The sequence below is a fragment of the Rhyacophila brunnea genome, unplaced genomic scaffold (genome assembly GCF_057557595.1).
Source record: "Rhyacophila brunnea isolate RB1 unplaced genomic scaffold, BYU_Rbru_1.0 scaffold_18, whole genome shotgun sequence".
Taxonomy (NCBI): Eukaryota; Metazoa; Arthropoda; class Insecta; order Trichoptera; family Rhyacophilidae; genus Rhyacophila; species Rhyacophila brunnea.
This window is the reverse complement of record NW_028232837.1, coordinates 6,992,408-7,136,586: the sequence shown is the minus strand read 5'-3', so window position 1 is coordinate 7,136,586 and position 144,179 is coordinate 6,992,408. Positions and strand designations below refer to the sequence as shown.

At 33.9% G+C, this 144,179-nt stretch overlaps 3 protein-coding genes across 6 annotated transcripts; 2 read left to right on the top strand and 1 right to left on the bottom strand.

Moving 5' to 3' along the window:
* Positions 1–10,226: 10,226 nt before the first annotated feature.
* Positions 10,227–25,484, top strand: LOC147073151 (BMP-binding endothelial regulator protein-like). Its single transcript, XM_085945317.1, has 6 exons — positions 10,227–10,333; positions 16,421–16,583; positions 21,599–21,694; positions 23,607–23,725; positions 24,579–24,824; positions 25,263–25,484. The coding sequence occupies exons 1-6, from the start codon at positions 10,276–10,278 to the stop codon at positions 25,442–25,444; spliced, it is 864 nt and encodes a 287-aa protein (XP_085801443.1). The 5' UTR covers positions 10,227–10,275; the 3' UTR covers positions 25,445–25,484.
* Positions 25,485–60,646: 35,162 nt separating this feature from the next.
* On the top strand, positions 60,647–84,615 carry LOC147073150 (uncharacterized). 2 transcript variants are annotated; one of them, XM_085945319.1, is made up of 7 exons: positions 60,647–60,675; positions 60,752–60,822; positions 64,021–64,183; positions 76,816–76,911; positions 80,928–81,046; positions 81,900–82,145; positions 83,429–84,615. In XM_085945319.1, the coding sequence occupies exons 2-7, from the start codon at positions 60,765–60,767 to the stop codon at positions 83,608–83,610; spliced, it is 864 nt and encodes a 287-aa protein (XP_085801445.1). In that variant the 5' UTR covers positions 60,647–60,675; positions 60,752–60,764; the 3' UTR covers positions 83,611–84,615. The 2 variants fall into 2 exon arrangements, with proteins under 2 accessions (XP_085801445.1, XP_085801444.1); XM_085945318.1 differs by having other exon boundaries at positions 60,658–60,822.
* A 3,433-nt stretch (positions 84,616–88,048) lies between these two features.
* LOC147073149 (NADP-dependent malic enzyme-like) lies at positions 88,049–141,150 on the bottom strand. Of its 3 annotated transcripts, none has more exons than XM_085945310.1 (13): positions 141,074–141,150; positions 110,228–110,435; positions 108,756–108,914; positions 105,449–105,630; positions 103,847–104,027; positions 103,244–103,372; positions 102,185–102,367; positions 101,370–101,595; positions 100,819–100,961; positions 99,412–99,582; positions 97,002–97,125; positions 94,563–94,780; positions 88,049–90,606 (listed from the first exon to the last, which is right to left on the bottom strand). In XM_085945310.1, exons 1-12 carry the CDS (start codon positions 141,100–141,102, stop codon positions 94,575–94,577), a joined length of 1,941 nt encoding a protein of 646 aa, XP_085801436.1. In that variant the 5' UTR covers positions 141,103–141,150; the 3' UTR covers positions 88,049–90,606; positions 94,563–94,574. The 3 variants fall into 3 exon arrangements, with proteins under 3 accessions (XP_085801436.1, XP_085801438.1, XP_085801437.1); XM_085945311.1 differs by having other exon boundaries at positions 90,004–90,606; positions 94,568–94,780; XM_085945312.1 differs by lacking the exon at positions 94,563–94,780 and having other exon boundaries at positions 89,950–90,606.
* Between the last annotated feature and the right edge of the window lie 3,029 nt (positions 141,151–144,179).

Sequence of the window (144,179 nt, the reverse complement as noted above, 5' to 3'; positions counted from 1 at the left end):
GTATACTATGGTAGGTAGGTAACTGAAAAAAATCATTGGACTGCCATATTTACGAGACTTGAAATTGAATTTTGTTTTATCTTCAGTATTTGTACCTACTGATTTCACAAAGCTTGGATTTTTTACATGCAATTTCAACCATATGCGTGGATACTTTTTCAATGTTGTCGGCGAAAACACCAATTATATAGACACTTAACTAGTGTCATCAACGTAATCCGATTCCGGCGGCATCGGTCTAGTTATCTGCCCGGTCGGATTTTATTGCTTAGGGTTGAAAATGTTGTTTTTAAATGATTGACACATTAACAGTTTTGCTTGGTTTACCCGAGAAGTAGCTCGTTAAGTGAATAAATGTATGGAGAAAATCATAAACTAAAATGTCAACGAATGTTTCCTCATTACATCCAAGATCTCGCTATTTCTGTGATCGTAATAACCAAGTTCGATTGTAGTATAGAAAAACGCTGTGTTTATTAATAATAATTAATGTATATTAACTAAGGCCCGTTTCAGACGGGACACCGGTGTCGCGCTCGTATATAATAAGGAGGCCTTTGTATTCGAATAAAAAGGCCTTTGTATTATGTTGATGAACGCCCCAAAGTAATGAGTCAAAGCGTGTCCGGTACACTTTTCCGTCGGCCGCTACATTCTCAAGCCGCCGATACATACATGTTTTTATGACCGCAGCTATTTTTATGTTCTAATTTATATCGCGAAATTATGCGTTGCCTCATTAGCTCTGGGTGTTCATAAACATAATACAAAGGCTCCTTTATTCGAATACAAAGGCCTCATTATCATATACGAGCGCGACACCGGTGTCTCGTCCGAAACGGGGGTAACTTTTAACACTATACCTCACAGGTAAGCCCGTATACCAAAGTTTACTCGAATTTCGGTTTCCATTAGCGGACTTTCAGACGGGATACCGGTGTCGACCCACCGGCGTGGGTCGATCCGCATTTACACATAACTAAATGGGAGCGTTCAGACGGAAGACACTCGTGTTTACGACTATCGCACACTTTTCCTTTGCCCGCCACAATGTCAAGCCGCTGGAACTCATTTTTATTTCCGCAGCGAGGTTTTAATTATCTATTGGTCATTCATTCAACGCTCGACGATCATAATAATAATAATAATTTATACGAAGGCCGCTTTGATGCGAAGCGTATGCTATTATTTATTTGTAAATTTGAATTTATCATTGGCCCATAATTAATATTAATAGGCATGTTTTTTAGCTAAATATGAATTTCATCAAAATAAAATGCATAAATGACAACATTATTTTGTACTGATCAAGATTATGAAAAAAAAAATAACACGCGTTTATTGTACATTTTGCATTTTTGTTTATTGTTCAATTGTATGTAATATTATTATTCTGTTTTCAATAAAAAGACTATAATTTACAGATGGAGTTGGTTAGTTTTTAAAATTCAATGAAAACCAAGCCATGATAACTTATAGTCAAAAAATACTCGTCTATCTAAAAATATCTAAAATTATGCGATTAAATTAGGTATATGAACATCACTTTGGATATTTTATAGATAGGATAATATTTTTTTATTATTATGTTAGGCAGAGTTTAATAAATTTAAAAAATGAACCAATAATATGTGTAATATGTATTTTTAATCCAACTAAAACAAATAAGTATGAATGAAAAAGTGCGCATAATTTTGTCGTATCGCCCAAAGTATACGAAAACTATTATGGTTTGGTAGGGCAGGGTTTAATTGATTTTTATAAACTAACCAACACCATCTATAAATCATAGTCTTAGTTCAATAAAAAAAAAAGCGTTTGACTAACAAAGTGTAATGTGCACCTTTTATGTCGGGTCTTAACGGCCCTTAACAGCAGTAATTTTAATATTTTAAATCCATGGTATTATAGATGCCTTCTCCATTAAATCTAAAATATATACTATATTAGTAGGTATATACTACGGCGCTCGTAGTTTAATTGGTAAAACATACTGGCGCGAATCTAGCAGATACAGGTTCAAGTCCCGTCGAATGTCGTATTTTTTTCTACAAAAACGATTTTTTTCTAGTGTGTGCATGAAATGTTTTCAAATTATATATCTACCTATAAGCATACTATTGTTGACTTTTTGTATTTATTTATCAAGCGATGATATTGATAAATGATAACTTAACACCGGCCATCCGGGATTTTTTTGGGGCCAAACTATATTGCAACAATTTTTAATTAAAAAATGAGTTAATAATTGATGGAACATATGTTTTTCAGAAAAATAAGTTGTAAGATGTAGTAGGTACAATGAAATATGAAATAAATAATATTGATGTGGTTATAGTAGAAGAGACTTTATGGATACCGAGGAATTTTAATTATATAGAAGCGCTGGTATTAATATAGTTTAGTATTTGGATAAATTAAGGAATAGTCTTATAGAGAATAGTAAAATTGAAGAATAGTCACATTAATTCATGTGATCTACGGTGGAGAAAAATAACAAGTACCTATGTGAGAACTTACTACCAATAGATATAAGTAGTTATCTAGATGCCTACCAGTAGTTTTCAAATAACTCACAGATAAATGATCTTTTGATGATTATGCCATTGTATTAATTTATTAGTAAATTTGAATTTATCGTTGACAATTCTAAACACAATAATAATAGGAATATTTTCGAGCTAAATCCGTAATAAGTTCCGTAATCATATTTATGAGTTTTGATCGTTTAGCCGGTAGCAAATAATTATTGGCGTTGTATATTCCGATATATATACCATATAATAATAAGTAATAATATGTATGTTTCTATGACATTTCTCAGTGACAGAATGATAAATATTGTTTAAAAAAAATGTATTCAGTTGAAAATATCCCTCTGAGGCGGATGAAACCGGTCCTAATTTATTGATTAAAAGTGGAATAAGTACTACAAAAAAATGCGTTTTATTAAATTAAGCAACGATACAATGCAGTTCCACCATGAATTATTGACAGTTAACAAAATAAAAGAAATAACAGAATGATATTTAAAAGAAATGCATATTAGTGCCAAAGTCGGAAAGTGATATTTCTATAATGTATTTTCTCCAACAATTTATGATGACAACGATCATTACATTTTCTTGCTACGATTAAAGGCAGTGTGAAATACTACATTAACGTTTTTTTTAATTCTGTTTTAGTTTAAATTAACGGTAGGTACTTATACAGTGAATTATTAGCGATTCTTAATACATCTACTTTAATAATGGAGCTGTCAAGTATCGACATATAATAATCAGAAAACATATTGCACAATTATATAATCTAAAATGTTTATGGCCATGAAGCTTTTATTTTACTATTAAAGCTAATTTATGATGTGTGTTCATCTCACTTATCTGGTCAACCCGACACGCCGAGCCCCCAGGATAGAGCCCTGTCATCCCACCCCAGCCATGACCATTCCGGAATTCGGGTGGACACCGAGATTTTTTTGACAGTTCCATTAAGGATTGGGTTTCTAAAAAAAACCGATTTTTGTCTAAGCCCAAGGTAATAGTATAGTTCATTGGCTTTCAATTTCAATTTTTAAAATCATTCTGATAATTTTCATGTTTGGGGGGTGCCAGGGCCCCTTGCCTCCCTCCTGGGTGCGCCACTGGTATCAAAATATGCACCTAACTTTGTCATATAAACGTAACGCGCATTACAAATTGGCAGTGGCGAAGGGTGACTTTTGGAAAGAGGTAAGCTGTGGAGATCAGAGAAAAAGAGCACACTTGTCAGGTAACTTACGGGAAATAAGAAGATAATACTTACGTTATTACTACTGATGAATAGGTGCACACTAATGACAACGACACACTGGTCATAGGTTTCACCGCTCAATTTGTCAAATTATTTAAATCACTTATGGCAGTAGAATTCCACGCAGACCTTTCTTTAGCAAACAATACGCATCGCCAACAAAAGAGTTTGTTTAATGTATAACTGCCAGTTAAAAACAAATATTTATCATAATATAAATTGTTGTGAAAATGTCTAATATACGTTTTTTTGCTGTATTCAAATCTAAATGAACCCTTGGAAGGTCAAGCTTTGATAATTTTTAATTTTTGAAGAAACGTCAAACTCGGGAATGATTTTTTTTAAATGCAATCGTTCGCACATCTTCGATCGGGTCACTAGACAATTTAATAAATACTTATATATTTAAAGCACTGGCGAATGATTTCGGTACAATATGAGATAATTTATCCACATTCAAAACACAGTAATTCACTGAATTTTGTATTATAAAATAAAACTTTATCACCGCTTTGAAATGTCAATATGACATGAACTGTGAATAGCATGTTATGTTTGTCTATGACTGAAGTCACCTAAATAATAATCGCGAATTAATACAATATTTATTATTAATAACAATTCATAAATTATATGTGATCGAACACAATAGTTTTTTTTTAATCATCCTGATTATTTATTATTTGCTTAAAAAGATAATCATCGACAATAAACAAATCAACATAGCGCGTAAGCTTGTCCTGTAACGCTTCCAAGTCTGGAACAAAAACGCAGACATGTATGAAGTTGGCAACTGAATTGCGGTAGAAAATTCGGCTTGGATTATGATCGATATAATTCTAAAAATTGCACTCACGTTGTGACGTTCCGTCATTTATTTTTGATTCGAAACTTGACTAAATTAAACGCTCTACTTCTAAATCCCGACGATAGATGACAATCAATATTTTTATTATAACCTAGTCCTAGACAATATAGATATTTATTTATTTAAATTAAATACTTGAAAATAGAAGGTAAGCCTTAAATCATCGCTTAGTATGGAGCCTTCGCCACTGCAAATTGGTAATATTTGAGAACATTCGGAGGGATTTGCATTTCTTGCATTTAATAGATTGCCTCTCATTGAGTCATATGCAAAAACTGCCGCCAAAGTCTTAGACCAATTATTATTGTAAGTACAGACAATTCATATGAAATTATTATTTTTATTTCCTACCATGTTTGTTAATAATATCCATCTTGCCACTTTAAAATGAATTTCATCAAAATCAAATGCATACCTGAAAACATTTTTTTGTAGTGACAAAATATTTCAATATCTTTAGGTATAAGTAGATATATTAATTGATATTTGTATATATATATAAAGATTAGTTATAGGTAGCTTCCTACGCAAAAACTATTAATAATTATTAAAAACGTAGGTATTCTAAACCCTTTGTATAAATAGTTCACTATTGCATAATAAAATAACCAATAACTTTTATTGGACAGAGCTCCAAAATCGAATTCTTTGACATTTTGCCGCTACCTACTATAATAATAATAATGTGTTTTTTATTAGTGTAGTGCGGCGTATATGATGAGTAAACACCGGCCAGCTCACGTTTTTAACCGTCAACCCATAAAAAAACACATTAAAATGGTGGACGAATCCAATATCCTAAGGAGACTTTTGCCCAAATGATTCTTAGTATGGAATTCTACAATTTGTCAGTTGTTTTTTCTGCCAGCTCAGGTGCGAAGGTACTTATCATAATTATCTTGCGAAAATAATTTTAGCTGAGCGGCGTATTGCGAACAATTGATAATAACATGAACCAATTAAGATTCTCGAGTTACCACTTTTATTGTTCTTTTTATCGCAGCAATTTTATTGTAAGCAATAGTGAACCATTTTATACAATGCGTATAAAAATACATGTTTTAATAATTATATTTCTAAGAACTTTTTCGTAGGTACGTACAACTACTATGCATACAAATGCCAATTAATTGATGATACCGACAAATATTGAAAGTTTTTGTGCGTGGACCTTGAAATATTCTAAAAGTATCATATTGATACCATTACCAAGTATGTGTATAGTATCAAAACAATAGGTTTTCTGGAAATATTCGTTTGAATAATTATTATATAAGTAATTATAATATATTATGTTATTATATATTGTGTATTGCGTCAGCCGTAATTGCATATTCAGTTGAAAATGTCCCACTGAGGCGGACGAAACCGGTCCTAATATTTCAATTAAAGTGGAATAAGTACTATAAAAAAATTGCGTTTTATTAAATAAAAAAAATAAAAACAACAATAAAATGCAGTTCCACCATGAATTGACAGTTAACAAAATAAAAGAAAGTAATTGCATTCTTCTAAAGGTTTTGCACTTACGTTCATTATAAATATTACGTTAATAAATTTAGATTTAGAATATTACAGAGCTACTAATCCGCAATGCCACACATTTTACTACTTACCGTGATTAAATTAGTTATAAAACCTTAAGTAGATAAAATGTAGGTTACCGTTAATTTAAAAAAAAAGTTACCGCCCGTCCCATTTAAGGTTACATGTACGTAATGCATTTCACCGTGGCACAGTTTGCGGTGAGCTTTCTATCGGAAAGAGATGACCGTATACTATAAGATAAGGTATCCAATTTTATTAGATTCAATATGAATATTAATTCAATTATCATAGCCGATTGTGGCAAAATTCATAAATTCAATAATGAAAACCTAACCTAACAAAAAATTATCCAGTAATCGGCTATTTCCAAAATTTGTTTGCCACTGGCTTCCTGTAAACCGACAAGAACCGTGTTTTATTTGGACATGAATTTTATCTCAGTACTATACGACCTAAAGAGGTTGAACAGTCTTTAATATACGACCATATATTATTACCCATACAATATTTCGGATACGGTGAACTGTGTATGTACCTACAGATTTCCAGACACGCCCATTTATTCATGTATTTAGGTATTATTATTTGATTTAAATGCACATAAAGAGTAAAAAAAACTATTCATGATATAAAACGACAGGTACCTAGACACATATTACTTTAATAAACACTTAATATGAAAGTTTTAATTTTTTTTCAACTTTGTAATTTTGATATACTTACAACATATTTTATCGTAACAGACATTTTCAATTGAATAACACAATAATAACGAAATATATGTGCATATTGTTGCGTACATAAAAATTAACTTTAATAAAAAACTAACTGGTTGGTGATATTTGTACTTATTTATTAAATGACTGATTTATATAGATAAGTACGTTATGAGATGGGGTAACTTTATCACTGAAAAATTTGCTATGTTTAAAATTCATCAACTGTAGGTGTCAAAAAAGGTTCTCTATCGATGACAAATTTTGAATTGCTTGTGATCGCTTCATAAATGAAGGAAGTGAACAACTTTAAAATGAATTATTTTCAATACAATATTATTTATCACCATCAGCTGATGTAGCGTAGCCATCTATGAAACTGTGGGTTGCGGGTTCAATCCGGCAGATGGGAAAAATAATGCATATTGTTTTTTCAGCGTGTACCTACTCGATCTACTGAATGAAGTTAGTGGGTTGGGCGAATGACTAAATAATAATTATTCCTCGTAAAGAATGATACGTTAATAGGTGGGTATAACTTGCACTTCGTAGAGATATATGTTTTCAAATTAGGACTGAAAATTGTATCCATCTAACTATCATTATTTTATGTATGCGTATTGTTCTTAAATCAGTTGTTTAAGACAATTCAGTGGCGTAACAGAATATAGAAAGCTCCATAAAGACAATGTTTTACTTAACTCCCTTTTTATTTAAAGGATATTGTGTACATATAGAATTATTAATCCACGACGTTCACAAATGATATGTTATTTAAATAAGCGTAAGTGAAGCAATTTATAAGAATACCTAATAAAAAGCAACATGTATACGTCTCTAGTCAGAGTATTGATAAGTCGCGCAGCCCTTGTTATCGGTAGGTACTTGAAGTGATATAATATATATTATAAGTATGAGTATTTCATGCATTATTGTTATTTTTAAGTTAATAAGTAAGGAATTCAAAGATATAATATTACATACCTATGTATAAGTAAGTAGATATTTAATATACAACAAATAAATATACGAATGTACAATAAGAGCTTTAGAAAATTATAAATCATCCAATTAACTATTTTTTTATTCAACGAATTATTCACAAGATTTGACAATGTAACATTTTTAATTGAAGATAGCTACATAGTTTGAAAGCTCATCAAAGAAAACTGGAAAGATCTTATTAAAAAATAATACGATGCCCAGCAGGATACAAACCTGCGCCCACTGGATTCGCGCCAATGTGCTCTGCCAACTAAGCTACCTGCGTTATATTCAATTGCGATGTAAATCATTCATCACAAATATATTCAGCTAAGCTGAAATTTAAGAGATACATCCCTCCACAGCTATTATATATTTTCATATGATACATTTATTTTAAATATGTTAACATATTATTATAAATATTATTAGCTACCGCAATGGGAAATTTTGTTGAATAAATTCATATGAATAGTCTGTAGGTAGATACAAGTTTGACATACTGTCCACGCATTATGATGACGAAGAGTTTTGATTCTTGGAGTAAAACATGCAGAGTTGTTCGAGGTAGATTGTAGATTTACCCAAGGGCCAAAACATCTTCCATGCAAATAACATCATATTAAATAATAGTAATTTGGTTTGCAAAATTACTTAGTGTTTTATCAAAATCTATTGTGATATTTCAGCCAAAATACATAGTACAGTGCACAAAATGTAGAATCGAGTGCGATGATGGCATCGCATGCACAAGTAAAGTCACTGCCATTTGAATTCACACATTCAGTTCGGATGCGATGATCTCTGGAAGTTCTCACATACTTGTTATTTTTTTCTCCGCCATAGATCACATTAAATACTTAATGAACTACTGTGACTGTATTCTTCAATAATTTGTCTAAATAAGTAGGTACTAAGCTATACTAATACCATCGCTTCTACATAATGAAAATTCCTCGGTATTCATAAAGATACTATAACAATAATATTTATTTCATAATAATTCATTGTACCTACTACATCGTACACCTTATTTTTCTGAAAAACATAGGTTCCATAAATTATTAACGCATTTTTTAATTAAAAAATGTTGTAATATTAGAGTCCGTCCCCAAAAAAAAAGAACTCCGGCTGGCCGGAGTCTAATGATGAGTCATCCGGATCCAAAACTTGCTAACTGTGTTTGAACAGATTTTTGGCAAAATGATAAAAAAAACTATTTTTGACACTTCTTTTATTTAGAAAATTAAAAAAAAAATATTTCGTTGGTACATAAAAGCATTTTGTAATCAGGTTTTAAAATAAATAGATATTATGGTTGAAAATCTGAAGATTACATGTTTTGCACCCTAACTGCAAACATGACAGATCTTCTTGCAAATATTTTCGGTTGCAAAACCAGGTATCTTTCCAGTTAGGATGCAAATCTTATCATCTTCATCTTTTTTTATCCAAAATAATATCTTTTTTACTAAAAGTTTAATAATGCTATCGTTTTGTTAATATTAACAAGCATTGATGAGTGATAAAATACAATAATTGATAAACACATGTAGAAAATGACAGTTTTATTACAAAATTTTAATAGTTGGCAATAAAACAATAATAATTCAAATTAAAAACACCATAGGTTCATTAAAATTCTTAAAGATACGTAGTTATCGTACTAAAAAGAATAAAATTAAAAGTGTAATGAATAGTTAGTAGGAGAGTTTGATTAAATAATATATTTAAAAACATAATATTATAGGGGTGGTTCATCCTCATCATCCATGAGTTCAAAATGAGGTGGTTCGTTAGATTCTTCACAACTCACTGCTTCCTGTTATTCGAACACCTTCTTATAAAAATCAAGACCTTGATTCTTGCCCCACTCTACGCGAAAATGTAACCTGAGTAGGTTTTTCACGTCCCTGATTTTAGCTTTTTTAACTTGCAAATGAAAAAATATGTCACGTTTTGCAACCGAGATCATCAGAAATATAGCAGTACCTAAATATAGTTTTGATTTCTATATCAGAAATAAAGTTTTGCAACCGACTGGATTTTTCAAACATAATTTTATAAGGTTTATACATGGGTTTGTAGCCCATTTCATATATTGACGTGTAGCCAGAGAGGAGTAGAATCCAAGGGTACCAAAACCTCAAAATTGAAAAATTTGGGGATAGCAAGTTTTGCACCAGGCTAACTCAATTCAGTGGCTGTGCCATAGCCACTGCAGTGTAGAGTCACTGGGCACCGGTGTTCCATCTGAAAGGGGCTTTGCGCTTCGATGTAAACAAAATCCGACAAGATTCTGCATTAAAAACAGTTGACAAATCACAAACAACTTCAGTCGTGTGAACACAACGCAATCAATTAAAGATGACGCTCATCAGAATATTGCTAGTTTGTGGATTTGGATTGATTTCGATTGTTAACGGTGAGTGTTTTTGTCGTTATATCTAAAAAATCATTAAACATCTAAGTACATCTTTTAGTTTTACTATTAATTAACTGCGTAGTTAAAAATTGACAGACAACTAGTCCACGCTGTACATATTATTATTGTGTAACTAGATTACTATTAGTACATACAACTGACACATATAAGAATATTTTCTCCACGTCCTCCACAGCGTGAAGGATTGTGTTAACAGATTTTTTTGTTTATGAGAAATAGATGTTAGAACTTGCTTAACCAGCTCCATACTCACAAATTGAAAAACCATGTGTGTATTTTCCAGGCCCAGGATTCAAACCTGGGACCCACGACATTATAAGCCGATGCTGGACTGAATAATATTTGTGGTTAATTTTGTGTGTGTGCACTTTTAATTAGTTTTAGGGTTTTTGTGATGCTTTGGGTAATATTTTATACGCATCTTTTTAAGTGTTTGATTTTCTTTTTAATATTTGTAATAAAGTTTTTGAGGCCAATAATTAAATGTTTTGACGAATCAATTGCGTCATCTGCGTCAAAGAAAATCGCCGCTGATGATTGAATAATGATAATTAATTAACGAATTTACTAAAAGCATTAAATTAAATTATAGAATTTTCAATATAGACATAGTATTTTATGTAGCGATGGTTTAAAATACGCACTATTGGTGCAAGTAAATCCATATAATTACGTATATTGGCGCTGTTAGCTTACAGCAGTCGTGTTTTTTTTAGGCCTGCTAGAATTTGTTTTTTTTTTATAATTTCCGTAGAAAAATAGATATATATTATTCTGGTTAAATAAATTTATCAATATCACTATACTTATTGTTGTTTGTGTAATTACTAATTATATTTTACAACAAACATATATAATAACGTCTGCTGCTAAATAATACTTTTCGTAAATGCCAATACAGATGCTCGATTTTCTTCCACAAAACATATACCAAAGATAAGGAAATTGATAACTAATATTACTGATAACAGTGATAACAGTGATAACATACAATAAATATTATTTTCTGAAGTTGGCGAATATGCAATACATCAATTATTTATTGTGTGAAATAAATGAGTCAGAATTGAAGAATAGTATTAAAATTACCAATAACAAAATAATTATTACGATTACAAACTATGATAATCATGTCAGATACCAATACATCTATATAATTAACATTGTCTTTATATGATTTTTTTTTATATTTTTACATACAGTTCCTATCATAGGTCACTTTATAAATTGGCCTGTGTTACACCACACTTGTCAACGTGCCATTTTTCAATAACATGAACATTAGTGGATCAGCGGGTCTATTCTATACAAAAGGCGACTATCGACAGCTAACGTGCTAAGGTGATAATGTGTTAGTATTTGTTACATACATTTTATATTGAAATATTATAATTGTGATTGTATTGTAATCAGTTAATGAGTCGAAACTGTCTCTCTCTCGCTCTCTCTCTATCGCTCATGCTCTAAATTTTAGCACAGGCAGGGGGCATGCCGTTAAAATATAGCATTTATTGCAACAATTATTACCAGCTAATTGTTATTGTTACAATACGTGTTAAGAATTTGATACAAACATACCCTAGTTAGCGGTTTTAGCGGACGAAAGCAGCCTTTTGTATAGAATAGACCCGCAGCAGGTCTTTACTAATATATCATTTAACGTTCCTTAAACGTTGTAGATAATCTGTTTACATATTTTTGAAGCCTTACTATCCTTTATATTTATTTTAAACATTTGATGACTGCATAAAGTATTTTTATTACATAAAATAGTATTCTTTTAAACCTATCGCTCTAATGTTTTAGAATATAGTCATATTTCAGTACGTCCATGTGAAGTGAAGTGAAACACCACTTCACATGGACGTACAACGTTTAAGGAATGTCCAGGATCATGCATTGAAAATAGCATAAAAGCTCCATTTTGACGTACGCTCAGCATGTCCCCTCTTGTGATTTGGAATCAACTAATACGCGGTGCCGTGTATTTACAATTATTATTGTTGATAACCGCCTTATACGGAATTGGCTCGAGTGATATCCGTGTTACTTTGATGTTACCGAGTGAACTAGTTAGAATACCCCTGAATAAAGGATCCGCCTTTATTTTTTTCCTTTCGTTTATTAAGGTACATACATTATCAAGTATAATAGCGCCCGTACACGTGCATGGATTTACTGCAAGCAATAGTGTGTATATCGCGGCCATAACAAGAAAATGTACGTGTAAACGTGTAATATTCTGTAGTTGGCAGGATTGCATGCATGCACCAAAAAAGGTCGGAAGCTTCTGAATAATTACTAACTGTCAGCAGTAAATCCATGCACGTTTAAATGGGGTATACTATTGAGCAGAGTTACTGTCGTAAAGGATTTGGGTGTATTATCTACTTATTATATGATGCAACGTTCAATTTTTCAATCACCATATTCTAGACGTCAGTACTAGAGCTATCAAAATGCTTGGTTTTGTTTTGTCTCAAATATAATTTATCAAAATAAATAATACCAACCATTTTGATCTCTATGGTAGAGGGTTTTCTTCATTATCATTTTTTTTAATCGTCGTTGAGCTGTTAAAATCGTCGATGTGACAAAATCCATTTTTAAGTGAGACAAAAACACTGAATTTTAACTACAACAATGAAAGTAGATTTTGAAGTTGTTTTTTATAATAAAAATATATTTATAAAAGTATAATATATATATATATATATATATCTGTAGCGAAGGGTAGAAGTAGGGTGTGGAGATTCGATGTCAATAGTGGACACTAAACTTTGTCAGTCACACTTATTTGTTTTCATTGAATTAAGATTGCAGTTGTTACAAACGAACAATTCTTTCGGTGGCCAAAATAAAAAAAAAAATATATTTGGTGTCAGATACAAGATCTTGTTGCGAATATGTCAGGTCAGTTCTCAACTATATTTGTATGCAAGCGCGCACACAGAAAAATGGTTTGGGGGGGGGTCTATTTTCCACGGGTCCACGAAATCTATCAGATGCCATTGACTTCCACATTTACCTCGTCTATTACTAACAGCTTCTCGTCCAAGTTCAAGTATATTCCTCGTACCCAGACACTACTCACTTTGAGTTTAGCGATAAACCCCTGGCCTGTAAGTATAACTAAGGGTGTTCACCTACAAGTTATTACGAAATGTTGTTAGTGTCCGTTTGTGTCGTCCGCGCCATCTTATTTTTTATATATGCCGTATAATAAATAATGCTACGGATCTTTCAATGGCCACAGGCCCTGTGTGCCGTTATTGCCGAGAGGGGTAGGGCCAACCCATAGAGAAGGGTGCTGTTTGAATAGCCAAGTCATCCGGGTAATGATCGTCAGTCTAGAGGTCCTGCAAAGAATAAGTAATATTTCATTTACCGATTTACATGCCAATTGTTTTTACGATGTCTGGAGCCACGGCGCGATCCCCCATGTAACACGATGCCCGATTAGTACCTAATACAAAGCAGTGGCGAAGGGTGGAGGTAGGCTGTTAAGATCCGACATAAATAGTGCATACAAACCTTTGTCAGTCATGTGTTTTTGTTTTTATTGAACAAAGACTACAATTTACAGGTAGTGTAAGTTAGTTTTTAAAAATCAATAAAATCCAGTAAATAAAGTATCCAAAAGGAAACCTGACAAGGTAAATCGGTGGGTATTTTGGTTAATGGGAAACATATTAACAATATACGATATGCCGATGATACTGTGCTGATTACTGATATTTTAAAGAGTTTATTAGTGCAGGATCCCATAAACTTCTCGTATACATAATATGCGGAACGCATTCTGACAATTGGAATAGGTTTTAGGGGTCACCAGGATATATAATGTCGATGTTGCCAGGCGATATTAGTGGTCAATTTTTTTTTATTGAGGTTTTAATTTTTTTCTTATAACCCACCAAAAATTGTTCTGAATTCTTCAATAAAACCAAGACCGAATCAGGGATTGATTGAAAATGCAATAATTGTACCATGCCATCGGCATGGTCGTAGAACGGTTCGTCCCATTTGAAAAAATAAAAATAGCGGGTAGTGCAATGTGATCAAAATTATCGATTCTTAGGATCCTCCATGGCTTAAGCATTTTTGTATAAAATCACCCAGATTGGTTTCTTTACTATATCTATGCATATGCCATTAGTTTTAGTATTATGGTTAATCCAGAAACAGGGTAGGTTGCATATATAGGTAGGTGAATAAATTAAATAACGATAACCACTAACCACACTAAGTACACATTTTTATTAAAAAAAAAAAAACAACAAGTCAAGTGTTCAAACTGCTTTAAGTAAAGTATCATGATCACAGTTTTTACAAACACTACTTACACATTTGCACAATGATATACATGTCAAAGCCAATTTATTATAACTACATGATAATGTACGGCAGTTAGAATTACATTTGCATGGTTTAACTAAATAATTTGTTAGAGGTCCATTCGTGATTAATTGTCTTGGATACAAATTATTTTCTCGTAACTCATAGCCAAGTTGTAGGAATCAATAGGCTCAAATAGTGGATCAGGTGAGCTTTTCCATAAAAAATTCACCTACCTCTATATGCCACCTACACTGTTTCTGGATTAACCATAATACTAAAACTAATGGCATATGCATAGATATAGTAAAGAAACCAATCTGGGTGATTCTATACAAACATGCTACTAAATAAAATAATTAAAGCCATGGAGGATCCTAAGAATCGATAATTTTGATCACATTGCACTACCCGCTATTTTTATTTTTTCAAATGGGACGAACCGTTCTACGACCATGCCGATGGCATGGTACAATTATTGCATTTTCAATCAATCCCTGATTCGGTCTTGGTTTTATTGAAGAATTCAGAACAATTTTTGGTGGGTTATAAGAAAAAAAATTAAAACCTCAATAAAAAAAAATTGACCACTAATATCGCCTGGCAACATCGACATTATATATCCTGGTGACCCCTAAAACCTATTCCAATTGTCAGAATGCGTTCCGCATATTATGTATACGAGAAGTCTATGGGATCCTGCACTATATATCAACTGGTAGAAAAGGTTAATGAGGTCAGTAATTCTTATGGTTTAAAAATGAACCTCAATAAAACAAAACTATTACTAGTATCAAAAATAGCGACATCAGACACCAACACAAATTTTGTCATTAACAGCGAACCAATCGAACGTGTGACCCATTATAAATAATTTAGGTACATGGATCAATGAGAAATCGGACCAGTCTCAGGAAATAAAAACTAGAATTGAGATCGCAAGGAGCGCCTTTCTCAAAATGACAAGTCTCCTTAGCAATCGAGATCTTAACCTAGGTCTGAGACTGCGTATGGTACGTTGTTATGTTCTCTCAATTCTTTTCTATGGTATGGAAGTATGGACGCTAAACCAAGAGATGTCACGGAGACTTGAAGCTTTCGAGATGTGGCTGTATAGACGCATCCTCAAAATTCCTTGGACTGACCCGGTGACAAATGTTGAAGTTCTCAATCGAATGGGGAAGAACCGAGAAGTTCTACGTAGTATCAAAACCAGGAAACTACAGTACTTCGCCCACATTAAGAGAAGACAAAAGTACAGCGTTCGCCAACTTGTCATTCAAGTAATGATCAACGGTAAGCGTAGCAGAGGACGGCGCCGCATTTCGTGGCTAAGAACCTCCGTGACTGGTACGAGTGCAGCTCCACTGAACTGTTCCGGGTAGCAGACGACAAATATAAGATCGCCTTGATGGTGGCCGACCTCCGCTAGGGGATGGCACAATAGGAAGAAGAAAATGATTTGTACTTTAATGGTATAATTTTAGGTATTTTATAGATAGAGAGTATTTTTTGACTATTGTCTATTATGGCTTGGTTTTCGCAGAATTTAATTGAATTTTAAAAACTAACCAACGCCATCTGTAAATTATTGTAGTCTTTATACGTATGACTGATAAAGTTTATTGTGCACTATTTATGTCGAATCTTAACAGCCTACCTCGACCCTTCGCCACTGATACAGAGTATAATAAATTATTAATATGTAATTTATGTATTTTCTTATAGCTGGTGACAAGCCAAAAGGTAGCCAGAAGTGTGACGAGCCAATCGCCCATTACCTTGAACTTGGCTGCAGAGCGGTCTATTCGGAACCCAATGGCCGCTGCCCGGAAAGATACGAGTGTCCCTTCTCAACAAGGACTGTCGACGACAAAAAATGCTACTACAAGTAAGGATACATATTATATTATTATTTCGTTAGATGTTTTTGTAATCTAAGCAACTCTACCACTGGGCATGTACTATGTCAACGTTGCAGCGGGTAGATTACTATTGTAGCATTCCTTCGTGGTGACGAAGAACACGTAGGGGTGAGATCTCAGCTTGGCGTTCGACTAATATTATTATAGGTATCTCAGGATTTGCGGAGAATTTAGTTCTTGAAATATCGCATTTAGGGATTGCAATACCGAATGAAAATATCAAAACCGGTATTTCGGTATTTAAAATTTAATACCGGTATTAGTAAAACAATTAAAAAAAAACAGAAGTAGGTATCTACCAATAAATATGTGTCCTTATTAGTCATCAAGGACGATTAAGGAAGACGGAAGTAAACCAGACATCGCTTAATCAGACAAAAAAATACAGTCCTGTTAAGCCTTTTATGTTTATTACGCATTCGCATGATCCTTGGGTTGACTGGTTCGAACCCAATAATTAAATGTTTCACTCTTTTGCTTACGATGAATCCAGTCCCAAAGTGATGTTCACTATCATGGCAGCTATATAGTATAGTGCAGTCTCGTTTCTCCATCACTCCTTGACCTATCCATCGCATCTCCTGTAGGGCCGTAATATCACATTGGTATTTTATAAGTTGTTCTGTAAGCCATACATATCTTTGGAAAAATATTTCTTCGACAATAATAATTGTATGTGGGTACGTAGCCAAAAGCAATAGGTACATTGACCATTATTGAGCATTGTCAGTAAAGTTAGCAAAGTCTGCCAAAACCGCCAGAACGACAATGAGGTCACCTGGCTCGTATCGCGCTACATCATGAACCGCACTAGTCAATGAACATTTTTTTCTATTTTCTGCAGGACATTTTCGACTCACGTCATAATCGCGTGTTCAGTGGTTTTCTCTATGGATTTTCTATTTCATTATTATCTATGGTCTGCTGGTTGGATTCTGTTCAAAATATTATCAATGGAATTATTTATATTAATTAGCTATTTATATATTATTATAATATATATTATATTGCAAGTATTCTTAGCATACGCACACGTAGACACTGTTAAAATTAATTTAATTTACCATAAATAACGAATAATAATTCAAAATACTAATAAATTAGAGTTAGCATTTTCCATAATTGAATTTATAGAGATAGTGATAATTCAAAATATTATCAAGAATGTCAAAACCATAGACTAAATTTGTCGCCGTCTCAGCATGTGCCAGCACGTGACGTAATCATGTAATCAATGTAATCACCACATTGTTGTTCATTTTATTCTATTTATATATTTAAAGTACGTAGGTATTGTCATCAAATATATCCTCCCCCTCAAAGTATGTCTCAAATCACCCATCAGTGTCCTGCCTTACAAAATAATATCACAGATAAATGTGTCGCGAAAGAACGTGTCGCTAGACGGCCTTTATTCTTATAGGGCTAAGTACCTGAACGCGTTCTTAGAAAGGGCATGCGACCTTGAATTCTGCCGGCGCATTCGACCGTTAAAAGAGTTTCAAAAATCTCTCAAATAACCCTCACCCCTCTGATACCGCACCTTCCGAGCGGGAACGTACCCCAGCCCTTAGATTTTGTTTAGATAATTGTTGATTAGTGCAAATCATAGACTAATATACTTTTAGTGCAAATTCTCCGGCGAAAGTGGAAGGTACCTAAGTGCCACGCGCTACGCGCCACGTGGCTCGGGTGGCCTTTCTCAGTGCAAAAATGCAGGCCGCGCTTGTTCCTATATTATAAATCAGTGGATCCCTTCTACCGTTACTGTGTTAATAATAATTCATATAACCACCCTTAAAACGAATCGCGTGTCTGACAAAGTGTTTCGGTGTTAATCCCGGTAATGTGCCCAAATAAATTAATTCGCCCCAGGGTCGTCGCCGAATAAATTAAAATTGTTACGACAATGGACCCGTAATAATAATAATAATGCATCTTCTCCGTTGCCACTAATGATGTTATATTACCGATGTTTGCCCATGCTTGTATAATCTCCTATATATTATTATCCTACAGCTTTCCCGATGTTTGGCGAGCGATTGTGTGCCTTATTCGTCACGTCCGATGGGTTCAAACGTCAAACACACTAATTGAATGTTCGAAATTCAAATAGGTCATATAGAGTATGAAAGGAAGGGTTTTCCGAATTTAAGTTATCTTGCGATATAATATTGATGTTTCTCTAAAGCTTTCCGGCACATACGTCACTTTATTGACAATATGGGAATTTATTTTTTCACAATGTTTGCAACACTCAAACCAACTAAACAAAGATGGCCACTTTAAATTTAAAATGCGTTTTAACCGATATATACAATCAATTTTCACAAACTAATCATAATAAGATTAATCGATAAACATATTAGAACTGATTTATTTAAATTTTTATGAATTAAGTTCTTTGTTTAAGTTAAGTTTCTACACCTCTGACGGAAATCAAGTCTTTTGACACTATAAATTTATTACGCTATGTATACTAACATGCGGTATTTCAATTGAATCACCACATATTTACTTATCAGATGCATTCGAGTGACTATAAGTTGAAGTGAGCACAATTTTATATAACTTAACACAGTCACAAAAAAATCACTTTTAAAAACTAGGTAACATCCGTCATTATTTTTTGTTTATGTAAAAAACGACAGGTGATATTATTTACGTCTCATAATGATTTAAAAATGCACAGCACTATATAATAACTCACATTTATAACAAGTACCCATAAATAACTATAATTATTCAAATAAACAATAACATTTATACGAATTCCGATTAAAACTGATCATTTCATAGAAACGCGGGCCGCACGAAATATCGGCATTTTACATTCCCAATTTAATTTCACTTTTTTTTTTTTGTACGGCTGTTGAATGATTTTTTTTAAACCAATGAAACTTATAGGTATACGTTTAATTAGCTCATTATATAACCCAAAAATATTAAAAAGGTATTAACCAGTGTTGCCAAGTAAAATTTTCAAAGTTCAGTAGATTTTATCTTCAAAATATCAGTAGATTGACAAAAATGTATGAAATTCAACGATTGTGTTTGGTGAAAGCGTGCATATTGACATAATCTCACAAGTGTCTTTTAAAAAATCATGTAAAAAGTGACTTTTGTTCATCACAAATATCATAATTTCTTCTTTTCCTGACAAAAATTTCAGTAGATCTAATGAAATTCCAGTAGACATGGAAACACTGACTATGCGATCAACCCAGTGTTGCCAAGTCAAAATTTAAAAATTCAGTAGATAGACATGGCAACACTGACTATGCGATCAACCCAGCAGTGTTGCCATGTCTACTGAAATTTCAGCAGATCAACTGATATTTTTTGCCAATATACTGAATTTTTGATTTTTTTCGAAATTCAAGAAATCTACTGATATTTGTGTTTCTCCATAATTGTAAATTAACTGATGATTCTTTCAATAATAAACTTGAAATGATTTACGCATGACCTTTTTTGATGTTATACACTTCTAAATTGACATAAAAATCATTGTAACTCTACCCAAGAGCGCCATTTTACCCATTAATATCATCATTGTTTACAGTAAATTAATATTATTAGTTATTGTTATTCTTATTAGTTTTAAATCATATCTAATACAGTGAAATGCTAATATTTAATATGGATGAGTAACGCCTATTACAAGGATATGCCGGTGGAAGTAATAATAAATTTTGTTAGGTAATTTCATTTCCCTCCATTTTGGAAAGTGAAAACACAAGCTGTCACTTTTATTTTTTAGTATGGTTTTTCGTCTGGATTCGGGATGTGGAGGTGAACAAATAACACACCGGAATTGTTTTAGAAACGGCAAGGTATATTTAAGTTAATATTATATAATAGTTACATTTTTAATTATTTATTTTACGGAGGACGAAATTCGCGTGTTTACTGTTGTGGCTGTTGCAACATATTACCCGCCATCTTGTGTTTCGCTTTCAACGAGAGCCGTTGTCGAAAAACGGCGACGTTGCAATATTTCAACGGTCATAATCTACGGCATTGCCGGCTCGGCTCTATTATTATTTATTTTCGTAATCAGCGCTTTACTATTTGTTGGATTTGATACCGATTCGGGCCTCTCCAGATACACAAAGACATCCCCAAATGGGGACCATACGGGGGTGTCACAGTAACCATGTAATTATCAATGATATTGAGTACTATTGACTGTTGGTTAACTATTAGGTCTCTGAGGTCACCACTAACGATCAATTATTGTATGTACTATTTGAGATGGATTCAGGTGAGGATAAGGGTAATATTGGGGGTCATGGCCACCCCCTTGGAAGAATTTATACTCATCGTAAATCATATAGACCATAGTCGTAATAATTGTAAGAAGATCATTGACATAGGTAAATGAAGGGAGATTAAGCCGGCTCGCACATCAAAACTCGTCACGTCTGCAACGTGTTGAATACGCCACTGTGACATCATAGTTATTCACAAAACACACATTGTCAGATGGAGCTACGCACATTGGTCGAATGCGACTTTTTAGTTTGAAAAAAAAAAACATCTAGTGCTGTTAGCAACAAGTTGCATGCGTCTCGGACTGCGAGTCGAAGACGCCAGACCGCATATGCACACCTACGGATTAGTCACTCGCCGGTCGCCGCATCCAAACATATTATACGTTTCGAGAGGTTACACACGATTGTCGCTAGCAACATCAAAGCGACGTTCCTAGAAGGTTTGAGTTATGGTTGCTCGGCAGATGAGGCGAGTTTAGATGTGAGAGCCGACTTAAAGTATTTAATTTGCATATAACACTATTTAGTAAAACGCATTGGTTCGGAATAACTTTCTATTAGAGTTTGTAATTTATTCGTAATTTAAGTGAAATTGCAACTTTTTGCGTTCAGTATTTTATGCTATGATAGTTTAAATTTAATAAAATTTATTTTTTCTTAATTCAAATGATTTATTTACACGTGTTTTTGTTATCTATTTTCAGAAATGAAGTATTTTCGAGTGGACAACGGATAGACAAGAGTGTGATTGAAGATCCTTGCTCCATAGAATGCATCTGCACCGAAGGATTCAATGAGAGGTCAGTAAAATGATAAATTTATCAACATAAACATGGACCCTCCAAACCAATCTGCCTCGCACCACACTCAGTCTTAATCGAGAATGTGAAGCCCTACGTTTGGTTTTAAGCGTCAGCAGTTACTTACGCATGGAAATATCTCAGGCAGATACCCAAGACTGAGGTCGCCACGCCGCAGTATCGGTAATAATTTTATATACCTACTGATACCTCATCTAGCTGGATCCAGTGTTGGGATGCTCAAGAGTCTGTAATTGTTGTAATTTTTGAATTTTTGTAATTTTCTCGGGCCATTCCAAGGTCCAGGATGTATTTTTGAAGTTATATTTCTTTTGGCGCGTTTGGGAAATCAGATCAGACTGTATTTTTGGCGTGTGACATGTAACACATAATTTATTTTTTCACACGAAAAAAAACGGACTCGATTGGATTCGAACCACCGATTGTTCGGTTATCAGCCGAACGCACTACCTTTACGCCACAGTATGATAATGCAATCATGACGATTATACAGTACCTATAAATATTATAGTTTAGAATTGTTCCGTTGCCTAGGCAGCGAATTTATTATTGTCGGCCATTTGCAATTCGTTACGTAAACAAACGATTAAACGTCAGAGTGACAGTTGGTACTTTAAAAATAAAAACAACGAGAAACCATTATATAATTTAGCAATATAAGTTAAAGCGTATAGAAATAAACCAACGGCGTTCCAATAAGCGGTCCTTTTTCTTGAGTGTGTAATTTAACAAGATAATTAAAAGCTAGTCAAAGAATCTAGTTTATCACAAGTTTTGTTTTTGTTTTGTTACGCCAAAGAAGTATAACTTCTAACGCGCGTACATAAATAAGTACACACACCGATTTTTTTTCTAGATGCAAGAAATGCAAAGCTTACTAATTGCTAGCGGTTATGTACTTCCGAGATGTCGGGATAAATAATTACCGATTTGTATTATAATTATTGTTTTGACTTTGGTTCTAATTATTTTTAGGCGGGAAATTGTGGCATTAATTATAGGGAATTTTATAGTGTATGGTAGATTTGTTAATACTACTTACGCATTTATGAAGGATTTATTTTTAATAATTTTTACTGTAAGTACAATAATTAAACTTAATACTACGCATTTGCTTATCAGATAATTAAGTAAACTACAAGTTTAGTGTTCATATTGAAATATGTAACTACCTGACGGAATGAGATATGGATACTATAAACAAAAAAATATTTTGGTAGGTATATGTAGTCTAGTTAAATGTTACACTAAACAGATAATAGAATTAGTGTGTCAACACTAGGATAGGTGGGTACATACTGCACCTGCTAAAAACACTCAACATCCAAAAATTGTTATTATCTTTTATTTAGTTAGTTTCGTTTGGACAAGTTTAGTCAATAATGTAAAACAGATGTATGTTTAACACTTCCGTTACTGTAATACGAGTATCAACTTAGGTTACTCATCCCAATTAATTGCAAATCTTTCAGTTAATGAGCAAGTCTAATTAAAATGTTATTATTTTAAAAATTGATAGTATTATCCAGTAGATGCATCTAATTCAGTGTTTCCCAACCTTATGTTTTGTGCCATGCCCCACTTCAACGCGTCAAAAATCTCCGCAGATTGGTCGAATGCGACTGTTTAGTTTGAACAAGTTGAATTCTTCTCGGGCTGCGAGTCGAAGACCTACGAATTGGTCATTCCTCTACCGGTTCGCCGGTCGCCGCATCCAAATATCTATGCGTTTCGAAGGTTACGTGCGACTGTCGCTAGGTAGATCTGCGCGGTCTTCATATACAACACCGAGTCGACGTCCTTGGAAGGTTTGATTTATGGAGTTAAGATGTGAGAGCCGGCTTAAGAAATGTCTTCGGAATTGTAGAAATAATAATTAATGTGTTTCCAGGGCCGGATTAACATGCGCCCAGGTTGAATGCCCAGAGTCGTTCAATTACGATCCATCCAAGAAGCACTGCATCCTGCAATACAGAAAGGATGACTGTTGCAGTTATAAAGAAATTTGCGGTATGTTTCAAATTTTGTCGATTCTTGACCAGCTGGATCAAGCGCATACTTTAATAAATGGTGCGTTAAAAATAATTTATTATTGATATTGAGCATCTCGTCGCTTCAACCGTGGATCCCCACATATTTCTGGGCACATTACTCATACCCAAACACTCCCCACTTTGAGTTAGCAATGAAGAGCTGGTCTACAGATATAACTACGTGTGCTCATCTACGAGCTATTACAACCTATCGTATCAACAAGTGGATATCATAATGATTAGGATCATTGGTGTCCGTTTGTGTCATTTGTCTGCGCTCTCTTATTTTTTAGACACGCTTCGTCAGAATATTGAAATAAAAATTGGATGACATAGATGGTTGCCACGGGCTATCCACTGATACAGGCCTATCACATCATGGCACATCTGCGTAAAGCCACAAGTGGGGATTAAATCCAACTCTATGTAAATGGGTAGAATCTAAACCACTGAACACGTTGGTTGAGATATGACGCTGTGTCAAATATAGCTTTCGAGGGTATACTGGTGCTTCAATAATGCAACTATTTCTTAACGATGTTATTGTGTAATGGTGATTGTTTTTTCCTATTATTATTTATATGGGTACAAGTCTGTTCACTTGAAGTCAGGCGGGAACATCAGAAATTTTCATAACCGATTTCGGCAAAATTCATGAATTCAATAATGATAATAATTTAACCTAACAAATAATTCAGTATATCGGCTATTTTCAAAATTTGTTTGCCGCTGGCTTCCACTAAATAGACAAGTTGAATATATGAATAAACTGGAGCACATTTTGTTTTGGTGGAAGATAAAGCAAATTTAATTTTTCTAATTTCATTTAGACTTGGACGAAATCAAGGCTTTGAAGACATGCACGTATGAGTCAAAGGTATACCGAGACGGTGAGCGTTTCCAGCCTAAAGGAACATGCAAGGAGTGCACGTGCACGCCAGACTTCGACGGCACACTGAAGACCTGCAAGAACATCAACTGTGGAGTGGAGATCTACCACAGCAGTGACATCACTGATAACTGTGCCCCCGTTTACTTCCAGGGCAGAACATGCTGCCCTATTGAATGGAAGTGTGGTGAGTAATTCAAACTATTATTCATCTTCTATTTCCAAGTATCCCTAAACATAGTGACGTCCTGTGGTGATAAACCGTAAATTGACAAAAGGACAGAATGGTAATAATTTATTGTGATTGACAGAATTAAAAACATTAAAAAGAAAAATATTAATTTAAAGTTAAAGATAAACATGCAATTTAAAGAAAACGTTACATAATGTGAATACGTTAAAGGATCCCATCTTATTATTACATATATATATATTATTTTATGGTCATGTGTATTAATAAAATTTATAAATTAAAAATATAAGAAAAGATTTTTGATAAATTCATAGTTCGTTTAATTTAATTCATAAATCGAGCTTCAATATTCTGATCATACCAAAATTACCAAGTAAACATGTCTTGAAAACATTAATCCTTCCTAAAAAGATGTTTAATATTTAATTCCAGCTTCTGAAGACGATGTGATCGATGAATCTCCACTTCCCAAGAACTCCAACCCGCAAGTGAGATGTGCATTCGGTAAAAAGATGCTGAACATCGGAGACAAGGTGATGGGCGGCGATGAATGCGTTACATGTTCCTGCAACGTTCCTCCGATGGTCACATGCATCAGATCACCTAGCTGTTAATTTTTTGTCTTCGAAAACAGTACCTACATTATGATTTCTATATTCTGGCTGAAATGTTATAATAACATCTCCTGTCTGTCCGTTCATGAACATATTTTTTTCCCGTAAACCTCTCAACTATTTCATGTATATTTCTATACTTCTTCCATCTTCCATCTTCCATCTTTCATACTACATTACAGCCAACATTATAGAAGTTATTTTATACTTGTCTTTTGCAATATTCATATTTTACAACTTATATATGAGTTTGCTAAGTTAAAAAACCTTCTAACAACTCATGACAATGATTAGCAAATATTGAAATATATAATAAGCGATTATTGTTTGGCATCTCATCTACAGCTACGATGATCAACCAGGCACTGGATTATGGCTCAGTATGCCATGGAAGTTTGGCATATGATCAAGTGTACCGTTTTAGTACCGACAAGATTGAAAAACATTAAAATATAGAGTAGAATATTGCAAAGGATGTACTTGTTTGTAGAATATAATATTGTACCATTAGTCATTTCTAGCAAGTACAGATGTCATGGAGAACAGTATGTTATGGAGTAATTTCAATTTGAAGTTTGATATACCCTTTAAAATCAGACATAATGTTAATATTTTTGTGCTTTATGTGCTTGTTATATATATCAGATGATCTAAATTTGTTTTCTAGCATATATATTTAATATATAATATAGAAACATAATCCGTTGCGACTTACCAACTTTTGGCAGAACCACACGATATATTATAATTATTATTTAAGTTCATTTTATATTATTAAGGACTTTTACCTTATTGGCAATAAGTTGGTATTCATTTAATAATATATTATTTTAATGTGTAAAATGTCAGCGTATTGTTCATACACTTGAATGTTGATTTTGTATGGGGAATATTTTTTACCAAAAATAATGTGCTCCAAATTAAAATCATGATATATTTCATAAATGGTTATTAATTATTATAGATTTGAAAAATCAAATAAAAAATAATAACTAACTATAAAAATGTGTATTATTTATTAAATTACTGTGTGCAACTTAATTTCCAGTATCGTTGACAAAACAGGAAGGAGAGGAAGGAAGATCATTTTGGAGAATAAAATTGAGATAAATTTCTCTTGTAACATAAATTTAACATTTATTATATTCTTTACAATAATTCTCATATTTATCACACTTACAACCTTTTGGTAACATTGAAAATTAAAATATTACAGAAGGGATAAACAGACCGCTGTCAAATCTTAATTCTACATACAAGGTGCCAAAACTAAAAAACAAATATAAATATTCCAAAAACTAAATTTGAATATGGAATTCGAAATAATGTGTCCATATTCAAATTTAGAATAGTCCAACATAATCCTTTTCGGAAGTCAGGTTTACGAAATTAAAATAAAGAATTATCGACATTGGGAAGAAATAAAACAACATTATATAAGCACCAATTATTAAAACTATCACAAAAAATGCTTGGCATCATTCGTTAAAATTAAAATTTGGTCTAAAATCGTTACTTGGAGGAAAGTGTCATTTTTCTTTATTCAAAATAGAATAAATAGAATTCGAATTAAAGATTTATTTTTTAGAAACAGTAATTGGCGAATTTATAGACATAAAATATGTACTTAACGTATATTATAATGTATTCGCTAAATTAAATGAATTGAATTGAAATACAAATGCTTATTATTTAAATAGAATCAGGCACCGTATTTCTGTGATAAGGCATTGATTTATAGCGAACATTTCTGACGTACCTAATGCGTTAAAATAACGTGTTACGAAGAATGTCGTTCATATAATTACCTAGCTATTTTTTCCGACATTAGGCTTTGCCAAATGATATTATAATCGAATGTTTAATCATACAATTGTTGGCAACACAGGTAATAACGCTTTAAAAATAAAATTTCCATAAAATATCCAATATTAAATGGAAAAAAAAAATAAAGTTTTGCACTACTTACTAGGTTGAAAATAATAGCTGCGTAAAATATCTTGTACTCAATTAATTGAAAGTAAAATTTATTTTCATACCGTTTGGATTAATTCGTAATTAATTTTGCCCATTTCATGTAATAGTCAATTTCGCACATTCGGCGTAACATATAATATAATATAGAAGATGTTATTAGAGAGGTTTTGTTTTAAAATTAGTTTTTTAAATATGAATCATAGATGGCAGTAAGAGGCCGGAAAATTTGCATGAAGATAACGTGTGCTATTTTCTAAAATAATTTATATACACTTCATTATTTGGGGTTTTATTTTCACCTTGGTGTTAACTTATTGTGAATATGTATATACTCTATAAATATGTTCCTACTAGAAAAAAATCATTGAAAAAAGTACGATGCCCGACGGGACATGAACCTGTATCTACTGGACGCAGGCGTCCTATCTCGGGTATCGTATTTTGTTATTTTTCAATCAAACAAATCAAATCACAATTTACAATCAAATGTGGGTCTTGGTCCCTTCCAGTGGCGCACCCAGGATTTAATATTGGGGGGGGGGGCCCAAGGAGGAGAATGTAAATTAGTCCTATAGGCTCTTTTTCTTCTTCACAGCCTAATTTCTCGTTTATCGGTCTTTTGTCTATTGCACTCGGTGTACCTACATCAGGCTAGGATATTTGGGGGGCCCTCTATCTACCGCTAAGATTAAAAGGCAGTGTGAAACAATACATTAACGTTTTTCAAATTGTGTTTTAGTTCAAATTAAGGGTTTTTAATACATCTACTTTAATAATGGAGCTGTCGAGTATTGACACATAATAATCAAAAAATATATTGGACAATTATATAAGTAATTGAAAATGTTCATGGCCATGAAGTATAATAGCGCCGCAGGCGACTTTTTTTACTATTAAAGCTAATTTATGATGTGTGTTTATCTCACTTATCTGGTCAACCCGACACGCCAGGCCCCCCACAGCCCGGGCCCCCAGTCTAGAGCCCTGTCGGCCCTCCCCAGCCATGACCTACACCACTCCTGAATTCGGGTGGACACCGAGAATTTTTTGACAGTTCCATTAGGGATTGGGTTTCTAAAAAAACCTGACATTAGTGTTTCGAAATTTTTGTGTTAGAAATTAAAATCTAAGATATTTTTCAAAAAAGTGTGCTGGAGAATTATTACAAATCATTTTTTTGCCCTGTTTTTATTTGTCTAAGCCCAAAGGTATAGTTTATTGGCTTTCAATTTCAATGTTTAAAATCAATCTGATAATTTTCATTTTTGGGGGGTGCCAGGGCCCCTTGACCTCCCCTGGGTGCGCCACTGGTCCCTTCTAATATCTGGCTCCATTTAGGTCTGTCCAAAGTCGCTTTCTTCCAGTCTAGGACGCCCAAGGTTTTGAGATCCAACTCGATACCATCCCTTCATCTTGTACGAGGTCAACCAGGTCTTCATTTGCCTTCCGGCTTCCCAAATATCAGTTTCTTTATCAAGCGTGACTCGTCCACCCTTTGTACATGGCCCAGCCATCTAGGCGGCCCGATTTGATGAACTGTACGATGTATAATGCGTACGGCTCGTAATTGTATCTTCGTCGCCAACAACGATCCCTCTGATTTTTCTATTGTGTGTGCGGATCATCAACGCATCTGAGCAGTAATATTTATTAATTCAGTGATTTTGTATAATATTAACCCAATGCTTACGGGCCGCACAAAATTGTGTTTTTGCTAATTGCTTTTCAAATGCAAATTAACACGTTAATTAAAAAATTAATTAAAACGGCCCGTAAGCATAACATCATTTTACTCCCTCCTTCAATTATAGCTTGTCAATTTATGGCTACGGCCGTGTGTTGTAGCTTAACCACTGGGAAATGCCAATAGAAATGGCGTATTTCAAAAAAATACTACCTTATTCTTAGGTCAATAATTATTATAAAGCAATCATTATTCGTAGGATGTTTATCACACTTGAATGGTCAAAGACATAGCTTATAATAAGTATCTTTAGAATTATCTTCAAATGTGTTAATCTTGCCCATTTTTTGAATAATAAAATGCCCAATTCTTGTCAAATTTGGGATCACAGAGATTTTCAATATAATTTTTTATCGTAAATATTTCACTATAATAATGTCGATATAAATTATACTGATGGTTTTATAAATGCGTTTAAAAATTAATAAATGTAAGAAATCTTAACACCACTGCACAGTTATGTACTGAAATATGACTAAATTCTAAAGCATTAGAGCGAGAGGTTTAAAAGAATACTATTTTATGTAATAAAAATACTTTATGCAGTCATAAAATGTTCAAAATAAATATAAAAAATAATAAGGCTTCAAAATTATATAAATAGATTATCTCCAACGTTTAAGGTATGTCCAGGATCATGCTTTGAAAATAGAACAAAAGCTCCATTTTGACCTACGCTGAGCACGTCCCCCCTTAACACTATCAACGAAAAATAGTTTTGTAATTTATCCCATATCGATATTTGACGTACAAAATTAGCACTTTTTCACAGATATATCCGCACTTTCATCAACAATTAATGTATGAAACCGAGACTTCCGTAATTCGTGAAAAATTCTTTTTTAATGACTGCATTAATGAATTCGACAAATTCGAACGCATAATTTTTACTTCGCCAGCTTTCGGGAATATCTGTGTACATAGATACATGATTATGAATATTTTGTACAGAAATCATAGAAGCATTTATTTTTATAGCCAAATAGCTGAAGTACCCGGCTTCGCACAGGGTCGCTTCGTGGTTATATTTATCTTAGATATTTAAAAAATAATAAGAGGTAATTTTTTTTTAATATTAAAATATCTGTGTAATATAATATGGCAATATGAAAACAATTCTAATAGGGGTAAAGGTCAAACAAAAGAACACTAAATTAAAATCGAATCCAAAATATGAAAACGTTATTAATGTTATTAATATGTAGTAAAAAAAACTCAAAGGACCAAACAAACAACAAACTTTGTTTTTTATATAATACTAATTTAGAAACCTTCGCAGGTGTGCGCACAACAACTGACAAAAGTTTCATCGCAATCGGATGAATGGTATAGGAACGCATACGAATAGAAGAAGAAGATGATTTTCTAATTCAGAAATCTTCGTGGGCATGCGCACGACAACTCACCAAAGTTTCATTGCAATCGGATTAATGGTATAGGAACGCATACGAATAGAAAAAGAAAAAGATAATTATTGTACTAATTCAGAAACCTTCGCGGGCGTGCGCACAACAAGTGGTCAAAATTTCATCGCAATTGGATGAATGGTATAAGAACGCATACGAATAGATGAAGATAGAATAGAAGAAAAAGAAGAAGAAAATAGTTGTATCAATTCAGAAATCTTCGTGGGCATGCGCACGACAACTCACCAAAGTTTCATTGCAATCGGATGAATGGTATAGGAAACGCATACGAATAGAAAAAGAAGATGGTTGTACTAATTCAGAAACCTTCGCGGGTGTTGGCACAATTACTGACGAAAATTTTATTGCAATCGGATGAATGGAATAGGAACGCATACGAATAGAAGAATATAGAATAGAAGAAGAAGAAGAAGTAGAAGAAGGGAAGAAGAAACCTTTGCGGGTGTGCGTACAATAACTGACGAAAGTTTCATCGCAATCGGTTGAATGGTATAGGAACCATACGATTAAAAAAATAGAATGATGAAGAAGAAGAAGGTGATGATGATTTTTCTAATTCAGAAACCTTTGCGGGCGTGAGCACAATACTTGATCAAAATTTCATCCCAGTCGGATGAATGGTATAGGGACGCATACGGGACAGACAAACAGACAGACAGACAGACATTCATTTATATATATAAGATATAGCTTATACTCTTCGCGCAAGTGCACGCAATAAGTTGACAAAGTTTTATCGCAATCGGATGAACGGTATGGCAGCGCATAAAATACGAACAAACAGACAAACAAACAAATATTGATTTTTATATATTAGAAGATGGTATATTATCAATTATTAACACTTTGACTATATCGCAACCGGAATTTTGACACTCAGCGATCTCAATACTATTCTTTCGTTCTTCGGGTGTTTACGTCATTATTTTCAAAAGTCCACCTCTTTTCAAATGTTTCAATTTCGTAACAACATCACGGTGTACTTTTTTGATTTCGAATGCCTTTTTAAAATATACAACCTCTAATGAATCCACTTCTTTCCAGGCGTGAATTCTCCTTGCATATTTCCTGCGGAACATATTATGATGCATTTGACACAATCATCCATTTCCGAATAAACAAATATATCACCAATTCTTACTTTTTGCGAATGCATTGAAGATGGCATTTCTGTTTCGACGATTTCAGAGAGCCATTCCAATTTAAATTTATCGCAGGATTTCTTCTTAATGATCGCATTTGAAATATCACATCTTATCCTTTTTGACATTTTTATTAGTCGAAGAATTGTGCATGTGATGGTTTCGTGCATTCGAGCAAAATTGAAATCTGGCAAAGGAAACTGTCTTTTGCAATATTTTTGTGTGACGAATGTGCGAGAGATGAAAACATGTGTGCGGACACATTTTGGTAGGTGTGCGCGCGCACACGCGCACACCTTACAGGGAAAAGTGGTCGCCACCCATAATTTCCTAAAATAGGATCTACTTATTCTACCTACTTAGTTCATTCGGGTATTTCCAAATGCCTAATTTATTATGTTTGTATGTACTTTTTATTGATAAGTGGATTTATTCAACAATACAAAAAATTGCTTAAAACACACTAAATATCCTTAATTATTTTACCTGAAACAACATTAACAAAACGATTATGTGAAAAGTCCTACTGCCTTTGACCGTAGCGATGAGTAGGGGGGCGTCAAAGATCATGGTCTAGGCCAGGGGTCGGCAAACCGCGGCTCGCGAGCCGCATGTAGCTCTTTGGGTATTAGCGTGCGGCTCTTTGCCAAATTCCCAATTTTTACAAAAACTTTTGCAAAATTAACAATTTTTATTTTTTGTCATTGATTTGTACACTTATTATATTATATAATGACATTATCGCGAGCCTAATTTTTCAAACAATATGATTGTTGATACAAAAAGGTATGATTGTTGTTGTTTTAAATCCGCCCATTGCAAAAGTCGGCAAATCAAAATTTTCTCCATTTGATATTGACACGAGCACTTTTGAAATACAATTTTATTGGTGGATTTAACAAGCAAATAGTTATGGAGCTCAAAATTTGTAGGTCTTGCCACTAAAATTGAGGATTTGGAGAGAGAAAAATGCAATTTAATATCACAACACAAGTGGGGCGCTCTATAAGATGTACATAAAGTAGATACTACGATGATTTTTAATACATATTATGGAATAGCTTTCCGAACTCATATTTGAGTTTACATAATATGTATGTGAACAATCATTTTCTAACATGAATAATGTAAATAGCATTTAGAGAAGCCAAATAACCGATGAGAATTTCGTCGTGCCTGAAATTAAAAACTACAAGTTACATACCAAACATACACACTCTCCAAAGAAATGCAAAGAAGGTCATTGTTCACATTAGTTTTAAGGAATGCGTAAAAATTGTATGTACCTAATTCACATTCTGTAAAAAATATATTTATAATGTCAACAATAAAAACATATAATATTAAATATTTACGTTACTTAGTTTTGTTCGGGAAATCTTCTTCACTTAATAAATAAACAATTATAAAATGCATGTAATTAATTCATTTAAATAAATCTTATTTATAAAAATATACGTATGGCTCTCGAATTTTTTTTCACCGTTGTGGCACTCATATTTGGCTCTTTTGGTTCAAGAGTTTGCCGACCCCTGGTCTAGGCCTCGGGGCCCGCTTCAATATGTGGGAGCCATGGCCGTCAATAGCCGCCTGGTGTATAGAATGTACCCATATAGGACTATTACAAAATGAAAAAATAAATCGTTTTGAAGTGCCATCGCTTGCAAGCTGATAATACCTACTAAAATAAATTCTTCTCATAATTGCCATCCATTCTAAATCCATCGGGTTTCACGACAGGTACCTACTAGTACTTGTGTTTTTAAATATTTGTTTAGCTTCATATATCTTTATAATTAATGAATTAATGCCTGTGTTATTTACTTACTAATCATGTTTACAAAATCACTGGAAAGCAAGGTATATACATATTTACGCGTGGTAAACTTACTATTTTTAATGTTTGTTTTATCGATTCAACACGCCGGTCGATCATAATAAAATGATATTTTTGTATTATGTAGTTGTAGTAGGTAAGATATTGGAAAGTTTATACTCTTGTTAGTGCCGGATCAAGTATATCGCCAGAAGTTGCATTTTACCGGTAATGTCTGGCATGAAAATAATATTATGTGTTCAATGTTTTTCATTTAGTTGAAAATCCAAGCTTGCTCATCGAAAATAACATATTGTCTCAAGTATTCTCTACAGCAGTGGTTCCAAAGTTGACTGGGCTCCGACCCATCTAACAAAAATTTCCAATCATGGGACCCACCTCTTAGCTGTCTTAGAGAAAAGAGGGCATACATATTGGTAACGTTCAGATTCCCTAGTGGCGAGTCGTGGAACTACTTAATGCTGTCTTATTTGTTCTAATTGAAATAAAAAAAATATTTTTTATAAGCGTTACCAATATGAATGAAAGACTGTTGAAATAAGAAACAACTTAAATAAAAAAAATTATTACTTAAATACCTACACCTGCAAGGTTTTTTTTACAAAGTTATTTCAACGGGAAGGATGTATTTGTTCCTTATTTTTCTTCATTACAGTTTTAGCATCAACTTCAACTTTAGTTACTTTTAGTCGCAGTGAGTTTGACATATCCAATTTATTCCGGTATTTAGTTTTAATGTTAACCATAGCCGAAAATCCGACCTCACATAGATATGAGGTAGTAAAGAGGAGAACTTTCATAGCTTCATCGAACATTCATTATTTTATAATAATATTTTCCGTAACTTAAGTTTATTTCAATTTTTAGGAATTATAAATAGCTGAATGAAATATCAAATTTATCACTTCCTATTTTTTAAAATTTATGTATACAGTGGCGAGGGCCCACTCAATATTCGCTCGCGACCCACTGGTGGGTCGGGACCCATAGTTTGGGAAACCATGCTCTACAGGGAACTCAGAAATCATTGTAACTGAAATACCTAACGGGTAAGGAGTAGCAGGTAACCATTGATATATTACATCAATGCAGGTAACCGATCTCGAGTCAGGTAGAATCCGGGATAAACTTAAACACGCGTCAATAATACGGCATACGTCGAATATTGACAAATGCTCTCGGTTTATGCATTGTCGCTCATTTAATATTGGTGTATTACACACACTATTGCACGTGCACAATTAATACGTGTTTCATTTTCGTAGGACACCGTTACCGTTTAAAAAAAAATCGGTTAAGTACATGTTCAAACACTCCCTACTTCAATTATAGCTTGTCAATTTATGGCTACGGCCGTATGTTGTAGCTTAACCAATAGGGAATGCCAAAAGAAATGGCGTATTTCAAAAAAACACTACCTTATTATTAGGTCAATAATTATTATAAAGCAATCATTATTCGTAGGATGTTTATCACACTCAAATGATCAAAGATATAGGTTATAATGAGTATCTTTAGAATTATCTTCAAAAGTGTTAATCTTACCCATTTTTTTTAATAATAAAATGCCTAATTCTTGTCAAATTTGGGATCACAGAGATTATCAATATAATTTTTATCGTAAATATTTCACTATAATAATGTCGACATAAATTATACTGATGGTTTTATAAATGCGTTTAAAAATTAATACATGTAAAAAATCCTAACACCACTGCACATTTATGTACTGAAATATGACTATATTCCAAAACATTAGAGCGAGAGGTTTAAAAGAATACTATTTTATGTAATAAAAATACTTTATGCAGTCATCAAATGTTTAAAATAAATATAAAGGATAATAAGTCTTCAAAATTATATAAATAAATTATCTACAACGTTTAAGGAATGTCCATGATCATGCTTTGAAATTAGAAAAAAAGCTCCATTTTGACCCACGCTGAGCACGTCCGCCCTTAAGGATTTAGATAATAATATTAAGGCATAGGATAAATCAATCTATGAACATGTTAAGCATGGAGCCAAGCTGGAGCAAGTATTTTGATGCCTGAGAAAAGTAATTTCAAAAGTGGTTTGATTCAATCACCTGGTTTCAGTGACTATTGATATAGCTAAACAACTTAAGCACGGACCTGCGCAGAAGCACACTTACTTTCTTGCGCATAGATTAGGTGTGTAAACGCTGAGTCTGTGTGTGAAAAGTCTGTCTTACATGATACAATAGTATATTTTTACAGTTTTACAAAGAATACCCCATCTCGATCGGGGTTAGTATTACAAAAAATAACCGTTACAAAGACAATCACGAGAAATTATTGTTTTTAATGTGACTGAATATTTAAAACGGTATAATCCGTAAATATAAAAATAATAATAATTAATACGATATAAACTAGAAAATAAGTAGATAATACAACCATATATAGATGTATATATAGGTATACATAATAGATACGAGTATATTCATAAGTATATTCATTAGATAATATAGTCATTTAACTGTCATTTACTTTTGTTTTTAAGAAATAAAAAGGCTTTTTATAATATATTATATTATATCCGTAAATACGTATTATCGTGAAAGTTGCAAGATTGCATGCATGGATCGAAAATGTTCGGCGTCTTCTGAATTTTCACGCGATAGTTGAAACAAAATGACGTATCCGCATGCGCAGTAGAACGATAGTGGCGAACATGCATGAAAAAAACGAACCACACCGCGCATCGCACTTTGACGTTTACCAATAATTTTCAGAACGTATCAAATAGCACCATACAATGACAACAACGCAACTGGCGAGACAGTCAGCACTATTACGACGTGTAAACAGTTATTATCGTGATAGTTTAATTGACACACTAATGCTGCCAGTAAATCCAGGCCTCCGTTACCCTATCTGTCTACTAACAATAATAATTATAAGTTTACAGAAAATATTAATTATACGAAAATAATACGCAATATTCTGCAGGTAGTAATAAATCCAATAATAATATAACAGAATTTTCCCAAAAACTATTTATTACAATTTTCCACTGATTAGCCAAATAAAATTGATTACTCTGACCGAAATTTGACACAAAAAATCAGGTTGTTATTATTACAATGTGTAATAAAATATTGTTTATGGAATTTTGATTATCATGAAGGTAGGTAATTATTTTTTATGTGAAAAATCATAATGGTTGGTTTGTACCTATTTACTAAACGACTTTCTAAGACTATTTCGAATTGAATACCTATCGAAGCTGCGTTCTTGTAATTTTTTAGAACCTTTGCCGATCTTGTAGGGAAGTATAACCTCCGGTCAGTAACGTCCCTAGATAAAATGCCGCCCCTAGGCAACGCCAAAAAGCTGCCTCATTTTTTATACAGTATTTTTACCATCCTTTCATGAGTCCAGTATCTAAGAAATGTGTTGCATGTAGGGAATCCAATCCCGAGCCAAAATTCTGATCCCGGGATTTCGGGATTACAATTTGACAATCCCGGGATCCCGGGACTGGTCCCGGGATTGGCATTTTTTTCCATTGTTAATATAAAAATTTTATATTTACAAATAACATTGATAAAATCGGTCAAAAATAAATCTAGTATAATTTATACTATTGAAGACATTTATTGTTAATATTGTATACGTTCAATCTTGGAAATACACAAGTTTAATGGAGTAAATAATATTGTAATATAATTAATAATGTGAATTTAATATGAGATTGCTGTTTCTGATAGTAAAGACATAATGAATGGATTAGCGAGATTTAAAATAGTAAAGCAAATAATCATGGCGTACGTATGGCCTTTCCGCATCATAAATCTAATTAGTCAGCCAAATATGAAACTGCCGTAAAACGTATGATATCATGGTAGAATTACTTTGTTAAAAGTGCGAAGCATTGTTTTTTTCCAATCTTTCTCATTTTTAATAATTCATGTGAAAAAATAAAATAAATCGGCAACCTACACATGGGTATAAATCAAATTTCATTCAAACTCAGTTTATTTCTAATGTAGTTATTTTTTATTAAAAGTATTTTTTCCGTTTTATTTTCGCTTTTATTTTATTTTCCATAAAAATTGATAAAAAGATCAATCCCGAAATCCCGGGATTATGTTTATCAATCCCGGGATTCATAGGTATCGAAAATAGCTCGGGATTGGAATCCCTAGTTGCATGGATACATTACTAACAAAATATCAGACTAATTATTCTAAAATCTACACGTATCATTTCTGGTCACCAAGGACGTCGAAGGGCAAAGGAAATAAACTAGATATCGCAAACCCGATAGAAACAGTGAGCTGATTTTTTTAATGGAAATATATTTAGTTTAGGTAGCTATTTCTATATATTCCAAATGATTCTCCTCAATTTGCCGCCCTCCGAGTAACTTCCGCCCCCAAGCGACGCTCAATATGCCTACCCCCACGGGACGTCACTGCCTCCGGTTTTAGATCTGTCGCATGATTCATTATTACAATATTATTAAGTCAATAATTATAACAATTAATAAATGTTCTCTCAATTCTTTTCTATTGTATGGAAGTATGTACACTAAACCAAGATATGTCACTGAGACTTGAAGCTTTCGAGATGTGGATGTATAGACGCATCCTCAAAATTCCAAGGACTGACCGCGTGACAAATAATGCTGAAGTTCTCAATCGAACGGTGAAGGACCGAGAAGTTCTACGTAGTATCAAAACCAGGAAACTACAGTACCTCGGACACATTATGAGAGGACAAAAGTACAGCATTCCCCAACTTGTCATTCAAGGAAAGATCAATGGTTAGCGTAGCAGAGGACGGCGCTGCATTTCGTGGCTTAAGAACCTCCGTGATTGGTACGAGTGCAGCTTCTATGCACTGTTCCGGGTAGCAGACGACAAATCTAAGATCGCCTTGAAAATACCCCCGAAATACACATAATTTGAAAACACCTCAGATACCAACTAGAAAAAATGTTTTTTTGAAAAAAATATAACGCCTGACGAGATTTGAACCTATAACCATCGGATTCGCGCCAATGTACCTACTTATCAACTAAGCTCCGGTGTAGTAGTTTGTAGTAGTTTTTACATGAAATGCTAAACTGTAAAGTCTTTTGAAATGTAAGAAAATATCCACTCCAGACTTTTAAAATAAATATTTGGTAAAATAAATTGATTCAGATTGAAAAGGTGATTCATCGTTTACTTTACGGTAATCCATGATAATTTATAGCACCAGTTTACCACGGTATAAATTCATAGTACCCACATCATTGGCCCTAGTTGGTAAAGAGGCTGTCTTTGTATTCATACGAAGCCGTGGGTAGTGGGTTCAAACCTGCATTTGGTCAGAGAGTGGATGTCGTTTTTCAATGTGTATTTAATCCAATGCAGGGATGGGATATGATATTGGGAGAATCGCTTACAACTATTCGTCGTAAAAACTGGTAATATAACATGGTAATTTTCTTGTTACTTTATTCATTTCTACACTCGTCCATAGTATATTATAATATAGCTCCTTTTCGACTTTCACTTCCACCACACAGTATTGATACTTAAAGCCTCAATTACATTGAGCTTCTTTACGAGCTGTTTATTGGCGAATTTAAAAGCGGGCGATTCAGCTACTGCGATTTGATGATTACACACAAAACTTTCCATTCGCTGAAAAGCCACAAGCCAGCGACTATTTTGACGGAACGTAGTTTGTTTTTTTACCGGGAGATTGGTACTGCGCTCTACTGCGCAGACGCAGTAGGCCCACACGCCGGCGTGTAGTGTGTAAAGTTGACCGGCTTTCAACTTTTCTCGATAGAGTGTTTACAACATGCTTATTAGCTTATTCGATGATTACACTGGGCGACTTTACATGCAGATTGTAAATTCGCCAATAAACAGCTCGTAAAGAAGCTCAATGTAATTGAGGCTTAATACTTATTTAACATTACATACACTCAAACGTACATTTTTGGTACTCATACTTGAAAAGCTCACCATGTGAGTAAAACACGTTTTATAATTTTTTTTTTATATGTGGCGATTAGGTACTCGTACCAAGTAATATACTTACTCATATGATTTATAATTAAATTGATGAATTACCTAGTCTTGAAGTTTCCGTTTACATAAGCACATTTTTTTTAAAAATTTGAAGACGTATTATGTTGACAGAAACATTATTTATTTAATAATTTTAATTTTCGTTGATTGGCTGCCTAAATGAAATATGGCACTGTCATTTTACTCTTCATATGAGGTACCTACATCTCTAATTTCTGAGAAAAGTTTTTTTACGAATAGTAAATATTACAAATTAATATTTTTTTCTAAATTATTAAGACGATACATCAGTGAAACGGCAAATAATTTTCAACTATAGGCGCGACGAAATTTTGGACTAGCTGGAATTCGGAGAGAGAACGTCGAGCTGGGAACACGTCAATTTGTTTCGTGATGGTGACGGGGGTATTAATTCTTAAATCGTGTAAAGATTACTAAACACGTTACCCATTTACTTGAAAAAGAAAACATGTCAATGAATATATTATTATTGTTACTAATAGAACAATAAACAGAAAATTAAATGGACGCATGTTGGATTTATATGACAAATTATATTTCGTTCGGCATGCGTCATTTGCACCCGCGACCCGCAATCCGCGTATCGCCTAGCCACGATCTTTTTAGACCGTGCCTCAACTGAGGTATAGCCTTAATCAATTATTGGTATTTAATATTACAGAACACACATAAAACGTTATTATATTCGACAATTTAAATGTTGAATCTCTTCTTGGTCGTACACTAATAGCTGAGGATCGTGACCCCTTTTTAATTTTGCTATCCTTTGGGCGACCAAAACTTTCCATTCTTCTCGATCTTCCGCTTCTAGCAGGGCAGAATGGATGGTGCCCCCCCTCCCCAGTCAGCTCTTTCACTTGGTCGCTCCAGCGCACAGACGCTCTTCCTTTGCTTCGCCTTCCCTGGAGGCCACCCAAAACTACCAGTGTTGTCCTGTCCGCGCCGGACAATATGTCCATAAAACTGTTTAATTACTTTTCTTTACGTGCAGTATTCTAAACAAAGGTTGGCTATCGCTGTTTTAATCTCCGTCTCTGAAAAATAACTTTTGCTTTCTTCGAACCACGTAATATTATGTACCATGAAATGTGTATTTTTCTTGGTGTTATTTTGCCATTCATCATCTAAATCAGGGGAGGGCAAACTGCGGCCCGTCGGGTGTTTTTTTGCGGCCCGCTATCATTAATTGTACTTCTAATTACGAATAACTTTTTTATAATTTTTTAAAAAATATTGACAAAAGATTAAAATTTGAAGAATTTGTTGTTTCGTAATTGTATTATCTCAGTACGTCTTCCTTACGTCTCGTCTCACACTATGTAAACACTATTTTCTACGTTGAACATCGTGACACATTTAAATACTTTTAACTCCGCGTTGCAAGGAAAAAAATATATGCCCATGATATGGTACAAAGTTTGAATGGATTTTAATTAAAACTCAAGTTATTCCTTCGACAAATATCGAATAACAACGTGGACCACTTTCCAACTTTGAAGTTGCTGAATACACCAGAATATAAATTTGAAGAGTATGGTAAAATTATTAAAGCTCTGAATGACGATTTTTCACAAAGATTTGGTGACTTCCGAAAAATTGAGACAAGTTTAGCAATAGTACGCGATCCATTTTCAATAGATATTGATAGTGTACCGGCAGAGCTACAACTTGAGATTATTGATCTGCAGTGTGACACTGATTTAAGAGAATTGCATCGTCGTGAAGAAATCTCCAAATTTTACAATGCCCTTAATTCAGACAAATTCGACCAACTTAAAGATTTATTTTTGGATAAACCTATATATGTGAACAAACATTTTCGATCATGAACCTCAATCAAAATTCTTTACGATCAAATATCTCCGATGCCCAATTACAAGCAGTTTTGAGAATATCAACTACAAAATTAACACCTGAATTAAAAAAAATGTACAACAGTTTCATTCTTCTCATTATTTTTCGTGGTAATAAATAGTGTATATCTAAAAATGGTATTTTACTTGCGGCCCGCCGCTCATTTTGAATTCTTGAATTTGGCCCTCCACCCAAAAAGTTTGCCCCCCCCTGATCTAAATTGTAATCCTGAACAGAATTATTAACCCGGAATTTTGGGATTAGTATTCTCGATCCCGAACCCGGAAAACATATGAAAATTTGTCATTTCTATTATTTATTGAAGTTATACTTCTTTTGGCGCGTTTGGGAAATCAGATCAGAGTGTATTTTTGGCGTGTCCCATGTAACACATAATTTATTTTTTCACACGGCAAAACGCACTCGGTTGGATTCGAAACACCGATTGTTCGGTTATCAGCCGAGCGCACTATCTTTACGCCACAGTATGGTACTGCAATCGTGACGATTATACAGTATAATATTATAGTTTAGAATTGTTCCGTTGCCTAGGCAGCGAATTTATTATTATCGGCCATTTGCAATTCCTTAAGTAAACAAACGATTAAACGTCAGAGTGACATTCTGTACTTTAAAAATAAAAACAACGAGAAACCATTATATAATTTAGTAATATAAGTTAAAGTGTATAGAAGTAAACCAACGGCGTTCCAATAAGCGGTCCTTTTTCTTGAGTGCGTAATTTAACAAGATAATTAAGAGCTAGTCAAAGAATCTAGCTTATCACAAGTAAGTATAACTTCCAACGCGCGTACATAAGTACACACACCGATTTTTTTATTCATTATTTTTAACACTCACTGTAATAGGTAATCTTCTACTATTAGAAGATAAGCTAAAACCTGCAATGTTTTTTTGGTTAAAGTTTTCTGGAACAATCAATTTTCATATACTTACTGTTACCTACCCAGAGGCTTGAAATTCCGTACATAGGTGGTAATTCAAATAAAAATTAGGGGTGGTACGGAACTCAAAATTAGGGGTCTCACTATAACGTAAGTATTTACTTAAAAAAAACTATCGATATGAAACATTCACTAATCTCATCGACAACTTCGATGATAGAAATATAACAAAACATGTGTCGTTGATACGTTTTTCGAGATATATTTTTTTGTTTCATAAGTTCATGCGTCGTTTATAAATAAATAAATACATCTCGAAATCTTTATTTAATTTCTGATCGTTTCCTTGTGAGCCCGTGTCGCTCGTCTGTCCGTATCACAGATGTGATTACAATAATTATTACAATATTAACATTGTCTTCATATGGTTTAGAATTAAATTTATTGTTTCATAGTTGTAGGTGGGACGTGAGGCGACTTATTATAAACACCTTGAAAAGGTCAATGTCCTTATATCAAATTGTCTTAAATGTCATTGAACTAGTGTGACCATTCTTTCTCGAGTTTTTAGATGCGCAATAAAAAATATTTACCAGTGGTATAAAAACACACAGTATAAAAAAGAAAATATCTCTCTGTGGCAGTGTCACCTAACCTTTTTACTCCTGCGGATCGGTAAAAATGCTAGAAAAATCCCGGGATCTGTATCCATAAGCCCAATCGCACATTGAAATCCGTCTCGACAGGGATAATAGTCATAAATCAAAACTGAGCGCTACATGCAACTTTCTTATAATATGCCTATAGGCAAGGCCGTGCGAGGACAGTGACGCCACACGGCAAGTCAGAATGAACGACAAAGTGGAAAATTTCGAGATTATACCTGCGCTGCATGTCGGGTGAAAATAGTTGCATGTGATTCCAGATGTTTTTTTCAAACTAACATGTTAGATTTCAGCCGTATGCCAGGTCCATTAGATAACGTGTGTTTTGTGAATAACGATTAAGTCACATCGACATATTCGACGCGTTGCGGATGAGACGAGTTTAGATGTGCGAGCCGGCTAACTCTTCTCTCTATGGTATGTCCCTTTGTTTGATTCATCGACACCCTACGTTATTAATTATGTACAATTGTTAAGAATATTCGATCGATGCGATTTCGACTATTGCAATATACCTACTCAATAGTATATTGATCGACCCCAATTTATTCACCCTGTCTACCTGTGTACATGAACCAAGCGTCATTAATATTACTTACTTTTTTTCGACCATGTCCGATCCTAATAAAATAAGATTATATGGGCCTCCATAGAGTGGAGGTTTGTATTAAGAGATTTTATTTTTACGAGAACTGGATGTCCATTTCGAGCTCTGATGATGCCATGTCCACTGTTGATATTATGTACCTATCCCTACACTTATGTCTTGGTATATGGTAGATCATGAGTTCTCAACAGCATGCTCAGATATGTATTTGTTTGTGCAGGCTGCAAAATATTGATAAACGAAAAAAGCCATTTACTTACACAAGATTTTTAACAGTTAAAAATTAACCAGTAAACGGTTAGAATGCACACTTTAATTTAACTATTAGTTGACCCCAGTCGTCGCTGTAGGATTGCTTTGTCGAATAAACCAAATATTCAGGAGACGAAAAACAAATTTCATAATCCTATATTTAAATACATGGAGATATTTAAATTGTTATTTTTACAGCATGCGAATTATGTATAATACATTACCATTACAAAGTAATTTAAAGAAAAGGATGGTTCTGGTCCATTTAGATACAAAAAAACATTCTGCATGAAAATGTCGATTTCGACAAAAACGTATATTCAACAAATCAATCCTATAGCGACGCACTGTCAACGATGTAACAAATAGCACATTATTCCGTAGTTTTTCAATGAAATACAAAATAAAAATTTTCCGTAACGTGTTTCCCATTGTATTTATTAGATATGGCTAACCTACAAATTGATAGTTACCAGTTACCACAATACGCGCGGTGACTCGCAATATTTTGTAATTATACCACATTATAAAGCTTGACCTTGCAATATTCCACATTGGATTACCAGGAACATATACTGTCAGGATGAAGAAGTATTAGTAGCCTCCAAAACCTGACGTAAATACTAGTTTCAGTCTATACCATATTTCTCTACACTCTAGAATAATGATACTCAACCTTTTTTTCTTCGGGCCAAATACATATATTTGTAAAGTAACGCGGGCCGCATCACTACTGATGACGAAAAAAATCATGAAACACCCCCTTTGTTACAAAACATTTTTGAGATTTTAAAAATTATGCGTGTTTTTTTTTAATTAATCGTGTGCAATAGCAACACTCTTATACCAGATCTGATGTGGACCATAATGACAATCCTCTTCGGGTGTCACTACCTGTGCGTCAAAATCGAAACGAATCTCAAGATATACGAAATTCCTGATAATAAATGTGTTTCGGGCCGTACATAAAAGCCGAAGTGGCCCGCGGGCCGCAGGTTGAGTATCGCTGCTCTAGAATCATACCTTCTTACAACCATACCTAGAAGGTAACGTACTTTTCATCATTTTTGTGTTCCCTGATATATGTATCTAATTATTAAATATAGAATACATAAATTGTACATATGTGTCGTATTTCTACGTGGTAATCAATCCTATTGCTTTCATAAAATTGTTTTTGCATATTTGCACAACACGAAAATGCAAAAACCGCAGAATCTGGAATACTAAACAATGTCTCCATTAAAATCAACTGTACTTGTGTTTGATTTTAATGCTAAAATTTAATAAGGGTTTTATTCTTGTTATAATTCTTTTGTTTCTCACCTATTTCCGTGGTTGCGAATTTTATAACCTATCCTCGTAGATTATGATTATTGATTATACTATTGCTCTAAGTCGTGATAATGAATATCATAAAAAAAAAAAAAAAATATTTTTATAACATTCGTGACAAACATAGACAATCTATCACGCTCTAGCGGCTAGCCATTTAAGAATACGACACTATGCTCATTTGTTTTTAAATCCATAAACAAACATTATCTAGTTAAGATTAAGATGGAACACTTTATTGTGGCATCATATCCAGTGGCGAACTAAGAAGGATTAACACCCGAGCGGAAACTTTATTATGAAACTTGCGCCTTTATTGGTAGGTAAGGGAATATTTTTTGGCATCTAATAATAATAATAATAATATATAGATATTATATATTGCCCCATACGCCCTTTTGGTTTGTAGCAATCATACCACTCAGCATTAAATGGGTGATAAACTTTAATATGTATGTTTTGTTGTCAAAACAAAATAATAGAGCGATAACAAAAGTCAGCATTTCCTCATACCCAGTAGGGTCTGTTATGATTTGTTAATTGCGACAATATATCTTGCAATATATGTACTGCATTTGTATACATTGGAAGAACAATGCATGGATCTTCACTCACTCATCGAGCCCGTCACGCGAAGCACTACCATTGTCACGAATCCTTCACTCGACGTAGTTAACCATCATTCCACTCGAATCAAGTCTCCCAGTTCATTAATTTGACAAATCTCTTGATCACGTGGATCTCACCAGTACATCATTACCCGCGATTATAATCTCACGCTGTCATCTGTATGTCATCGATAAACGCTCCCCTCTCAACAACCAACCTCCAACGACTTTATCTCCTCCACCTCATCATTCCGAAAGTGGTAACGATAAATAAACTCTCCTCCAAATAACTTCCAGCAAGACGACCCTCTATCACCTCCACCTGATCAACCATCAAAAGGTTTAATAACATCGACAAGTTCTATATTTGGTTCAAAGCTAAGCGTTGGGCTTGACAAAGTGGAGGTTATATGATATATTACATACCCACCTTTGTTACGAGGCATGGTTATTATCCTATTCGGTTAACCCGTTGGGTTCTAGTACTGAATCAAAATTTAAAAAAAATACTACCTACATTTTGATAGCTGCAGGATCAAACTTTCAGAGACGGATGCGGCTGCCATCGAGTCTGAAAAACACGCCACCATATTAGTAATAAATAATAGATACTCTCCCACAAATTCATCTGTACAGCGGAGCTAATTGGAATTACATACATACATGGTCCAACGACGTCATTATGCTGTCAGATTGTATCGCTGTATTGACTGTGGCTAGAGTTGGGTTTCGGGAATTTCCCGACGGGAATCCTCGAGAAATTTACGAGATTTTCCATCCCGAATCTTGAGAATTGAAATTTTAACATTTCGGGATTTCTTTATTATCAAATATTAATTGAAAAAAACCGATTTTCTATATGAAAAAAGTGGACAGAAAACACAAAACGTTCAAAGGCTGATCGGGGCATTCAACACAATTGCCGACATCGACTCAAAATGAGCGCAATTTTTGCAACATCAGGGAATTTTGTGTCTCAAAAGCGTAGGTACGCGATTGTCAGACGCAGCGATTGACAGTCTGTTTTTTGAAATCCCATTTTAATTAATAATGTTTTAAATTATTTTTGTTTTCCTACTTATGTTTTGTTTGTCTTCCTACATAAATAAAAAAAAACATTTTTTTTTTGAATTTGTCTGTTTTTACACTGATTTTAGGATTTTCACAGGTTTTTTTTTAATTTCCCGATATCTCGAGAATTCTTTTCTGGAAATCCCGAATCTCGAGAATTCAAAATTTCATCATTTCGGGAAATCCCGAATCTCGAGATTGAGATTTTCTCGGGAAATACCGAACTCTAACTGTGGCTCCCTCATCAATTCTGATCAACTAATATTATCAAAGATCCAACCGTCAAACTATCGAAGCATCACGTAGTTGGTAAACTGAGGAGTAATTATTGTATAAAGTCGACTAAAAGCAAATGAATTTAATTACTTCTTAATAATTAACGTACCGGAACTACGCTCTGGTGCGCTTCAGTCCATTTCGAGCCCTGTAAGAGTATATCGTATCAGAGAGTGACGAGAAGAATACATATTTATTTTTTTGAAATAGTTACTTATAGATACCATTCAATTATTTTTATTTTATGATTGTAATACTTAATGATACTATTTACCAGTGGCGTAAATTAATGGTATTTGTTGATTTTTTGGCACATATTTAATTTTCACGTTAATAATCATTATAATTGGCGCCCCTCAGCTAATCGGTGGACAGTCGAAGCGCATCTTCTCTTAATCCACTACTGAACACATTATTCTTTTACCTGTCTGCACCGGGCACGTATGAGCGATTTACACGTAAACTATGTTCACAACAATAAATTTTAACCAAACAATACACAGCTGATGTTTTTGTAAACTTGGTGACATCATTAAAAAAAAACTACAAAGTATAAAGCACAGATTTTTGCAGCGAATCATAGTTACAATTTTATGTCTGGTATTATTATCAAAGAATCAATGATACTATCAATCAACTTTAATTCTATTGGGATCAAGACGCATTATATTACTATAAATTCGTTATTTACAATCAGTAAATTCGTATGTGAAGATTATCAATGAAATACCTATGTAGTTAATATAAAATTTAAATAATTTATTAATTGTAGTATGTCCGCGATGGCCGAGTATCCGCTTGGTAAGTCAAGGATCTCGGATTCGCACTTCGGGCTGGCAAAATTCACATTATTTATTTAAGGGGGAAAGGTATACCAGCAGAGGCACCTAGCGGCAAAATACGAAGCTTGCAATTTGAGACATTTTTTGACAGTTTACAATTTCAACTGTAGGTATTAGGTAATTAATAAAAATGTATCTGAAAACATGAAAAAGAAAATTTTTTTTTTAGTAAGAATAAGATAAGTAAAGATAAGCTTACAATATTGTAAAAAAAATGTTATAAAATATGAATTTGTCACAGGACCACATCTTGTTATTACATTATATTTTATGGTCATATTTATTATTAAAATTTAGTTTATGTATTAAGTTTTCTACTTTTTCTCGTACTTACAGATTTTTGACTAATTCATAGTTTTCATATTTATTAAAAAAAAAACATAAATGTGTATAACTTGAAATCCTTTTTATTTATCGCGTCGTAGATATTATTAAAGAATTATCACGGAACTATACCGCTTATTTATTTATTATTTATTATTCTCCGCCTTCATAAAACTACAGAGACTAAACTGGGCAGTCCATATCCAGCGCATGCCTGAGTCACGGATACCGAAGAAGATCCTCAAAGGAAACCCAGGGGGTAAAAGGCCAATGGGAAAGCCACGCACACGATGGGGTGATAACATCACAAAAGATGCCAACCAGCTGCTAAAAATCGGAAACTGGAAAAGACGTGCGGAGGACCGTTCCGGAGGACGGCGGTGGAAGACATTATTAAAGTACCTAATGAGAGTTTTAGTCAATTGCGTCGCCACCTACTACTCACCATTTATTTGTTTTTGTTTTTTCAAAAATTTTATGTTAGGTACTACTAAAACAGTGTTGAGTAATTGTTATTTTATTTTATTTTATTTTATTTGGGAAACCTCACAGTCGACATTGAAAGTACATATTACAACTTTTTACATAATATACAAGGACCAATAATGGGTTTCCACATTTATTATTACATTTATATTAAACTAAAACAAAGTGAGATAGAAGAAACAACTTTAAAATAAGTATATAATATAAGGTATGTGTTTACGTGCGTGTGTATATATGGGTGAGAGTGCGTGGGAGTAGGCTTTGGTATTTATTGCGGTAGTGTGAAGTTAGTTTTGTATGTTTTTTCGCAAATTGTTTTTGTGAATGTGTCAAATGTTAGGTGTAAAATGTCTGTGTCGCTGAAAAAATTATTGTGCGTAGTCATTATTCTAACGAATACAGCATTACTAGCGTAGTTAGTGTTGTGTTTAGGTATATGGAATAATTTTTGAGAGCGCGTGCGTTTCTGGGGTACATTTAAACATATTATGCTGGACTGCACTATTTCGATCGAGTCAATGGCGTTATGTATGATTTGGTGTAGGAATTTAATGTCGTGGACAGTACGTCGTGATTCCAGGGAGTTGATGTTGTAGTTATGTGTGCTGGTGGAATTATGTTGTGTTACTTGGGTTGGAGGTGATGATTTGTGATATCTTAGGTGCTTGATGAATCGTTTTTGTACTTTTTCAAGTATGATTTTTTATATAAAATAATATTATTTTTTTTACTGTGTTCTTCTGACTAGAACAAATGGGTTAAATCACTACAATCGATTAGTTAATATACACAAATACAAGATTAAATTAAAATAAATACCCTAAAAAATAGTAAATAATATTTTTAATAGAAATGCTAAACGTTTTTTCTCATTTATTGCGTACAAACCGAGTTTTTTCGATTTTAATTACATGCTTTCTAACCTCTAAATCGATGTTTTTTAAATTTGAAAAAAAAAGATATAAGGATAATATAATAAATTCCAATTTTCGTTTAGCGTTTTCCTAAGTAATAGATTTACGTACATTTTTATCGTAATTTTGATGATAAATCTTACGTCATTCATTCTTGCCACCCGATATAAATATACCGAATTTGACACGTATTTTTGGAATAAAGAGCTCCATGATGCTTTATAATTTTTTATTTTATTTTTCTCATTACTTTTGAATATATATTTACCGATTAATAAACTTTTCTAGCTATTTTTCGATAACAACTTTACCTAGAGACATCACCTTAATTAAAATCTACACATGGCCATGCGGCGCAATTACACTACGATTTACAACTAAACAATATATTTTGAAATTTACCTTTATAGACCGTAATAATATATTATATCAGATATGTAGAGGTTCCTTGATTTTCAAGGGTTCCGCTAAATAAAAAAAAGGTTGAAAATCGCTAGTGCAAACGTATTGTAACTAGTTGCATAATAACAACGCGGGACATGCTTTATTGGGTTTATTCCATTGAAAGTATGATTTAATAGTGGCGAATAAAATGTTTTCACATTTTTTTAATGTGGCAGTTGACATTGTCAATTTTTTTCATCAAAAATCAAGACCTCGTTCCACTGGCCAGTTGAAATATTACGTGAAATCCTTCGTCATAACTTCTGATTCACTAGAACTATTGAAAAATGCAAAAATATACATTTAAGAAGAAATTATATTCAGAATATTAATGTTTTCTCAAGAATTTAATTGTATAAATAAATTAATATTTGTATATGAGTGCTAAGTTGAGGCATCAGACGATAATAATAATAATAATATGTTTTGAGAAAAAACAATTATTTACAGAATAAATATTATTAATATCGATGAAATTTGAATTTAAATTCTAAAGGATTTAAGTTTTATACTATTCCAGTTGATTCATTTTTTGCGACCCGGGTTTCGCCTTTCGGCATCTTCAGGCACTATGTGCACTCACCAAAAGGTATGTACACTGACAATGAATCAGTGACGTCCCTAGATAAAATGCCGCCCATAGGCAGCGCCAAAATGCCGCCTCATTTTTTTATACATTATTTTTATCATCCTTTCACGAGTCCAATATCTAAGAAATGTGTTGTATAGATACATTACCAACAAAATATCAAACTAATCGCAAATCTGCAAGTGTGGTCCTTGGTTTCTGGTCACCATGGACGTTGAAGGGCAACGGAAGTAAACTAGATATCGTGAACCCGATAAAACCAGTGAGCTGATTTTTTTAATGGAAAGATATTTTCATTATTACTAAGTTTATGTAGCTATTTCTATATATTCCAAATGATTTTCCTCGATTTGCCGCCCATCGAGTAACTGCCGCCCCCAAACGATGGTCAATCTGCCTACCCCCACGGGACGTCACTGCAATGAATACAATTAATTCTAACTTATATAACAAATTAATACAATAAAGTAGATAAAACTTTATCACCTACCTATTAAGTCAAGGATCACAATGAAAATATAACCAAAAAATTATGAATAGTTGAAGTGTTTGTAAAAAATCGGTATGTGTACTTATGTACGCGTGTTAGAAGTTATACTTCTTTGGCGTAACAAAACAAAAACAAAACTTGTGATAAACTAGATTCTTTGAATAGCTCTTAATTATCTTGTTAAATTACACACTCAAGAAAAATGACCGCTTATTGGAACGCCGTTGTTTTATTTCTATACACTTTAACTTATGTTACTAAATTATATACTTAATGGTTTCTCGTTGTTTTTATTTTTAAAGTACCAACTGTCACTCTGACGTTTAATGGTTTGTTTACGTAAGTAATTGCAAATGGCCGACAATAATAAATTCACTGCCTAGGCAACTGAACAATTCTAAACTATAATATTATACTGTATAATCGTCACGATTTCAGTATCATACTGTGGCGTAAAGGTAGTGCGTTCGGCTGATAACCGAACAATCAGTGGTTCGAATCCAATCGAGTGCGTTTTTTTTCGTGTGAAAAATAAATTATGTGTTACATGTCACACGCCAAAAATACACTCTTATCTGATTTCCCAAACGCGCCAAAAGAAGTATAACTTCAAAAATCCCTATTACTATAATACAATCAATAGGTGTACATAGTGGATGAAGATGCGGAAAGGCGGAAACCCGGGTCGCGAAAAACGACTCAAATGGAATAGTACAAAACTTAAATCCATTAGAATAAATATTATTTAGAATGTAGTCTTTAGCGTTTGAAAAGTTCTTCGGCGAGAGTTAGTTAAACTATTTTTGGTGGGGTAGTAAGTAATCTGGTTTCAGTACGGTACCACAGCTTAGATCGACGTGAATAAAAAGGATTACAAGTTTAGTAACATTATATTACTACATTTTTTTATGATTTTACCTAGGCTTTCACTGCGACTCGCTGTCATATCGCCTCTTCTCATCTAGAAGAGGATCCGCCGATTATGTCCTCACTCCAATTCTGTTAAAGAACTTTATAATTTTAGGTACCAAGCTCTTTCGTCTTAGCCACCACCAGGGCACCTTTCATTTCGTTGACATTCTCAAAGATATCCACAATTCGCAGCTGTACCCTATGTCGTTCATATTTAGGGCATTGTACTGTTATATTATTATGTACAATGTCCTCCAAAACATCACATTCACCGCAGAGCTACAAATCGCTTCTTCCCATGAGGGCATCAAATCTTTTACCCATTTTGTGTCCTGTTCTTAGCCTCAGTATCAGCTTAAGCTTACTTATCTTCAATGGGACTATAAACCAAGGTACCAAAAGTGGGGATGGTAGAACGGATTTACTCAATTTCCCCTTTTCTAGAGATGCCCTGTGGTGAAAATCTATCCACATGCTTTGGCACATTTTCTTTATGGCCTCATTCCAGTCCAAATTTTCTGGTACCCACTGATATGGCATCCCTGATTGGCCAGCTTCTTTTGCCAGATCATTCGCCCTTTCATTGCCCTCAATACCCATGTGCGATTGGATCCATTGATGGCCTCAATCTTGGCCTCGATCTGGTCAAGGAAGTGGTATGCTATGCTTTTACAGTTATGTGAGCGAGTTGTTGCAGCAAGGTGTTGTGAATCACTTTTGGAGAACATAAATACATCAATTGTATTTGTTAGAAAATTCGGTATCACTGTTTAATTAAATCTGTGGCTCTTTGATAAAGCTAAAATACCGATCACTTTTCGAGAATTTTCAGGAGAGTTCTTTGATTTTTTAAATGTCGTAGATATATTATGTTCTGTAGAACTACTAATTTTCATTGTATTTTAATTACAGTAGAACCTTTCATAACGAGCACCTCTTATAACGAGCAAATGAAATTGTAAAAAAATAGCTCCCTTAACGCGACATTTCGCATAACGAGTGACCCGGAAGAGGTTATGGAGTTGAATCGTGTTTCATAGCAAGAAGTAGTGGAGAAGAGTTTGTCAGTGGAGGAGGAGAAGGAGAAGGTAGCAAAGAAACAATCTTCTGGCGCAATAATAGAAATGCTGAAAGCATGGGAAAATAGTTGCGTCGTATATTGAGAAGCATCACCCTAATAACTTATTTAATGATAATGCTGTGTCACATTTTCACCAAATTTTGAAGCTTTGGCAAAAACAAATGTATCTAGACAGCTATCTAGTAAAAAAGAATTCATAGAAATTCATAAATAAAAATAAGTATTTTTTTTAATAAACGTTATAAATAAATAAAAATTGAGTACTATTTTTTTACATTAATCTATATAGGGGAAATTGTTTCGCTTAACGAGTGTTACGAGTAAGATTCTGGAATGAACTATGCTCGTAATGATAGGTTCCACTGTACTATATATAACCAGTTATAATTAAGGATGTTAAAAGCAAAAGGGCTTTTGTCGATCACTGCCACATTGACAATATATGCGCATAATACGATGAAAGTATTGTAAATAGAAAGCATTACCAGGTTATGAAATTTCACGCACAATGCCTAGGTACCTATTATCCATTACTATATTAATATTTTCTTTAAATTTCGTAATACTTTAGTGATCCCAGTGCGTACATAGTGATTATTTATTTTATTATTTACACGGAGAATCTCGAAATCTCATCAGTCATCACATTTTAATGTAAACAATGATTTACGAGAAACGCCATTCTGTCTTGCTGCTTGGGAAACAACACCTGAGCACTGGTAGGCAAGTTAAATTGACGAGGGGCTTGTGAATAGTTCACCGGAAAAATAATACGACACATATCCATGTAATTATCATTTTGTAGTTAATAATGCAGTTTTATTCAGAATTTTTTGCTTTATTTATTGCTTCAACGCAGTGACGTTCCTAGACAAAATGCCGCTCCTAGGCAGTGCCAAAATGCCGTCACATTTTTTTATACAGTACTTTTTATCATCCTTTCATGAATCCATTATCTAAGTCTAAGAAATGTGTTGTATGGATACATTACTAACTAGATATATACCACTAAATATAAATTAAATCCCATATCTGCTTCAATAGACAATTATGACGAGTCTACTATGTCAGATAGGTACATTTAAAAATACACCTAGCAACTTCCAAAACTCGCGAGTGACTGGCAAAAATATTTGGATAAAATAATTAAGTAAGTATGTACCTACCTATTATTCAACTATAATTCTCAAATCTGCACGTGCCACTGCTGGTCATTAAGGATGTGACGTCCAAGGACAACGGAAGTAAACTAGACATCGCAAACCCGACAAAAAATACACTCCGGTTAAACATTCTATGTTAATTTATACAATTTGTTTCCAACCGGTGAGTTGAAATGAAGGTGGTTTTAATGGAGAGATATTTCCGTGATTACTAAGTTTAGGTACCTATTTCTTTATGTACCTAATGATTCATCTCGATTTGCCGCCCTTGAGTAACTGCCGCCCCCATGCGACGCTCAATCTGCCTACCCCCACGGGACGTCACTGATTCAACGTAGTAACTCAAACAAAGTATGAAATGCGTTGTAATTGAGTTATTTCACTAAAGTATTTCGAAAATATTTTAAGAATTTGACTGCTTTACTATGTTATTAAGATATACTATGGTAATGCATTAATGTGGTGTATATTTTTGGTGCTATAGTAATGCATCAATGTGATGTATATTTTGGTGCATTAGTGTATTGTTTTGATTTGATATACTAAAGTATTAAGCTCATACAAAGTTCTTAAACTTACCGCAATGTTACAGATATAAATGATTTGTAACTTCAAACATTGATATCTCAAAACTATACTTTTGGAGTTTTAAATCAATCACATATGGAGTGCCATCCAGGAGTTAGTGGGTTCTTTCAAAAATATTTTATTGGAGTGAATATTTTTGTCATTTACACATAATTTGAAAACATCTCATACATATTATATAAACCACAAAAAAACCTTTTTGTAGAAAAAAAATACGACACCCGACGGGACTTGAACTTGTATCTGCTGGATTCGCGTCAGTATGCTTTTCCAATAATTAAGCTGCGGGCATATTATTAAATTACGATGAGTTTAACTGGTAGTTGTTCGAATCGAATAGGATAAGCATTTTATGTTCCGTCGGGTGTCTACAAAATGATTTTTTCTAGTGTGTAGGTATATGCATGAGATGTTTTCAAATTATGTATATCAATATATTATAGAATGTTACATTCTCAAATCTTGTGTCTTATTCGTTGAATAAAAGAAATAGTTTATTATTTTTTTCATTGTTATCAATATTTTCAAAGAGATCGTGGGAGTATTTTAACCACGCTTCTTCCATAATATTATAGTCCCCATCACTGAACGGTTTCCCATTTTTAGCGATTATGGTTGAGAGAATTTGAATGACTGACGATAAATTTCATTAGGTTTGTTCAATTGCTCAATTATTAAATTCTTGTTTGTCCTTGATTTTCTCAAGGAGTGATTTATGGTGTGTCTCATAATAGGTACCGTTTTACTCTCGAGGTGAAGCATATTACAACTGTCCCAGAATACAAAATACATACTGCTTTATTGCTTTCTGATCGATTTTAATGCAAATATTCTATAATTTCTTACTATTCAAAATGTAATTAAATTCCTAACCGATTCCCGCGTGAAAAACAAAATGCGATCGAAAATATTTTTAGAATCATAAAACAAATATTGTGCAATGTGTAAAAACCACGTGTTTGTTTTCGACTGAATTTCAATTGGTTATTTTAAGATTATGAGTCAGTGAAAAACCACCGATTCACCGGAAATCATATGCGTTACATACATATTTTGGCATGTAACATTAAATAATATGTATATTTACAAAATAATAGTTATTCTATAAATATCAAGAAAAAATCCAATTGTAATAGAATGCACAAAATCCTATCTATACTGAAAACCAAAGTCATTGTCTGGACCTACGAATCTGGACAATGAAAAGCCTTCATAGTGGAGGTGGGGATTGCTATACCGGTATATCGAACCCGGTATTCAATTATTTACCGAAATACCGCTTTGAAAAATCCAAAATACCGGTATTTTCGGTATTAAGAAAGCATACACGTTTATGTTTTTCGAAAATGAATTTAATGTTATTTTTAGGTAAGTATTGTATAATATTAAATTTATTATAAAAGTTGTACGTTGCCGAAACGCAAATATATTGACGGAATCCAACAGAAGTCAAATAATATTATTAAAACGAAATCCTTTAAATCGTCGAATATATTTATAGAATTAAATTGTCGCGATGAATCTATAATATAAAAATCAATATTTGTTTGTTTGTTTGTTCGTATTTTATGCGCTGCCATACCGTTCATCCGATTGCGATAAAACTTTGTCAACTTATTGCTTGCACCTGCCCAAAGATTATAGGCTATATCTTATATATAAAAATGAATGTCTGTCTGTCTGTCCTATGCGTTCCTATACCATTCATCCGATTGCGATGAAACTTTTGTCAGTTGTTGTGCGCACACCTGCGAAGGTTTCTAAATTAGTATTATATAAAATACAAAGTTTTTTGTTTGTTTGTTCCATCCAATTTTGAATTTTTTACTACATATTAATACTATTAATAACGTTTGCATATTTTGGATTCGATTTTAATTTAGTGTTCTTTTATTTGACCTTTACTCTTATTAGAATTACTTTCATATTGCCATATTGTATTACACAGATATTTTAATATTAAAAAGATAATTACTTATTATTATTTTTTAAATATCTAAGATAAATGTATCCACTGAGATTATCAATATAATTTTTTATCGTGAATATTTTACGTAATAAACTATACTAATGGTTTTATAAATGCGTTTAAAAATTAATAAATGTAAAAAATCTTAACACCACTGCACAGTTATGTACCGAAATATGACTATATTCTAAAACATTAGAGCGAGAGGTTTAAAAGAATACTATTTTATGTAACAAAAATACTTTATACAGTCATCAAATGTTTAAAATAACTATAAAGGATAATAAGGCTTCAAAATTATATAAATAGATTATCTACAACGTTTAAGGAGTGTCCAGGATCATGGTTTGAAAATACAATAAAAACTCAATTTTGACCTACGACGAGCACGTGGGCCGTTAATTGGCCAATATAATTTTAAATGGTTAATATAATATATTATATTGAAAAATACCTATATCCTTTTCATTTCTTCACACTTGTATCCAAAAAGCATAATAAATAAAACACCTTTTCACATTTGTTCACAGTTTATAATACGATTATAATGTCTAATAATTATTGCACAAGATCAAATATTTAGTTTACATTTATATTTTCATTTGATTAAACAAGATAGGTACCTACACGAATATAAAACATGTCTTTGGTAAATAAATTGACTGCAAATAAAACTTTAATAGTAATTAATTCGAGATCATTTGTTTAATTTCGGGTGGATAGAGTTTAATTTTGGTTAAAGTAGTAAAATATATTATAAAAGGTGGAGTAAGTACCTACCGGGCTACCATTTTTATTGATAATATAATAATATTTCCATATAAATAAAAACATTTTATTATTTACGTCACAATATGCCAAAGGAGCACTTTGACAATTGAAAGATTTTAAACACGTTGTTTGATTTATTCATACGATGGTTGTTTTTTTTAATGTCAAACATCTTTATAATATCTACAATTAGGTAAGGAGCTAAATTTATAGATTTTATATTTGAGTAACATTTCAAGATATTGTCTTTAATGTTTTGTTTTATTTGACACACAATCAAGGTGACTTACAAAATAATATTATATAAACACAATAAAAACAATACAAGAGATTTGTACATACAAGCGAATAAGTTTATGTAATACCTACTCGTATGATGCCACTGGAAATAAAGTGGCAGTATTCATTTTGTGACAATGTTGTCGAACGAATGCAAATGTTTCATTTCTTTGTTATAGGTATATCTTCTGATAAACATCATCACATAGGTCCCATTTACATGAGTGCCTAGTAAGAATATTAATGTGCCTATCTCTTTGTTAGATTTTGATATAATTTAATAATTGTATAACTAGTTTTAACTATTTAGAGTCCCCTTCAAAATCTTAAAACGAATCGATAGCGTCATTTGCGTCAAAGAAACTCATTGCCGAATGGCGCATTTAGATACGTAATTTGTTTATATTTGAAATGCTTATAAACAATTTATTATAATTATTATTCCTCATAATTCAATCAGGAACAGTTTTTTTTCCGTTGCAATAGGACATTATAGACTGATTAGTTGATTATGTTACATTTGGGAATTTTGAGATAATCAAAGAAAGTATTTTGTTGAGAAAAAATTATTTATAATTAAAAGGCCTCTTCTGAATTCCTTGAACACTTTTTTGTATTCCTCTTCCAATTTTCCATGTGAATTTTTCTCTGTTAAGTCTTTTTACATCCACAGGTAAACAAAAACTCTCGTGTCGTCCTCCATTTTGACAAATGCATAGATCATTGTTGTAGATAGGACAACATAACGGATCAAAAACAAGTGACTTAATGTTGCTAGATCAAAAAAATAAATATGCTAAAACAGAGCCAATGTGATATAGATTATTGCTGCTTATTTAGTTAAAAACTGCCAAAATGTAACATCGATCTTTATAGAGGGGGAGGCTTCAGTTATTGGTTGGTTATATAGGGAATGGGACGACTGGCTTCCGGACAATTGGACGCCGCACTGTCGTAGACACGTGTAGACGAGGTATTTTAATCAGTTTCTATCTACTACTTAGTAGTTTGAATTCATTTTACTCTTAACATAATGTATTCTTTATCGCGGATTGAGAATTACCATGCCTAAGGGTTTATAAAAAATAAAAAACTCTTTTATCGTTGGAACTTAAACATATGCACGATTAAATCATTGTTTACGTCTGCATATTTACATTCTTACCAACTATTAAATCATAATATAATCATTGAAGTATAAATAATAATATTCAATATTTTTTTTAAGTACCTATAAGTACCTATCGTCCAGTTGTCCGGTGCCAAATCTTCCTAGACCCGTTATATACATCAGTTGAGAATGTCCTAGTGATTCGTTAAATCCGGCCCTGATCGATATTAAACTATTCTTATACATCAATACACCACTATTAAATTGTTTAAAACGTATAGTAGCGTAATCTGTAGGTAATTATTAAATTTATTCTTATGTATTGATTTAACTAGCAATATTTATTCTTATTTCAAAATCTCCATTTTCTCATGTTTTAGTACTGTCATAAAATTGGTATTTTGTAAAGTAGGTTTTATTTAATTACTTAGTTTACAGAGTAATCGATATCAGTGATTCCCAACTGGTGTGCCACGAATGATTGGGAAGTATGCCGCAGAAAATTTATTTCATTTTACCTATGTCATGTTGAGTGTTAAAAACTAATATTTTCTTAAACCTTTTGTTACAAATTTACTCTCTACGTATGTAAGTTATGTAAAAAAAGTATTTTGTGAAGCAAATTTTGAAATAAAGTCGCTGAAGATTATAAAATGAGTTTATACTGTTTACAGTCGCCATCTTTCAATGTTTCAATGGACACAATATAATTTTTTTGTGCGTACTAATTTACCTACTTACACTAAACACGTTGTGAATTATTGCCATAATTAAAAATTCCATATGATACCCTCTAGTTATCAGTGACGAAGGGTGTCTGTTGAAGGAACGTATACTATGGTAGATAAGTGAAAAAACTAATTCGACTGCCATATTTACCAGACTTGAAATTGAATTTTGTTTTATCTTCAGTATTTGTACCTACTGATTTCACAAAGCTTGGATTTTTTACATGCAATTTCAACCATATGCGTGGATAATTTTTCAATGCTGTCGGCGAAAACACCAATTATATAGACACTTAACTAGTGTCATCAACGTAATCCGATTCCGGCGGCATCGGTCTAGTTATCTGCCCGGTCGGATTTTATTGCGTAGGGTCGAAAATGTTGTTTTTAAACGACCGACACATTAACAGTTTTGCTCGGTATACCCGAGAAGTAGCTCGTTATAAAAGTGAATAAATGTATGAAGAAAATCATAAACTAAAATGTCAACGAATGTTTTCTCATTACATCCGAGATCTCGCAATTTCCGTGATCGTAATAACCAAGTTCGACTGTAGTATTATAGAAAAACGCTGTGTTTATTAATAATAATTAATGAATATTAACTAACTTTTAACACTATACCTCACGGGTAAGCCCGTATATCAAAGTTTACTCGAATTTCGGTTTCCATTACGCTCCGATGTAAACAAAATCCGACAACATTCTGCATTAAAAACAGTTGACAAATCACAAACAACTTCAGTCGTGTGAACACAACGGCCGGCGTGGCACAGCTGTTCTTGTGAAAACTACAATAATTAATTGTATTATTGTTATATTATCGTGTGAAAAATACAATCAATTAAAGATGACTCTCATCAGAATATTGCTTGTTTGTGGATTTGGATTGATTTCGATTGTTAATGGTGAGTGTTTTTGTCGTTATATCTAAAAAATCATTTAACATCTACAATTTTATTGTTTTGGTCTTAAGTTTTAATTGAATAGGTAGTTAAAAATTGACCGACAACTCTAGTCAACGCTGTACATATTATTGTGTAACTAGATTACTGTTAGTACATACAACTGACACATATACAGAATATTTTTTTTTTGACCATGTCCGATCCTAATAAGATCATAATATATTATTATTAAAGGCCTCCACGCCCTCCACAGCGTGAAGGTTTATAGTAACAGATTTTTTGCTGCACCCACGGTGGCCGCGCGGCATAAGCGTTGGACTATCACGCCGTGGGTCTCAGGTTCGAATCGTGGGTCTGGCAAGTACACATATTGTTTTTCAATTTGTGTGTGAGTCAGGGTATGGACCTAATAGGTTGAGCAAGTGGCTGACATCCATTAATCGTAAAAAAAACAAAATCTGTTAATACAAACCTCTACTCTGTGGAGGCCCATATGCTATTAGGATCGGACATGGTCGGAAACAGATTTTTTTTGTTTATGAGAAATGGATGTTAGGAATTGCTCAACTTATTAGGTCCATACTCACAAATTGAAAAACCATGTGTATATTTTCCAGGTCCATGATTCAAACCTGGAACCCACGACATTATAAGCCGATGCTGGACTGAATAATATTAGTGGTTAATTTTGTGTGTGCACTTTTAATTAGTTTTAGGGTTTTTGTGATGCTTTGGGTAATATTTTATACGCATCTTTTTAAGTGTTTGATTTTCTTTTTAATATTTTTAATAAGGTTTTTGAGGCCCCTAATTAAATGTTTTGACGAATCAATTGCGTCATCTGCGTCAAAGAAAATCGCCGCTGATGATTGAATGATGATAATTAATTAACGATTTTACTAAAAGCATTAAATTAAATTATAGAATTTTCAATATAGACATGGTATTATATTTAGCGATAGTTTAAAATACGCACTATCGGTGCAAGTAAATCCATATACCTACGTATATTGGCGCTATTAGCTTACAGCATTCGTATTTTATTTAAGTAAGTATTTATTTTTTTAGGCCTGCTAGAATTTGTTTTTTTTATAATTTCCGTTAAATAAATTTATCAATATCACTATACTTATTGTTGTTTGTGTAATTATATTTTAAAACAAACACATATAATAATTTCTGCTGCTAAATAATAATTTTTCGTGAATGCCAATACAGATGATCGATTTTCTTCCACAAAACATATACGATAGATAAGGAAATTGATAACTAACATTACGTATAGATAAGATAATATACAATAAATATTATTTTCTGAAGTTGGCGAATAAACAATACATCAATTCTATATTGTGTGAAATAAATGAGTCAGAATTGAAGAATAGTATTAAAATTACCAATAACAAAATAATTATTAAGATTACATTTTCTAAGTATCATGTCAGATACCAATACCTCGATATAATTAACATTACTTGGATATGAATTTATATATTTTTTTAATATGTCACATAGATAGATAGGTCACTTTACAAATTAGCCTTCTTCGTGATACAATACACTTGAATCTATAACTATAATCATCCAAACACCTTTCTTCAAGTTTCTATGAACAATACTGGATCTAACTAACTCCAAAATAATTAACAAAACGTGATTTGGAATCAACTAATACGCAGTTCGCCGTATCACACTACACCGTGAAATGTTGTATCCGAAATATATGGCCGTATATTAATACTTTGGACGCGGAAGACGCACACGGCGCGTAATGACCAGGCGGCCGATCGATGTAATTAACGTGCATTATAAAGGGGCAATTAAAATCTCATTATGTACTCAGCAGCGAATGCTTAAAGACCGTCCTACCTCTTTAGGTCGTATAGTACTGACATAAAATTCATGTTTAAATAAAACACGGTTCTTATCGGTTTACACAATTTTACAGGAAGCAAGCAGCAAACAATTTTTTTATTGGATTATTTTTTAGGTTAGGTTAGGTTTTCATTCTTAAAATCATGAATTGTGCCAAAATAAGCTATGAAAATTGAATTAATGTTCATATTGAATCTGATAAAATTGAAGACCGTATAGTATACGGTCTTTTAAATAATTAAGCCCCGAGCAAACCAAACCATTATAGAAAAAACACCCTCTTCAATCTACCAAAATGATGTGCGATTTAATGGCATAATTTTATATATTTTATAGATAGACGAGCATTTTTTGACCATTATCTATTATGGCTTGGTTTTCGCAGGGTTTAATTGAATTTTAAAAACTAACCAACACCATCTGTAAATTGTAGTCTTAGTTCAATCAAAACAAATACGTAGGACTAGGGATTCCAATCCCGGGATCCCGAGCTATTTTCGATACTTATGAATCCCGGGATTGATAAACATAATCCCGGGATTTCGGGATTGATTTTTTATCAGTTTTTATGGAACATAAAATAAAAGCGAAAATATAACAGAAGAAATACTTTTAATAAAAAATAACTACATTAGAAATAAACTCAGTTTGAATGAAGTTTGATTTATGCCCATGTGTAAGTTGCCGATTCATTTTATTTTTTAAATTATTAAAAATGAGAAAGATTGGAAAAAAACAATGCTTCGCACTTTTAACAAAGTAATTCCACCATGATCTCATACGTTTTACGGAAATTTCATATTTGGCTGACTAATTAGATTTATGAAGCGGAAAGGCCATAAGTAGGTACGCCATGATTATTTGCTTTACTATTTTAAATCTCTTATAAGTCTTTACTATCAGAAACAGTAATCTCGTATTAAATTCACATTATTATTTATATATATATTTAATATTATTTACTCCATTAAACTTATGTATTTCCAAGTTTGAACTTATACAATATTAACAATAAATGTCTTAAATATTATTAATTATACTAGATTTATTTTTGACCGATTTTCTTAATGTTATGTGTAAATATAAAATTTTTATATTAACAATGGAAAAAAATGCCAATCCCGGGACCAGTACCGGGATCCCGGGATTATCAAATTGTAATCCCGGGATCAGAATTTTGGCTCGGGATTGGATTCCCTACGTAGGACTAATGAAGTTTATTGTGCGCTATTTATGTCGAATCTTAACAGCCTATCTCGACCCTTCGCCACTGACACAGAGTACAATAAATTATTAATATGTGATATATTTATTTTCTTATAGCTGGTGACAAGCCAAAGGGTAGCCAGAAGTGTGACGAGCCAATCGCCCACTACCTTGAACTTGGCTGCAGAGCGGTCCATTCGAAGCGCAATGGCCGCTGCCCGGAGAGATACGAATGCCCCTTCTCAACGAGGACTGTCGACGACAAAAAATGCTACTACAAGTAGGGATACATATTATATTATTATTTCGTTAGATGTTTTTGTAATCTAAGCAACGCTACCACTGGGCATGTACTATGTCAACGTTGCAGCGCGTAGATTACTATTGTAGCATCCCTTCGTAGTGAGGAAGAACGCGTAGGGGTGAGATCTCAGCTCAGCGTTCGATTAATATATTATAGGTATCTCAGGATTTGCGGAGAATTTAGTTCTTGAAATATCACATTTAGGGATTGCAATACCGAATGAAAATATCAAAACCGGTATTTCGGTATTTAAAATTTAATACCGGTATTAGTAAAACAATTGAAAAAAAACAGATGTAGGTATCTACCAATAAATATGTGTCCTTATTAGTCATCAAGGACGATTAAGGAAGACGGAAGTAAACCAGACATCGCTTAATCTGACAAAAAAAATACAGTCCTGTTAAGCCTTTTATGTTCATAAATATATTTTATTTCCACTGTCAATACCGTGAATATCGGTATTATCTGATTTTTAAAACCGGTATTTTGGTATCGAAAAACACTGGGAAATCGGCTTTGGAATACCGGTATTGCAACCCCTAATCATATTATCGTCAAAAGTTGAATGAATGAGTGAATTTCTTCTCGATTGTATATATTGTCATACAGGCCAGGCCTCTGTATATGTGCAGTATGTGCATTGTACGAGGGCGTCTAAAATCATCTATCATTAATAATATTAACACAGTCAGTGCTCAAAACACGCCTGGCGTGTGGCCATTAGATACAGAAAATAATCACTGCTGACTTAGCAGACTTCTGTGTACACAACTTATACAACTACATACAACTGTAATATAAAATAATTCACCAAACGTGAAACATCCACATAAACATTATATCATTAGTTACGCAAATAAGTAAAGTTATATAAGGTTTCATGTCTCAATAAAAAATATATACTTATATTATTCATCTCTATAAAACAAATTATTGTTGTCTATCGCAATTTATAAATAAATTGTGTGTTTTTAAAGATAGGTATGGGAGTTGCATTTTTGCAATAGGGCTGCCGTGTTCCTTGGGGCGGTTCTGTTATTTTGATGTCAACTATTGTATACCCACCTACTTACATTATGTTGCATTTTTTTATAACTGCGACGAGACTGCGTATAATAAAAAAAAACCGTTTGTGGTGTCATAACAACTAATCATAATATCATATTATCTAATTAAAATGTCATGTTATTATTTATTCAAACAGTATTAAATGCTGTTATTAATAAATAATAAAAAATAATAAGTCATCACTCATCAGTCATCATTCTGACATAATATGTCTACTGATGCGATAACCATGTGAAAATTTTGCACAACAGTTTTTTTATATTGCTTTTAAATTTATGCATCTTTGGTCATTTAAGTGGATGGCCTTCACCCACAAATTGGGCAAGCTTTAAATTAAACATAATAATAATATGTAATATGTTTTCTTTAGAATTTAGATCATTCACTGGGTTTGGATGCATTAAAAACACTAGTTTGACGTTTTAAATTGTTATACTTAAATTAATATATTATTATTTTAAATATATTCAATTCATATTTATTCTAAACTAGCGATAGCTTCGTCTGCGTGAAATACAGAAATAAAAAGTAGACAGAGATATACCGATATAGACAACGGTAGGGTATAGGCGCCCTCGCATCTGTCCTCACCTCACCACACCACCGTTGCTATATGATCACATTACCTACCTGTGATGAATTGTTGCAAGTAGGTAGGTACGTTATTTTCGAGAAGTTTTATCATGCACATGGCCCCCACAAGGGGGGGGGCTGACAGGGCTCTAGCCTGGGGGCCCGGACTTAGGGGAGCACGGCGTGGAAGGTAAACAGATACCACAAATTTGATTTAATAAAAAGTCGCTTGCGGCGCTATTTTATTTAATAGTATTATTAACATTAAAAATGTTGTAGATGTGCGATGCAATTTGATGAGATATGAATAATATAATTAATTGATAATTCACGTGTAGAATTTTATTTTATAATAATCTGTGTTTCCCGACTAATAAAAATGGCTATTTATACAATATAACGAATGGTCGTATGTTAGGTACTTGACAACCATAAAAGGGGATTGCGATCAGTGTTTTATAAAATCATGTCGAGTAAGTGAATTTATTGAAAAATATAAAAAAATCGTTAAAGTACACGGAACACCCTTGCAAAACCACGGGCTTCCGCAGAATACCATTTAGTTAGAAAACTCTACTGTAGAACACCAAACTGCCATACCTTGGCGATAGGTAGAGGGCACTCCAAACACCATGGACCCGGGGGCCGGATTCAGGATGTGGGGGCCATGATCATGCAACATGGGAACACTTTTCAGGTATATAGATTGTCTAGTTCAACGAAAACAAAAATAAGTATGACTGACAAATCTAGTGTGCGGATCTTCACAGCCTAAGTATTTTTTTTATTAGAATCCTTACATACACAAATTACTGCACGCCCCTGTTAGACACCTACTGAAAACTTGTTCATTTCAACTCCGTAGTTATAGTAAATTTGCAATACAAATTAAGTACTTACCCGAAAAGTTGTATAAATTACAGAATGTGTTTAAAAATAGTTCGGTAATATAAATTATCATTTTCCGTGCAATGTCTTTATTACGATCAATGAAGTTTAATTAACAATGTCATAATGGAGTTTTTAATGTTATGCGATATTTAACTTGTGTCATTTTCAAAAGGGGCCAAGGCCAATCAAGTGTCAAAAAAAAAAAACTCGAAAATAAAAATTGAAGCCACATGTTCCTTTGACATTGACTGTATTATTGTGTATTACAGAGACTGAAATTATGTCCATTATTCAATAATAATAATAAAGAAGAATTGACCAAAGTTTTTTTTTCGCATATGCCAGTGTTTCCCAAACTTTCGACATCTGTGTACCCCTTCTATAATTTTCGTAACACTGAGTACCCCCTCGCCAAAAAAATGCATATAAGTACTTCAATAATGTCTATAAATGCTGAAAAAGCAACTTCACATAGATATGGCGTTGGAAAAGGCAAGGTGTATCTCTGGACTTTCTCTGTTAAAACTGAATGTACACTCTATATTTATTTTTCAAGAATCCGTCTGAAGCTAATTCCAATAATTATTGCTCTTCTTCCGCATGCGATAAACTTTCTAGCATGTATATTGTATTGATGTCGTATTAATGCTTGTTGCACCAGGCGCAGCCAATGCCCGGTGCACCGCGTACCCCCACTAAATTATTCCCGTACCCCAGGTTGTACACGTACCACACTTTGGGAAACACTGGTTTATGCAAATGTTGAAAAACGTGTCCGGACAATTTTACGCATGCAGTTCACCGTGAACTTATGTATTTGAAACAGATAGCCGTACTGCATTGAGATCAAATTAATGCCTAAATAAAACACTCAAACGATACGTAGAGTATATGTTATATAACTTTGCACTTTTTACTACACTGAAACGCCTCTTTATCAGATCTAGAATTGATAGATATGCATCTAGCTTGCAAAAAACGCATATGGCTTGTGGCGTTTTTACTAGCATTTTTGATGACTCCAATAGCTTTAACTGTGTCGAAAAAAACGCTAGATGTTTAGTTTATTTATTTTCATGCGCATCAAATATCTGACTATCAGATACTTAATGCCGGTAGGTCGGTAACTATTTTAGTGAGAAATAAAACACGATGAAACACTTTCATGTACTATTTAATGTTTTAGTAGTACCTACCTATATAAAATAATAATTATTATTCATCCAAAAGTTATGTTCTTTAATTCTCTGTCCGTCCTACAAGAAAGAAGCTCTCGTCTTCAAACATGAAACGAAACTAGAACGCCGTTGACACAATATAGATAGGTATTTGTTCTCAATTTTTAAATATATTTCTGTTAAAATGTGTGGTTTTTACACTATTGATTTTTTTTCGATGTTTGCATTTTTTTCGATACGCAACATCAAAAGTATCTACTTCGTTCTTGGCAGAATAAGTAAATTTACCCTGTATGTCATGTTTTTGTCATTTGGCAACACTGGTTAGTATGTAGATACCTAACTAATTCATGAATTATTATTGTACAATCATTCATAACTATATTTGAATAATGTATATATAATTATTAGGTTGTGAATGAGTTCAATCGATTTTTAAATCGCTGTCAGAGGTCATTCATTATTGGCAGGGCGCAGGATAATTTTATTTAGCTAAATGTAAGCGGGGAAAGATATTGAATCAAATATTTGACACTATTAAATAGATTGTTAACCTAACCTTATCATGGTTTAACTGCGTTATGCTTTAATATACACACAACACAGTGTCGAAGGGTGGAGATAGGCTGTTAAGATCCGACATAAATAGTTCACACTAAACTTTGTCAGTCATCATGGGCCCCACATCCTGAAGCGGGCCCCTAGCCAGGATATTTGTCGGGGCCCCCTACCTATCGCTAGGGTTAAAAACAGACGCTCTACAGCAAAGTCTCCCAAATGGAGTTCCAGGTAAAATTAAGGGTATTCAGTGTATTTTTTACAATTTACTTTTTATTTTTGAATAAATTCATTTGAGTAATGAAGTTTTCGAATAGCAACATACAATAATCAAAATTTGCATCACACAATCACATCCTATTTTAAAATGTTAATATTCTTTTAAATATACGTTAATATTCTACCATTAGAGCAAATTTGTGATGTGTGTTTATCTCACTTATAAGGTAGACGCGCCACACGGGCCCCCAGGCTAGAGCCCTGAAACCCCCCCCCCCCCCTTGTGGGGGCCATGTCAGTCATACTTATCTGTTTTCATTGAGCTAAGAATACAATTTGCAGATGGTGCTAGTTAGTTTTTAAAATTCGATTAAACCCTGCCTAAACCAAATCGAAATAGTTTAGGTATGCTATGGGCGATCCGACAAAAATAGTGCACAAATTTTCAGTCATACTTATTTAAGAATACGTCATCTTACTATGGATTGTGTTAGTGAGTTTTTTTAGAACTATAATCGATAAAAATATTCTTCTAACTATAAAATATTTAAAATTGTGTATGGTGTAGGTCAGGGGCTCCCAACCTTTTTGTAATCTAGAGCACATTCTAAAATATCGGTAGGGTGGCGGGCACCACATATTTTTAATCGACAAACTCTTTCCATAACTTCTCATTTCCCATAATTTATGTTCTTATATTCATAATTTATTAATAAATAATAAACAAAAATGTTTCAAAATAATAAAACTATTATTCAAATTGCATACACACAGAGAAATGTATTTACAAAACGTAAACAAAGTAAACAAAAAACACAAATACAAAGAAAACATTTTATAAAAAAATAGAATATCAATATGTCAATGTGATCTTTGGCATTGCATATCATTGGCCAGTGCCTCATAATTAGGAGAGTATGACGATAATCCTGTTAGCAAACAATCATAAAGATGCTCATCGGTGATTCGAGATCTATATCTTGATTTTATTAAGTTCATGTTTGAAAACAATGATTAGCATAAATATGTCGAACCGAAAAATGATTCAATTTTATATGCCGCTTTTTTCAAAAATGGGAACTTTTCTCTGTCCACTGTATTCCAAAAGTCCTCTGATATTAAGGATTTAAGCAAAATATCATTCTTAAGCTCCAAAATTTCTAACTCTAGTTCTTCTGTCTTACCTTGAACAAAATCTGCAATACATGCGGCCATTTCCATTACATTTATTTGGCAAGTAAAAGGATTGATACAGAAGGAAACAATTGGCTCGATATCTGTAAACTGCAAAAATCTCTCTTCAAATTGTTTTTTTAACACTTGAAGATGCTTAATAAATAATGACCCGTTTAATTCATTGTTACCTGGCATTTTATTCATATGTGGGAAATGCACGAGAGAATTGATCTGCAGATGTGATATCAACAAATCCAATTTAGGTTTTTGACTTTACAGAGCTTATCATTTCAGCTATGTTTTTGTCTTTCCCCTGCAACTCCAAATTTAAAGAATTCAATTTTTCCATGATGTCTGTGAGAAATCCCAAATCAATCGGCCAGCGAGAGTCAGCTAGTTCATCATAATTTTCCTTTTTATCGTTTATAAATGTTTTTATTTCTTCAATAAAACTCACAAATCTTGTAAGAACCTTTCCTTTACTGAGCCAACGTACTTCAGTATGCAGAGTAAGGTCATGTTTTTTATCTTCAGTATCTTCTAAGAGGGCCTTGAAAAGTCGGTGTTGCAAAGGAACTGCTCGAATATAATTGATTATGTTATGAACTATTTTCATAACGTGTTCAAATGGCAATATTTTACAACACAGAGCTTCCTGGTTTTTCACTTTCACTTTCACGTTTGGTCACTTCGGGTTTTCTGCGTGTGTCAGGCTAGCGTGAAAATTCTGTCTCTGTCGAATAGTGGCGGGCACGTACGAATCGTTCCGCGGGCGCCATGGTGCCCGCGGGCACGGGGTTGGGAACCCCTGGTGTAGGTAGTAGAAAAATTTTAGATATTTTATAGATAAACGAATATTATTTGACTATTATCTACTATGGCTTGAATTAATTGGGCAGGGTTTAATTGAATTAAAAAAACTAATAAATACTATCTTCACATTGTAGTCTTAATTCAATGAAAATAAATACGTTTGATTGACTTTTATATTACGAAGATTAGTGTGCACCAGGGAACTCAGAAATAATGGGAAGTGAAATACCCAACGGGTAAGGCGATAGCAGGTAACCGACTCGAGTAAGGAAGAATCCGGGCTAAACTTACACACGTGTCAAGAATACGTTGTACGTCGAATACTGAAAGCTGCCCTTGGTTTATGCATTTACGCTCATTTAATGTTGGTGTATTACACACACTATTGCACGTACATAATGCGTGCTTCATTTTCGTTGGACACTCACACATTCAAAAACCCTGCATCAACGTGCGGCGTATTGGATATAGCATATCGGTATTCTATTTATAATCTGTTCTGTGGTGTGCACTATTTATATCGGATCTTATTAACGGCCTACCTCCACCCTTCGCCACTGGTGCACATAACACATGAAAATTATATTATGTAAGTTTTATAAATTATTTATTACCTATATAGTATTTTATGATACCATCGTGACAAAAATATTAAATTTTGCCATTTTTATGCGGGATTTAGAGTGTATAGCAAAAACACATTTGTGATACCACGATAATAAGTACAATCGTGTAACGTTTTGTCATTTTATGATTCAGATAAAACGGAATTTTGAGTTTTATTAGTTGTAATGGCATATTGCTAAAATTTTAATTGCTCAACTGATTCCCAACCTTTTTTGTTTGTAACAACCCTTGTAGCGTTTTGTAAAATTCTCGGGAAACTTGCTAACACGTCGTCTTAAGATACCTACATAAGGGTGAACAATTCTCTAAATAGACGTGTCAAATAGTAGAATGACGACCGTTACATACATCGCTAACTTGCCACCCATAATGCTGAAAATAACGTTTTTACCAAAACCTCCATTTTAACCAATTTTAATTATAACTTTTATTTTAAATTGTCAGTAATTCAGTAAAAACATAATCTCTGTAAGTTAAACAATAAAAGTCAAATTTTTATTGGTCTACTACCTACCTACCAACTTGCATTATATAAATATTTTTTATCATTAAAATGCAATTTCGTAAGTTTTTTTTTTATAATTTGTCATGGTAATATTAAAAGAATAATTAAAACGTTCACTGAGTCATGCAGTTTCCGATGTAGCGCAGTACGCGTGAGGTGACCTCATTGTTGTTCTGGCGATTTCGGCAGATTTTGTTCTGACGATGTTCATTTAAACTTGATGTGATGATGTGCTACGGGATGGGACATCAGTCTGATAACATTTTAAATACCTAGCAAGAAAAACGACATTACACACTATTTTCAGGTAGCGGCAACTTACTGTGACAGCACATGACAGAGCATAACGTGATTATAATGTATTTGAAGCATAAGTGTTCATTTTAGTGTACCTATATTTATATTTAAAGTAATTCATTAATATTTTATAGACTTAATTATCTTGTGGGCGTTTTGACAGATTACATAACTACCAGTATATTTATATGGGTCTAGCTAAAAGCATGCCAACATGATTAATCATTTGCTATGATGACAGTGAAATGCTAATATTTAATATGGATGAGTAACGACTATTACAAGGATATGCTGGTGGAAGTAATAATATATTTTATTAGGTAGCCATGTAAATATGATATTGAGTACTATTGGTTGGTTAACTGTTGAGTCTCTGAGGTCACCACTAACGATCAATTATTGTACGTACTATTTGAGATGGATTCAGGGGAGGATAAGGGTAACATTGGGGGTCATGGCCAACCCCTTGGAAGAATTTATACTTACCGTAAATTATATAGATAGACCATAGTCGTAATTGTGAGAAGATCATTGACATTGCGCGAGCCTAATACTACAAGGTTCTAAGTGTTCGTCCTTGAAAAAACAAACTCAACAATAAAGTAGTATTCTAAGCTGCCACCTTGTTACTTTTGTTTCGTCAAGGACAAACACTTAGAACCTTGTAGTTCTCCACTCGCGATTGGTCAGGGGTCGGCAGTTTGTCAAGTGAGAAGAGCCAAATTGTCAAGGAAACAGGATAACAAAGGTAGCAGATAGCCGCATATATGTAATAAACATGATATTATGTAAATGGATTTTATGGGAGGAAAAGTTCAAGAATTTTTATTAAAAACAAAAAAAAAATAGAACGGCGTCCATTATCGCTTTTGATAGCTTTACTATATCTGGCAAACCAGTGGCGCACCCAGGATTTATTATTGGGGGGGGGGGGGGCGAAGGAGGAGAATGGAAATTAGTCCCATAGGCTCTTTTTTTCTTCTTCATATAAATATTTTTACATAATTTCACAATACACGGCGATATATTTGTACAGCTTCTCCTAGTTTTTATCAAATTGGAGGCATAGTGGCGATAACCGTTGAGCGTGTCATCAGCGACTGGCGGATTGGAAGTGAACAGTGACCATGCTGGACATGTGTACCTAGTATGCTTAAACATTACTTAAATAATATCGGCTGTACTACCCGCTTGGTCTAGAGCAGTGTTTCCCAAACTGTGGTACGCATACCCCCTGGGGTACGGGAAGAGTTTGGTGGGGGTACGCGCTGCACCGGGTTATGGCTACGCCTGGTGCAACAAGCATTAATACAACATCCATGCTAGAAGGTTTATCGCATGCGGAAGAAGAGCAATTGTTGGAATTATTAGCTTCAGACGGATTCTTGCAAAATAAATATAAGGAGTGTACTTAAACATCATTTAGGTTGCAAGTGCAACATGTGTATCCAGTTTTAACAGAGAAATTCCTGAAATACATTGCCTTTTTCAACTTCATATCTATGTCAAGTTGCTTTTTCAGCATTTGTAGACATTAAGTCAAAAAAAGGAACAGCCTTTGGATGTGGAACCACATCTCAGATTAAAATTAATAAATAACCAGGGAACCAAATTATGATGATCTGTCGTTTCAACATAAATAATTTCATCCTTCTCATGGTTTATAATGAATGTTATTTTTTATAATATAACTTTTATTTGTATTTTATTATGATTGAATTTTATTTTTCGTTTATTATTATTTTGTTTATATAACTACTTAACGTACTTATGTGCATTTTTCTTTGACAAAGAGTACTCAGTGTTACGAAAATTATAGAAGGGGTACACAGATGTCGAAAATTTGGGGAACACTGGTCTAGAGAGCTACAACATTTATGCCGAATTCCACCGAAAAAAATGTTCTTTTGATTTACACCACCACCGTAGTGGGTGTAGTCGTTCTTTTCGCCGAATATTTATCGCAGATTTTTGGTTTTTTACTATTGAGGTTTCAACATATTAATTAAAAATGGACAAAAGAAGTATTATTGCTTTTAAATTATATACAACCTACTCAATACAACACAGCCTAATATCTCGTTTATCGGTATTTTGTCTATTGCACTCGGTGTACCTACACCATGACCCCCACATCCTGAAACGGGCCCTCAGGCTAGGGCAGTGGTCGGCAAACTGCGACTTTTTGGCCCCTTGCGTGCGGTTCTGCCACAGATGCTCTCTGCCATATTTGACATGGCTACAAAGAAGACTTCGCGTTTATTCAAAACTTAAATTTCTTACCGACCTTTATTTATGTGTCGGGAAAAATTAGCGCATTCAAATTTAGAGAGATACTACAACTAAAAACTCGTAATTTTGCGCTAAATATTCTGTCGATGATGCAAGGAAGAAAGCAGCTGAGGAGAAGAGTCAAGAAAAATAAATTTTTGTATTTAATTAGGTACTGAATAAAATCTTTCAACAATGTTAATATTGCAAGTTTTGTGGTTAGTAAAAAGATTTCCAAGAGAGGAAATCAAGAGTAAATTGAGAAATCGATTTATTGATGAGAACCTGGAATCGTGCTTAAAATTAAATCAACAACATACGAACCTGACTAACCCAAACTTTACAAGGAGATGCAAGGCCATTATTCAAATTGAGTTTGTCAGTCATTGTCATGAATCAATTTTATGGATACCTGACTTTCAATTTAATTTTTATTAATAAATAAGATCATTATTACGTATGATATTCAGTTTTATTCAGTGTACCTACCTATAATTTAATTAAGACTTAAAACTTTAACTAAAGTTTATTAAGTAAATTAGCAGTGTACCTACTTACTACCTACGCATATAATTTCAGTTTAAGAAATTTGGCTCTCAAAAGAAATCTCAATCGTTGTACTGTTGATATTTGGCTCTATTGACAAATGAGTTTGCCGACCACTGGGCTAGGGTATTTGACGGGCCCCCTATCCACCGCTTAGATTAAAGACAGTGTGAAACACTACATTAACGTTTTTCAAATTGTGTTTTAGTTCAAATTGAGGGTACTTATACAGTGAATTATTGGCGATTTCAATACATCTACTTTAATAATGGAGCTGTCGAGTATCGAAACATAATAATCTGAAAATATATTGGACAATTATATAATTAAAAATGTTCATAGTCATGAAGTGTAATAGCGCCGCTTTTTACTATTAAAGATAATTTATGGTGTGTTTATCTCACTTATCTCGTCAACCTGACACGCCGGCCCCCCACAGCCCGGGCCCCCAGGCTAGAGCCCTGTCAACCCTCCCCAGCCATCACCTATACCACTCCAGAATTCGGGTGGACACCGAGAATTTCATTAGGGAACGGGTTTCTAAAATACCTGACATCAGTGTTTCGAAATTAAAATCTAAGAAATTTTACTAAAAAGGGTGCTGGAGAATTGCAAATCATTTTTTGCCGTGTTGTTTGTCTAAGCCCAAGGTATAGTTTATTGGCTTTCGATTTCAATGTGTAAAATCATTCTGATGATTTTAATATTTTGGGGGGGGCCAAGGCCCCCTGGCCCCCTCCCTGGGTGCGCCACTGTGGCAAACAGCTACTTATTTTTAATTGAATAGGTACATGATTGTAAATTTTCATCCGTTATTCTGTTTCTAAGTTTATTTTTTATTTGGTTCATAGATGAGAATGCTTATTCGCATTTATATAATGTAGAAGCCAAAGATTGTGAGAATACCAAAAGCTAGTTTTTTTAACGCGTCATATGTTTCAGGCAAAACTATTCCATATATTAAATATTATTGATTCTCTTTTAGGCAGTTGTTTTATAGCTGTCCACTTGTGCTGAGTTCTCTTTTCTTTTTCTTTTTCTTTTTTCTCTCTTTCGAGTTCTTCCAAGCGGCTGGTCAGATCTGTGAATTTGTTGCTCCACAGTTCGTTGCCTCTTAAATCTATTAACTGCTTCTGAAGTGAACCAGAATATGAGTAGAGTAAAGAGTGGTAGAGAGTATGCCGTACAAGTCTAAGTTTGTTCAGCGGCTGTATCTCATAAACTCATAAGTTTTAAGGCTGCTTGAGATGAGGTGAAATTGTAGTTTATGTCTGAAGAGCCGCAAACGTCTATGAAAAAAGCCGCATGCGACTCGCGAGCCGCTTATGCCGACCCCTGACATAGGTTGATGAAGGGACAGCCGGCTCGCACATCAAAACTCGTCTCGTCTGCAACGTGTCATATACGTCGATGTGACTTTTTAGTTTGAAAAAAAAATCTAGTGCTGTTAGCAACAAGTTGCATGCGTCTCGGGCTGCGAGTCGAAGATGCCAGAACGCATATTCACACATACGGATTGGTTACTCGCCAGTCGCCGCATCCAAATATATTAAATACGTTTCGAGAGGTTACGCGCGACTGTCGCTAGGCATGTGTGCGCGGTCATCATATGCAACATCGCAGCGACGTTCCTAGAAGGTTCGATTTATGGTTGTGCGGCAGATGAGGCGAGTTTAGATGTGAGAGCCGGCTTAAAGTATTTAATTTGTATATAACATTATTTAGTAAAATGCATTGGTTCGGAAGAACTTTCTATTAGATTTTAGAGAAATTATAACTTTTTGCGTACAGTATTTTATGCTATGATAGTTTAAATTTAATAAAATTTATTTTTTCTTAATTAAATTTTTTTATTTACCCGTGTTTTTGTTACCTATTTTCAGAAATGAAGTATTTTCGATTGGACAACGGACAGGCAAGAGTGTGATCGAACATCCTTGCTCCGTAGAATGCATCTGCTCCGAAGGATTCAATGAGAGGTCAGTAAATTGACAAATTTATCAACATAAACATGGACCCTCCAAATCAATCTGCCTCGCACCACACTCAGTCTTAATCGAGAATAAGAAGCCCTACGTTTGGTTTTAAGCATCAGCAGTTACTTACGCATGGAAATATCTCAGGCAGATACCCAAGACTGAGGTCGCCACGGCAGTGTCGGTAATAATTGTATATACCTACTGATAACTCCTCGTAGCTGGATCCAGTGTTGGGATGTTCAAGAGTCTTTAACTGTTGTAATATTTGAATTTTTGTAATTTTCTTGGGCCATTCCAAGGTCCAGGATGTATTTTTGAAGTTATACTTTTGGCACGTTTGGGAAATCAGATCAGTGTATTTTTGGCGTGTGACATGTACCTAACACATAATTAATTTTTCACATGAAAAAAAACGCACTCGATTGGATTCGAACCACCGATTGTTCGGTTATCAGCCGAACGCACTACCTTTACGCCACAGTATGATAATGCAATCGTGACGATTATACAGTACCTATAAATATTATAGTTTAGAATTGTCCCGTTGCCTAGGCAGCGAATTTATTATTGTCGGCCATTTGCAATTCGTTACGTAAACAAACGATTAAACGTCAGAGTGACAGTTGGTACTTTAAAAATAAAAACAACGAGAAACCATTATATAATTTAGCAATATAAGTTAAAGCGTATAGAAATAAGCCAACGGCGTTCCAATAAGCGGTCTTTTTTCTTGAGTGTGTAATTTAACAAGATAATTAAAAGCTAGTCAAAGAATCTAGTTTATCACAAGTTTTGTTTTTGTTTTGTTACGCCAAAGAAGTATAACTTCTAACGAGCGTACATAAAGTACACACACCAATTTTTTCTAGATGCAAGGAATGCAAAGCTTACTTGCTAGCGGTCATGTACTTCCGAGATGTCGGGATAAATAATTACCGATTTGTATTATAATTGTTTTGACTTTGGTTCTAAATATTTTTAGGCGGCGAATTGGGGCATTAATTATTATGGGGAACTAGCTGAATTACCCAGCTTCGCACAGGGTCACTTCGTGGTTATATTTATCTTAGATATTTGAAAAATAATAAGAGTTAATTATTTTTTTTATATTAAAATATCTGTGTAATACAATATGGCAATATGAAAATAATTCTAATAGGAGTAAAGGTCAAACATAAGAACACTAAATTAAAATCGAATCCAAAATATGAAAACGTTATTAATGTTATTAATATGTAGTAAAAAAAAATCAAAATTGGATGGAACAAACAAACAACAAACATTGTATTTTATATAATAATAATTTAGAAACCTTCGCAAGTGTGCGCACAACAACTGACAAAAGTTTCATCGCAATCGGATGAATGGTATAGGAACGCATACGAATATTAGAAGAAGATGATTTTCTAAATCAGAAATCTTCGTGGGCATGCGCATGACAACTCACCAAAGTTTCATTGCAATCGGATTGATGGTATAGGAACGCATACGAATAGAAGAAGAAGAAGATGGTTGTACTAATTCAAAAACCTTCGCGGGCGTGCGCACAACAACTGGTCAAAATTTCATCACAATCGGATGAATGGCATAAAAACGCATACAAATAGAAGAAGAAAAAGATGATTGTACTAATTCAGAAACCTTTGCGGGCAAGGGCACAACACTTGATCAAAATGTCATTGCAATCGGACGAATGGTATAGGAACGCATAGGAATAGAAGTAGAAGATGATTTTCTAATTCAGAAATCTTCGTGGGCATGCGCACGACAACTCACCAAAGTTTCATTGCAATCGGATGAATGGTATAGGAACGCATACGAATAGAAGAAGATGGTTGTACTAATTCAGAAACCTTCGCGGGCTTGTGCACAACAACTGGTCAAATTTTCATCGCAATTGGATGAATGGTATAAGAACGCATACGAATAGAAGAAGATAGAACGAAGAAGAGGAAGAAGATGATGATTTTTCTAATTCAGAAACCTCATGGATGTGCATACAACCACTTACCAAAATTTCATTGCAATCGGATGAATGGTATAGGAACCAAGGAAGAAGAAGAAGATAGTTGTACTAATTCAAAAACCATTGCGGGTGTTACCACAATAACTGACGAAGGTTTCATCGCAATTGGATGAATGGTATAGGGACCATACGAATAAAAGAAGATAGAATGAAGAAGAAGAAGAAGAAGATGGTTGTACTAATTCAGAAACCTTCGCGGGTGTTGGCACAATTATTGACGAACATTTTATTGCAATCGGATGAATGGAATAGGAACGCATACGAATAGAAGAATATAGAATAGAAGAAAAAGAAGAAGAAGAAGATTGTTGTACTAATTCAAAAACCATTGCGGGTGTTACCACAACAACTGACGAAAGTTTTATTGCAATCGGATGAATGGTATAGGGACCATACGAATAAAAGAAGATAAAATGAAGAAGAAGAAGAAGATGGTTGTACTATTTCAGAAACCTTTGCGGGTGTTAACACAACAACTGACGAAGGTTTTATTGCAATCGGATGAATGGTATAGGTACCATACGAATAAAAGAAGATAAAATGAAGAAGAAGAAGAAGATAGTTGTACTATTTCAGAAACCTTTGCGGGTGTTAACACAACAACTGACGAAGGTTTCATCGCAATCGGATGAATGGTATAGGAACCATACGAATAAAAGAAGATAGAATGAAGAAGAAGAAGAAGATGATAATTTTTCTAATTCAAAAACCTTTATGGATGTGCATACAACCACTTACCAAAATTTCATTGCAATCGGATGAATGGTATAGGAACCATACGAATAAAAGAAAATAGAATGAAGAAGAAGAAGAAGATGAGGATTTTTCTAATTCAGAAACCTTCATGGGTGTGCATACAACCACTTACCAAAATTTCATTGCATTCGGATGAATGGTATAGGAACGCATACGGGACAGACAGACAGACATTCATTTTTATATATTAGTGTAGCCTATACTCTTCCCGCAAGTGCAAGCAATATGTTTACAAAGTTTTATCGCAATCGGATGAACGGTATGGCTGCGCATTAAATACGAACAAACAAACACACAAACACACAAATACACAAACGCACAAATATTAATTTTTATATATTAGATTGTATAGTGTATGGTAGATTTGGTAATACTACTTACGCATTTATGAAGGATTTATTTTTAATAATTTTTACTGTAAGTACAATAATTAAACTTAATACTACGCATTTGTTTATCAGATAATTAAGTAAACTACAAGTTTAGTGTTCATATTGAAATATGTAACTACCTGACGGAATGAGATATGGATACTATAAACAAAAGAATATTTTGGTAGGTAAACAGATAATAGAATTAGTGTTTCAACACTAGGATAGGTGGATACATACTGCACCTGCTAAAAACACTCAACATCCAAAAATTGTTATTATCTTTTATTTAGTTAGTTTCGTTTTGACAAGTTTAGTCAATAAATGTAAAACAGATGTATGTTTAACACTTCCATTACTGTAATATCAACTTAGGTTACTCATCCCAATTAATTGCAAATATTTCAGTTAATGAGCAAGTCTAATTAAAATGTTATTATTTTAAAAATCGATAGTATTATCCAGTAGATGCATCTAATTCAGTGTTTCCCAACCTTATGTTTTGTGCTATGCCTCACTTCAACGCGTCAAAAATCTCCGCAGATTGGTCGAATGCGACTGTTTAGTTTGAAAAAAAAGTCTACTGTTGCAATCGACAAGTTGAATTCTTCTCGGGATGCGAGTCGAAGACCTACGAATTGGTCATTCCTCTACCGGTTCGCCGGTCGCCGCATCCAAATATCTATGCGTTTCGAAGGTTACGTGCGACTGTCGCTAGGTAGATCTGCGCGGTCTTCATATACACCGAGTCGACATATACCGAGTCGACGTCCTTGGAAGGTTTGATTTATGGAGTTAAGATGTGAGAGCCGGCTTAAGAAATGTCTTCGGAATTGTAGAAATAATAATTAATGTGTTTCCAGGGCCGGATTAACATGCGCCCAGGTTGAATGCCCAGAGTCGTTCAATTACGATCCATCCAAGAAGCACTGCATCCTGCAATACAGAAAGGATGACTGTTGCAGTTATAAAGAAATTTGCGGTAAGTTTCAAATTTTGTCGATTCTTGACCAGCTGGATCAAGCGCACACTTTAATAAATGGTGCGTTAAAAATAATTTATTATTGATTTCGAGCATCTCGTCGCTTCAACCGTGGATCCCCACATATTTCTGGGCACATTACTCATACCCAAACACTCCCCACTTTGAGTTAGCAATGAAGACCTGGTCTACAGATATAACTACGTGTGCTCATCTACGAGCTATTACAACCTATCGTATCAACAAGTGGATATCATAATGATTAAGATCATTGGTGTCCGTTTGTGTCATTTGTCTGCGCTCTCTTATTTTTTAGACACGCTTCGTCAGAATATTGAAATAAAAATTGGATGACATAAATGGTTGCCACGGGCTATCCACTGATACAGGCCTATCACATCATGGCACATCTGCGTAAAGTCACAAGTGGGGATTAAATCCAACTCTATGTAAATGGGTAGAATCTAAACCACTGAACACGTTGGTTGAGATATGACGCTGTGTCAAATATAGCTTTCGAGGGTATACTGGTGCTTCAATAATGCAACTATTTCTTAACGATGTTATTGTGTAATGGTGATTGTTTTTTCCTATTATTATTTATATGGGTACAAGTCTGTTCACTTGAAGTCAGGCGGGAACATCAGAAATTTTCATAACCGATTTCGGCAAAATTCATGAATTCAATAATGATAATAATTTAACCTAACAAATAATTCAGTATATCGGCTATTTTCAAAATTTGTTTGCCGCTGGCTTCCACTAAACAGACGAGTTGAATATATGAATAAACTGGAGCACATTTTGTTTTGGTGGAAGATAAAGCAAATTTAATTTTTCTAATTTCATTTAGACTTGGACGAAATCAAGGCTTTGAAGACATGCACGTATGAGTCAAAGGTATACCGAGACGGTGAGCGTTTCCAGCCTGAAGGAACATGCAAGGAGTGCACGTGCACGCCAGACTTCGACGGCACACTGAAGACCTGCAAGAACATCAACTGTGGAGTGGAGATCTACCACAGCAATGACATCACTGATAACTGTGCCCCCGTTTACTTCCAGGGCAGAACATGCTGCCCTATTGAATGGAAGTGTGGTGAGTAATTCAAACTATTATTCATCTTCTATTTCCAAGTATCCCTAAACGTAGTCACGTCCTGTGGTGATAAACCGTAAATTGACAAAAGGACAGAATGGTAATTATTTATTGTGATTGACAGAATTAAAAACATTAAAAAGAAAAATATTAATTTAAAGTTAAAGATAAACATGCAATTTAAAGAAAACGTTACATAATGTGAATACGTTGCATGGTTTCCCAAACTATGGGTCGCGACCCACCAGTGGGTCGCGATCGAATATTGAGTGGGCCCTCGCCACTGTATACATGAATTAAAAAAAAATAGGAAGTGATAAATTTGATATTTCATTCAGCTATTTATAATTCCTGAAAATTGAAATTAGCTTAAGTTACGGAAAATTTCATTGATTTATCAGAAGATACGTCACTGAAAAATAGTTTTAATAGTAAACAGTTAATGAAATTCTGGCTCTCAGTTGCTGATAATTATCCTTGCCTGTTCGATGAAGCTATGAAAGTCCTCCTCCTCTTTACTACCTCATATCTATGTGAGGTCGGATTTTCGGCTATGGTTAACATTAAAACTAAGTACCGAAATAAATTGGATTTATCAAACTCACTGCGATTAAAAGTAACTAAAGTTGAAGTTGATGCTAAAACTGTAATGAAGAAAAATAAGAAACAAGTACATCCTTCCCATTGAAATAACTTTGTAAAAAAACCTTGCAGGTGTAGGTATTTAAGTAATAATTTTTTTTATTTAAGTTGTTTCTTATTTCAACAGTCTTTCATTCATATTGGTAACACTTATAAAAAATATTTTTTTTATTTCAATTATAACAAATAAGACAGCATTAAGTAGTTCCACGACTCGCCATTAGGGAATCTGAGCATTACCAATATGTATGCCCTCTTTTCTCTAAGACAGCTAAGAGGTGGGTCCCAAGATTGGAAATTTTTGTTAGATGGGTCGGAGCCCAGTCAACTTTGGGAACCACTGCGTTAAAGGATCCCATCTTATTATGACATATATATTATTTTATAGTCATGTGTATTAATAAAATTTATAAATTAAAAATATAAGAAAGGATTTTTGATAAATTCATAGTTTTAAGGTTATTTATATTTAATTTAAAAACATCAATTTTATAAAAAATAAAATTGTGTATAACATGAACTTACTACTTTTGATTTTTATTAAATCGAGCTACAATATTCTGATCATACCGAAATTACCAAGTAAACATGTCTTGAAAACATTAATCCTTCTTAAAAAGATGTTTAATGTTTAATTCCAGCTTCTGAAGACGACGAGATCGATGAATCTCCACTTCCCAAGAACTCCAACCCGCAAATGAGATGCGCATTCGGAAAAAAGATGCTGAACATCGGAGACAAGGTGATGGGCGGCGATGAATGCGTCACATGTTCCTGCAACGTTCCTCCGATGGTCACATGCATCAGATCACCTAGCTGTTAATTTTTTGTCTTCGAAAACGGTACCTACATTATGATTTCTATATTCTGGCTGAAATGTTATAATAACATCTCCTGTCTGTCCGTTCATGAACATCTTTATTTTCCCGTCTGCCACTTTTAATACAAACCTCCCAACTATTTCACGTATATTTCTATTCTTCTTCTTCCATCTTTTATACTACATTACAGCCAACATTATAGAAGTTATATTATACTTGTCTTTTGCAATATTCATATTTTACAACTTATATATGAGTTTGTTAAGCCAAAAGGCCTAACCTAAGTTTGCTAAGTTAAAAAACCTTCTAACAACTCATGACAATGATTAACAAATATTGAAATATATAATACGCGATTATTGTTTGGCATCTCATCTACAGCTACGACGATCAACCAGGCACTGAATTATGGCTCAGTATGCCATGGAAGTTTGGCATATAATCAAGCCTACCGTTTTAGTACCGACAAGATTGCAAAACATTAAAATATAGAATAGAATATTGCAAAGGATCTAAGTACTCGTTTGTAGAATATATTGTACCATTAGTCATTTCTAGCAAGTACAGATGTCACTACTTGCCACATAAAATTATATTATGTAAAAAACATTAAAAAATATAAGTATCGTGGAGTTACTGCCAACATTGACATGCCCTTTAAAATTAGACATAATGTTAATATCTTTGTGCTTGTTCTATATATCGGATGATCTTGATTATTTTTCTAGCATACATATTTATAATATATAGACACATAATCCATTGTTAACTCTATATACTTAAATTATCAACTTTTGGCAGAACCACACGATATATTATAATTATTATTTAAGTTCATTTTATATTGTTAAGGACTTTTACTTAATTGGCATTAAGTTAGTATTAATTTAATAAGATATTTTAATGTGTGAAATGTCAAAATACGGAATATTTTTTACCAAAAATAATGCGCTACAAATTAAAATCATTATATATTTCATAAAAGGTTATTAATTATTATAGATTTGAAAAATCAAATAAAAATAATAAAAAACTACAAAAAATGTGTATTATTTATTAAATTACTGTGTTTAATTTAATTTTCAGTATCGTTGACAAAAAACGGGAAGGAGAGGAGATCACTTTGGAGAATAAAATTGAGATAAAACAAAATTTATCGTGTAACATAAATTTAACATTTATTATATTCTTTACAATAATTCTCATATTTATCACACTTACAACCATTGGGTAACATTGAAAATAAAAATATTACAGAAGGGATAACAGTACACTGTCAAATCTTAATTCTACATACAAGGTGCCAAAACTAAAACATAAAACAAAAGAGAAATATTCCAAAAATTTAATTTTAATATGGAATTCGAAATAATGTGTTCATTATTCAAATTTAGAATAGTCCAACATAATCCTTTTCGGAAGTCAGGTTTACGAAATTAAAATAAAGAATTATCGACATTGGGAAGAAATAAAACAACATTATATAAGCACCGATTATTAAAACTATCACAAAAAATGCTTGGCATTATTCGTTAAAATTAAAATTTGGTCTAAAATCGTTCCTTGGAGGAAAGTGTCATTTTTCTTTATTTAAAATAGATAGAATTCGAATTAAAGGTTTAATTTTTGGCGAATTTATACACATAAAATATGTACTTAACGTATGTATAATGTATTCGCTAAATTAAATGAATTGAATTGAAATACAAATGCTTATTATTTAAATTGAATCAGGCACCGTATTTCTGTGATAAGGCATTGATTGATTTATAGCGAACATTTCTGACGTACCTAATGCGTTAAAATAATGTATTACGAAGAATGTCATTCATATAATTACATAGTTATTTTTTCAGACATTAGGCTTTGCCAAATGGGCGGAAAATATGCACGAATATGCATAAAAATATATGAATTTATTTCTTAGATACGATGAAATTTTTTTTTTCGACAAAGCGGTTCGATCTTTCAAAAGTCTGATGTTTCCTGCAAAATGTTTTTTAAATCAAGAGTTTTCAAAAATAAACACATTTCGCATCTACCAATTGAATCGTTTCAAACGGTAGTAACATAAAATTTCTTTCCTAACGAATTTACGACAACACTATCATTTAACACTTATAATCGAATGTTTAATCATAAAATTGTTGGCAACACAGGTAATAACGCTTTAAAAATAAAATATCCAGTATTAAACGGAAAAAAATTAATAAAGTTTTGCACTACTTACTAGGTTGAAAATAATAGCTGCATAAAATATCTTGTATTCAATTAATTGAAGGTAAAATTTATTTTAATACCGTTTGGATTAATTCGTAATTAATGTATGTAGTATATATGTAATGTATGTAGTACAATAAAAGTTGCCATAATGAAATAATATATTTTGTCCCCATAAAATTATGTGTATAATATAGATACTATTTATGCAACAGGTTATTTTGTATTCTAAAAAATGAATTTATATTATTATAGGTAGGTGAGTAAGTAGATACCGATAATAAAAAAGGAATGCTGAAATACTAGAGTTCTACTAAAATTAAAAGGAAACAAATGTGAATTGATTTGAAGAATATAGAAGAGTAGGTATATATCACACAACGAAAAATGATACGGTTTAAAAAGATGTAAATACAAAATTAGATACAAATCAAACAATCACAATATACAAAAGCAAATGCGAAAAATAAATGGAATTTGACAGTTGCGTCAAATGACAGTTTTGCAAAATAAACACCAGATTGACCGGAAAAGGTATGGAAAGCAACAAAAAAAAAAATTACAGGGGCAACAGCACATTTAATAAGAAAAAAAAAATACCTAAAAGTACTTTAAAAAAATTTCTACAAAAAAGAATAAATACTATTTTTTTTAACATATTTAAAATACTAGTATTACTTGTTAACATAGGAATACTTAATTAGGCAACGCATCGACAATATAAACATATTATCAAAGAAAACATTCAAAATTACGGCGATTGTCGATTTTTTGTAAGATAATTTACTGTTTACAACCGGTCAAGCAGTAATTTTTGTTACAATCAGATTTTTACAAGCAAAAAAAATGATTTCAATTATTATTGTAACTATATTGCAGTAGCGAAGAGTGGAGGTAGGCTGTTAAGATCCAATATAAATAGTGCACATTGAACTTTGTTACACATAAGTATTTGTTTTTATTGAATTAAGACTACAATTTACAGATGGTGTTGGTTAGTTTTCAAAAATCAATTAAACCATGCCTAAACCAAACCATAATAGTTTTGGCATATTTTGGGCGATACAACAAAATTGTGAGTATTTTGGTTCATTTTTTTTAAATTCAATAAACCCTGCCTAAACCAAACTATAATAAATAAAAAAAATTATTCTTTCTATAAAATATCAAAAGTTATGTAAGATTTAAATACATAATTTTAGATATTTTACAAGTATTTTTTGACTATTATCTATTATGGCTAGGTTTCGCAGGATTTAATTGAATTTTAAAAACTAACGAACACCATCTGCAAATAATTGTAGTCTCATTTCAATGAAGTGTGACTGACATAGTTTAATGTGCACTATTTATGGCGGATCTTAACAACCTACCTCCACCCATCGCTACTGCCATGTTGTAATAACACTGTTATCGGCAGTAATCTTTTTACTAACATAATTGTAATTATACTGTAATAATATTATTGTAACATTTTAAGAAAGTAATTTTTTGTGACACACTACTCAATCAGTCAAACAGTAATTTTTACTACGGTGAGATTTTAACGGTGATAAAAAAAGCCATTGCCTACAGAATTAACGCAATATAATAATAATACAAAACAGAATACTGTTGTAGTTCATTAAAATGACTATAAAATCAATAATACTTCATTAAGATGACTATAAAATAATAGTCTTTAGCTGCTTTCAGTTTCTAAACGAATTTCATAAAAATTGACAATGTTAAAATATAAACCATAGTGCAATAATTTAATCATTGACTGAATTACTTTAAAATTACAAATTAAGTGCACTCTATCATTTTAATCAGAGTAAGATTTGAAATATAATATGCCTCCTCAGTTTCAAGAATAGTAATTAAATTAGTCGACCCTAAGAGCTAAATTTATCTTTTAGATTAATCAGTTAATTAATTTGTCTCGTCTACGTTGTTAATTTTGTAGATACATGTGAAGGTGGTTTGCATACGAAATGCGGTTGAAACGATGAAAAAAATTCACCATTATGACTTTACACTAACATTAGGTATACTTAATGCCTTACATTAAATTAAAAATATTGGTGAAAAACATATTATTTAATGTTGCCGCAGAGTCCAACAAGCCAATTTTTCATATTCATGACAATATTGTAAAAAATAGTAACATGCGACTTAATATCACTAATGATTTTAAATAATACTTCACTAAATTTACAGTTGCCTTTTTTTGTTGTTAAGAATAGTCCAGAACAATATACATAAGCCTGCAAACCAATATGTATAGTAAACTTCAAATTCAACAATGTAGTTTGGACAGTCCACATCATGGCCCCTACAAGTTGGGGGCCGACAGGGCTCTAGCCTTGTGGCCCGGCGTGGCTGGTCGACCAGATAAGTGAGAAAATACATACCTAGCACAAATTTGCTCCAATATTAAAAAAGGTCACTACTGTACGTCAAGGGTATTAACATTTTAAAAAATGTGGTTGTGCGATCCAATTTTTAACTATTCTGAATATTCAATTGGTTGTATTCAAATATACAAAAAAATCACTAAAAACACATTGAATACTCTTAATATTGCCTCGAACACCATAATTGGATAACGTTACAGTGTCACACTGCCTTTAACCATAGCTATATGTAGGTGTATGCTCGCTTCAGAATGTGGGGACCGTGTCCATGTCGTACAAATTTGTGAACTTTAATGAAAACAACATTCCACAAGACCAAGAGGCAATACTTCTGATGAAACAGTATAATTTCGCATGTTTAACAGTACATTGTTCATTATGGCGGATGTAAAAAAATCATATTTAAACAGTTACAATGTACGTAGATCTGGACTAGGGTTTATAAGTATATAGAAGTGGGTATATAATGTATATTATTATACGCCCACGGCTTATAATGCTGTCGGTCCCAGGTTCGAATCCTGAGTCTGGCAAATACACATTGCTCTTCAATTTGTGTTTGGAGTCAAGAGTATGGACCTAACAGGTTGAGCAAGTGGCTAACATCCATTTCTAGTAAAAACAAAAATCTGTTAATACAAACCTCCACTCTGTGGAGGCCCATGTGATCCTATCAGGATCAGACATGGTCAAAAGAAAAAAAGAAGATATTATTATTGAGCCAATTCTGAGCTCAAATTTAAGTGGATTTAGCTATATTCTTAAAAAAAGAATTCGACAGTATTTGGCTACCTAGTGTACGTAATATTTTACTAAATAAAGGTCAAAATACTTCATTTAATACAATGCATAGATAAAAATACGCCACTGTTTCAAATTATGTGGCATGTCAAAATTACAGATTTCTAGCACCCCATATTGCAAAACTTAATGTATTAATAAATAGTGAAGTTGTGGCTTTTTCGATGTACTGATGTTATTATATTGATAACCAACTTACAAATTGACATATTATTTGAACACTATGGCACTATGTCTGGTAAACTGTCATAATTTCCATTATTTCATACAAATGCCCGCATGTTTTGTATGAAATATTGGTGATTTTTATAATGTTTAAATGAGATTAACACAATGAATGGATACCGGTGGCAGAGGTAGGCTGTGAAAATTCATTAAACTAAGAGTGCAAATTGCAGATGGTGCTGGTTAGTTTTTAAACCCTGCCGAAACCGAACCATCACAGTGGAGGTAAACTGTGGAGATCCGTCAAAAATAGTGTACACTTTGTCAATCATTTTATTAATTGTTTTCATTGAATTAAGAGTACGAATTGCAGATGGTGTTAATAGTTTTTTAAAATTCACGTTAAACCAAACCATAACAGATAAAAAATATTCTTCTATCTATAAAATATTGAAAATTATGTAGGTATGATTCATTAATGGCATAATTTTAGTTATTTTATAGATAGACAAATATTTTTTGACGATTATCTATTATGGCTTGGTTAACGCAGGGTTTCACTGGATTTAAAAAAAATTACTAATCTGCAATCTGTAGTGTTAGTTCAATGAAAACAAATATGTGTGAGTGACCGAGTTTGATGTGCACTATTTATGACGGATTTTAACCGCCTACCTCCACCGTTCGCCATTGAAATATACAGTGAAATTCTGAATACCAAAGGCTTCAGTCTATTGATAAAATATGGTATTGTCGACTGAAGAAGTACCCAAACTATACAAATAAAAAAAAGCCATTTTTCCTTTTTTTCAATTTCGGTTTACCAAGTTTTAATTATCGATTATGATCGATATCGATTATGAATTCAAAATGATTACGACCCAAGATTCACCAGCATGTCCTCAACCTGATGGTCGTGTTACATTCACTTTGTTAATATCATTTACAATTACAGGTTATTTTTTCAGTTTCGTCCTATAATTATTAATTCTACAATAATTACATTAAAGACGAAGGCGTCATAACAAGCTTCATTAGACGTGTTAGAAAAAATGAGAAAAATAATAGTTACGTATAAACAGCGTCAACGATTGCCATAAGTTATTGATACACCGAATATGACGCAGGCTGACGTAATTTTCACATAATTCTTAAAGCCGACAATTGACCAGAGGCATTGTCTCTTCTGCATATTGTGATAAATGTTTTACCAATAATTTTAATTTAACCTAGGTGTGGCGGATAAATTATCCTAAACGGTTTTAATGACCGGCTCGACGGGGCGGATGTTGAAGTTGTCTTCTGGTTTCCATGTCCACATAACGGGCATCGAACTCTCGTAGCTGTCATTGTACATGTTGCCTGTTATGTGAGCCTTCAAGTCTTCGGGTTGCGGGTACATCGATGCTAAGCCTGCGGGTTTTCAGACAACATGAGTCATTTACACTTTTAATAACAGTATATACAATGAGTTTTAAATCCCATACCACCATGAGGAGATAAATACTGAAACTAGATACTCGTCCCACCTGGTCAATAGAATATATGATACAAGAATTGCGTGGTGTATAGGTTATAAGGATATATCGGTAACAATTTTGTACTTTTGGGGCACACCTATGTTAAGTAAAAAATATGTATCAACTTCATAGGAAAATAGTATACCTGATAGAATAGGTAAAACTACATAAAGCCAATGAATGTCCATACGAAATTGGTTTTATTTTACTTATGCAGTATGTCATATAGATTTTCATATCATTTAAATTTGAATAAATTTAACGTACATTTATTCAAATTTAGAACAAAAAAATGCTATCAAATGGTTTATAAACCTCATTTTGTAGGCAAATTGTTTACTTTAATGACAATTCAATCCCATCATACGGTTCATTCACCTATAACATTCATTATTCAAGTGCTAAGATACATTATAGTGCAGTTGTAATGAGAAAATTGTTCAGACAAAATGATCACCCGCTGAAGTAACCTTGCCGGGATTAAATGCAGGTAACGACGGGTTTATTATATTAAGATGCTTCGAGTGATGACTATTAAATTGCAATAGAACGTTGTCAAAAAAGTGACCATCAATATTGAAATATCAGTCATGGGTCTGTTCCTTATAGCAAAGGGGATTTCAAGCTCATTGCGTGTATGTACTTGAATATTACAGTAGAAACCTAAATACTGGCAGAAGACACTAATTCGAAAAAATGACATATTGAGTTAGTTATACCAAAATGTTCCTTATTTCAAACTTTACCGTTTGGAAACCTTCTTAATAAATAATCTTCTTAATAGGTCTTTATTTTAAAGTCATCCTTTTTACGGTTACTTAATAAACTCACATGATAGACCATTTCAAACATTTTAACAACTTCAAAGTCAAATTACTCAAAACTAGTATTCTCCAGTTAGTGTGTTCTGCCAGAACAGAGACGATATATTAGAATTTAGTTAAGTGTGAGTATATTTACAACATAATAATATGTATTGGGTAGAAATATTGTAATGTTATTTTTATTGCAACGGTTGCAAAAAGATATTTATCAATTTATTATTGAAAATTATTTATTTTTTATATTTGATTAGGTGGATATTAAAGATCCTTAGGCGGATATACGGACCCATGAATGATGGTGGGGAGTGGAGAATTAGGTACAATACGGAACTATACCGCTTATACCAAGATTCAAAACTCTCCAACTTCATAAAACTCCAGAGGCTAAGCTGGGCAGGCCATGTCCAGCGCATGCCTGAGTCACGGATACCGAAGAAGATCCTCGAAAGAAACCCAGGGGGGAAAAGACCAGTGGGAAAGCCACGCACACGGTGGGGTGATAATGTTACAAAAGATGCCAACCAGCTGCTAAAAATCAGGAACTGGAAGAGACGTGCGGAGGACCGTTCCGGCTGGAGGACAGCGGTGGAGGAGGCCAGGGCTCGACTTGAGCTGTAGCGCCATCGAAGAAGAAGAAGAAGGTGGATATTAAAGACCATGTATGGTAATATAACGTTTTAACAATTTTGCTAATGCATCATATTATTTGTGTGCGGTAGGGAAATGTCTAAAAAATTATAAAAATTAGTCGAATATGCCAAAATAATCGTTATGCATATAATATGTGTGAATGAGAAAAGGGACGAGGCGAATCAACAACTCTGACAAAAATTTGTCAATGCTTTTATTATGTCTAATATAAATCAAATAGGGTTTCTACTGTGAACTAAGACCAAAAACCGTGTACCTATAGAAAATACCCATGTATTATAAATATATATTTGGATAATGTGTATAATTTAAAAAGTATTATCTACCCTATCTAGACAGTCAAAATATAACAGCATGAATTTCTTTTAAAAAAGTAATAAAAATATAATTGAAAGTATTTCAGAATAACTTAAAAGGTATACAAATAGGACAGAATCATGCATTTATAGTGACGTCCCATGGGGGTAGGCAGATTGATCATCGCTTGGGGGCGGCAGTTACTCGAAAGGCGCTAAAATTATTTGGTATATATAGAAATAGCTACCTGAACTTAGTAATAATGAAAATATCTTTCCATTAAAATATTCAGTTCACTGGTTGGAAACAATATGTAATAATTAACATAAAAGGTTGAACATGACGTATTTTTTTGTCGATTTCGCGATGTCTAGTTTACTTCCGTTGCCCTTCGACGTCCAAGTTGACCAGAAACGAAACGTGCACAGATAAAAAATTCTGTATAAAAAAATGGGGCGGCATTTTGTCTAGGGACGTCACTGCATTTATAGCATATATTGACTTTTTTGCCATAAAATCCATACTATTCAAAGTGCGTGAGTTGCTTTTCAAGCTAGTTTAATCAATGACAGCCATGCTGGTCTGTCAGATGTCGCAGACAGTGCTTAAAAATTATCATGGCGTGACAATCACAATGTAAAGACATTTTAGGATAAGAAATATTTTTCCAATAATTGAAATACTGTATATTGGTAATATAAATACAATTGATCATTATACCCAATAGTTTTGGTAACGCTAATACAGAATCACTGTTTCTCTGTCTGATGTACGATGACATTTACCTGCCTAGAATATTTTGATAGTTGAGTTTTGGACGATACATCGCATCTGCGTGCGCTAGTTAATTGACTTTCCTTGGCATTATGTTCGTTTTCAATCAAATATCAGTGTGCATTGCACTTAATGGGAAATACATTTATACAACTTATTGTAAAAAATACACTTACCAAATTTGCTCATTTAGATAACATAAAATGTTAAAACATCACATGTACATGAAGGTTTATATTATAATATGTATAAATCTGTGTGTGTGTTATGTATGTGTATTATTGTCAGTACCATTACACATAAATTTTAAATACAATTGTAAGTTCAAGAGACTAACTAAATAACTATCTAACATCAATTATAATAATATAAATACAAAATTAGGTATGATATATTTTAAACATGGATACGTTGTGTTAAAACAGCACAAAACACCACAGTTAGATAATTAAAAGGATTTTTTTTTTAAATAGAGACTTTGTTAATTATAAATTAATTATTGTAGTCTGAAAAAAGCATGCGGCAATAGTGGAAAAAGGCAAAGCTGTGCAATAGACAAGTCAGTAAAAAAAAAAACAAAAAGAGGGCGACACTGGGAAGAATAATCAATGTCCAATTAAATATATAGATTAGCGAGAGATAAGTGGTGTCGAAGATAATATTCCTGAAAATAAACTAAGCGTGAGATTTGGCGTTAACGATAATTTGATGCAAGTTGTTTCATGCATTTCACAATCAGTAACGGTCAGTAAAAATAATGACTTCCATTATTTTTGCTGAGCTAATAATCACCTTTTCTAGTAACTTACGCCTAGGGTAATATATAAATGATGACCTTGTTACAAAATCTTTTAAATAAATTTATAAATGGTAGGTATAGTGTTCTGACAAAATAGGGGCATCAAATTGACGCCGATTACCCAGAATCAGTTGGTCAAGAGTGGTATTAAATTGGCGCCGATTGTCTCCAATGGGTTCTGATAAACTAGTTATTGCAATAAATATACTTACTTTAACAGTTAAAATTGGGTATATCCACATTTGTTCGTCATTATGTTTTAAATATTTTTATTGTATACATCTCGAAGCATATTGTGTGAAATTACATTAAGTATAGGAAATGTACATATTTTTTAGTAAAATTTTGATCAAATCATGTAAGAATCTTACTACCCCAGAAATATCCAGTTATAGAAAATAATTGATTGTGAAACCGCATCAAAACAAAAGACAATCGTGTGAAATAGGCGGTGCTAAATACAGCAGTGCATTTCCTTTCCTAGAGATATTCCTCTGCTCGCACCTTACGTGTGGTTTAGTGCTTGTCGAAGACAATCGGCGGCCTTTTCTGTTGGCCCTCATCGCGGAGGGACTTGGGCAGGGGCCGCACCAGGTAATGGTCAGGGTTGTCCTCCGGCCACGTGTACGTGATTGGCAGCGACCGCTCGTAGTTGCTGTTGTACAGCTGCGTCTTTATGTAGCGAGCGTAGTCCTTGGGATCGGGATACGCCGACGCCAGACCTGTCGGGGGGCATCACCAAAGCACACGGACAATGACGGGGGGACAACACAAGTGGAAGGATTTTTTTTCTAGTCAGATGTTACACAAAATGTATAGTGTCATACTAGACATATACATCGGAAAGTAGATTTTTAAGCTCTCCATGTAACTCATGTATACTTACAATCCTTTAAATTTAGATTGCTTCCTATATTTTAATTGAGATATATATCATTGTCGAGCCGTTTAAACCTCTTACGTGACAATTTTGTCATAATGGTTTTTTTTATATTTTCTGTTCATTTATTACACTGTATAATACCCTAAATTTAATGTTCTATATACAAGAAAAATTTTAATACAATTAATTAAAGAAACGTCAGATATAACGTCTCATTTTAATAAGACCACAATATCTCCAAGTATATGTGATAATCACGCCATTTTCTACCTGTTACTAAGATAAATTAAGCTATTCATAGACTTACAAAAGAGAATTGAAAGTCCACCTTAATTTTTGTGCTTATGGAACAATTTTTTTGTCTTTTAAAATTAAAATTTTGTCACATCAAAGGTTTTAGCGGCTAAATGACAAGATACGTATTGTTGAAGAGATTTGCTAAATGTTGGTTCTCGAGACGACTGTTTCTTTAGTGAAGGCGAATCACTCAGTAATTCGTTTAGATCTGACAAGTTGACAAGGCATTTAATCACAACACAATTGACTGACATTTTTGTATAACACAAATGTCACTCAACCATATTGTAATATGGCTTTAAAAGATCTCAATATCATTCAATTAACAGTGTGATATGTATTGCCAGTGATTAAAAATCAATATCACACACTGATTCTCGTAATGGCAGGGGTAAAAAAAAACCACAAAACACAAAATTACAAAAATATCACAAACACGTTTGTCTACAAAAAAAACTACTTTGCAAGCAATAATGCGTTTGGGTGAAGTCATCATCACAGTGTTAAAATATATCAATGAAAAATTACACATTTTTAAAAATATAATGCAGCAATTTACATTTTACAAATTATGAATTATAAAATTACGAATTTTGACAAACTAATAGGTTTGATTGGCTAAATCTTAGTATAATTTAACAAATGTGTTGTGTATGTGTATTCTATAGATCAACATAAATCATCCGGTGTTCAAATTTGGAACTACGATCATCACAGTATAAAAATACTGAATGATATGCCAAATATTACCATAATATATAGCGACCTCACTCAGCGGACATCTTATACTGGTAGATTTGGAGCTATGCAATTTGAATCAACATGAAAATATTATACATTTTGTTAACAATTTTGTAACAAAAAAATTAACAATTTAATGTATGATAATTATTAGAATGTAAAACCAAATAAAATATTGAATTACACGCTATAGTAAATTTGCATTATTGCCATAGATCGTGTTTTACATTTTTTTTCAGAAAAAATTTTAACAATTAATAATATCGACTGAGTACTAATGGAATATGAATTTTAATTCAGATGAATTGAAGTATTGGTATTTTTCATTTGAATTTATAGTTTTTTGCGACCCAGGTTTCACCTTTCGGCATCTTCAAGCACATTGCACGCTTACTGAATATAGATTTTTTCCTATTTTTATAGGTACTAATACTATAGGATCTTAAAAATAGGTACATTAATCGTAAGAATTTACCCAGGCATTGAAAAATTTTATGTGTAAAGTAAAATTTTGTACATTTAAATACTTTGTTGATTTACTAGTAAGTACCTATATATTATAAAGTAAATAACGAAATCGATATCTACCATAGTTCTAAAGGGAAACAATTCAGTTCATTCAAACTAAATAAAAAAATAAACACATTTACTTTAAAAATCAAGGCTTTAACATTGAAATGAGAATTTGTGCAAAATTTTCACAAGCCATTATCTTAGAAAAAGGTATTTTGAGTTGTTTCCTTGTATGTTTGCCATTGGTGACTGAGCATAGTGCCTGAAGATGCCGAAAGGCGAAACCATGGTTACAAAAAACAATTCAAATGAAGAAGAACAAAACTGAAATCAATTAGAATTTTTATTATAATTATTTAACATTGAACTATGTATTAAACTAACATTTAAGCATCTTGTAACAGTATCTAGTGAATGATATTTAGATTGAAAAAATCTAGACAGAACGTATGTATAAAATTCGATTATTGTAATGTAGTTTTTGTTTGTTTGATCGTAATAGATCTTACCTTCTTCGTAGGCCATCTTTGCAACTTCGATAGCTATCGCGAGGGAGATGTCGCGGATGGATTTGAGGGGCGGGTAAATGGAACCGTGCTCCAGATCCTCGGCGCTAACGAAATCGGCACACGTCTGAAATAAGAATAACATGCAAAATATATTCAACGAATTCAGAATATGGGCCCCCACCCCAAAGTCACGGTGCACTTCTGATCATAAGGAAAAATTGCGGTGCACCAAAATCAAACGGTCAGAAAACAAAGAAAAATATGCGGACATAACTTTTATTACAAATTAAACCGATTACATAACAGTCAAAGAAAAAAAATATTAAAAAAAGATATATATATATATATATGTTACTCTGAATGTGCGAAATTGACTATTACATGAAATGGCCAAAATTTTTTCTAATTCATGTAATAGTCAAGCCCGTTGCCTTATTCATGAATTAGGTAAATTATCTGCCGAGTACGTGAATTCGCCAGGGTATGGAATTCGTAAACTGTCAACATGACAGTAGAAAAAGTAAATTTAATACGGATGGTTTTATTAGTTATAATTGGACATAATAAAATATTATTATTATTAGGTTAGGTTAGGTTTTGTAATTCTGAATTCAACTGAATGTCCATTTTGAGGTTAGCTAACAAGTGTCAACAAACTATCACAAACATACAATCGACCATTGCACGATTGATACCCAAGCATGAATCAAATCGCGAAAATACCTTTTAATAAAATTCTTCCGTTATCATATTATAGTTCTAGATTTTTGTTGCGCATAGTAAATGGATATGAACGTTATTGTAGTTATTGATTGGTATATTTTTATATTATAATCAATGACATTTGACACATTTGGTTAGTTTGATTAGTTGCAAAAAACACCACTGGAGCGCGACCATCTATTTTGACCATAGATAATATACGTAAATTTTGGCCAAATGAACTACACAGAAAAATTACTGCCGAATTCACGCACTCGGCATATATTTTGTCTAATTCATGAATACGGCAACGGGCTTGCATTTTTCATGATTTAGGCAAAATTTTGGCCATTTCATGTAATAGTCAATTTCGCACATTCGGCGTAACATATATAAATATATACATAACATATGGAAAAAACTGTAACTAAAATTACCCTTAACAAAATGGAATTTATTTGATGTGAAAATCAATTAATGTGATACCTGAGCTTGTCGGATTTTGCAGATTTCAGAAATATTAGGTCTAATGTTTGATATAGCTAACCTCAAATCTTCGTTTAAATTCGGAATTTTAGTTTTTATTTTAGTTATTGTTGAAAAACCGAGCGCACACAAATGTGATGTTGAAAACTATAGCAAGATTTTCAGTGCCCTCATGTAGAGCTGGATAATCGTCTTAGACAGAAATCTAAAATTCCTTCATAGTTTCTTTTATTTTGTTAACTGTCAATTCATGGTAGAACTGCATTGTATTGTTGTTTTTATTTAATAAAACGCAATTTTTTTTATAGTACTTATTCCACTTTTAATTAATATATTAGGACCGAGGATGAGTTGAAAATGTCCCACTGAGGCGGACGAAACCGGTCCTAATATATTAATTAAAAGTGGAATAAGTACTATAAAAAAAAATTGCGTTTTATTAAATAAAAACAACAATATCCTTCATAGTAGTTTCAGAAAATTCAATTTTTAGAGTACGATCCGTTGACAAGGTGACCAATTCTACTTCTTCTTGTACGAAAATTTACAACTCGATGTATCAATCGTAGCAATGGTTTTTGTATCATAATATTCTATATTTAAGGAAGGATAGCAATATGCAATCTTTTCTTCCAATAAAGTTAAATGTTCTGTTATAGCGGAAATAATTCCCTCGGCAATATTTTCCACTATTTCGCGGATTTTTCTGCTTCTATCATTTTTTTCGCGGTGTATTTGCAACAAGCTAGTGGTGCACCGGTTAAGAACCACTGTATTAGACCCATATATTTCAATACATATTGAAAAAACAATATGTGCATTTTCCAGACACGGGATTCGAATTTGTTACCCATTAACACATTGTGTGCATTGGAGCATTGCCAACTTATCGTTTTTCTTACCAGATCTAGGATTTTTGAATAGGCATCTAGCTTGCAAAATTCGCATGGCGTTACATCTAGAATTTTTTGGCACCGCAAGCAGCATAAAACTTTTTATGATAAAGCTAAAATATTATACCAGATTTGCTTTAAAATCAACATGCTGGTGTTTTGTACCTTATAATAACTTATTGAAAATAAATATCAGGTGGAAGTGCCACCTGTCAACATTCTTGTCGATGCGTTGAATGTATACAATGCGCAGACAGAGTGAGTGTGTGTTGTGCTGTATTGTGCTGCGTTAAATCTGAATGAAAAATAAATTTATATTTAATGATTACCCGAGCAGCCCTCAGGAACATGGCTTCGGGTATATGGTGAGTCATTGTCGTGATGACTCCGAGAGCGATTCCAGGGAAGATGTAGGCGTTGTTGCCCTGGCCTGGGTGGAAGGTCTTGCCGTGGACGTTCACTGTCGGGAACGGAGAGCCGGACGAGAAGACGCAACGACCCTGCAATATTTAATGGGTGATTAATATTAGACCTGATCTGGTATCACTTCCTTCTACTGAGCTAGGTCTGATGGTCAATCCATAGAACAAGGTGACTCTTCAACAATTCCTTAATTAAATTATTTTTTTTATGCACACTGAATTTAAGAAAGTAGCATTCTTTAATGAACTGGCTATCGATAATGCCAATTGGTAAGCTAATAGCCTTGAACCAGTGGCGAGGGGTGGACGTAAGCTGTTAAGATTCAACATAAATAGTGCACACTAAATTTTGTTAGTCATACGAATTAATTGTTTTCACTGAACTGAGAATTTGATTTGACGATGGTGCTGGTTAGTTTTTTAAATTCAATTACCCTGCCTAAACCAAATCATAATAGTTTAGATATGTTGTGGGCGATCTGACAAAAATAGTGCACACTTTTTCAGTCATACTTTTTGTTTTCGTTAAATTAAGAATACATAATTATTATTACAGATGGTATTGGTTAGTTTTTATAAATTCAATAAGCCCTGCCTATGCCAAACCATAATTGATAAAAAATATTCATCTAGGTTTAATAGCATAATTTTAGATATTTTAGAGAAAAATGAATATTTTTTTACTATTATCTACTATGGCTTGGATTAGGCAAGGTTTAATTGAATTTTAAAAACTGACCAACGTTATCAACAGTTTAGTGTGCACTATTTATGTTGGATCCAGCCTACCTCCACCTTTCGCCACTACCGTGAACCGAATTGCTTCGCGACCTAGGAATCATTTTCGATTAAACTATCTTTGACACACAATAATATTTCTCTTTTATGCCCATTTTCTGGAATTTCTGGAATACATTTATATTCAGTAGCTACTGCAAGTATCTGTTGTCAAAATTCAGTATACAGCAGTTCTGAGCCTTCGTAAGGTGCTATGACTCGCTATAAAGTAGCATCAGAAAGCAAGCGTTGAACAGGTGGCATTTGGATTTTACAGAGAACAGCCTTGCATCCCAGAGATTCCACATCCAGAGTTGAATCTTGCCCCAGTCGATATAAGTCAGAAAAAAATAAATAGTTAATCTCCTAACTGGCCAAGAGAGGAAAGAGGTTGACAGCAAAATCAACATGTCCTATAATGAATTGGCTGCGGTGGACATTTGATGGCAACACTTCAATTCTTCTGCTAGACTTTATGTCACTTTGATTTGAAAATTGTTTGTCCGCAGGTTTTTTGAAAGAGTGAATCAGACTAACCTCAGTGTGAGTGTAGGCAGCTTCCGCTGTGCACTCGGCTTTGTCGGTGGGATTTGAGAGAGCGAAGATGATGGGCCGCTGATTGATGGCTGCCATACTCTGCAGGACTTCAGGAGTGAAAGCACCACCCGCGGCCGACGCACCTGAAATTTATAACATATTCATGTGATTCATTCACTCGTATGACAAAGATGACAGACATACTGTAATTACCATTTTCAGTAAGATAGACATTCAATTTTGAAAGTGATTATTGAAAATTTTGACTGAGTTTGAACCCGCATCCATCGCAATCCAAGCGGGAAACTTTATCGATTAAACTAGACTCAAATACTATTCAATACAAATAGAAAATTTGAAATAATGTTGTTTTATTAGATGCATAGTAGTTCTCCCTAGAATTTTCAGGTATAACTATGGGGTTGTTTCAAATTATGCATATTCAATGAAGAATGTTACATTCTTGCATCCACATAAGATTGCTGATCCTGTACAGAAAATTAAAAATATTATTAACCTCATTCCTCAGTTGATGATATCAATTTGCTCACCTATCAGACAGCTGGGCTTAATTCTAGATACGAGAGCATTGAGGTCTTTCTCGGGAGCCTGGTCTTTGCTGAAGGCGTCAGCAGGGCCTCCGGTGAGACCGCCTGGCCGGGAGGGGCAGAGGAGCCCGTTCACGTCCGCCATGTATATGCGGTCATGCGCCTGTTCCTCTGATAGACCTTCGTGCTGCATCGCGGCGCATGTCAGGTTGGCGATTCCCGTGGCGGCCTGGTAAAATAAAAATCAATGACGCATCAAGAAAGTCAAAGTATTTGTTTTAACCTAACGTGTCTTTTGCATGGTAGAATCAAGATTCCTCTTTCTGACTTAACTATGATAATTATGCATAGTAGGGATATGGAAGCAAATGGTGGACACTAACTGCGAAACCACTGCGATTGGGCTTGACAACTTTGAGAGAGCCCTACTCAATGCCAAAGACTGGATAGTAGTTGCAGATGATCATGTTGGCTAGTGGTAGGCAGAGAAGGCCAAGGGTCAAATTGAACTGTAGCATCATTGAAAGAAAAAGGAGTCATGATAAAACGTCTCTCGACTAGCCTAGCCAAGCACATGATAGCAGCTGGTGAAAGTGTATATGCGCAGAGGTTGGTAGTTGGTAGCAATCATTGGCTGGGGCCCAAACACTGCCACAGCAAGTGGTACATGTTCGACGCAGCAACACTGTGTGTGATTATATGAGAAATGGAGTCCACAACGTGTAGAAACCATAGGTGGTTAGTGATTCTGTCTACGCGTGGCCTTACATATAAGTGTAATAGGATTATCGATTATCAATAATAGGAATAAGACTTACACCTCCGGCACCAAGGAACAAGTAAATATTTTCGCTGATCTTCCTCTTGGTGATGCGGACGCTGGCCATGAGGCCGGCCACAACCACAGCTGCTGTGCCCTGGATGTCGTCGTTGAACGTGCAATACTTGTAGCGGAACTTCTCTAGCAATCTGAACGCGTTGTGCTGGGCAAAGTCTTCAAACTGCAATATACAACACAGGTAAGATTATACCAACAGTGGTAGTATGTAATTGTATTATTCCAAAATGGTAGCGTGTTTTTGGAATTCGATAGCGGCTACCAATATAATGATTACACTAAAATGCCACCCAAACAATGGGATTGATGGTTATTAAAACTCCTGGTACCAGGAGCGCGAACAGAAACAACATAAATAATCATTTATCTTAATTAACTAAAAACATAACTGATCACCTTTCAATTAGAGGAATTTGAAGTTCTTACTCAGATAAGCGTAGTTATTTGACCAATGAGTCAAAGGATAAGAGCACTCTCCCAAATAGTGAAAGGTATGAGATTAAATCCCACTCGGTACAACTTTTTTCAAGAATTTTTTCTAATAGATGTATCTGAGGTTATTCAAAATGATGTATTTTCAATAAATAATCAAATCAAAACTTATAGGAATCATTGTTTCCACCACAATTATTGTCTTTTTTTGTAAACAGAGTAGAAATTATGATTATAATGTAGGAATCCATATTATGTATTAAATACATAGTAGAGTTAAGGCTCAGAGCAGCCGTGTACTGAGGTTGAACAGATAACTTTAAAAGTATCGAAGAGATACGAGAGTGATCGTGCAGCCTCTCATCACACTGAGAGTGAAGAGACGATGTTGGACATGGCTCGGCCACATGCTGTGAATGCCTCAAAAAAATTTCAACCTGGCTTGTTTGTTCACCGCTAAATACCATCAAGATTGTATACGGCAAAGTACGCTGGCATGACCTGGGAAGATGCGAGAAGACCTGTCGAGTGACAGGGATTCATGGAGGTGCCGTGTAGTATCGATAAGCTCTAACTGAGGAGTGGATATGAACAAGAATGAAGTTACCTGAATTAATGTATTCTGGCCGTATCGTTTGACCACACCTCTCATGAACTCGTCCACGAATTCATCATACTCCTCACCAGTCGTCCTCTTCTGTCGCAGTCCAATGTACAACGGGTCTTCCAGAAGATTCTACGAGTAGAAGAAGAATACGTCATATTATTGTCAAATTACATATCGTTTCTAAATGTGGAGTGAAAGTCGTAGTAAATAAAAATCTTAGATGTATTCTCTGCCCTATAGGATCAGACGAGAGGTATCGGTGTTTCATGAAGAATTTAATTTTTTTAGTGATTATGTAGAGTGCGGGTGGTTAAGGTAGTAACGCACATTGGCCGGAATCTGGTGACTGGGTTAAGCTTAAAGATTCGTCCAGTACAAATATTTTTTGTTCCCGAGTTGTATCAGTTATTGAATAAAAAATAGTTTAATAGGTTAATTTCTGTTATTTTTTTTACTTAGTCCATTGTTCAATATATATAGTAATGAAAGTCATAAGCTAGTTTAATAATAAAACTTTAAATGCCATTATCCATTGTTCGATGAAGTTTATGTCTTTTCGCAGCAAGATATTTAAAACAATTTATCAAATAATCAATTTGGTACCTCATTATTGGTGCCAACATCCAAAGTAACCGGCAAACATTGGTGGGGCTTGATGCTGGCCAAAGCTGTGTAGAGGGAGAGCTTTCCTACGGGGATTCCCATGCCGCACGCTCCGAGATCTCCCAGACCCAAAATGCGTTCTCCGTCAGTAACCACGATGGCACGGACATCTGGTTCAGGCCTGGAAAGAATGGATATAAGTAGATAGATTAATAATTACTAATTGTCAATATTTCGGTTCTATTGTTGGTGGCATTTGTTGAACACTGTTGGATGATTATTATTTAAAAACCGCTCGTTGAATCCTTTCGACACCAAGTTATTTAAACCGGATTCTTACTACTTACGTGTCGTGTCGTGATGGGCTCTGACGTTGTTGCTAGCGTGCACATCTATGTGTCGTGTTGTGATGCCTACTGAGGCTATTTTGAATCAATACAGTTGTACCTTTTGGTACGATAGGACGAATAAAATGTTAGATTCCGATTCAGACAGTGATTTCGATGAAGACCTCGCATTTCTTCCGTTAGCTCAACTTATGGAGGAAAAAAGAAGACATTGGGTTCATCCCATAAACAAACTAAGAGGGAATAAAGGAGAATTTCACAGTCTTGTAAAAGAACTCGAGGACGATGAAGAAAGATTCTTCTCATATCGTCGGTGTTTTGAAAAAAGGGCGAATCAACCATTTGGCGAAATCGAGATTTTAATGAAAATACAATATGTACCCCACTAGCTTTGTTGTGTAAAAACGGCGAATTTTTATCTCCACAGGAAAGTACTTAAAAACGATAATCGACTAAAATTAAATTAATTAAAAATACGAAATAAAAAGCAAATGTGACATATTAGGCCTTTTAAACTATTATATAATAATACCTATTATAATGACAGTATTCTTTCTAAGCTTTATTATAAACTTGTTAGATATTTATAATCATCTACAGGTAAAAAACAAATAAATGTCAAAAGTTAAAAATCCTCCTCCTGTAAAGTAGCATTTTGGTTAATTCGCCCTTTTTACAAAACACCGACGATATGTTAGAATGAACAAGGTACAGTTTGAAGAAATCCATTCCATGATTGCGAATGAATCAGCGTTACTCTGTACTGATTGTAGATATCATGAAAGGCAGGCATCTGAATAACGAATTCCAATTTGTAGAGCTCCCAGTCGCCGAATTCCCTGGAAATACATTCTTTTGACCATATTTGATCCTAGGATCAACAGATTTTAGATTTTTACGAGAAATGGACGTTGGCCACTTGTTCAACCTATTAGGTCCATACACTGACTCCAAACATAAATTGAAAAACAATATGTGTATTTGCCAGACCCAGGATTCAAATTAGGGTCCCACGACATTATAAGCCGATGCGTAGGCCAGGTATACATAATCAGCCTCAACTCAACCACATACACTGTGACCATACCCCCACGTTAATATAGCATGAATAAGTCATTATTGAATCCATTTTCTCTGTACGAGTGAGAAGAAATCCAAACCCCTGAGTATATTGTTGTGACGTACGCCATATTATGTCTTTCCTGTTTGATTTTAGGGAAATAGTAAGATGGTATTATAAAATGAATTTACTCACCAGTTTTTGAGGACATTGTAGATGTGTCCTTTATCATTGATTGTGATGAAGAGACCTCGGGGTCTGCGGTAGATGAGGCCAAACTTTTGGCAGGCAAGGCCCACAGTTGGGGTGTACACGATCGGAAGCATCTTCTCAATGTTTTCTGACAGGAGACGGAAGAAAAGGCGCTCGTTTCTGTCCTGAAAACAAAATAAATATTGTTAAAATAACTACCTAATGATCAGATATCATTTTCTAATAGTTTGCTGATTTACTTATAATTTGATTCACTATCCTTTTTCAAATCTTCTTCCAAAGGGATCCCTTGATTGTTTCTCTTCAGTGATCTATCGAGATTTCCATTTTACGATAAGCGACCATATTCATATATTTGGCAATAGACTTTTGACACAGTAATTTGTATTAAATTTTGGTCTATACTATTAACTTAACTCAAAACCTTCAATAAATGCACGTAGCATGAATTGCAGAATCAATGGCATCTATGTCCGTTAACAAGAAATCGGCGATAACAGGAAGTCGCTCTAGGATTGGTTTGTCGAATAGGCCAAATGTCAAATGTTCAGGAGACGAAAAACAAATTTGATTATCCTATATTAAGATACATGAAGGTATTTAAATTGTGGTTTTTACAGCATATGAATGCTGTTTTCATTACAAAGCAATTTAAAAAAAAGGATGGTTCTGGTCCATTTAGATACAAAAAATCATTCTGCATTAAAAGGTCGATTTCGACAAAAACGGATATTCGACAAACCAATCCTATAGCGACGACATATAGAAGACTTCTCAGTGACGTACCTGTCATGGCGGCAACGCGTGCTAATAACAATGTATTGGCTCTCTTTTTAGATGCGACTCTTTTTCTTCTTCGCAATAAACCAAAAGTTTACTAATAATAATTCTAACATCACCTTTAGACATATTTTTATTATAAAAAGCTTAAAATTACGTAAATTGATAGATCCGTACACCACGGGAGCGTAAAATGAAATGATAAATTTGGGGGCGTTCTTCATTTGAAAATGGAAGTGCGATTAGCTGCATTGCAGAGGATTGTTAGTTCATAGTTTAAACATGTGGACAAGAAGTTCTTGTTCGACAATAAATGAAATAATTCAACCGTGCCAACATAGATTTGATTGTTTTGCCATCGTTAATAGTTGTATTATTATTCTATCTATAAAATATCTGTAAGACCAGAGAATGAGCATTAGAACTGTGATAATTCAAACATTGATAATTCGAAATTTGCGTAATTGGAATTTTCGCTAATTTTATACCACCAAATAAGAAATTCGTAATTCGAAATTGGCCATCGTTGAGCTAAATTTTATTTATATTTTTGCTCTATTCATTGGTAATTATTGTTGTTTATTATTAATAACGTTGCCAAACAGCTGAAATGGAGATGGGCGGGGCACATTGCTCGCCGAAAGGACGGCCGCTGGACAAATGCCGTCATCCAATGGTACCCAAGGGGTACGAAACGGCCACAGGTGCCCTAAAAGCCGCTGGATTGACGAACTGGTAAAGTTCGGCAGAAATACGTGGCAGCGAACGACACAGGACCGAGAGAGTTGGAGAAAGCTTGGGGAGGCCTTCATCCAGCAGTGGATTGACCCCGGCTGATGATGATGATGATGATTAATAACACCACTAGTATTTCTAATTTCTAATAATCTAATTCTAATATCACAAATCAACACTAATCCCATTGAAATAAACTGTTACTAACTCCTTTTATGAATATTATCGTATTATTAACAAAATAAATATCATTTTAATCAGTCAATCATTCATTATGATGGGTAATTAATTCTTCACAAGAGTGATCAGTCTGATCATTGATCACGTGATCACGATCAGCCATATAATTTACATATTATATTATGTTGAAATTTCAGCTATTGTTCATTTGATATGAAAAATAATTTCGTGGAATGTCAATAAAATTTAAGTACCTATCATATTCAGTGGCGGAATTAAATTGAATTAGGAAGACCTGGGGCCAATGGTGAGTTTTGCCTTTAATACGATTTTTTACATACAATAAAACTAGCTGGGAAATTATTTGATAATTTTATGATAAGGGAGGGTCATAATTAATTGATAAAAATATTAAATTTTGAAATGGTAAAACAATGTACGGGCAATATTATGTACATATTTGGGGACTTTTGGAGTCAATCAGATGGATTGTAACTATGAGGACTAATTACTAGGGCCCGGATTTATATGCTAGTGCAAGTTTTGTTTGGGTTTATGCACAGCTATGAGAGTTGCACAGAAATCCGTTTTGAAAGACGCAGAATCCAAAAATAAAAATTTATTGTGCATATAAATGCATATTTGAGACGTTAGAGCATAATTGAGACATTGGTGCATATTTCATAAATAAATGCATATTTTAGGGCTTTTGTTAATTATTTTATCGAAATATAACTAAATTACGTAGGTAGATAGTTTAGATGCACTTGCATTTTTTAATTGTGAATTTATCAGAAAAAGTGAAGTCAATTCGGGCACCTTTATTTAAATTTGCGCAATCACCTCTGTGGACGTTGAGAGGTTGTTTTCCGCATATAAACAAAATACTGACAGATATGCGGAAAAATTTAATATCAGAGGACAATATTGAAAAAATTTACGGACAAAAAACAGTTAATAGTATTTAGGGATAGTTTAAGTGTGTCGTTTTTGTTTTTTAAAGTTGTATATTATAGTTTACATTGCATTTCATATTGAATTATTTGTACTTATAAACAAACTATTTTGAAAATTGTAATTGATTAATTTTATATTGATTATTTGAGTTTTTTGTTATTGATATTAATTAAGATTATTAATTTGTTTCCATTTAATCCATTTTTTTATCAGTAATATTGGGTGAAGTGGATATTTACAATATTTTTCCATACGAAATGTAATTTTTAACTGCATATTTCTATGATTTTAGTGCATATTTTAATGATTTTAAGTGCATACGTGCATGGATATAATCATGTTTTTGGTTGCATATAAATCCACTCCCTACTAATTACTTGTATTGCTTTAAAAAAATCTGACGAGTAGTTCTCAAATCATACGAGTGTTTTCTATTATTTGAGTACCTAATATTATGACAAAATACGCATAAAACTGGTCTTAAGAAATTAGTTTTAATATACTCTCGGCAACAAACTGAAGCACGCATAATTTTGTCGTGCTGTGGGATACTCTATAAAAAGAGTGTCAAGCCATAGTGAGAAATGACAGTACGTACCGATGGAATTAGAAAAAAATACAATAGACAAATGCATACCTGCAGTTCAACGAGATATAGGTATTTATTGAGATCGTCTTGGTATCGCTCCATTGATATTCTACAGATTTCCAACTGCTCCTCCTGAGTCTTGAACCTGGCTGGCTGAAGACCGTGGATGCCGAGGGCCTGCCTCTCCTCCAGCGTGAATGCCAAGCCCTGAAAGAGTATTCATATTCAATGAGCGCTTCATGTAATGTACTTGATATATTATTATTTATGAAGAATAAATCTGTAAAAGGTCGTATATCAGTTTTTGATAATTCTGAGATTATCAATAATTTCAGTTATATAATTCAATACCATGCATTAATTATTATAATTTTATCATTATCGACAATGTAAATTTGGAAAATATCTATAGCTCTATTTTGTGACGTCGGAATTGGACAAAAGGTTGTATGATACAAGCAGTGGTGTACTGTCACTTTAAATTGTAGAAATGCCTGAGTTGAAAACCTCAGATATATACCTATTATTTGCTACATATTATCTACTTAGGATTTGTAATTAATTTAATTTTGGTGGGTGACCAATGAAGTAGTATGATGCCTTATGTTGCAGCGTGGTGTTTCTAATGCATTCTAAAAATATTTACATAACATAAATAATATAGAACCTTTACAAGGCGTCGGCCTATAACGCCGTGGGTCCCAGGTTCGAATCTTGGGTCTGGCAAATACATAATATACTGTTTTTCAATTTGTGTATGAGTCAGAGTATGGACCTAATAGGTTGAGTAAGTGGCTAACATCCATTTCTCGTAATATTAATCGTTAATACAAACCTCCACTCCGTAGAGGCTCATATGATCTTATTAGGATCAGACATGGTTCCATCTATCTATCTAAAGATAAGTAGGATTTACAATACGATTGCACAATAAATACTATCATAACATCATTACATAGAACTTTGTCGATTAGTTATAGGCATGCTCTGCATTTACAGCATATATGGGCCACATGCCATTACGTCGCTATAGGATTGGTTTGTCGAATATCCGTTTTTGTCGAAATCGACCTTTTAATGCAGAATGTTTTTTCGTATCTAAATGGACCAGAACCATCCTTTTCTTTAAATTACGTTGTAATGGTAATGAATACATCATTCGTATGCTGTAAAAATAACAATTTAAATATCTCCATGTATTTAAATATAGGATTATGAAATTTGTTTTTCGTCTCCTGAACATTTGGTCTATTCGACAAACCAATCCTACAGCGACGATTAGTCAAAAGCCACATATACCTATACCACCTTTTGACTCACCATATATTTATCAGAATATCACGCAAAAGGATGTAAGTCATTCACGGTATTTTTATGGGTATGGTACTTATGAAAAATGCTTGTATCTAGATCAGGTGTTTTGAATATGAAAGCTATTTTGAATATCAGCAATCTGACAATCATATTATGAGGAAGCGTCTTATGAGTTAAGACCTATGACACTCATAGTCAATATGTACCTTATTAAGTCGAGGATCTCTCAAATGGTCGATTCCCATCACCATGGAGGGGCAGATGATGTCTCCGGTGACCTCATGGTAGGACCGCACGCTGAGTGGAGGTGGCGCAGGTGCCGAGTTGGGAGGTGCTGCGAGGGACGGCGAACCCCCTCCTTGCTGCTTCCCCCATGCGCCGGCTGTCGCACGAGCCCCCCCTGGACTGCGCGCTCTGAATGCAATAGATACATAACGTCATATTGTTATAACAGGCAATGTAAATTTGTAAACTATGTATTATATTAAATAATAATGGATGTTTTGAAAACACTTAACCCACATCTCTCAGGAATCGCACCCATGTACAGTAAAAACAAAACAATGATTCGGCTAGTGGGTTGTATGCGTATGAACACGTATATCGTCGTCAGTGCTACGAGTACATCGGCTGCCAGGTAATTAGTAGCACTAGTAGGGATAAACGTCCGCACGCACACCACCGACCAACCAAATCATTGTTATGTTTTTTCTGTACACTGACCACTTCAGCGCAAGCCGCTTCAGAGAGTATTGCAAGTACCATTAGTTAAAATTCGTCGCAATTAGATAAGACACCTATTGCATATTGGTCAATGCACATGGGCCTTCCTGAGGGACGCAGGGTCGAATCCTGCTAGGTCGTATGTTTTACAAAATGATTTTTTCTATTAGTTATATATTTCTCAGAAGAGTTTTCAAATTATGTATGTTTAAGAAAAAGAATGTTACATTCTTAAATCTTGTGAATTATTCGATGAATAAAAAAAAATAGGTAATTAAATAATGCATGATGTGTTTATGTGGTGAATGAGTTATAAAAGAATCTATTAAATAAAAAAATATTTCATTACAGTCCATTCCTAATTAATTAAATATTAATTAATGATTAGTAATTGATTACAGTCCATTGCTAATAATTAATTAAATATTAATAATTATTAGTCAATTGCTAATTAATTAAATATTAATTAATTATTACAGTCCTTTCCTAATTAATTAAACATTAATTAATTATTATACATAGTCCATTCATAATTACATAATAATTAAGGGTTAATTATTCCCAGATATGTGGGTCTATTCTATACTCATCGACCGCTAAAGTGATAAAGTGATAAATATTATCAAACTTAGGGTAGGTTTGTATCAAAGTATTAGCACTTTTGTAACAATTACAATACGATATTTGTAATTGTTGCAATACGTGATAAATTTTAACAGCAGCAAGAGAGGTGCTGTTAAAATATAGCATTTATTGCAACAGTTGCAAACATCGTATTGTAATTGTTATAATACGTGCTAATACTTGGATATAAACCTACCCTAAGTTTGATAATATTTATCACTTTAGCGGTCGATCGGTATAGTATAGACCCAATGGGATGGTTAACACCTTATATGACTGGACTGAGAATTCAGTAAGCCGCTTATCAGGTAATATAATCAACATGTGTCCAACCTGTACATGAAACAATCAAAAATTCCAATTATCCTACTTCATATCCTACAAAGTTATTAAAAGATTCTCCATACAAAAAACAAAAATAATTTGATTCTGTAGATAAGTATATTGATTGATATTGACACGCGATAAGATAACAGTGATAACCTGATGGAAAAAATGACAGTACAATAATTCAAGAATACATAAAATTATTGATAATAATTAAGTACATGGATTATAGTGATTAATTATGTACCATTATGTTGTATGTGAAGGTGCCTTCGTTAATACTAATAATAATAAATATAACAATCCTGGAGATAACAAAAAAATCAATGCATTTTTATCAGTGTAAATCAATTAACCTGCTTGATTGTTTATTATTAGTATATTATAAAGAAATAATACGATAACACAGGAAAGCCCACAGGAAATAATGTAGGTACACTTTCGTGTAAAACAGGGCGTGTGACACTGGGTCGGAATAAAGTATATTTCGCACGATTGGTAAAGGAGGCCATCGAAATCCATAGAAACCCTGAAAATATTAATAGGGATGATGGGTTACGGTTAAAAACGTCATGGCTTCCGGCACTGTCAGCAAAATTCAATATTCGACCCGGTATCTCTGGTCGTAACGGTTGACAAATTACTCTGAGCAACGTTTGCTCTTACCTAATCGGATTCCTTTTGGTATTCTTAGAGCGACGTTTGCATTCATACACCTACACTACACTTCATCAGAACACATATCATTTCTTGATAATGGCCTCTGCAACGAGCCCGAAACGTCGAGGAAAGAAGGAAGAAGTACACACGGTGGAAACCGAAAATCTATTACGAAGAAAAAACAACTATGAAAGTCTCAAACATTAAGTATATTATATAACAGGTAACTGAAATACCTAATACTGACAACTGCTCTCGGTTTATGCATTGACGCTCATTTATTATTGGTGTATTACACACACTATTGCACTATATAATGCGTGGTTCATTTTCGTAGGACACTCATACATTCAAAACCCTGCGTCAAAATGCCATGTATTGGTATATAGCCTATCGAATTCTATTTATTATCTGTTCTGTAGTGTAAAAGTATGAACTTTGACATGCCAAATAATATTCTAATTGGTCATTTTAAGATGTTGAACCAGTACAAACAAAGACCTTTCCAAACCAACCCGCGAAGTGAAGAACTACAGACCACGATGAGTGGAAGAAGCTCAGACCTTCATCAAATCGCCGTAAATAATAATAATAACAGGCGTCCTCCGAGTATGTTTCACGAAAATATATTACACCGTCTGGACGTTGCATAAGTGTGTAATAAAATTACTTCACTGTCGTAAAATATTCAAGCTATAAAAAATGTCATACATAAAAAGATTAAAAGACAGATTGATTCGATTTGACTATAAAATAAAATAATTTACACAGAACGACAATAAATTATTGGCAAGGCTAATGGGGTCTGTTTACTATCTATAGGGGTCCACAAACTTTTTCATCAAAGGGACAATTGTTTTGAAATCAAAAATATTTGGCCCTTTTTTTGTAAATATTTCTGTTTTTAAAAAACATATATAAGGCAATAAACTTATATTTTTAACTAAATATACATTATTATTACTCTTATTAATAATATCACATTTATCACATAATCACATTTCAATTTTTTCACCACGTGATTATTTTATGCAATTGTTTGTTTGAAACTAAATCCTACAATCTAGGTTCAATTTTTGTGGTGTGAATACGCAAAACAGATGCAATATTATGGTTTTTGATCATAACTTTGATTTATGCTCATGGTAAAAAAGGTTTTTCACAGTTATAGGTACTACTTCCAAATATAAAAGCCATTTGATGAGCATGTTGAACTATATTTGAATATATTATGTAGGTACCTCAAGCGAAAGTCCTCATTCTTGCCAGAGGATATTTAATTTTAAATGTAGTTTTTAATATTCAATAAGAAAAATAAAAAATAGTACAGATAATACATAAATCTCGCGGGACACATCCAAAAAGTCAAACGGGACATAATTGGCCCGCGGGACACACTTTGTGAACCCCTGGTTTACTACAAATGCGTTGCCAACTAGTTAGTTATTGTCGGAATAAAGTCGTTTTCGTGCATTACTATAATAATTATAGTCATAGTGTTGGAATTTTCATTCTTAGGTAAGAGAAGAAGATTTTTTCTTGGCAAGCGTCCAGAAAATAAATAACACCTGCCGATCTTGAGACAGCGAGTCTGTTCACAAGTTGGCCAACGAGAAATATCGCAAAAAAATCTTTGGCGACTGACAATAGAATTAGACGGCACAGGGGCATAGAAAAATAATCTCTGAACTATCTGAGCCATGGCCTCCACAAGGGGAGCCTGACAGAGCTCTAGCCTGGGGGGCCGTACTCATGGGGGGAGCGGCGTAGCGGGTCGAGTGATAAGTGAGACATTGAAGTTAAAGTCCCTCCACCAAACCCGCCCCGTACCACCCTCGGTCTTAATCGAGAGTATCACGGGACCCGTCAATTGGTGATGTGAAGCATCTAAGAATTGGCCTGGGAGTGTCCTGGGAGAAGATGCCCAAAACTTAGATTGCTACGCTCAAAGTGAGCTCTGACTGAGTTTACTCTTATGCAAAGTGCCAGGGAGAGAAAAAGCACATGGAAATTACTAAAAAGAAAATGAAGCTACTTGTTTATTAAATTAAAGAACGAAGCTAATCATACAGGCAGCAAAATTTATGTGAAGAGATCTTCACGCCCGTAGTAAGACGCCGCAAATTTATACGTGAGAATATTTAAATAAGTGAGACAAATACACATCACAAATTTGCTGTAATAGTAAAAGGCGCTATTTGCTTCGGTATTTAAAAATATGTGGTGATGCTATGCAATTTTTAATTGTGTATCGATACTCGACAACTCAAGTGGATTTAAGTAGTAAAAGTACACTGCATATCTATATTTTTACCGTGAACACCATTTGGAAAACGCTCCTGTAAGGCGTCACGCTGCCTTTAACCTCGGCGATAGGTAGGGGGGGGGGCGACAAAGATCCTAGCCTGAGGGCCCGTTTCATTATATATGGGGGCCATGATCTGAGACATCCGATGTTTGCTTATAATTGCTATAACCATTAAGCCACGCGTATTCAATAGCCTCTTGTGGATGCGACCGGTCGCAATAACTCATAGGTGAACATCCTTAGTTATACCTGCAGGCCGGGTGTTTATTTCTTGAATCAAACTGTGGAGTATATTATGGATTATTTCAAAATGGACCCCCCCCCAAACCATTTATCTGCGAGTGCGCCTGGCTGTAAGAGATTATTGTTCAATATCTGTTTGCAAATGAGAAAAACAATGAAAGAAGAATATGAAATTAGTATAACACTGCAGTCTGATAATATTACAAGCTTTTTGTGCGTGTTTTTGAAAAGATGATTAGTTGGGGAAAATGTATTCTAGTTTTGGATCCACATACTTTCCGGTATTTTATATATTACAACGTTTTTCTTAGCTCGTATTCTTATTTGTCCGGTGGTTCTTCGTCCGGTACAAATCTTGCAATCGATTTTTAACTAACTTCCCGACTAGCTAGACATTTGAAACATTTATAATCTATCAGAACACGATGCCAATGCATTTTTTTAATACTTTCAGCCATCTTTAAGTAGAATTGAATTCATTTTCAGTTAATTCTGTTTAGTATGAAAAGTTATTTCAACACCATTATCGGTTGCTAGGGGTCTGGGTTCCTAGCAACTAAATCATTAATATATACGTGCGTTACTATGGAAATCAATATGACATGCCAAGTACAAATTTTTTTGATCGTTTAAGCTGGTCAAGTCAAGTTTATATGGTTCAACAGAATTTAAAAACGTTGTATATAAAAAGTTCTTTTTATCTTGTAATTATTTAAAATTAAGCCTCCAAACCCAAAGTAGGTAGCTGAATATTGGCAGGAATCTAGACCTCAACTCAGTTGGGCACATTTTTGCTCAATAATGAGGTGAGGGCTACAATTTTCAGCTCCCTACCTCTGAGAACCACCACGCCCATAAGTGCACTCAGAACATCAGAATATAATTCTTATCAGTAGAAGAACATCTGTGTGATTATGCTTGTATATGTACGTTACGTTATCTACTTGTATGGGGAAGGCTGAAGCCGTACAATTCCCGATGCGAGGTTCTCGCAAAGGTCACTATTAAATAAAAACGTTCAAGCGAAAAGTTAACACATTCGAATGTCATCTCGAACTCATAACAACGGCATAATAGCGTTGACCTTATTGCAGTGATGCTGAAATGCGCCTAATACAAATTCAGTTGGTACCAATTAGGGAATCCAATCCCGAGCCAAAATTTTCATCACGGGATTTCGGGATTACAATTTGACAATCCCGGGATTGGCATTTTTTCCATAGTTAATATAAATTTTTATATATACAAATAACATTGACAAAATCGGTCAAAAATAAATCTAGTATAATTTATACTATTTAAGACATTTATTGTTAATATTGTGTACGTTCAATCTTGGAAATACATAAGTTTAATGGAGTAAATAATATTGTAATATAAATAATAATGTGAATTTAATATGAGATTGCTGTTTCTGATAGTAAAGACTTAATGAATGGGTTAGCGAGATTTAAAATAGTAAAGCAAATCATGGTGTATACTGTATGGCCTTTCCGCTTCATAAATCTAATTAGTCAGCCAAATATGAAACTGCCGTAAAACGTATGAGATCATAGTGGAATTACTTTGTTAAAAGTGCGAAGCATTGTTTTTTTTCAATCTTAACTCATTTTTATTAATTTATCTGAAAAAATAAAATGAATCTGCAACTTACACATGGGTAATAAATCAAACTTCATTCAAACTCAGTTTATTTCTAATGTAGTTATTTGTTATTAAAAGTATTTTTTCGGTTATCGTTTCGTTTTTATTTTATTTTTCATAAAAATTGATAAAAAAATCAATCCCGAAAGTTTCGGGATTATGTTTACCAATGCCGGGATTCATATGTATCGAAAACAGCTCGGGATCCCGGGATTGGAATCCCTAGTACCAATCAAGAAATTCATAAATAATGGGAACTGAAATACCCTAGGGGCGGCAGGTTATAATTTATAATACTATGAAAGTATGGTGAAGCAGGCAGGGTAGATGAAAGTATGGTGAGGCAGGCTGGTAACCAATTTGCGGCAAAACTTCCACGTTAACATTATTATATTATATGGGTAAGATAAAATGACAGTCAAAAGGCCAAAGTAAATCCTACGTGATGCCTTGCATGTTTTTTTTTATCGCATCGCTCTTTCTCGTAAGTTATCGGCTATTGTTGGCCTGCTTCATTCAGTTGTATGAGAAAGCCGATTCCTTGCCCCTCTTTTTATTTAATACCTCTATGGAAATACCTAATGTGTGTGGAGAAGTAGGCAACCGATTTCAAGTAGGGCTGAATACGGAATAAATTTAAACACGTGTCAAGAATGGGTCATACGTCGAATAATGACAACTGCTCATTTAATATTCGTGCATTAAAGGTTGCAACACTATTGCACGTCTATAATGCGTCGTTCATTGGACACGTACCACATACCTAATACAAATTCAGTTGGTACCAATCAGGGAACTCATAAATAATGGGAACTGGAATACCTAAAGGAGAAGCAGGCAACCGATTTCGAGTAAGGAAGAATACGGGATAAATTTAAACACGTGTAAAGAATACGTAATACGTCGAATAATAACAACTGCTTTGCTTTCGCTTTATGCATTGACGCTCATCTGATATTGGTTTATTACACACACTATTGCACGTCTGTAATGCGTGGTTCATTTTCGTAGGACACTCACACATTCAAACTCCTGCGTCAAAATGTAGTGCATTGGTATATAGCCTATCGGGATTGTATTCATTAATTTGTACTGTACTACAAATCAATATAATATTACGTAACTAAAAAAAACAATTAGCAGTGCTACCTGTCAACATTCTTCTGAAGGGACACTTTCATGTCACTAAAGATAAATGACGGCAGAGCAAGTCAATATTCTCTAAACTCTTTAACCACCAAGGGGCATGGTTGTTATATCAGTCCCGTTTAGCTTCGTTTTCGGACAAGGAAGTGTGGCATTAAAATATTTTCATTTTGACACGTTTATAGCGTCATGGAAGGCGAGTGTGTACAAAACAGCGACTGCATATGGATGGCGGGTGGAGATGGGGTAACTGAAACCATGTCATGATTCTTGTCGATACGCTCAACAGGCACAAACTCTTTCGGATGAAACCCCCCCCCCCCCCTTGATGAAGGCCCCTGCCTTAAATACCAGTTTTAATATTTTATTTCATTATCCCTCTCTCATACATATTTACGTATCTCATACCTATCTCATACATTTTCTTTCACTTTACCAATTTTAATATTTCTTCTCGCTCTCTCCTGCACATTTTTTTATGATTTATCTAATTCTATTTCGACCACTGCAACTTTTATGGTACCATCTTTGGAAAGTCGACGTTCTCTATCTGATCAATATTTTCTTTTCAAAATTATCAATAGTTTTGTTGACTCGCCAAACCTACTCGAAAGGGTGGGTTTCCATCGTCCATCAAGATTTACGCGAAACCAGGCCTTAGTACCATGTCAGTCGTAGCGATTCTAAATTATGCACAAAACACTTTTATTCGGCGCTCTTGTTTAAATAACAATATGTATTTCTCCACCGTTGATCCTTTCAATTCACCTGTTTCATTTAAACGAAATTTAAAAATTTTGAATAAATATATAGATAGGTATATACCTACTTACTTATATATTAAAAAAAAATATTACATACTTTTTTGTATATAATTATTCATTATTCTTCCTCATTTTTCTTATGTAATTTCTTTATATTTGTGTTATTCTTACTTTCTATCTTAAGGCCTAACTATATTTTAATTTACGTATGGAAACTTTGCTGGTTGCAAAAACTATTCATTATTCTATTTTTAAACATATTTGTGTAAGAAAAATGTAACTGTGTTTCCTTAAAAAAACAAAAAAAACAATAAGTATAATATTATGTAGTGATTCGCCTTCACTGCAATGTATACAACACGTAACAGTGCGGTACAATGAAAAGTGAAAATTGAGGCAGGTTGTTGTCGGGATCAATTTTAAGCATTGTGCATGCATCATGTAGGTGCCGTGGACCTTGGTGACGGATGTAAGCATGAAGAGACACTTCACTTGGCTCCATGTACTAATTCGGAAAAAAAACCTGAGACAAAAGAGTGTAACAATTCCGTCGTTATAGCCAATGCTCCCTCAACCAAAGGTGATTTATACACTCCAGGGCTAATGACGTGTAGAGATATCAAAAAAGTATCCATACAATTTTACCGTAAGTAAATTACGTGATATAGAATCCCTAGAACGTAAACACACTGGGCGTTCAAAATAGACTTTTAATCTCCCAATTTGTAAACCCTCTCTATATATACCAGGGGTTGTCAACCTTTTTATACCTACCGCCCACTTTTGTATCGCTGTTGGTAGTAAAATTTTCTAACCGCTCACCGGTTCCACAGTAATGGTGATTTATAAAGTAGGGAAGTAACTTAACTTCATTAAATTTATAAAGCAGAGTTACAGCAAGTTAAAGCATATTATAATAATAACTACTTACAAAATACTTATTGTCAGACTTTCGCTAAGTTTGACAGATTAAATCTTTGTAAAACAACTTACTGTAGTTAAATCTATATTTTTACTAAAACTTTGCATACATAGAAGCATGAAGACTACATTAAATTAATTAGATTATTAATGAGATCCCTGAGTCCGATGCTGTGAAATTAGATGCTGGATATCTGGCTCAATTTTTGTGAGGCATAAACGAAGGTCTCCTCTTTCGTAAATATTCAGGCGGTTTCTTTCTTTGGTCATAATATGATTAACAACACTAAAACCTGATTCCACAAGATATGAGGTACAATAAACTGAATATCATTTTCCACCATATTTGGAAATAAGACAGGCATTTTTTTATTTTACCATACCGCCATTTAGTTTCACTTACGTACTGTGAACTAAACTTATGCGAGAGCGATACAAATAGTACCTATATATTCTGAAATTTTAATTGTCACGGGAATTTTATGAAAACATAATGAAAATGTTTTTGAAACGCCTACCGCCCACCATGAAAGCTGCAACGCCCACCAGTGGACGATAGGGACCAGGTTGACTACCCCTGATATAGACGCAAGACACTCCTGCATCTGATAACTCGCGTATTAGAAAGGGTGCTACGTGGAGTTGAGCATACATAATATTAAGAGGGACGCTGTTTTTTTTTGTGATTCGTCTACCTGAGATGATAGTATGAAAAGTCAAGATGCCAACCCAGGAAGTGGTTGTGGCTCCCACTTATCACCTCAGTGACTTGGTACTTCAAGGGCACCGCGTGCAAGCCTCGGTTTCATGTGGATGATCGAAATGAACCGGAGCGACGTTCCGGTTGACGAGATCTCCAAAATTATCGCTCCGTCTCGTGAAAAAAATATTTGACCATCTCAACTAGATAGGTCATATAAAAAAAAATCGAACACACTTATTTTTATAAAATATACATAAAATTGATAACTTTTTGGAAAATTATTGAGCGCTCCAATTAGTAAAATTTTTGCTGAATATGCTAAGTATAAGCAGTGTCGTTAATAACGGAAATTGTGTTTATCTATACACCTCCATGATTGCGATTGCAAACTGTCCTCGCTATACTATCACTAGCTATCAGGCAAATAACTTGTCACACGTGAAGTGTTGAATTCTAAGAAACTAATGTTTCATTATTATCAGAGTGTCATACGATCATAAAACAATATTACGTTATGAGTTATGAGTGTTATGACAATGTGAAATAATATGTCACCTTCCCTGCAACAATGGAGTCACACGTGTAATAGTTGGATTGTTATCTAATTTTCCAGTCAAATATATTAAAAGGGAAATATTAATACATATTGTTATTTTCCATAGTCGTGAGTTTTCTCTATTATTTTGCAACGACTGAAAACTTCGTAATATAAATAATAAAAACACGTGGTTTTGGCAAGTTTTCGCGCGGAAACGTTTATTTAATTAAGCATGATAAAGTAACATTATTTAAGTTCGAAATTCAAACAGCCATATGCCCGACATAATAATATCGTCGCACCAAAATCAAAAGAGCACATGTGCAATTTTGACGATTTGAGTTATGAATGCAGTTTTCTTCGTAATTTTTTTCTCTACATTATGGGCAAAACGGCATTCGTGAAGCAAAACCCATGAATTCACAATTGAGCAAAGAAAATAAAGGTTACTTGTGTATTTGTAAACTGATCTTCATTGTATAGGAAAAAGGTAACATGTACACGATTTTAGGAACTATGCGCAATGTTTACAAAAATAATATAGGAAAGAGGTAACACGTGCAATTATTTAAAAGCGAGTAAGGGCTTTGTACAAAAAGAATAATTTCGTTGCAGAAAAAGGGCACTTGTGAAATTTGTGAAAAATTTAAAAACATGTTGGCAGCGGACAAAGAGGCCCAAATAAATATTTTGGAAGATCACAATGAGCGTAAAGTGGACGCTCGCAAATCAAAAGATGAAGATAAAGCTATTCATAAATGCATATAGGAAAAAGGTAACATGTGACTTAAAACCTCTTAAAATTCAAAAATTGACAAATTATAAAAAAAATAAAAATTGCATTTCAATCTTGAGTAATTAGGTCACATGTCACACTCTCCACGATTTTTTTCCACTCCAAAAACACTTAAAATGCGTTTTTCTCAAAACATATTTATGCACAAGTGCCCTTTTGCTTTGGGGCGACGATATTATGACAGGCAGCGTTGTCTAGCATTTTTCAATATAGGTACCTATGACTGATAAAAGATTAGTGTACACTATCTATGGCGGATCTTAACAGCCTACCTCCACCCTTCGCCACTAGTGCTATATGAGTGGTTCACAAGCATAGTGAACCAAGTTCATTCTGGTTATTTTTGAGTAAGCTAGATTCAAACATAATATTTGATTATTTCTAATTCTGTAAGGGCAGTCGATGGCAAGCTAGAAAATAGGTTCCAAATGCTTAGGTGACTACAATGAAATAATGAGTATAAGACGTTGTGAAAACCCTCACAATAATTCGTAGTCTTAGGACATTTTTCAGCAGCAGTCTCAAAATGATTCCATGTTCTAATAGGAAAAAAGAGGTGATCTTCCGTTTTTCTTTTATCTCTACAGAATTACTTAACTCATTATGTCGTTGTAACTAGAGTTGGGTTTCGGGAATTCTCGAGAAATTTTCGAGATTTTCAATCCCGAATCTCGAGAATTGAAATTTTTAACATTTCGGGAAATCCCGGATGACGAGATTCGGGATTTCTTTATAATCAAATATTAATTGAAAAAACGATTTTTCTACATGAAAAAAGTGGACAGAAAACACAAAACGTCAAAAGACTGATCAAGGCATTAAACACAATTAAGCCAACGTCAACTCAAAATGAGCGAAATTTTTCAACATTAGGGATTTTGTGTCACAAAAGCATACGCGATTTTCAGATGCAGCGATTGACAGTCTGTGTTTTTTGAAATACTACGAGGGTGGGTCAATAATTCCTTAGAAAAAAGCATTAAAACAGTTTTTATTTTTGTATTTTTTTTTTATTTCTCAACATAATCTCCTTGGAGCTCAATACACTTGGTTAGACGTTTCTCAATTTTTTTTAAACCGTCAGAAAAATAAGTTTTCGGAAGGTCCTCAAAATAAGCATTTGTCCGATCGATGACTTCTTCATTTGAAAAAAAACGTTGTCCACTTAGCCATTTTTTTAAGTTTGGGAAAAGGAAAAAGTCACTGGGGGCTAAATCTGGCGAATACGGTGGGTGGTCGACCAATTCGAACTTCAATTCTTCAATTTTAGCCATTGATCGTAAACATGTGTGAACACGGGCATTGTCCTGATGAAAGAGAATTTTTTTCCTGTTTAAATGAGGCCGTTTTTCTTCAATTTTGTTTTTTAGCTGGTCCAATAAAGATGCATAATAATCCCCTGTTATTGTTTTTCCTTTTTCCAAATAGTCAACGAAAATAATTTCACGTGCATCCCAAAATACAGTAGCCATAACCTTACCAGCTGATTTCACGGTTTTCGCCTTCTTTGGACATGGTTTGCCTTCGCAATCCACTGCTTTGACTGTTTTTTCGTCTCGGGAGTATAGTGGTGTATCCATGTTTCATCTACAGTCACAAAGCGACGAAAAAATTCATCCGGATTGCGTTGAATGAGCGACAACAGGGCTTTAGAGGCCACCACCCTATTGCGTTTATTGTCGACTGTGAGCAAACGCGGCACCCATCTTGCAGAAATATTTTTCATGCCCAATTTGTCATGTAAAATAGAAATGACGCTACCTTTTGAGATCCCTGTAACCTCAATTATCTCACTCAACTTTAATCTTCGGTCACTTAACACCATATCGTGGATTTTATTGATCATTTCTGGTGTAGTCACCTCTACAGGACGTCCTGAGCGTGGTTCATCCTTTGTTGATGTACGACCACGTTTAAATTCATTTAACCAGTTATAAATAGTTGCAAGTGAAGGAGCAGATATGCCGTGAACTAAATCCAACTCATTTTTTATTTCCTTTGCTGTTAACCCTTTTATATTAAAATGTTTAATAACAGCTCTAAACTCAATTTTCTCCATTTTCCATTTTTCCATTTTCCACAAGCAAATTTTTTTTTAAATGTACGAGAAACACACAACAACCCGACCAATCTGATTGAAACTTCGCAGCATACTGAATCGGTAGTGCCGCTGCATGAAAACAAACCGCTTACAGTACTAGTCGCGCCACCTGTCGGCTTTTCTAAGGACTTATTGACCCACCCTCGTATTTTAATAAGTAATGTTTTCAATTATTTATTTTTGTTTTTCTACTTCTATTTGTTCGTCTTCTTAGATAAATAAAAAAATGGTAATTGTCTGTTTTTAGGATTTTTTAGTTTTTTTTTTAATTTTCGGATATCTCGAGAATTCTCGAGAATTGATTTCTGGAAATCCCGAATCTCGAGAATTCAAAATTTCATCATTTCGGGAAATCCCGAATCTCGAGATTGAGATTTTCTCGGGAAATACCCAACTCTAGTAGTACCTTGTACCTAGTCACCCTAGCATTTTGAACATATTAGATTAAGACGAGCTATATCTAGATTGCCGGCAACACCGAGTTGAGTACAGTTTAATTGCGGTTTTCCAGCGATTAGGAATGCATAAATTATATAATTTAATTTTTTGTACGGCGTATTGAAAACCTGTATTATTAAAAATCTATACGACAATTTTTATATTAAATGTCATATTTTTCCTTATCGCTGTTCCGTTTAGTCACCGTTCTGTTTCTTCATGTTCTATTTAATCATGTTTTGTTTATTCATATTCTCTTATATTATGCTCTATTTATTCATGGAATCGATCATTATATTATTATGTATAGGTACTTTATGAGAGAAAACTGTGTACTACGTTATTTTTTATTATCTATTGTTCATTGCAATAAAATGTTTTTTATGTATGTATCTCATTATAATAAATTAGCTAATTATACATATTGTGTGTGTAAGGCCCTCTATATAAGCAAATAAAATAGTTTACATACATAATACATTATGTACAATAATTTCAGATTCTTCTGACAGTGCAGGCGAGTCATTTAGGTGTTGGTATCGACACTTTCAAATTACACTAACACCGTTGTGAAATGATTTCGTCGTGGCCGCAATGCCAGAAGAATCTGTTCTTCTCTACATAGAGTTCTTGACGCAATTTTTTCATGATTCTTAAATACATATCATAATAATGGCATATTTAATAAAACACATATTTGAATGACAATAAAATAGTGATTTAAACTATTTTTCATTTAAAAATAGGTATTATTATTATTATATTTGGGGGGGGGGTGGCAATTTTGGTGCGACTCTGCCTGTTGGTAACCGCTGCATAACGTAACAGCATAAGTACAAACAATATTATCTAATGACTGCGTAATTTAACATGTATGTATGGCAATGTATGGCCACACAATTCATTTAATTACTTTCTGTCCCTCACTGCTTATACCTATTACCTATTTGAGATAAAACCTAATATTTTTGCTGCACTCGAAAAAACAAAAAATAGTCAAACATGAACAACATACAAAACTAATAATAAGTAAGTAGTTAGATAATACATTAATTAATAACATTGTTTTACTTTGCTTGTACTTCACTTTATCAGAGTGTAGTCATGTAGTGCAGCGGTTCCCAACCTGTGGTACGCGAGTGGATAGTTGGTGGTACGCGAAAAATAATCAGTAATGGCGGACATAAAGATAACATTTAAACTATTGTATTTTTTCTATAATTCATAATTTTAATTAATAATATACAATCGGTAATTTTTGGAAAAAAATTACCTGCGGCGCATTTAATTTTTTTTATAAGTACAAATAATTTAATTTAATTCTATGTAATTTTTTTTTTAATAAAAATTAGTTAAAAAAAACTTCTTTAAATTTCCTGGTTTTGAATTTCGACAAGAAATTTCGGCACCTTTTATTAAAAAAAAACATTGTGATATGTAAAGTTCAAATGTCTCATTTTTATCAGAAAAAATAAAACCTTTGATATTTTTTTAAACATAAATAAATTGAGTTCTGGGACATATAGTCACCCTATAAAATTTATAATGCAAATAGAATAACAAATTTCTCGAAATACAATCATTTTTACGAAGTGGTACCTACAATTAAGCGTGATGTAATACCAAGTGGTATAGGTCTTTCGTTCTACAGGGACACTGTTGTACGCTAAAAACGATTTGCAGTTGTGTTGGTGCTCTTTGGTAGTATTGACACAGGGTCTACATGAAGAATTACGGAAAAATAAGCATATTTTTATGACTTATTGTTTTAATGAAATATGGAATAAAAATGCGTACATTAGAACGTAGGTACCTGTATATTATTTACTTATACTGATAGTTACGATTCAATGAGCAATGAATAAACATTTTGTATTATTATTTATTTAGTTGGGATATACAATGTTTTGGAATTTATGAATTAGCCTTAACGATCTCATTATCGTTATTTAACAGATTAGTTATAAATTTATAGAGAACTAAACAATTAAAGACAATTATAATACCGTAAATACTCAATTTTGTTGGCAATGTCATTTAATTATACATATAATCATTAGGACTTCTGAGAACAATATTATAAATGGCATTTTCAACTATAAGTATAATGCTGTCAAAGTAAAATAAATAAGAGGAAGAACATAATTTCATACATTGGACACTAAAGACGCGCCCAACTATATAGATAACCAGATAACAGTCACTATATGAACACACTGTAGACGACTCCAAAGAATGAGTTTATGACCTGTTTATGACCAGCGACTCTCAATAACAATAGAAACTCCGCCCTTTACGCCCCTGCACTGTACGTCTAACCAATTGGTGATAAAGTAATAATTGCAGGCGGTTCTAAGTAGGGTTTTATTACAGGCTCTAATGCATACACACAAATAATACCAATCCAGATGCGAAGCAATTTTAGCGTACAGCAGTGACTCTGTAAAGTGCGTGGACTATACGCGAGTGAAAAAAGGTTGGGAAACGCTGATGTAGTGGGCCAAAATTATGTAACTCCAGTATACTTATGGGACCAAAACTAATGCACGGAGGTCGGTGGGATAGTAGTTTAAAATTTATTCTTCCTAACAAAGGAAAATATTATTTTCTCAATAGTCTGTCTTTCCGCCAAAGTATAAATACGCTTTCCTAAATGCTTAGATTCGATACTTAAAATCACCACAAACGGGGGAGTTCGGGTCCGGACCCCAACCCCAGAAACAAAAAAAGTACAAATTATGTAGGCGAATGGAATGTAACTTCTTCTTTTTCACTACGACCCCATGACCTGGATGATTTGACTGTCGAACAATGGGTTGATCCGTGGAATCCATTTATTGGTGCAACAATCTGGGGCACCCAATATTTGGTTTAATATTCTGACGCGGCATATCTAAAAGACAAGGCAGCGCGGACGACACAAACGGACAATAACGATCCTATTAATTACGAACGTGAGACCACACGTATTCGATAACGTGCATGCGACAGGTCGCAATAAATCATTAGTGAGCACGCGTAGTTATATCTGCAGGCCAGGTGTGTATCACTATACCCAAAGTGTCCGGGCATGGAGAACGTACCCGAAAAAGTGCGGGGATTGCGGTCGAGAGTAGTAAGCGGGGTAATTGAGGAACTCAGTGGAACCGGGTAGCCGGTAGACCGTTTTAAAAATGATTTCTGTTGGATATTGAAATAAATGGTATTAATTTGAATGAAATATGCAACAGGTAACCGCGCATTGCATTCGAAGATGATCAATAACTACCACCACCATTGTAATTCGCAATTCAGTGCCACATCCCGTCACTGTTCTGGCAGAAAACACTAATTCGAAAAAATTACATATTGAGTTAGTATCAAAATGTTCCTTATTTCAAACTTTACCGTCTGGAAACCTTCTTAATAAATAAACAGTCTTTATTTTAAAGTCACCCTTTTTACGATTACTTAATAAACTCACATGATAGACCATTATTTCAAACATTTTAACAACTTCAAAGTCAAACTACTCAAAACTAGTATTCTCCAGTTAGTGTGTTCTGCCAGAACAGAGACGATCCTAAATACTATAGTATGCGTTGGGCCAACTGCACACGACGGACACGCGTTCAAATACTAAAAAACAATAATAAACATACAGGTATATCAATATTTTTCACGGAATAATAATGAAGGATTATTTGAAAATGAGACCTCATTTACAGAACGTTAAAACAGTACAATTACATATGCAAGCACCTAATGCGCTGATCCTTGTGCAGGCGCGCACACAGAAAAATGGTTGGGGAGGGGGTCCATTTTGAAAAAATATCCATACGTAATATTTTTTATTGATTTTTAAGGCTGCGGCAGGGGACGGAGGACTACGTATAGCTTCTCGCCGCTTACTCGAATACCGCACTTTTACAAATACATTCCCTATACCCAGACACTCCGCACTTAAGTCCAGCATGTATATGTAATAGGCCATCGATGGACTGAAACCGTATGCGGTTTCGAACCGTGTGCTATACTAAGCTTATCTTTTCTGGTCATGGAAATATATTTCCACAAAGTATATTATAAGCATCTAATCGTATTCGTTTTTATACCATACACTTACACTTAACAAATTTAGTGAAAATATATTTTCAAGTTTAGTATGGCACACGGATCTAAACCGCATACGGTTTCAGTCCATGGATGGTCTCTAGGCACCTACGAGTTATTGCGAGCTGTCGTATCCACAAGACATTATTGAATACGCGTTAATTATTAGGATCCATTTATGAGTGCCACGGGTCTTCCGGTGGCCACAGATATTGCGTGTCATAGAATGCCGAGAGGAGTGGGGTAATTCGTTCATAGTCCTGACAAAAAAGAACAAGTACCTAAGTAATATTCCGTGTACCTAAATAATTAATATTTTTCTATTTCTGAGGGGCCCGGACTCGAAAACTCCACTCCTATGGGTGCGCGTCTGTCCTAGTGACATTCACCGTGACTGCGATGAATGATGATGCTGACTCGAGGATTGAACGCCTGATGACGTCGCAGGCGGGTTTGCGGAAACCAATGCCGAGGTCAGCGAGCCCACAACGAGACTCGGCACGTCATAATAAAAAATAAATTATGAAATGTGCTGTGAGCGGCAGGCACAATAATTTTCTCATCCATCACAAAAAACACATAATGGGTGATGTAATTTGCTTTGGTGCCGTTCGCAAAGCTGGTGTCTCACAGTGATCTAGATAAATCCAGTGAAATGAAAATATCAGATCATATTATTTTGAAGGTAAAAAATATTAGTTACTAACTAATTATATGTTTAGAGGACATCAGTTTTCGTGTCCGGAAACTTGTACGTATGCAGTTCGCCGTATCACACTTCACCGTGAAATATTGTATCAGAAATATTATAATATGGTCGTATATTAAAGACCGTCCAACCTCTTTGGGTCGTATAGTAGAGTATACGCTTCATAACTTTGCACTCCGGCTCTAGGATGCAAATGATGTAATATATTCTAAAAATATTTTTTTTACATTATATTATCTATTTATTATTACACATATTATAATAATACAAGTGAATATCATTTGATTTAATTTTATGCGAGGTAATCAGTGACGTCCCTAGACAAAATGCCGCCCTATTTTTTATACAGCATTTTTTATTATTCTTTCATTACTAAAATATCTAATAAATGTGTTGTAGGTATGGTTACTAATAAAATATATAGCACTAAATCTAATTTAAAAGCCATCACTGCGTCAAAATACACATGACAACTTTCAAAACTCGTGAGTGACTGGCAAAAGTATTTGGACACATTTTAAATTAGATAACTAACCTATGCACTTATCTATAATTCGAAAATTTACATGTCATTGCTGGTCATCAAGGACGTGACCTCCAAGGAAAACGGAAATAAACTAGATATCGCGAACCCGATAAACCCGATAAACAGTCCTGTTAAACCTTATATTATGTTAATTAATAGATACATTTTGTTTTCAACCAGTGAGGTGATTTTTTTAACGGAAAGATATTTCCGTTATTACTAAGTTTAGGTAGCTATTTCTGTGTATATCTATCAAATTATTCTCCTCGATTTGCCGCCCTTCGAGTAACTGCTGCCCCCAAGCGACGCTCAATCTGCCTACCCCCACGGGATGCCACTGGAGGTAATCAGACAAAAATAGGCGTATCAGTGTAATAAAAAGTGCAAAGTTATAAAACGTATAGGAACTCTACTGACGTAAAATTCGTGTATAAAATAAAACACGGTTCTTGTCGGTTTACACTTTACAGGAAGCCAGCAGCAAACAAATTTGAAAATTGCCGATATACCTACTAGATTATTATTTTGTTACGTTATGTTAGGTTAAGTTTTCCCTGTCCTGCGGTCTCTTATGGGGTTTACATGTAATATATGTAATATTATTAATTTATTATGAAAGCGCGTACATATTACATATAAACGTATCTGCATCTATTATTTTTGTAGGAGAGTGGGGGTCGTATGCATGAGATTCCCAAAAACCTTATAGGCTATATTATACTGCACGTTTGTATGCATGAGTACAAACGTAATTCGTTGTTTAGTGACTTTAAATAATTTATCAGTCATTTTATCACATTTATTTTGTAATTCTACTGTACGAAAGGATAAAATATTGCCAGTAAACATTTCCATTTGGTGGCAATTCTGAATACATACATATTATCATGACTAACTTCACATCAATTATGAGATGTCAAAACAGAATAAGAATAAATGACAGAAATGCAAATGGATTTATTTAATAATATGTAATGATCTCTGTATAATATTATCATTTATACCAATCACCGTATGACACTAATGATGTATTCAGTGTATTTGAGAGCTGTGCCATGTTTATTACAGTTATCTTACAATAATTAACTAAGTAGGTAGGTACCATAATATTTTGAAGAATGCTTCCAATTGCATATTTTAATGCTAGATACAGATGTAGGTACCTATTTTTGCGGTCGTTAAGCGGAGATATTTTATCGTAATCTTACGTAAATCCATCTTATCTATCCATGAGAAATATTGCGCTTTGTAATCGAAATAGGTACGAGGAGTGTATCAGTTACCTACTAAAATTACATTTGAAAGTGACAGATGAAGCAGCCATTTTAAATGGCGTGTGACGTCAGATTGCTAACGTCACAAACAGTGCTATACGCTATATGATGGAAAATCGGTTAAATAGCTTAATAAAGAATTTGGGAATCTCATACATACGGCCCTGGGAATCGTTCGGTTTAATTTACTTACTGACCTTGTTCACATTAATATGGGAGGCCGGGAAGGCCATGCGCGTGTAATATGACACACCTTTAATCATTTTAAAAATGGTCATTCAATAATATTTCACATTTCCGTCAACACATCTATGATTAATGAATGCATATGAACTCACCAGAGTTAATTTTTAATTCAGTCAGAAGTCACAAAATGAGTGCACTGCTAGCTGTAGTCAAAAATACTGCACCGAAAAAGTCAAGCGATCAGTGAACAGTGATCACTTATGCTGGTGCCTAACCCGGAACGAAGAAGAAAACTAGCAGAATTCGATTGAAAAAAATGAGGGAAATCTTTGAAGCAGACGAAGAGATGAAACATTACCTGGACAAAATAATTAAGCAGCGAACTATTTTTAGATTTTGTAATGCAAACACTGTCATGGGTGTAGGTATATATTCAGCGCTTGATATGGACCGGAACGCTCCTCCGGTTCGTGAAATCCTCGAGACTAGGGAATCCAATCCCGAGCCAAAATTCTGATCCCGGGATTTCGGGATTACAATTTGACAATCCCGGGATCCCGGGACCGGTCCCGGGATTGACATTTTTTCCATTATTAATATAAAATTTTTATATTTACAAATAACATTGATGAAATCGGTCAAAAATAAATCTAGTATAATTTATACTATTTAAGACATTTATTGTAGTATATTGTAATTTAAATAATAATGTGAATTTAATAGGAGATTGCTGTTTCTGATAGTAAAGACTTAATGAATGGATTAGCGAGATTTAAAATAGTTAAGCAAATAATCATGGCGTACTTATGGCCTTTCCGCTTCATAAATTTAATTAGTCAGACAAATATGAAACTCCAGTAAAACGTATGATACTCGTAGCATGGTGGAATTACTTTGTTAAAAGTGCGAAGCATTGTTTTTTCCAATCTTTCCATTTTTAATAGTTTATGTGAAAAAATAAAATGAATCGGCAACCTACACATGGGTATAAATCAAACTTCAAACTCAGTTTATTTCTAATGGAGTTATTTTTTATTAAAAGTATTTTTTCTGTTATCTTTTCGCTTTTATTTTATTTTCCATAAAAATTGATAAAAGAATCAATCCCGAAATCCCGGAATTATGTTTATCAATCCCGGGATTCATAGGTATCAAAAATAGCTCGGGATCCCGGGATTGTAATCCCTACTCGAGACTACCGCTTCATTTTGCGGTAAAATTAAAAATGGCGCTCCGGTTCGAGAATTATTATGAAAATCATTAGGTACATTAATTGTTTTTTTTTCAAATAAAGTTTAATAATAAACTTGACATGTCAAATACACTTATTTTTACAAACAATTATAAGATTTTGTATTGTTTTGTCAAATAGTTTTTTGGGGATCTTAATATAACACTAATTCTGGATAATGAGAGTTTTAATTCCATAGGATTTGGGTTATTCCAGGATTTGTCTTCCGACATCTTCAATGTTTGTGAATACTGTATTTACTAATTGATATAATTATGCGATCATAAATAAGAATACATTATTTATTATATGTACAAAACAGTAACGTCCTGCGGCAGTAGAAAAACCATACACTGCTTATATGTAGCAGATAAATGAGGTAAAAATATTAATATCATTTTGACAACATATTTCCTAAATAAATTATTTCCTAAAAAAATAAAAAAAATCTTAAAAAAATATAAATTAGTTGTTTTCGCATGCGGTGCTAAAAAGCGTCGCCGACCCAAATTTTTAATAGTAGTGCGTATCAGAAAAATCTAAAATCTGTTATTAGATTTTTGTCTGTTGAGGTAGGTACGTAGTCATAAATTACGCTTTTCATTAAACTCAGTCGAAGGTCACTTAAGAGGATGGCGACCTCAGTTTGGGTATCCTGAAATATTCCCACAACTGCTAATGCTTCACACTCAAACGTAGGGCCCCGTGATATGCTCGATTAAGACCGAGTGTCGTGCGGGGTGGGTTGGTTTGGAGGGTCCATCTTTGTGTTATTCGCCAGTGGCGACTGTATAACTTTGAGACCTGGTGTTGATCTAGAATCTAGATTCTATATAATCGATTTTCGTCCTTGTTTGGTTGCCGGAACCCTTATAACATTTTATGAAAAATTGGGGAAACTCTAATTAGATAACGATACACGTATAAATCAGTCACCACTGATATGCTTTAGTAAAGTACCTACCGACCATCAGAGAATGTTTTTTCAGTCGCATTTATGGTTAGTTTTTATTTTCTTACTTTCTGCGAATTCTTGCAGAACCCCTGGCACTATTCCGTTAAACCTCGTTTGGGAGTCATTGCAGTCTATAAACAATCTACGAGTACCTAAGAATTTTAATCAAAGTACAAAACAAATTTAACTAAATTACTCAATTTTAAATATTCCTAGGCTCCATCCCGATTTGCATACCATTGTTAATTTTCACCAACCTTGACAGTCGAGCTGTCATCTAATTAAAATTTCATTGTATAAAATTAGCACAATCAGCTCGGAATTATTCAGTAGGTAACGAAAACATCTGAACAAGTAGGTAGGTATTTTGCATATTATTATTATTATAAACTAAACGTGTTTAAAATAATATGCATCATGAATCCATGATTATTATAATATAATAATAATTAATGAATGATTACCCGATTATTTAACGACCCGCTCCGCTCTAGTGAATTAATAAAAATCAGCGAAAAATATGCCAAATATGATGAAGATAATTTCAAAATAGCAATAGCTCGCGACTTCGTCCGCTTGAAATACGGCGTGAAGAAATAATGTACTAAGGCCTTGTCCAGATGGCGCGATTTGACACGCGCGTATTCCAAGTACATGTGACCTCATTGAGCCGTCCGGCGTCCATACGCACTCGCGACGGGTCACCTCTCGCACGCGGTCGAGGTACAGGTGACGTCTTCATTGAGCTGACGAATCATCTGGACAAGATATAATGCCGGGTCCACATTGGCGACATGTCGCCGGCAACCTCGTTAAATTTTACGATAAGTATGATAATTATCGTAAAATTTATCGAGGTTGTCGCGCGACATGTTGCCAGTGTGGACCCGGCATTAGATCTATATAGCATCACGCGTCCGGCATTCCATTGTACCAGTATCACACCCGACTGAGAGCAAGAGTGATTCCAAGTGAAGAGTGCACCCAACGATTGGATGCAGGCGCGCGCCTCTCTATCTGAAACCTCACCGCACCACTCCACCACCGCTATCTAACCGCATTATGATTTTTTGCAAGTGCGATATTTTTGTGCGTCGTTTTATCTGAACTTCGGAACCTTTTGATATAAGTACGTATTATGAGATTGAATTACTAATTTGGTACCAGCAATGTAGTCTGTAAGATGTGCATGTTTCATTAATATTGGTAAAGCAGTTTTTGTGTTATAATAACAGAATAAACATACAGACAGATAAATAAAAAATAAACTATATTTCGTGCTTGGTAAAAGTCAAAACAAACATTTAATCAAAATACAAATATTTCTAAATCACAGAAAACGTTCTGGATCTATTTTTTTACCAAGTCCGATCCTTAGATCATAATGGGTCTCCGCCCACCACAAAGTGGAGGTTTGTATTGATAGATTTTTTTACGAGAAATAGATATTAGCCACTTGCTCAACCTATTAGGTCCATACAGGGACGTCCGTAGATAAAATGCCGCCCCTAGACAGCGCCAAAATGCAGCCCCATTTTTAATACAGTATTTTTATCATCCTTTCATGAGTCCAATATCTAAGTTTCTAAGAAATGTGTTCTATGGATACATTACAAACAAAATATCAGACTGTAAATATTCGCAAATCTGTACGTGTCGTTTCTAGTCACCATGGGCGTCGAAGGGCAACGGAAGTAAACTAGATATCGCAAACCCGACAAAACCAGCTGATTTTTTTAAAAATGGAAAGGTGTTTTCGTTATTACTAAATTTAGGAAGCTATTTCTATATACTTATTCCAAATGATTCTCCTCGATTTGCCGCCCTCCGAGTAACTGCCGCCCCTAAGCTACGCTCAATCTGCCTACCCGCACGGGACGTCACTGGGTCCATACTCTGACTCCAAACTCACATTGAAAAACGATATGTATGTGTATTTGCCAGACTCAGGATTCGAACCTGGACCCACGACATTATAAGCCGACGCGTAAGCCGCTCGGCCATCGTGGAAATGTGTATCAGAACATTTATTATTAAATGTTCGGAAATAATTTTCATACAACTTTCGAACATTGTGTATAATATCCACCGAGCGGATGTACCTGTCTTGGAGTATGCAACAGAGTTCGTACGGCGTATTGCTCAAAACTCTTTGTGACTTGTAACAGTTTACAAAATACGACGATAATAATATTATTAGGCATAACTGTTGTTTATTGGCTAGCAATTTTCTTTGGTTATGCATGATGGGCGCCCACAACTTACTGGTGAAGTACCTAACCGACACGGTGTTCGTTGACTCCGCGGAAATTTGGCACCGCCGCCAATGCTTTTGTTCGCCAAAATAACTAATAAATAAAACACACAAAATATCTGAATCGCATCACCTTTGTGGGGCGTAGGTACTCGTAAAACTACGTCCGCAAGAGCGCTGTGTTTTGTAAACATCAGCAAAATGCTAATATTATTTTATCGATTGCAATGGATTGGAATGTTGCTCTGTGACGAAAAATTAATGCATTTTTGTAAACGACATATATTTTCTTCATGATTAGCAATGTGTTACACTCAGTAACGTCGCGTGGGAGCAGTGAAGTCCCTAGACAAAATGGCGCCCCTAGGCAGTGCCAAAAAGCCGCCACATTTTTTATCATCCTTTCATGACTCCAATATCTAACAAATGTCTTGTGCTTGGATACCACTACTAACAAGATATAAACCACTAATCTAATTTAAATGCCATCTCTGCTTCAATAGACAATATTGCGAGTCTACAGTTTCAGATATGTAGGTACTTACATTTAAAAATACAAATGACAACTTTCAAAACTCGCGAGTGACTGGCAAACATATTTGGATAAATTTTAAATTAAGTATATGCACGTGTCATTGCTGTTCACCAAGAACGTAACGTCCAAGGACAATGGAAGTAAACTAGACATCGCGAACCCGACAAAAAGAAAGAAAGTCCTGTTAAAACTTTTATAATAAGTAGGTACTTAATTAATACATTTTGTTTCCAACCAGTGAGCTGATTTTTTTAATAGAAAGATATTTCCGTTATTACTAAGTTTAGGTAGCTGTTCCTATATATACCTAATGATTATCCTCGATTTTCCGCCCTTTGGGTGACTGCCGCCCCCAAGCGACGCTCAATCTGCCTACCCCCACGGGACGTCACTGCGTGGGAGGCAGGCAAGCCATGCGTTACTTAGGGTCGGAAATTAAGGAAAGTATGTGAATAATACAAATTTTCAGAGTAAATTCCGGGAAGACGATAAGCCACGGATGAAAAAATAATAAAATGTAATTACATTGAGACAGCAAAGGCTTGGGTGTTGCGGCTATTTGAGACTGGATTAGAGTGACATTTTGCTTACTACTAGTACTGACCACTAACTATCAATATTATTATTTTTCGGCCATGTCCGATCCTAATAAGATCATAATAAGGGCCTCCACATAGTGGAGATTTGTATTAACAGATTTTGTTTTCACGAGAAATGGATGTCAGCCACTTGCTCAACCTATTAGGTTCATACCCTGACTCAAACACAAATTGAAAAACAATATGTGTATTTGCCAGACCCAGGATTCGAATCTGGGACCCCACGACGCTATAGGCAAGACGTGGGCAAATGGGGCTCTTCGTTGGGTTAAGTGCAGTTCCCAATATTTCTTGATAAAAATATAGGTATTTTCTTTCCCATTATACTTGTATTTTCGCGAGTTTTCCGTTCTAAATGTTGTAAGTGACAAGATGCGCGTATTAAAGTTGGCTCATAAATGTGGCTCTTTATACGGTTCCATGACAAAACAAAACAGTGACAAAACAGAACATGACAAAACAGAACATGACAAAACAGAACAGTGACAAAACAGAACATCGATAAATATAACTATGACCTTTCAGGAAAAATATAAATTTAATATTGAAATTGTCCTATCTCTATTATGTTGATAGATTTTTAATAGCACAGATTTTCAATACGCCATAATAAATCAAAATTATATACCTAATTTCTGCATTCCTAATAGCTAGAAAGCCTCAAATAAACGGGACTTTGCCGGCAAGCTTAGGATATCTCATCTTAATCAATATAATATGTTCAAAATGGTCGGGTGACTAGGTACAACAAAATATTGATCTAACCTAACCAAACCTAAATAGATTCCACAAAAATTAATGTTTCATTTTCCCCCTGGCTGTTCTGTTTTGTCACTGTTCTGTTTTGTCCGGGCCATCGTGTCACTGTGTTAATCAAGTTATAGTATCTACCTATAGGTATAAAATATATAGAAATCGTAAGGGCTATTTTCTAATATACATACATTATACATACATTCTCGTATATTTACATGTCGTAGGTACCTTTCTTTCACGCCGGATATTCGAATTTTGAAATTGATTAAGTACCTATTTAATCTACGCAATACCTACTCGTTGTTAGAAGATTTTCAAAACAAAAATGAATGTTGTGTCAGAGGAGACGTTACGTTATTAAAGCGTATTTTCTCTATCGATCCATGATCAATTTTCATTATTTTTCTATAAATATACGGATAAGTATGTTAATTTTGAAATATATTACGAGGGTGGGTCAATAAGTCCTTAGAAAAGCTGACAAGTGGCGCGACTAGTACTGTAAGCGGTTTGTTTTCATGTAGCGGCACTACCGATTCAGTATGCTGCGAAGTTTCAATCAGATTGGTCGGGTTGTTGTGTGTTTTTCGTACATTTAAAAAAAAATTTGCTTGTGGAAAATGGAAAAATGGAAAATGGAGAAAATTGAGTTTAGAGCTGTTATTAAACATTTTAATATAAAAGGGTTAACAGCAAAGGAAATAAAAAATGAGTTGGATTTAGTTCACGGCATATCTGCTCCTTCACTCGCAACTATTTATAACTGGTTAAATGAATTTAAACGTGGTCGTACATCAACAAAGGACGAACCACGCTCAGGACGTCCTGTAGAGGTGACTACACCAGACATGATCAATAAAATCCACGATATGGTGTTAAGTGACCGAAGATTAAAGTTGAGTGAGATAATTGAGGTTACAGGGATCTCAAAAGGTAGCGTCATTTCTATTTTACATGACAAATTGGGCATGAAAAATATTTCTGCAAGATGGGTGCCGCGTTTGCTCACAGTCGACAATAAACGCAATAGGGTGGTGGCCTCTAAAGCCCTGTTGTCGCTCATGCAACGCAATCCGGATGAATTTTTTCGTCGCTTTGTGACTGTAGATGAAACATGGATACACCACTATACTCCCGAGACGAAAGAACAGTCAAAGCAGTGGATTGCGAAGACAAACCATGTCCAAAGAAGGCGAAAACCGTAAAATCAGCTGGCAAGGTTATGGCTACTGTATTTTGGGATGCACGTGAAATTATTTTCGTTGACTATTTGGAAAAAGGAAAAACAATAACAGGGGATTATTATGCATCTTTATTGGACCAGCTAAAAAACGAAATTGAAGAAAAATGGCCTCATTTAAACAGGAAAAAAATCCTCTTTCATCAGGACAATGCCCGTGTTCACACATGTTTACGATCAATGGCTAAAATTGAAGAATTGAAGTTCGAATTGGTCGACCACCCACCGTATTCGCCAGATTTAGCCCCCAGTGACTTTTTCCTTTTCCCAAACTTAAAAAAATGGCTAAGTGGACAAGGTTTTTTTGCAAATGAAGAAGTCATCGATTGGACAAATGCTTATTTTGAGGACCTTCCGAAAACTTATTTTTCTGACGGTTTAAAAAAAATTGAGAAACGTCTAACCAAGTGTATTGAGCTCCAAGCAGATTATGTTGAGAAATAAAAAAAAAATACAAAAATAAAAACTGTTTTAATGCTTTTTTCTAAGGAATTATTGACCCACCCTCGTATAATAATATCGAGTGAATACTCGACGGTGGAAGATTTTAAAACAAATTAATGTCGGTACTTACTGTACGAAAACATTTTCTTAATTATTTTTCATATTAATTGCTGAAATTGATTGCGTTTACAAAATAGTTTTTAAATTCTAGTGTATTTAAGTTTTGTACTATTCCATTTGAGTCTCAAATGTACTAGAGTCCCTTCGAATTTAAATTCAAAAGTACCTTCGGTCGATACTTAGTAATGAAATTATTAATATTAAAAATAGTTTTTAATAGCGATATTACATTACGATCGATGATGTTCAACTTTTATGTAATATTAAATTAACTACCTACTAAATAGCAACTCCTACACCATATTGATCAGATGCGCATCCATTCTATACACAAAACTTCCATCGGCCGCTACGGCAGCTATCTAGGGTAGGTTTGTATCGAAGTATTAGCACTTTGTTACAATAAGTGATATGTTTTAACAGCACCTCTTTTGGCTGTGGTAGCTGCCGTAGCGGCCGAGATCAGTCTTATGTATAGAATACGAGTATCAGACAGCTAAAAACGTGTAATTATATTTAATATTAATTCCCTACGTAGGTACGACTGAAATAAGCCCTCCAGACATTCTGATTCCGTTTGGTCCACTGAACTAAGCTAAAACTTTTCTGTTTCAACTAACTTCGTGTTGAAAGCTAAGCATTTTTTGTATTAAATCAGTTGCCAATGCACTTATTTCTCAATGTCAGTCAACAGCGTTGAAATAACGGGTATTTACGTTAAATGTGTTGAAACATAATACCTACAGCTACATATCCAGATGTTTGGTATGTGTAATGGCAGGGACCTAATTAGGTATTCCGTACCATGGAAACTTATGTCATCGCAATTATGGAAATAAAAATAATTAGTATTAAGTATAATGTACTTAGTTATTTTTAGTGGTTCGGTGGTTAAGTCTTAAAACACTGTCCAATTATTTCTGTATTGAAATCAATTTGTATGAAGTATAATTTAATTATTTAATGTTCAGTTTTATTCGTCATAAAAAAAAACGTTTAATATCACTGCACCAATTTGGTAGGTATCTACCCAGTTAGATGGGAAACCACATACATAAACAAAATATACCCTGTTTCGAATCAGCGAATAAGAAAGTAAATAATTATTCTATTTTCGCAGGAAGCCTGTATACCTATAATATCAAAGAACGATTGAAAACTAATATTACGGTAAAGGCGGGTAAAGCAATCCATGAAATAAAATTTCGCTACGCGGGCTACGCCACTGGACAAGTGGGCGTATCAAAATAAACAAGACGATGTTTTCGTATGTACTTACCTATCAATTCAAAATATTTGCAAATCTGTTTCGAAGAAATGATAAAGTTACCTACCTATCGTACCTATCTGTATCTAGTATCCCAACCAATCAATTAAATTGAAAATAATAGAATATCTTTTATGGTACATACAGGTAATAGACAATAGAGAAAATTTAAACGTCAAACCATATTGTGTAATCTTGTATCTACCCCAATAGATATATTTTTTGCGTTCACTTTAATGTGATGACAGGCAGATAAGATAAATATTATGTTTACATAGGAGTTATTTTCACAATATTCGGCATTTTTATTAGAATGATGGAAATTCCATATTTTTATTACGTAGGTAACTACTTATTTGGTTAATTTGTGAGAAATAAAAGCGGGGAATTAAAATTTGATTTAGGGTGAGTGATTAAATAATGTCGGCATAATCGATGAAGTGGAAAATGATACCAGCGACATGTATTTCTCTATTGAAACGTTCCATTAGGTGATTTTTATAAATACACAGGTGTGAGCAATTATTATGAATGACAATAAGATTTTCGCAACATAATCTGGACAATAGGGAACTATTTTAAATCTCGTCAGCTGTCATTAGTTCGGATTACATCACAGCTCAGAATAATTCCGTTTATGAAAACGATGGCTCGACATCGCGAGCTTTGAACGCCTGCATTTTCTCCAGAAGAAAGATTCAACGATTAAATGTAACAAACTTACCCATATTAGCCAGGTCAAGATAGGGAAAACATTTTCATACACAACATTATATCGATCGCGAAGCTGGCTAAACTTAACTTGGCACTGGTGACACATTTACACAACACACCCAGGGTACACGGGAATGATATTTTTATATCTTCGGCTTGAAATCGCGGACGTTTTAATTCAGAAAAACGGATAATATCTTGATAAAATACTTACAATAAAGATCTAGGTATGACCGTGAACATTTTAAACGATTGTTACTTCCATAAGCGACCAGCGCTCAGCTGATTACTGTCTCTGTTCCCCTCACACACCCGCCAACTCGAGGATTGCTCTGCGCGCATCGGATGCGCAAATATTACCGAAATTAGCAGATGTTATCAACATTTTAATTTAATATAAAATAATAATGTCACTAATCTCGCACTAATCACTATCCGAGGCTTCGTTTTCCGAGCCGTGATATTGTTGTTTTAGTTTTATATCGAGTAGGTTGCTGACAAATTGTTCGAAAATCATCGTAGCTTGGGACCGATATTGGCGGAGTTCTATTGTGAATTAGTTAAAATAAACAATTCGGACAAGTGGCCAGACGACGACATTTTATGCACACATACAAGATTTATTAAGTTTTATGGCCTTATCCCGAATCCCGATCCGAAAATGCTCCTCAAATTACAAATTTCAGCCGTTCAACTTTTTTTTCGAGAAGCCGATATCTCTATGGATACCTTTTGTTTATTACCTATCAACGTTTATTTATTATTGATTTTAACACGCTAACTACGCTATTCGATGATTTAATCAATATACGAAACGAATAACCCAATTCCTATTGACATATTAGGGCAGGTAACAAATTATCTATCATTCGCTATTGACTCTGAAGTCCCTTGAGATGTTGATCGTATTTTTTGCCTTGTGTTCTTCTGTGCTGGCCCCTTTTTACCCCATTTTCTTCTCGATTATTCACCTCTCTGGTTGTTCATCTTGTTTTACCGGCTGGCAGGACTGACGCTTGTATCGTGGCGTGCTTTGTCTTTGGTTATTCAATTTGATTGATTGTATCGCCTTTGTTCGAAGCGAAAAAAATTTGTCAAACGTCACGAGGCCCCCCAAAACCGGCGACTCGAGCAGTCATTGGAAATTGGGTGAAGTCAGTACTCGCTGAGGCAGGGGTACAGGATTCACCAGGCAGTACTCGATCAGCAGTCGCCTCTCTAAATTGGTTAGAGAACTACCCCATAGATGACATCCTGCGGGGAGGTAATTGGCGCCAAGAAGCTACTTTTAAAACATTTTACCAGAGACCGATAGACACACAGACTTCTACAGCGGGGGAACAAAATATGTTGACCTCTCTGTTCAGCCCGGTGCACTGAGCCTAAAAGCAAGGAGATGCTATACCTAATTCTCATGTTAGGTTCATCCACCTTATCTTGCAGGATCTATCTTGCTTTACCAGGTGATAACAAACAGATATCTCAAGGGACTTCAGAGTCAATAGCGAATAATGAAAGGAGTTTTACCTACCATTAAAACTCTTATTATTCTTGTTGACTCTGAAGTCCAGAGAACACCTACCTGGTTTCCTTGAGACATATCAAATTGAATAACCAAAGACAAAGCACGCCACGATACAAGCGTCAGTCCTGCCAGCCGGTAAAACAAGATGAACAACCAGAGAGGTGAATAATCGAGAAGAAAAGGGGGTAAAAAGAGGCCAGCACAGAAGAACACAACGTCGCTATAGGATTTGTTTCCCGAATATCCATTTTTGTCGAAATCGACATTTTAATGTAGTTCAATTTCTTTTATCGAACTCTACCGAAATCATTTATAAAAACAATATATTTTTATCTAGGAACAGAGATATTTTTTTGAAAAACCCGAATACGCCATGTTAAGTTGCAATTACTCCGTGTTGTTCTCCCGAATGTCCAACTATTCGTACCTGAATATCCAAGTTAATGTCGGTCGAAATAAATCTCGGCTGAGTTTTTATTTCCCGAATATGACTTTTAGCCAATCAAACCGAGCTGACGCCGTGCATCTCGCTCCCACATTCACGCTGTCCAGCTCTAAAACAATCACGCCCACTTTCATATTTTTCGGCCGTCCGGAGTGCTCTTTCAAATTTCGTCTTATTGATATTGTTTTTAAAGTTACTATTGTTTTAATAGTGAATTCATCAAATTTGAAGAGATCATTTATAACTGATACATCACCAGTTCGCCCTGAACTTATAGTAAAGTTTTGGAAGTGGTATTTTAACCTAAATAACTGCATTTTGTTTTGATAAATGACACAAAATCCCAACGGTTATATGAATTCTACAGTATGACCCGGCAACTACTATGACGTAAAAAATAATTATTATTTCAAATTATTATTAATCAAACATTGTTTGTCTTTATTTTACTTTTAATCTAGGCATTTCTATGAAAATAAAGGCGATGCTATTATTTATTTTTGAATGCGCTGATAGTTAATTTAATTTAATATGTATGTTAGTAACTATTTATTTGGTGAATATTATATACTTAGGATATTGGTACCTACCTAATATTAGCAGCCAATAGTAATTAATTTATAGATGCTATTATTTTGTGTTGTCATTCCAATAGTAAATATATAATATTTATTTGGTGGTTTGTACTAAGTTTAATTGTTAATTATATAAATATATAGATATAATAATATACAGATATATATACATAGATTTTTTTTTTTTTGGAAAAAGTATTAATATAAAATTGTTAGCAAGTACGAGTAAGTACCATCATAAAATATTGGAGAAATCCGTGACGTCGGTTAGTAATTATTGAAGTAGTAGATACCTACTTTTATTTAATAAACAAAAACCGATCGCCGATAGTCGCTTGATTTTGAAGAATACTGATGAGCAGGTATTAAAAGGCCAATAGTTAAAGTTTGTCGTCATAAGTATGTCACCTCGTAGCATAGTGGATAATTCGTGGACTGGGTCGTAAACCCAAGAGATGCAGGACGATTCCTGCCGGGTGTCTTACTTTTTTCAAAAAGATTTTTTCTATTGGTTATAATATATTTTCTCAGAAGTGATTTTCAAAATTATGTATGTTCAATAATTAGAGTGGTACATTCTTAAATCTTGTGAATTATTCGTTGAATAAAAAAAAAGATTATTAAAAACTATTTTATTACTTATTACGAAAAAAACCGAAAAAAGCGAATGCCGCATGTTATTATTACCTACGAACTTGGGTTATTACGATCATTAGATATTTAAATAGTAAAAGTAATCATTAACAATTATCGTGTAAATAAATATAACATTTGA

Coding starts and splice junctions, on each gene's coding strand:
- LOC147073150 (XM_085945319.1), top strand. CDS start 60,765: ATGACTCTCATCAGAATATTGCTTGTTTGTGGATTTGGATTGATTTCG. Junction 64,184..76,815: donor GACAAAAAATGCTACTACAA/GTAGGGATACAT, acceptor ACCTATTTTCAG/AAATGAAGTATTTTCGATTG. Junction 81,047..81,899: donor CAGTTATAAAGAAATTTGCG/GTAAGTTTCAAA, acceptor AATTTCATTTAG/ACTTGGACGAAATCAAGGCT.
- LOC147073151 (XM_085945317.1), top strand. CDS start 10,276: ATGACGCTCATCAGAATATTGCTAGTTTGTGGATTTGGATTGATTTCG. Junction 16,584..21,598: donor GACAAAAAATGCTACTACAA/GTAAGGATACAT, acceptor ATCTATTTTCAG/AAATGAAGTATTTTCGAGTG. Junction 24,825..25,262: donor CCCTATTGAATGGAAGTGTG/GTGAGTAATTCA, acceptor ATTTAATTCCAG/CTTCTGAAGACGATGTGATC.
- LOC147073149 (XM_085945310.1), bottom strand. CDS start 141,102: ATGTTCACGGTCATACCTAGATCTTTATT. Junction 104,028..105,448: donor TACAATGTCCTCAAAAACTG/GTGAGTAAATTC, acceptor CATTCTTTCCAG/GCCTGAACCAGATGTCCGTG. Junction 99,583..100,818: donor CTGCCTACACTCACACTGAG/GTTAGTCTGATT, acceptor TAAATATTGCAG/GGTCGTTGCGTCTTCTCGTC.